A 144,179-nucleotide genomic window follows, 5' to 3' on the forward strand; every position below is an offset into this window, starting at 1 on the left:
AGGAAGTGCTGAAGATCCAAAGCATACCAACCTCCTGTATTAAACATGGTGCTGTGGGTGTTATGGCTTCGGCACGTATGGCTGCCACAGGTACTAGCACACTTTTCTTCATTGATGATATAACTGCTGACAGCTGTTGCACAATAAGTTCTAAGGTGTATTGAAATATCTTCTCTGCTACAGTTCCAGTAAATGCCTCAAAACTCATTGGACAGCACTTCATCCTACACAAGATAATGATGCTAGACACACTGCTAAGACAACACAGGAGTTTTTCAAAATTAAAAAATGGAAAATTCTTGAATTACCAAGCCATTCAACTGATTTTAATTCATTTGAGCATGCCTTCCTTATGCTGAGGAGAAAATCTAAGGGGACAGTCACCAAAAGCAAGCAGGAGCTGAAGATGGCTGCATTAGAGGCTTGGCAGAGCATCACCAGAGAAGATACTCAGAATCTGGTGATGTCTATGAATTGCAGACTTCAAACAGTCATTACATGCAAGGGATGTGGAAACCGAGTACAAAATATGACTGCTTTAATATACCTACCATTGTTACGTCCCAAACATTATGGTTCCCTGCATAGAAAGTGTTGTCATTTCTATGTGGTGAGACCAAAATATATCGAAAAACACTTAAATTGAAGTCTGCAATGCACACTTTAATCATATTTGAATTGTTTGGTTTGTATTTTTAAACTCTAGAACAGAGGGGTAAATCAAGGAAAAATGTGTCTTTGTCCCAAACATTATGATGTATAGTAAAAATTTTTTCCTGTACTTTTATTTTCCTTGCTTAATTCATTTTGAATATGTTGTACTTGATAAGCGGGTTTGTCTGTTGCTGTAAATTGTCTCTATCAAGAGCACATCAAAGCCTTTGTTATTGGTGATTTATGCTGCTGCAGGTGTAGGCTTCCTGGTCCACCTTCCCCTGTGATGGAAAATGTGGCTCAGAAAATGAATGTATTCCCAGCATTAATTTGCTTTACCATTATACTGTTGACACCTTACTAAATGTGACAGTATCTTCTGCTGGTAAAGAGGAAAAGTGTCAGTGCAATTGAGCTTATTTTGTTACTGAAGTCCATGTCAAAATGTAATTAAGATACATTTTTCATTGTAAAAATATATCCAGATTATGACCACATCACATTTAGGTGATTTGGGCATTCATTTTGAATATGATAAATTACAGCAATTCATCTTGTGTTTCTATGCCAAACAGAAGTACTGAACGAGTAAAGATGATGCATAAAATTGCTGCTGGCCTACTTTAACATCCAGAAGAAGAGCTCATGTTATATTACCACTCTCTTCTTTGCATTGACTATTTGTGAAAAACAGAGGAAATTTTACCATCTCCTTATTAGCCCCCTTAGACTTATAAATGGATTAAGCAGGCTGGAAAAGCGTTGCATGAATTTCTTTCTTAGTTTATAAAACACACAATAGTGTAGAACTTGGATATGTCATTCATGTACTATCTCATTACATATCCAGCAGTCATCTCTGTTCATCTCAAATAAAACTGCTCAGCATTCCAAAAATAATACCATAAGAAAGGCACAGAGGCAGCAAAATCCCCAATATACTCCACAAGCACATCAGAGAAACTCAGTCTGATAATAATTTAAACATGAACTAGTAATCCATTTTTAGTTTTATTTTCGTCTCTATATGTTTTCCTGTTTCTTTCTTTTTAACCTAAGACAAATTGAAATCTAAGTAATCAACAACAGCGTTAGCATTTGTACTGCGCCATTTTATTGGAATGTATTTTGTAATGCATGTAGTAATATGTAAAATGCATTGTATTTGTCATTCCAGAAGATGGCATTTCAGAAACATTTGTAGTAAAATGTGTTACTATAAATGTTTGTGATGTGCCATCTGTTGGAATGGCAGAGACACAGCAACCAGCTGGACACACAGACATTTGTTATTGAATGAATGTGGATTATTATCTTCTTGCATTTGGTTTTGATCCCCTGTAGTATTGTAAACCACTTAGTTTTATATATTAAGTGAATTAAGGTATAAAACTTGTGTTATAAATTTGTCTTTCCATGGAAGGCATTTACTCGATTAGAGTTAGTGAAGCCTAATCTTGCAGTAGTGTTTACTCAAGTATTTGAAGAACAGTTAATCCTTTATTGACATGGAAGACAGGCTTCCTGGTTTTGCTTGCAATTAGTAAGTCTGGTCTCTTTAACAGCTTATATAAAATTATTACCAATTCATTTAAATAATAATAATACATTTTATAGTATTTATGCAGTACATTTTCTATGCTGAGTGCGCTCCACAAATATTCAAAAGGAGAGAAAAGCAACAGAAAAAGATTAAAAGTGCATGTATATCTTTGCTTTTCTCATTTGTGTCTGAATTGTTAGTTCTGTTGTAATACAAATGTTCCCAAATTTTATAAAATTTAAAAGGAAGAAAGTAATAATGTTTAACAAGATGCATACCCAATGCCGCATACATAAATGTCAAGTTTACTTGGGATGGTATTTCAGTATAAATGAACCCTGTCACGGGTAAGTGCATAAAGAAGATTCTGCTACAGTGTGACAGTAAATGTTCAAATGTTCATTGATGAAGATGTTTCTTTACATGCAGATCATTACGAAAAACATTTATTACAAATAGTGCTGTGTTGAACCTTTTTTTACTTAAATGTTTTATTGTTTTCTTTTATTTTAGAGACTTACTTAAAAGGCAGAAAATTCTTTGTTAGATGTGGTAATTATACTTCAAAGACACATGATATTCTATATGGTGTTCCACAAGGCTCTATCCTGAGTCCACTGCTCTTTTCAATCTACATGCTTCCGTTAGGTCAGATTATCTCAAAGCATAACATGAGCTACCACAGCTATGCTGATGACACACAGCTGTATTTATCAATAGCGCCTGATTACCCCAACTCTCTTGATTCACTGACACAATGTCTTATTTGTGTTTCTGAATGGATGAGTAGTAATTTTCTCAAACTATATAAGGAGAAAACAAATTTTAGTGTTTGGCAAAAATGGATATAATGAGGGTATTAGAAATAAACTTGATCCAATAGACTTAAAAGTCAAGACAGAGGTAAAGAATTTAGGGGTACAGTAATCCCTTGCTACTTCGCGGTTCACTTTTCGCGGATTCACAACTTCGCGGGTTTTTAAATACAAGTGATTGCCCGCCTATCACGGAAGTTATGTTCCAGACCCATCAGCAACAGGAGAAAATCCGCGATATAGAAAGACCATATAAATAAACATTTTTATAGTTTAAGCCTTAAAATACCCATCCCACATGCTTTAAACACATGTAAACTTATAAAACACACTTTGTTAACACATATGATATGTGGATGTCGGGCTAAGGATATGAGTAACATCTCACTATTATAAAACATTTTAACTTCACGCAAGACAAGACAGAGAGACAGGAAAATTGGTGATGTACAGGCTTTTAAATTATTGACACGCAGAGCGACAAGCAGCACAAAGCCAGCACAAAGTCCACTTCTCCTTAGCGTTCATTCAGCTCCCCACCCCCTTGACAATGCGAAGTGGCAGGAGCGTACTGCGCTTCCGGGGAGGGGGGGTTTGAGCGAAGGTGCGTTCAGCTCTCACACACACACACTCCTTCTCATCCTTCTGAATGCACAGAGCGACAAGCAGGCATTTTGGCAGAAGCAGCACAAAGTCCATTTCTGCTCAGCGTGAGTTCAGCTGCCCCCCTTCACAAAGCGAGTGCAGACACATCGACGTCTGATCGCTGTGTGCAGTGTGCAGTGTTGGTCTGCAGTGTTTAAGAATGCAGAAAGTGTTTAAGAGCATAGGAAGTGTTTATAAGAGTGTGGGAAAGGTTAACAAGAGAGTGAGAAAGGTTTATAAGAGTGTGGGAAGGGTTTATAAAGCCTTAAAATATGTATAAATAATAAAATAAATATAGGTCGCTACTTCGCGGATTTTCACCTATCGTGGGGGGGCTCTGGAACGTAACCCCCGCGATAGGTGAGGGATTACTGTAATTATTAACTCTGACCTAAATTTTAAATCACATATTAATCAGATTACTAGGACGGCATTTTTTCACTTTAGAAATCTAGCAGAAGTTAGACCTCTCATAATTTTGCAAGATGCTGATAAATTAGTTCACGCTTTTGTTTTCAGTCAGCTAGATTACTGTAACGCACTCCTCTCAGGACCACCCAAAAAAGACATAAATCGATTGCAACTAGTGCAGAATGCAGCTGCCAGAATCTTCGGTTGGAAAAGAAAATCCGAGCACATCTCTCCCGTTTTCATGTCACTACACCTGTTACCTGTGCCATTTAAAATTGACTTTAAAATACTACATATGGTTTACAAAGCCCTAAATAATCTCCCTTCATCCTATATTTCGGAATGCCTTTCACCTTTCACTCCAAATCATAACCTTAGATCTTGAAATGAGTGTCTGCTTATAATTCCAAGAGCTAGACTTAAAAGAAGTGGTGAATCGGCCTTCTGCTGTTATGCACCCAAAATCTGGAATGGCTTACCGGTAGAAATTCGTCAGGTTAATACAGCGGAGCACTTTAAAAAACTGCTAAAAACTCCTTATTTTAACATGGCTTGCTTCATTTTAGTGTAACCCTGATATACTGTTTATGCATTGAATTATCATTTTTATCATGGCTCCACAATCCTTACTAACCCCTACTTTCTCTGTTTTTCTTTTTCTGTTTTTCGGTGGTGGCGATCTGTGCCACCACCACCTGATCAAGGCAACATGCAGTCCCTACATTGATGGATTGAAGGCCAGATGACCACATGACCATCATCATCTAATTCTTCCACGTGAAACCTAAAAACCATGAGGACTGATTTAGATCATTTATGTTAGGTAGAATGCCCAGTGGGGGCTGGACAGTCTCGTGGCCTCGGAACCCCTGCAGATTTTGTTTTTTTTCTCTCCAGCCCCCTGAAGTTTTTTTTTTTGTTTTTTCTGTCCTCCCGGCCATCGGACCTTACTTTATTCTTTGTTATTTAGTATTGCCTAATTTTATTTTTATTTTTTATAAACTTTTCTTCACCTTGTAAAGCACTTTGAGCTACATAATTTGTATGAAAATGTGCTATATAAATAAATGTTATTGTCATTTTAATGAGGTGCAGTGGTGGCTCTGAGGCTAAGGGTCTATACTGGTACCTAGAAGGTTCAAATCCCGTTACTGCTAAAAGAGATCCTACACCATTGAACCCTTGACTAATGCCCTTAACCTACAAATTGCTCCAAGGGTGCTCTATAATAGCTGACCCTGTACTCTGACCTCCAGAGGTCAAACAAAAAGAGAATTTCCTATCAGGGATTACTAAAGTATATCATATTAATGTATAATCGGCCTACCATGATTGTTTTTTCACCATACTTACCCTCTTCAGTCATGTTATTATTATTACTGTAATTTAGAAGGACAGACAAATGATAGATTTGCTGTATGGCATGACCAGACATTTCCTCAAATTGTTCCAATTTATTTATATTAATCATATGAATCACTGGATTTGTACAAATTAAATTGAGATAAATAATCCTTTCTAAGAAACTACGAGGGGTGTGCAAATAAAAACAGGAATATATGAGCTACACTTTATTTATTAAATACAATGAAAACACTTCATTGACTTCTACAGAAGAATAGAAGTCTTTTGACTGCATGTTGACCCATTCTTGCATAGATAGCATCAATAACCTCCTCATTCAACTTGAATTGCTTCCCTCCTAAAAATTCCTTAAGTAGACCAAAGAGATGATAGTACCTCTCTGAATGACTTGCACCAATCATACACTCTAGCCTGAGAGGGACACTCATTCCCAACTGATTTTTAAGTCTTGAATAAATCTGAGATGGAAAGACTCCTTCATTTGTCAAAAAATTAATAATAATTCAATGCACAACACTACTGTGTACCTCCTGGTCCAACATATTGATTAAAACTGAAAGGATTGGGAAACAAAGCGGCTAGCACTACTAACAACAAGTTCAAACATGCAAGTGTTTGTCCAATGAGTCACGTCTACCTTGCCCTCGTTATAAGAACAGAGCATGAAAATTTCTGTCTATAACTGAATGATTGTCCTGATTGATTGATTGTCTCTTTTAAAACAAAGTTTTCAATGCAACAACAAATTATCTAATTGTTATAATTAATAAGCTAATGGCAAGTGCAAAATTACTTATAAACAATTAATATAAGTTATAAAGTAGTATGGTAGACAGAAGAATTTCAAGAACCTTTAAAGCTCTTATTTTAGACAAATTACATTTACTTATTTAGCTGACACCTTTATCCAAGGCAACTTATAACATTTATGATACAATTAGTTATATTTCTTTCATTTTTCCAATTGGAGCAGAGGCAGGTCAAGTTATTTGCTTATGGTCACATGGGGTCAGTAGCCAGGATTTGAATCCACAATCTCAGGGTTTGAAGTCCAAAGCCTTAACCACTACAACACATTGCCAGTAAAGAGAACTGATTAGCTTGGTTGGGGTTTTAAGCCTGTTCTTGACAAAATATGTTAATGATCTGGCATTTAGAATTGCCTGTACTGTAAATATTAACAATACATGAAAGTGTTTTGATAGAATGAGACCAAAAAGAAATATTTCAAGAAAGGCCAGGTGTTGTTCTCTGGTTAGCAAATATACTGAAAAAAGTGATATGAGTGCTCCAGTCTACTGACCATTTCACTCCATTTTTGTTATAGTAAAGGATTATTCTACAAGGGTCATCATCTCCAGTTTTGGAGTGCTACTGTGCCTGCTTGTTTTCACTCTCACCCTTTTTCTTAATTAGTAGCCACTTTTCACTGCTAACTGACTTCTTTTCCCTTCATTTTAATGACTTTTTTTAAGATCTAGCCCAAAGAATTTTTAAATGGCACCCAAACAGAAATGAGATATGAAGAGTGACAGCAGATGACCAGCTAAGTCTGGGCCTCAATCTCTAACTGATTTCCTAATTAGAAGCCAGTTATTGTTGTTACTTAAACCTGTTATTTAATTCCATGACTCATTGATGCTCCCATTCTGCTACAGCAGACATTTTCAGAAGTGTTGATTTTCTTTTTTTTAAGAACACCATCAAATATTTTGTGGACCTGAGCAAATCAGCATTACAGTATACCTCACCTTTCTTTATTTTCAAACATTGTATGATGGACACAAGTTAGCTAGTCATGTGTTGGCTCATTTCATATATCATTATTGTTTGGCTGCGGTGGACTGGCGCCCTGCCCGGGGTTTGTTTCCTGCCTTGCGCCCTGTGTTGGCTGGGATTGGCTCCAGCAGATCCCCGTGACCCTGTAGTTAGGATATAGCGGGTTGGATATTGGATGGATGGATTATTGTTTGGCTACTAATTAAGGAAAGAGGAAATATTTAGGGCAGCACGGTGGCGCAGTGGGTAGCGCTGCTGCCTCGCAGTTGGGTGATCTGGGGACCTGGGTTCGCTTCCCGGGTCCTCCCTGCGTGGAGTTTGCATGTTCTCCCCGTGTCTGCGTGGGTTTCTTTCGGGTGCTCCGGTTTCCTCCCACAGTCCAAAGACATGCGGTTAGGTGGATTGGCGATTCTAAATTGGCCTTAGTGTGTGCTTAGTGTGTTTGTGTGTGTCCTGCGGTGGGTTGGCATCCTGCCCAGGATTGTTTCCTGCCTTGTGCCCTGTGTTGGCTGGGATTGGCTCCAGCAGACCCCCATGACCCTGTGTTCGGATTCAGCGGGTTGGAAAATGGATGGATGGATGGATGGAAATATTTAAGGGTCTGACTCTTAAATAGTAAGTCAATCAAAACTAAGGCAAAGAGTTAACTAGCTGACAAAACTTGTCACTAATTAAGAAAAGGGTTAGAATGAAAACCTGCAGCCACTGCGGGCCTATAGGACCAGAGCTAAAGACCCCTGATCTACAAGACTGCATTGATGTCTGCAGAACTTTTACCAGGCAATTTCATTTATGCCCAGAAGAGGGAGCAAGTGGTCTTAATAAATTTGTTTTGTTGGCTCAGATTGAATTTTTTTGTTTGTTTGTTTTATTTAGAAAATCTTGCTTGTACCGTCTAGTCATAGTATAAAATGTTTGTCACCATTTAAAGTAATAATTAGAAAATATAGTTTAATTCATCCTACCTTTTAATGATAATTTAATGTTTGTAGCAAAAATTGCTATCCATCTATCTATCTATCTATCTATCTATCTATCTATCTATCTATCTATCTATCTATCTATCTATCTATCTATCTATCTATCTATCTATCTATCTAATTAAATAAAAAAGAAAAGGTAAGGAATGTGTGCGATTCTTGATTTAATTTATGTTTGTAGTTTAATTTAAATTGTATCTGGGGGAAATAGGCATTGATACCAAATTTGCTAAATGAAGGAACATATGTAATGTATAATCATTATTTATAACTAAGTAACATACTGGCTGAGTACAATTCTTAAGATTTGTATAACTCTTTTGTTGTTTTATATTTTGTTTGCCGTTTACATACTCGAAACACAAGTGGGCTGTTTTAGACAGAAAACTGTTAAAGAATACAGATCAAAAATGACAAGGTCATTAGAAAATGAAACATGAAATCTACAAACCATTCTTCATTTTATAAATCTACTTTTGTAGTGTAATCCCTTGAGGTACTGGCTGTTACACCGTTACACAAGGTCAAAGGCAGGTTTCACTATTTTTTATAATTTTGATTTAGAAGAGAGATGTAACTAAAATAGAGAACCTTTCCAAATATAATATGATACAAAAAACATAAGATTACTTAGCATACTGTACCTTTCAACCCAGACTTGAGTGGGACTCTAAACTGTTAAATTTGTTTGTTTTTTTTCCCAAATGACTATATTTTGCCCCTAGAGAGACATCTACACCTGATTCTCACACATAGTTATTCTCTTTGTGGAGAATTCAAACAACCAAGCATTTATAGACAATTAAACATTTATACTTTTGGGGGAGGGTATAACCAGAGGACATGGTTGCTACCTATCCCTCATGACCTCCACGCGTGGTGTCAATGTACCTCTGTTTAAAGTTACCCTCCCTGAATTTGTGGCACTCACAATTGTGGTGCCTTTCTGCAGCAAGAAATGGCAGGGGTTCTCAATCCCTTTTTGATGATTTCTCACGTTACTCTAAGAGGGACAGGAACTATTGACAAAACTAAGAGGCAGGCTTATTTTCCAGCTGGTTGGTTACTTCCAAAGTGAGTTAATAGCTTTCCTCATGGAACTCAAGTTGCCCCATCATTCTGAAGACTTACAGCTAGGACAATCGATGACTGAATTTCTGTTATGTGAGTGAGAGTGACCAGAGTCCATCAGCATCACTCTTGTCTTATCCGGAAGTTTCTCATTATACCTTCATTATGTCTCACCTTCATTTCTGTCATTCTTTTTTCAGTGTTCTTTATCCATAAAGTACTAGCAGATGAATAGATGGCCCATATGCAACTAGTGCAGTCCTGGCTCATGCTTGCATGCTTTCTGTAACTTGCACAGATGGCTTAAAGTGAAACTTGATAAACACAAATGTTCAAAAAGGTTTATTGAAGGAACAGTTCATTGAAAAATGATGAAATATAGACATTTTCATTATCTTTTGCCGTAAGAATATGCCCAAAAATTGTGACTGCTCCTCAAGTATGTTTCTGAATTTGTAAATGAATTGCCTCAAGCAGAATTGCCTATTGTAATGCTTTGGGGTTGGGCTGTTTGAATTGTTCACTTATTATACTAAAGTTAATTCATAGCAGCAAGGATCACGACTTGAACTTAGACACACAACCCTATGCCTACACTTTCGAAACCACTTAACTAATTTACCAATTTAATGGAAAACAGCAATCTTAAGGCAATGTGTTTATTTGTGCGCACCAGATTCCCATCTCACTAGTCAGCTCAGTCATTGGGATTCAAGTAACACACTTTTCACTTACACTAACTCAGGGTTAATTTCTGTCTCTCTCTGAGTTCCCATTTAAAATGAGTTATAGAGTAACTGTTGGTAGTGTTTTATTTAGTTTCTCCTTTTCTTTTTAATTTTAAGTACTTCTCTATGTCTTCTCATAGAATCCACTGATTGATCCTTTCCACCATTTTCAGATAACTGTTTAGACTTCTGGTAGTGGAGCACTGCTAAGTTCCTCTTATATTTGTAAAGTAAAAATACGTACAGTATATATATACTGTATATATATATATATATATATATATATGTACTGTATATATTGTGGTGGATTGCCGGCTTTTGATTCCGGCTCTCACCCCCAGGCCGCCAGGAGGAGCTCTCCCAACAGCGTGAACGTCCCCCGAGTTCCAAAAGCGCCTCATGGACTATGTAGTTTTTATACGCAGCCCTGCTGGATACCTTGGGGGCCACCAGGCGTCGCTGGGAAGAAACAACGTGCTCCCGGGGTGAAGAAAAGGACTGTTTACCCTGACCCGGAAGGAATAAGGAACTGTGGACTGATGGACAGGAACACCTCCGGGTCAGGGTGTATAAAAGGATTGTGGGAAAGCCCAGACACTGAGCTGAGCTGGGAGGTAGGGTGGCGAAGTGTTTGGGAGAGGAGGATTGGTGTTTATCATTGTGATTATTGAATATATGAGTAGTGTGGAGTGGAGGGTGCTTTGTGCACGTGACAAGAAAATAAAGAAGTCTTGTGCTTTTACCTCGTGTTTGGAGTGGTACCTGAGGGTCCAAGAGGTGGACAAAGGGCATATCTGCGACAATATATATATATATATACTCCAAAAATACACCAGTATCAAGATATGAAAAAGATTAATTACAATCTGTCTTGACTTGTTCTCCACAATGTTATATATGCCCAACATTCCAAAACTGTAGCCCTTTTATTTGGTTGGGTGCAGTGTCTGGAGGATACAGACAAATTCATTGGAACTTCATTCACTCCTCTCCGTACAAACTGTGTAATTACATTATAACATTTCCTTTGTCATATGTCCCACATTAATGAATCTGGTATAGCCCATCTATTTGCCCCCTAGTGCTCTTAAAAACAAAGTATTTGCTGTAGTCTTATTACATATCAGTAAGTGAGTAATAGATACATCTAGTGGGTAGCACTTTAGAACAGGGGCTAAGATGGTGCATCCATATGATATGTGCTTTATATTTTGTCCAGAACCATTTTTACTGCACCGTGGATATCAGCAAATGCATTTAATTTACCATTATAGTGAAATTTAAAAAATAAATCTTGCATCTTGAGCCACTGCACTTTGTCATATTCCACTCACCTTGTACTCAAAAGGAAAAAGTAACACTCTTACAGATCCTTTATTCTATAATAATATGAAAGTCAGAGCCCTATAAAAGTCTAGACACAATAAAATACAAAGTGTGCTCATTCATCACAGATATTCAACAGATTTATGAAACTGTATTTTGACTGTTTAAAACGAAGTAAAATTATTATCCTACAAGAAGGCATTGATTAAAAAATTATTTTAGGAATAGAAACATTTTAAGAGAATAGTAAAAAGAGAAAAAACTTTGGCACATCCCAATGATTTTTTACACATTTTTTTGCTCTCCCCAGGTTTGTGTTATTTTTTTTCTCCACATACCGCCACTTACATGCAAGAAATGTGAGCATTAGGCTAAGTGGTGACTCTAAATTGGCTCAGTGTGAGGTTGGCTTTGTGTTTTTTGCACACTTGTTTTCCTAGAATGGGTCACAATAAGTAAAACCCTATCTTGCCAGCATCATGTAGGAACACTCCCTCCACCAACTCAAATTCAGTCAATCTAAAGGCAACATTACCTTAACCTGGAATTCTTTGGGAGGTTAAAGGAGACAGGAACATTTGGAGAAAACCCATTCTGACATGAGGAGGATGTGCAAAGTGCTCCGAATGAGTGATCTGTCTGCAAGTCAAGCTCAGGTCACAAGAAGACATGAGGCTGCTTCATTGGTTACAGCTCCATCAGTACAATTCAGTTACACAATAATAATTTATTGTTATGGAAACAATCATTTATATTAATTATAATTTATTTAATGAATAATAATAGTATAAAGTATTTCTATTTATTATGGTGCCTCAGGATCCACTCTGTCAGTTATAGAGTTTCTGTATTACAAATATACACTTAGATGAAACTTGCTCTTCTGATCATATATAACTTCCAAAAATATACAATGGCTAAGTTGAAAAATATTACTCATTTTTCTGTAACAAATATACAATGCATATAATTTGTCGCATATGTGTAACGCTGTGAAAATGCGCCATATAAAGATATTTATTTTGCATACTAGGGGGTTCGCCCCCCTCCCTCACTTTGCTCGCCAACCCCCCCAGCCTGTGCTACACGCCAGCCACTTCACGTCTCTGTTTTTACCTCCTCTTTGCTCGATCAGCTGCTGGCTTGCTGCTGCAGCTGTGCCACGTGATCTGCATCTCTCACGGCGCTTTGAACATTTAAAAGCCTGTACAGCAGTAGTCCTACTCTTTGTCTTTTATTTCCGGCCCTGGACGTGGGGCACAAAGTCCTGTCTTGTTCTTGATATTTTTTAGTTTATAATTTAAAAATGGAATAAGAATCTGAAAATCTAACATCATCATATTAAAGTTTGATAAATTCTGAAAAGAATGATACCAAACATATATACTGTATGTAGGTTTTAAAATAAGTCCGATTTAAAGCGTGACATAAAAACATCTCATAAAATTGTTGCACAAAATCGTTGCACTTTAGGCTTAGGATTTTATATATTGTATATAGAGTAGATAAAGTCAACACACCTGAGCAGTATTATAAATTGTCCCTTTAAATTCAAATAATAGAAAACAATAGGATATCTTACCTTATAGCATACTTTAGATTTATAGCTGCTAGGTTATGATTCATAGTGGATGGTTTTCGAGAGGAAGTATACCAAGACTGCACACACCTCTGGTGTGCTAGGTGGCAGCATTCCTAGTCTGGTGTACATTACACAGATCCACAACCGCTAGGCATACTGGGAGTTATAGTGCCGTGGGCCAGCCCTGTGGAGTTACATGGGTGCTTTCAGGGGGTGCTGCAAGGAACAGCTGTCCCTACATTGTGAGACTTCCATCTAACCTGAAGTGCTTCCAAGGTGTGATGTGGCAGCACCAGAAGTACTCCCGGGTCTGGAATAAAAGAGGCCCCTCTACCTTAGCCAGGCAAGTTGGAGTTTGGAGGTGTAGGACAAGGCATGCCTGGAGGAGAGTGGAGGTGATTCATTATTACATTGTGTCTACTTGTGTGCTAGAAGGAATAACTTGTGAAAGATACTTTTATATAATAAAATCTAACACCTTGAGTGTTTTTTGTTTTATTTAAATCAAGTTATTATAAAAGTACAGAGCAAATACCTGTCACTACAGGTGTGTACACACCTTTTAAATAAGAATGTGATGGGCTAGTTTTCTATACATTTTTTCACATTTCAGGATCACTGGGCACTTGAGCCTATCTCAGCAGTATTAGGTGCAAAGCAGCAACAACACTGGATGGGCCAGCAGTTCCTCTGTAGACCCCATTTATGCACACACCCATATGTGGCCAGTCAAGTTAATTTACACATCCTGAGGTTAGTGACTTGCATGAAGCAGGTTTGGCAACATTATATAAGTAAACATGAGACAGGAAATTGTAAAAAACAGAAATGCAGTAAAAAAGAGTCCACTATGTGACAAACTTTAATAAAAAGGTGTGCATAACATGAAACACATTGGACATTGTAAATCTAAACAGCAGTAGCTGTACAGTAGTACCGTAACTACAGCATAAAACAGAAGCCTATGAGTAAAGAAGAAGAGATTCTCACAAAATGAGAAAGGCAGAAAATTCAGTAACACTTTTTCTACTGTGCACAGTTTGCACTGCTGATACTCTTCTTCATGGGGGAACTCAGGGCTTGGTGACTCAATTGGCAGGAGAATTCCTGACCAGACTGCCACTCTTCAGCACTCAGCTGTAAGAAACTACTGAGATGATAACTGCCATCAGACTGCTGCTCACCCTCACTGGTCTGGATTTCGCGCCCTGTCTTGGTAATGCCACCTGCTGCCCACAAAACATTCAAAGACCCAGGATAGAAGCCTTGGGCCAAACAAAGCAGGGTGGCCTTGCCAGTGCTGGACAGCTCTTCTTTGGAGGGGGGGAACAAGGTCATCAAGGGTGGGGTGGTAGCTTTACCTGCAAAAAAAAAAATACTGTTTATTTTATATATAGTGTATAGTACCTTTCAATGGTGCCTTATAAATACTGTTGGAACCCAGAGAGGTTAAATCCATGCTAACAGTCACACAGAGAGTTAATTACAAGTATTAGACCCTGTAAAGGACAGCCGGGTCCCATGCCCGGCAGGGACGCCTCTGCTACATCTGTTCCGGGGGAGCAGCCATGGACTGTTCAATACCTCCCCCGGGACGCTTGGTGGCAGCCTCCCTGGCAGCCAATGATTCCCCAGCCCAGCGCATGGCTCCATGGGAGATGGAGTCCTTCACAGCCTGGTTGGGGGCTCGGATGGCCGCCAGGGGGAGCTGCGTGGAGTCAGCAGCCTGGCTGGTCATACCTTCAGCCCCACCCGGAAGGGCAATTAGGACCAGGTGTCCAAGCACCTGGACCGCTTCCAGGTGGGATATAAAAAGGGCCAGCCACCACCACTCAGAGAGCCAGAGTCGGGAGGAAGAGGACTAAGCCTGAGGAGGAGTGGTGGTGCTGAGGTGGAGAGAAGTGTGGTTTGTTGTATTTGAAGTGCTTTTGGGACTGTGTTGGGCCTGTGGGACACGGGGAAGGCGTGCCCCATGGCTGAAGAGAAATAAAAAAAGCCTTTTATTAAAGTACGTGCCTCTGCCTGAGTCTGTGCCGGGTCGGGCGCTATATAGCGCCTTTTACAACCCTTTGAGTTTTAATGTTCAGGGTTTAGCCACTAAGTGGCATTACCTTTATACAAATTACAAACTTTATCCACTTATAAGGTGTTTAATTTTCTTAAGATGAGGCCAAACCAGAGTAAGACTTATCAGCCAAAGGAAAATAGCAAACTTAAGACAATGTGTTTAATTCCACGCACTAATCAGCTCAGTCATTAGGATGCAAGTAACACTCTTTGCATTTATACCAATGCAGGGTCAAATTCTCTCTCTCTCTCTCTGTGTTCCTATTTAAAATAAGTTTTAAAGTCACAGTTTGTAAGTTTTGTTTAATTTCTTTTTAGCTTTACAATTTGAAATACTTCTTCTAGGTCTTCTCATAGAATCCCCTTATCAATCCTTTTCACCATCCTCACATAACTGAGCTAGTCTTGGTATAATTCTAGTAGTGTAGCACTGATAAGTCCTTCTAATATTTATAAAGTAAGAATATGTATATACAGTATATAAATATACACCAAAAATACACCACTATCTAGATGTGAAAACAATTAAGTACAATCTGTCTTGACTTGTTCTCCACACGAGATGCTATATATGCCCAACATTCCAAAACTGTAGCCCTTTTATTTGGTTGGGTGCCGTGTCTGGTTGTGGATACACACAAGTTCATTGGAACCCCTAAGTCTTTTCTCTTAAAATATACTTCCAGACAACCCCTTCCATACAAACTGTGTAATCACATTATAGCATTTCCTTTGTCATATGTCCAGTATTAATGGGCTTGCTATAGTCCATCTATTAGTCACTCATTTATCTTTGAGCCACTGTTCTTTGTTATATTCCTCTATTACACTCTCCTTGTACCAAAAAGGAAAATGTGACACTTTATGTTTTAACTTTGACCCTTTATTCTATAATAATATGAAAGTCACAGCCCTCTAAAAGTCTAGGCAGACAAAATGTACAGTGTGCTCATTTATCATAAATATTCAGCAGATTTATGAAACAGTATTTTGACTGTTTAAAACAAAATTACATTACTATCCTACAAGAAGGCATTGATGAAGAAGGCTCAAACTGAACCACTTCAAAGGAGACAGGAATATTTGGAGAAGAAACATTCTGACATGAGGAGGATGTGCAAAGTGCTCAGAATGAGTGATCTGTCTGCCAATTAAACTCAGGTCCATGAAGACAGGAGGCTGCTTCATTGGTTACAGCACCATAAGTACAATTCAGTTACACAATAATAATTTATTATATAAGAATAGTAAATTATTATTAATAATTTATTTAATGGATAATAACCGGTTATTATTAATAGAAATAGTAGTTTAATTGACCTTTTAAAAATATTTATATTTATTATGCTTCTTCATGATCCACTCAGTCAGTCATAGAGTTTCTGTATTACAAATACACACTTAGATGCTACTCCCACAAGTGTGCTCTTCTGATCATATATCACTTCCAAAGGTATGCAATGAATATATCTAAAAATATTATTTTTCTTTTTTAAAGATAGAATGCATACTATTTAACATGTATGTGTAAAGCTGTGGCAATGCACCATATTGAGAGATTTACCAGGTATATAAGGTTAACAAACTTCAGTAGTATTATAAATTGCCCCTTTAAATTCAAATAATAGAAAATAACAGGATATCTTACCTTACAGCTTAGTTTAGATTTATAACTGCTAGGTTATGATCTTTCTGTTTAAAATACATTTGTTAAATGAAAACTCACCCACTTCCAGCTTGGTGCCTCCACCAAAAGTAGCAGTACCCACACAGTATTACAGAGCATTTCAAAAAATACACTGTACGTTTCTGCTCTAATGAAGCCACACCTTAAGGATGACACCCATCTTATTCAACTGCAAACACTGAAGAATAACTATAATCTCTTTATCTTTCTCTTTCAGTTTAATTTCTGCAGTTTAAAGCTTCTTTTAGTTTCCACCACACACATAGCAGTTACTATATTCTGTCCTATTCAGAGAAGTAGATTAAATTAATTTTGTTTACAGATTCATCCTCATTGACTAAAGGCAGATATCAAATTAAGTAATGAATATGATGAAAGAGTAATAATAAATTAAATTAAGGTGGATATTATACAGAACAACAGACTGATGTAATATATATAAAGAAAGAAGATATTTGTGTTATAGTCTGGGTGGCACAGAGATGGAAGAAGATATTTGTGTTATAGTCTGGGTGGCACAGAGATGGAAGAAGATATTTGTGTTATAGTCTGGGTGGCACAGAGATGGAAGAAGATATTTGTGTTATAGTCCGGGTGGCACAGAGATACGGGGGTTAGTGCTATTGCTTGTGCTATCGCTTCACAGATCCAGCATTATGGGATCCAATCCTGTGCTGAGTTTATATTTCTGTGGAGTTTACACCTTCTCCATTTGTCCTCCAGATTTTATCCCACAATAAAAAAGTTGGTGTGTTTGGCTAATTTGCCATTGTAAGTACCATGGAAGACAGATGGGCATGTAACTGGACGAGGAAATGGCTTCCTGCCCAGCCTGCAGGCATAAAAAGGATGTACCAGTGGAAGCCTGAGGCCAGGAGCAGTTCCATCCCCCATATGGCAGGTGGCAGCGGTTTTCCCAAGGTGTCCCATTGGTACATGGGTACAGCCCTGTTGGGGTCCCTGGGTGCCATTAGAGGGCATAGTCAGGGGAGGACCTCCCTGGTTTCCACCTGACCTGAAAGTGCTTCCAAGAGGACACTATGGCGTTGGAAGCATTAATGGGTCCATCTTCAAAGCAACTCCTTTTAAGCTGGACCGATTAATGCTTCCAGTGTGACACTCAACAAGAGAAGCAGAAGGAGAGAAAGGTTCACTTGTTTATAATTGTGGTTTGGTTGCTTTTGCATGTCTGGTGTTGTATTGGGTTGAAATAAAAATCCTTTATTTGAACCCGGGAGTGTGTTGGGTGGTATTGTATCTGAGGTTTGGGGCTCAGTGGTTCCCCCTTGTGGCCACTCCATGCTAAACTGGTCTGGTGTGTGAGTAGGTGGGCCCTGCTCAAGTCTCACATTCCTGTTTAGTTTCTATCTTGAATTTAATGCCAGCTAGAATAAGCTCAGCCATTGATGCTCCTTGGGTTACATTGTAATGCATAAACAAATACTTTTTGATAAAGGTGTATTTCTCTTGATATTCTGATAAGCAACTTCAAAAACAAGTTTGATATTTTTCAAGTTGAAGTTATTTCTTCACAATCATGGAATTTATTAGTTTGCCACATGAAACTGTGATCTAAAATGAAGCATTTTTTATTAATTAAAAAAAACACCTAGCCTGCTCTTGTGCTTTAAAATTTAGGTGAAGGGTACCAGGGTCCAATCTAAAAACAAAACCTTAAAACTTACTGAACAAGTCCATTTTTCAAGCTAAGACTGTTATCAAGTATTGATTTGTGTCTTGAGATTGCACACCATATTGCAAAACAGTGTATCCGTTTTGTTTTAGGGTGGAAAACTGCAAAATGCAAAGCATTCATTCATTCATTCATTTTAAAAGGTGACTGACAGTGCTCTTAACGTCACAACTTGACTTCCTCCATGGAAGCCTTTCAGTCCTTTGGGTTATACCTTGAAAAATCATCTCCAAGTGCTGTTATTGACATTGATGAATGTTGACATCTAGATGTAAATTGCTGTTCCCTTTGTGTAGACAGACAGAAAATAATCACTGAAAAACTGTCACACCATCACTCAGTCTTTATGCTTCCATACATAAAAAGCTGTATAACTAAAAAAATAGGGGATGGATGTAATTTACTTCACAGCACATGAAGGATTAAACTTTTTTGGAAATTAAGAAGTATTAGTGATGCATTTACAGTATTCAGAGTTAAAACAGACAACCATCCACAATTAATCACACTGACTGATACCAATCAAACACACAGTGAGAGCTTGTTAACTCCATGCAGACCCTGGCCCTGTGAGGCAGGAATGACACAGCTCTGTGCTGCCACCCTGCTTGTGTTAAAACATCTGTGCTAAACTTACTAAACCTTAACCTGATTTAAACTAAATGTATGCCTGTGACAATGCAGGTCGGCTCCATGATCCCACTCTTGTGTGGGAGCCTCTTGAACCCAACACCGCTGATAGTCATGACTGAGATGAGCTTAACAGATGAGAACAGTCACTTATTGCAAGGGGCAGGTGCAAAAGTGCAGAAGTGCTTTTGTTAAACAGTGGTCAAATAAGTGCAGTGCAACATCTTCAATAAATAAATAATCCAATAAAAATCAAGGACATTAAGACCAGAGACAGTCCATAAAAGCAGTGAGCCCCAATGCTTCCCTTTGAACCTGGTGTTTCCTCCCTTTATCCTGTCAGGACCTTTGCAGAAGGAGGAGATAGTCATCGACAGGTGCAGTCAGCCTTCATATCTGGACTCTGTTCCCTGCCACCCTTCCTTCAGCGTATGCAGGCAACCCGTCAATCTCCACCAAGCTCTCCCACAGCTCACCTTTGGGCCCTTGATGGCGAGATGCCATCAATTGGGCTGCTCCTACTCCCAAGAAAGCATTCAGTAGGAGCGCCCCTTTCACAGCCTCCCACGGTCCTGAGGCTCACTCCTGACCACCTGTTTCACTTCACTGAGCCTTGGCGCTTTCACTCTCTGTCTCTGCATCCCTAGCTTCCTTTTTCTTTTAACCTCCTTCACATCTCTTATGCCTTGCTCTCTCGGTCACTGGCTAGTTTGTTTTCCTCTTAGTCCTCCGATCCGCCTTTATTTCCCCAGCTAACACTCGTGCTTTCCTTTTAAAATGGGGGGGTGTGGCATAGCTGCAGCAATCAGCAGCTCCCGGTGCCAATTAAGGTCACGGGCGATCCTGCACCTGTGCAGAGCTGTATGCTCCCGCATCGCACATGGGAACTGCTCTCACCACACTACCACTACCCCATCCAAAGATGAGAGTGTGGCAATTAGTTATTTATTTAACAAAATGGCCACCTTTCTCAGCTGCCTACCCCACTTTACCACAATGCCTATAACGTTTGTCTACTTCTTGTCATTTGATTACATAGTACGAGTATGCTCAACCCGCCTCACTAGCTGTTGATAGACTACTATAACATGCACATGCAGCAGGCAGAAGCATTGCAAAATAACATAATAATCATTAAGAAATAAAGCAATAACTTTTTTTAAGTGGTGGAAATAAGCTTCCGTATGATTCGGTATAGCTGTGGGTGTACCCACAGTAAATGTCAAAACTCACACACAACAGTCTTAGTGAGCAGTACAGGAAACATATCCTGAAGTTAAGAAAATAGAAACAAGAAGATGTGATAAAATGTATTATTTCCAGTTTACTTTTTGTCACCAACGCACCTCATAATCGTGGAGGGCACGCTTTCTTATATCGAAACATTTGCTGTGTCAATGGGGATGAAGTCCGTAAGTTTGAAAAATACCAAGTTTTCCTTTAAGTAAGTGTGGCAACAATAAAATGGCCCTACATGAGTGAGAGTAGGGAAGTATGGATTGTGGTTCACTGCAGTTTGCCTGTAGACCAAACAGGTCTGTGCAAGGTGTGGTCAGCATGGTCTAGCATTACGTACTTTACCATCTGGACCAGGGGTCCTCAATCACGGTCCTGGAGGGCTGCAGTGGCTGCAGGTTTTTGCTCCAACCCAATTGCTTAATAAGAAGCCCTTATTGCTCAAGTAACACTTCCGCTTTATTTTAGTGTTCTCGCTCGTTAAGATTTTGAACTCTTATTGCTTATTTTAGTCTTAAACAGCTGTATTCTTGGTTTTTAATTGCTCCTAATCAACAATAAAATGCAAATGACAAAAGAGACCAACATTTCTCCATTTATCTTCTTACCATTTGCACCCCTGTGTATTTATCACGCACTATTGGGTTTAATTAGATACTTGGAAGGAAAGTGAAGAGAAAAAAGTGAAGGACTGAGAATTAGTCTTCCATTTTAGCCTTCAAATCATTTGGATGATATCCTTAAAAAGAGGAACAAAATCTAGGATATGAGAATTACCTGACATAGCAGAGTTAAAGCACTAACAAGCCATGAAATTAAATTATTGTCAAGAATTGCTTTCTAATTAAGCAACCGGGTTAAAACAAAAACCTGCAGCCACTGTGGCCCTCCAGGACTGTGATTGAGGATCCCTGATCTGGACTATTCATGGACATATGTGACTGATTTCAGTGTTGTTTTTAAGAACATCATATCTGAATTTTTACAGGTCAAACTCTTTTGGGTTGCTGTGTCTGAAACTATCTGTATGTAGGTTCCTTACTAGCAGGAAGCAGTGTGTAACGTGAGGAAAGTACGTACTGTGCACATTAACTTACAGCACTGAAGAACCACAGAGCTGTGTGCTGTCAGTCTTTATACAAATGTCTGCATTTCCAATGCGCACTCTGAAAAACTCCTGATGATTGCTGCTCATACCACGCTGATTGTTTCTATTTTGCGATGGTGACAAGTCCGGTTGTACAACCCCAAGTCAGAAAGAGTTGGGACAGTATGGAAAATGCAAATAAAAACAGAAAGCAGTGATTTCCAAATTCCCTTTGATTATAAAGATATTTAATATTTAGCATGGTTAACTTCATTTTTCATAAATATACATCCACTATTGCAATTGAATGCTTGTAAGACATTCAAAAAAATTGGGATGGGGCAATAATGAATTAAAAAAGTAATGATGTAAGTAGAAACAGGTTTCATGTTTTGATATAAAAGCTGCATCCAGTAAAGCCCTTGTCCTTTAGGAGCAAAGATGGGCTGAGGATCACCAACTCTTCCATGAATGTGTGAAAAAATCATTCAGTCGTTTAAAGACAACGTTTCTCAAAGACCGTTCAGAAAGGGTTTGGGTATTTCACCTTGCACAGTGCTTAAAATAATTAAAAGGTTCAAGGAAACCGGAGAAATTTCGGTGCGTAAAGAGCAAGGATGTAAGCCTAAGCTGTCTGCCTTCCAATCTCCCAGACGGCATCAAGAACATTTATGAATATGTAGTACATGGGAGTACTTTGGCAAACCCTAATTAAGTAACACAATATTCAATTACATCCTCAAATGCCAGTTACAACTGTACTATGCAAAAAGGAAGCAATAATTCCCAGAAATGCAGATAACTTTTCTGAGCTGAGAGACAAGTGGGATGGACCATCACAAAGTGGAAATATGTATTGTGGACAAATAAATGAATATTTCTTGTACTTCTTGAAAGAAATACACATTCTGTCCTCCAGACCAAAGGAAAAATGGACCATCCAAGCTGTTACCAGCTACAAGTACAGAACACCAGTATTTGAGGTGACATGGGATTATGTTAGTGCTCTGGGCAAGGGTAACTTGAATGTCTGTGTAGGCACCATTAATGCCAGAAAGTACATGCAGATTTTGGAGAAACACGTTCTGTCTTCAAGATGACATCTCTTCCATGGAGGCCCATGCATTTTTCAGAAAGACCATGCAAAACTACATTTTGCATGCATATAAAGCCATGGCTGCATAGGAAGATGAAGTGGGTATTCGACTGATTGGCCTGACGTCCTGACCTATCCCCAGTTGGAAATGTCTTTCTTATTTTGAAGCTCAAAGTTTAACAATGACAACCTTATGTTGTTGCACTCCTTAAGACTTGTTTGCAAGACAAATGGGACAAACTTATACCTGAAACATTGAATAAATTGGTTGTCTTCAGTATCTATTTGTGTAGCAAGTGTTTTGAGAAGGAAAGGCAGTGGTCAAAGATCATTTACTAACATTTTCTAATCACAGCATTCTGTTTTTACTTGCATTTTTCATAATGTTCCAACATTTTCCAAATTGGGGTTTTAGAAGACATATTGAACAGATGGTTTCCTGATTCAGTCAAAACAATCCTGAACTTAATATTTAGACGACTGTTGAAATGATTACAGAAATGAGGGGTTTCTAAGTCCAGCAGCCTAAAAGACTAAACAGAGGACTAGTTGATAAACAGGCAAATCAGTAGCCATGAATTCCACTACTTAACCTCTTTGTCTACTAAACGGTGGACAATAAAGCAGAACTCAGAAGTTTATCTTTCTTTTTTTAATTTCTCAGCTTTCCAAACCATGGTTCAGGATAACACATCATATAGAGGGTGGCCAGTGATACTCAAAATTGCCATTAATTTTGTCATTCTTCTCTTTTCTGTCAATGTCTCAAGTGAGATCCATACCAGTCATGTAGTACAGCTGGCTTTTCTAAACAATTTATTTCAGTGTCTGTCTTTCCCAGATCTGGCTTGCCCTCTTCAGCAGAGATCACAGTGCAAACCAGTGAGTGTGCCACTATGAACTGATTGAACAAGCAACTTCTCAACACATTAAAGTTCTTATGTCCTCTCAAAAAGTAAAGCCTACTCTCAGCCTTTTTGTAAAGTAAGTCAGTACTACCTACCAAATTCAGTCCAATGTTTAAATGGTCTGGATGTTTTATAAGAATGTACTGTGGTATAGTGGGTCCACAGCTACCATTAAAAGGGCCACTTTAAAATAAGTAATCACTGTACTCGCGGCTTAGCGAGGGGGCGTGGTGGTGTGTGGCTGAAGCGGTTCCTGAGGAGTTCATGATGTGGGCATTTCTCTAAGTTCACAGGTGAGAACCAGTCCACATCCGTAATTGTTCCCAGGAGCTGCTGATTGCCACAATTGCCACGTCCTCTTTATATATAGAAGCGCAAGTCGGCTAAAAAAAGGAGATGAAAGAAATAAACAGAGGTTCCAGGAAGAAAGAAGGCAGGAAGCAGCAGCAGCAGCAGGAGCAGGAGCAGTAGCAAGCCGGTGCAGGAGAGCGAGCGAGTGCAGCTGAGCAGGGAGCTTGGGTGTTTGGCCGACACCCGAGGAGCAAAAGTAGTGGTCACTCCCACTAAGTTTATTCTAAAGAGTGGGAGTGACCAGAAGGTGGATGACACTCTGCGTAAGGCCGCGGAAGGCAGCGGGAGTTGGGACTTGGGATGTGCATTTCCCAACGTGGGCGCCCTGGTCGCTGTGGAACCCAAGTTGCTGTTTGAAGGACCCTACCAGAGCCAGGGGTTGGTGAGGCGATCCGATCAGCCAAAGCAGGCAGAGCAGGTCAGCTGCAGCTACGGTGACTCCCCTGTTGTGGGGCCCGTTTGGGAGAAGCAGGGGAGCCGCCAGCAGTAGTAGAAGGGTGCACCGGATTGTTAAAAGGACTGCTTCCAGCATTGTTTTAACCTCATTTTATTTTAAAGGATTGGTTGTTTTTCTATTAATTGGTTTTAACCTCCATTTCTCAACTGTTTTTATGGATTATTTATTTAATGATGATTTTGGAAGACACTGCACTGTATTTATTTGAACACTGTTTCTTTTTGTTGTTGCTTTTAAATAAAAGCACTTTGCACTTTTACACATCACCTTGCTCCATTGTTGTGCCTCACTGCCAAGCTCATCGGTAACATTACCGACGGTGACAGGTTCAAAGGCTCCCGGAAGCAAGATGAGAGCATGGAGTCGAACCCGCATTGTCACATGTACCCCTTACACCTCTTCCCCCCCCCCCTTATGGTTACTGATCCCAAGGGTTCCCTGGTATAGCAAAAGTTTTTCACCTTCTCATTTTTTAGCAATGTTCAGTTTCAGGTTATTCTCCATGCATCAGCTTTCTGTACTGACTGCACATGACAGGAAAGTTCATTTTAATATTGGAAACAGGAGATGAGGAGGAGAGTGAAGTTAGGGAAAGTATGCTAAAGTTGTAACAAAATGAGCAATTATTTAATAAACCTTGACAAAAATCCATGTGAAAATGGGAGAGAGAAGATTGAAAGCCAGGAAAATGCATATAACTGGGGGAAAATAAATTATAGTCAAGAACAGAAAAAAAACAAAACAAAAGGGCCTTGCAAATGATCAAGCAGAATGCTGAGTCTTTTTAGTGAATACAAACTTGGATAACCAAGGTGCTAACCTTTATACCACTCAACCTGGGATGTCATGAGATCTGCAATATCACCCCTAACAATCACATATCAATCATCATTGTTAAAGTCTCAAAATGGCAGTGCCTGTAGAAACTGGAAGCCTGAACCTTTGTTAGTCAGGGTGTCAGTTTGATGAGGGGCACACACACACTACTGCACACATTAGATTCAAATAACTTAACCTGCACTTACAAGAAAACCTGGGAAGGACATGTGGGCTTGGAGGATGTTTAAAGTCCATGCACACAATGACTGGTGGGGGATTTGAATCCAATCTCCTGGAGCTGTAATGACACTAAGAGAACATTAGTACATTCATTTACTGTATCCATTCATCTACCTGGGGCCAGAAGATATCCTGGGAACATTAGGATCTTGGTTGTGTTCCATTTCATCAAGGTGTCCACTTAATTATACACCCACACTCACTCATGCTACGCCAATTTAGAGCCACCAAATTACCTACATGTCTTTCTGATGTGGGACAAAACAGGATGTGCCCAGAGGGCAGCATTAGCTCCACAAATGGCCCAGAGTCAATGCTGGGAAATGCACTCTTGAAAGGCCACAAAAGTGCCAAAATGACCACAACATGAACAATAATCAACCATGTCACAAATAATAATAATAATAATCTTGTACTTCATTTGTATTAAAAAACTTCCATAGTCCATATCAAGCACTGCCTGGAGACACTCACTGAATATCATCTGGGTGAACATTACAGCAGTGGTTAGGATACTCTCTCACTCTTTCTCTTTGTTAGCTGAGGGGCTCTCAGCACTCCAGCTGTCATCTTGTTCAGATGTTGTCAGAGTGTGCAGAGAAGTCTTGGTGTTGGAGGGTCACAGAGGGCCACAATTCAGAGGTTTCTGGGTTCAGCAGGTTGGCTTCAGCATGTCTAAGGTGCAGCAGATGTGGGGTTCTCAAGTACCAGAGTGTGGTAAGCATTTTTGTATCTTCAAGATAATTCCCCACATGGATTAATACGGTTTACCAAATACAAAAAAAACAATTAATGTTTTGGTAGAATAAAACAAGTAGTGTTTAACTAGGAACTTCATCCAGCTACTTTTTTCTAGAAATCTTTCTCAGTGTTTCTTCTGGCAGAGCCCTAGAAATACAGACTGGTGTAGCACAATTGTGAAACATGGTAAAAATGTATGATGAAAAGGAAAAGAAAATCATTAACACAATATGTATAAATAAATCTGCATTGTATGTGAAATAATATTTCATAGACAGGCTATTTGTATGAATTCCAAAGTTAATAAATGCACAGATCACAGTGGCATATTGAATATTGACTGATTTTCATTGCTGCCTATACAGGAGTGCTTAGTGAAAAACACAGTGAAAACCAGGGAGTCAAAGAGAATGCCTGGGCTGCATTTCACTAACATAATAGCTAATACTATTTTGACTATTAATGCCATTGGAGATGATTAGATCTAAAGTTTGTTTATGAAAGTTGATGGACTCTTGTTAAAATGTTCCGATCCATTTAATCAGTTCTTGTGAACACAGCTTGGTCAATATATTGTCAATCTGGAGATGGGCTGGGAGCTGGACAGATGATTGATGGCAAGATGTTCACAGGTTTGTCAGGATAAGTGACTGTTATTTTTATGAGTCATTTCCTATGGTTTTAAGAATTAAAGGGGATTGTGCCAGGTGTATTACTGTGAATCATTTGCTGTAAAAAAAAAATACCCCCTTTATTGGGCTTTACTCCCATTTGGTGTGTCTCTTGGTCTTTTCATTACATTGGTCTGTCCATTACAATAACCTTTTAGTATTTGTGTGTGATGTGTCTTCACGTTTTAAGACAAATGGATACATTTAGCCTTCCATTTTCTGAATGTGCTTCTTTCAGTGCATTGTTGTGCATAGCATGAATCCAGCCAGGCAGAGCACATACACACTCACAAGCAAACACCCTCACTTTCTCACTTACTTACACTCAGTCAAATTAAAGATATCGCCTTCGCTTTCCAAAATTTACTGGTTTTCAATTTTTTAAAAAAGGTTTGTGGCTCCTATTCTCTGTAACTCAATTCCTTTATCTATTTGTGTGGATTCATATGCCATAACATTCAAGTCAAGAATAAAAACCTACTTGTTTTCTATATATTTTAATTTCTTACCCAATATTTAAGAGTTTTCGCAATACCCCTATAACTCTGTCTGGTATTGTTGCTGTACATAATATGTTAAGTTAGGGTGTGTTGGGAAGTGTGGTTTGTTTTTGTCCTTAAGCTGTGGCAGGATTGGGTGCTTTGGGTTGGGTACTGTTGGGTTACACTATTCACTTCTGAATTAGCTTGCCTTCAGATTTCTTGTGTGCATTTTGATCACAAACAAAGGTTAGGTTGGGAAGACTTATTATCCCAGAGTGAGATGTTTATGTCTCTTTTTCTATTTTTGTCTATCACAATATTTACCATGTTTTTTTTTTTTCATTTTACACTGGATTTGCAGTGTTCATTTTAATACTTGTTTTTTTTTAGTAAAATTGTTAGGTTTTCTTTTACTACTACACTGTAATCTTTTTAGTCTTGCAAAATATCTTGTGATAATGCAATGTAAAATTGATTGTTTGTTGTGCACTTTAGAAAGTAAACTTGAGTACCTTAAACAAACCCACTAAGACATTCATGCAACTTGCTACCTCTGCTCAGACACTGACAGGGTGCAGAATTCTCAGAGGTCCTGGAGCTGTGAGGCAGAAGTGCCGTATTCTAACTCAAAATGCAAATAAAGGCATTGATGTGTATATCATCAGTCTCTGGTTATCTTATCCTGCAGTTGCCAGTTTAAGTATTGCGGTCTTAGTATTACAGGAAAGGCTTTTTGTAGAAGTAAAAGCAATACTCTGCTCACTGTGTGAGAACCCTCACAGTTATGGCATGCACAGTATTAGACAGCATTATCTTCTAGCTGCACATCATCAATATTAAAACCCGTTATCTACCACTGTCCTATTTGTAGGACAGCGACATATATGTCTATATCTGTCGCAACGAAGCAACCACGTGATCCGGGGTACATTCACAGCAGACTTGAGGTTGTGCGTCACAACACTTCCACGAAAGCGGCCATGTGCCATATAGCGTGTGGGCGACAGGTTGTGCTTTGTGTCTTTGGAGGCAGCTTCTGACGTTCCCTACCTGTGATGGCGAGTCTGGACATTTTGTGCTAGTTTGCTGGGACGGAGAGATTGACGCAATGTAAGTAAACTATCTAACTCTCCGTATTGTTAACTTGTATTCTAATCGCACTTACATAGACGTTATTCTGCGACATTTCCCACTGTCCTGTGAATAGGACATTGGGATGATCGCATGCATATAGTGCCTTTATCTAAAGCGCACCTTATTTATCTTTTTTTGCGTAGCGAGACATGGCAAAAAGGTGCATCACCCTAGATGAAGTGTCACAGCTTCTGGAAGACTGCGAGGAAAAATACTTGGAAGCTACTGTCTGTGTGCTACCGCCAAATACCAGTCAATTGTCAGACGAAGATGAAGGGGATGAGGACGTTGCCAATGCAGGAAATGTAACTGTTGCTGATGTTCCTGGAGAGCTAGAAGTCGAAATGGTTGGAGAAGACATGGAAGACGACACATTGTTTGAAAATGAGGGGGATGACGCTGAAACGGAAGAGAATCAAACATCAACAAGTTCTGCACCTCCAGCGAAACGGCCAAGGAAGAAGAAATGTCCTGCGCCGTCCTGGACAAAGCAGAAGAAGCCAGCCTTCCCAAAGACATCTGCTCTGAATGGACAGGCCGCCGGTGTTGCAGAAAATAATCTGAGACAAACTTTAGCCCAACATAATCCTGTGCAACTCTTTGAGGAGTTCTTTTCGCCAGAGATATATGACCTAATCTGTAAAGAAACAGTTCGCTATTCAACGGATTTTAGGAATGATCATGAATTTCATACATCAACTGAAGAAGTGAAGGTCTTCCATGGGATTTTGATTATAACTGGATATCATAAAGTCCCGTCAGAAGCAGACTATTGGAGTGATGCAGAAGATCTTGTCGTACCTATTGCCAAGAATGCTATGTCCCGAAACCGATTTCAGAAATTGAAAAGTTATATTCATTTTGTGGACAATTCTACTGCAGACAGCAACATAGGTGACCGATCATTCAAGGTGAAGCCGTTGTTTGAACTCTTGAATGAGAATTTCTGTAAATTTGGCTGTTTTACACCCAATATCAGCATTGATGAGATGATCGTGAAATATTATGGGAGAAACAGCCTGTATCAATTTATAAAGGGAAAGCCCATCAGATTTGGGTATAAATATTGGGCCATATGCTCCAGCGAAGGATACTGTTATACCTTCACATTTTATTGTGGAAAGGAAACAACTGCAACAGATGTGCCACTTGGTTCTCGCGTTGTCTTGAATGCTGTACAACATATTGCTGATCCAAGCAGCTATGCTCTGTATTTTGATAACTTTTTTACAAACATGGATCTGCTCTCTCAACTGGCAGATAGAGGATTTCGAGCAACCGCTACCATTAGAGAAAACAGGATCAATAGAACATGTCCAATGAAGTCATCAAAAGAGATGAAAAAATCAGATCGTGGTGCCAGCGAGTACGTCTATGACAGAACATCAGAGGTACTTCTCGTGCGTTGGCACGACAATAACATTGTAACAGTTGCCACTAATCATGACTCTATTGAGCCGCTTCATGATGTCAAGCGACGTGTAAAAGGCCAGAAAGAAAAGAGCACGGTGAAAATGCCTAATTTGATATATAATTACAATGCGTACATGGGCGGTGTTGACCATCATGACTGGCTTGTTTCAAAATACTGTGTTTCTATACGTGGAAAGAAATGATACTGGCCCCTGTTTACTCGCTGCATTGACATGGCAATAGTGAATGCGTGGATTCTGCACAAAAGTATCCATGGGGGAAATGCCATATCATTGAAGGATTTCAGACGAGCAATTGCCATAGTTTATTTGAAGACCACTGTCCAACGCAAGCATGCAGGAAGACCCAGGGTGCCCAGACTACCAACAGGAGCTGACATGATGCGATACGATGGCGTGGGACATTTTTTGATGCAGAGGGATAAACAGCGTCGCTGTCAGCGTAAAGGATGCAAAGGCAAGCCTAAAACATATTGCAACAAGTGCAATACAACACTTTGCCGTACTTGCTTTCAGCCATTTCATGATAAGTAGTGTTGGCATTTGGACTATGATTCCTCTTATGTTTGGTAACTTTCTTGTAAGGTCATAATTGTGAGCAATAAATGTATATGTTCTCATATTGTACATAGAGCTTCTGTTATGTGAAGTCATCCCAGTGTCCTATTTAGAGGACAGGCTGTATCTACATAAGTAAACAAAAAGAAACATGATTACATGGTCTTTCTGTTCCAGGGACTCCAAATGACAATAACTTTACAACGGAAACAAAAAAAATTTTAAAAAATTAATTTGGGAGATAACGGGTTTAAGATATTCCATTCTTCCAGAATTCTCCTCTGATGCTCTAAACCGTGCTGGAAGTCCTGATGCTCGATTTGAATCATATAGTAAGTACCGGGGTGCACTACCAGTCTTCTGCTGGTACCATGTAATAGACCAGGTGCCTGTACTGGGTGCACAGGAAATTCTGACCGCCTGTCCAGGATTTACAAAAATCCTTTTCTCTTGGGTAAGAACCAATGCTTCTAAACCTGTAACATAAAAGAATGCAACATTACATGACATAAATATTAAAAAACTGGTGTAAAATAAAAAGGCTACAGCGGTATAACAGCTAAAAAAACACTATTTCTATGTTGCAATTGTTTTTTTTACAGACAGTGATTAAGTTGATCTCCAGGAAGACACTAACCGGTCAGAGACAGCAGGACGAGAGGGACCAGACCACTGCCGAACACCATGGTTGCTGCCAGTTGGTAATGCTGAACACATTGCTTCTTTGTCAGCACGTCAAATAGGTGCTTGTGCTCCTCCCATGAATAAAATTAAACAAATAATAGAGTAAGATGCAAAATTAGCCAAAAGTATTTGTTTAACCCATTTCAAACTTTTTTAATATATCTTTTATTCTGTTAATTCTATTAATTAATCATTACATTAGTAAAACTTTTTTTTTTTTTTTTTTCATTCACATTTAGGTTTGGTACAATCTAACATATAAAGCTGACTGTGTGTTTATGTAGGCTCTATTTCATTTTGAAATTTAGTTGGTGTACCAACCCTGGGCAGCACCATATTCCCCTGCTAGCAATATATGTAACATTCATATTCATTCATCATGAATAATTCTATTCATAATTGAATGTATGAAAAATTGAGAAAAGCTGCATTACATTTTCTGATATGATATTATAAGTTCAACAGCATTTCATGTCAACACGTAATTATTGCTATTATATTTTTTAAGGAAGGTATTTTACTATACTTATTGGAACATCACAGCAAGCACACTTGTTAAACTGCAGCCTTACAAATCTGGTGTGATGGAAGTTCCTTTGAGATCAAATTTAACTCCAGCTTGGTCGTGCCACTCTCCACCTTTCTTTCCTTCTTTCTAACTTGGATTTCTTTTTGTTGTTTAAAGCCATGCAGTTAAGTTCATTTGATTATCAACTGTAAAGTGAGTGAGGGAGGGAGGGTGTGGTGTGCATGTGTGCTCTGTGGTGGATTGGATTTCTATCCAGCATGGACTTCTGTAAGACTTCCATTGCTGCCAGAATTATGTGCAGATCAGTGGGATTTCAGCTAATTGTTATGAAAATGTAAACAACTAATTTAATTTAAAAAGAAGAATTTGAAATGTTTACAATGAAGCAGGACTGCACAATAACACAGTGGTTAGCATCACGTCTCCATCTGTTCAGGTTTGTTTCCCATTCTCCCTACTCTAAGCAAGGAGTTTGCCCATTATCTCTGTCACCTTTTTTCATCTCACATCATAAAGGATGCATATTAGGATAATTCCATCCATTTTCTAACTTGGTAATCCAGTGTTAGGGATACAAGGAGCCAGTGCTCATTCTATTAGCAAACATAGATGAACTTACAAATTCCAATCAAGCAGTTGCCAAGCTGCGATTCCGGCCTAGTGTTTTGAAATGTGAGGCAACGTTAATAACTGTTGTGCTAATTGTTTGTTCATGTTTATTAATAATGTGTTTAATCATATCTATTACACCTTTGTGAGTTAAAAACAGCATCTTTTAAAATATATTTTACACACTCGTTTGACATTTTTAGGTCAAGGTAGTTTTAAGAAGGTTCTCATTCTATTAGTATTGAGTGCAAGACAGAAACCCATCCATCCATCCATTATCCAACCCGCTATATCCTAACTACAGGGTCACGGGGGTCTGCTGGAGCCAATCCCAGCCAACACAGGGTGCAAGGCAGGAAACAAACCCCGGGCAGGGCGCCAGCCCACCACAGGGCACACACACACACACACACCAAGCACACACTAGGGACAATTTAGAATCGCCAATGCACCTAACCTGCATGTCTTTGGACTGTAGGAGGAAACCGGAGTAATACCTTAACTAATACTTCATTTATAATTTTCTGCCCTTTTTTGCTTGAATGACCATGCAGGATGTGTTTTGCTTTTCTTAAAAACTTTGAACAAACTAAACCAAGTTTGAGATATTTTTCTGGTACAAATTCGATTGCTCACATTCTTTTTAGTTTCTAAGAAGTGGGTACACTTCAACAAACTAGTCTAAGTATAATTCAAAGTTTTTTTGTTCTGTTGATTATCTCTATTAGTTATCATTGCTATAAATTACAACTTGTTTGAAAGGGTTTTTGGTTACCATTAAAGTTCATAATCGCAAATAGATGCAAGAGAAGTCATTCAATATACTCACATCATCAGCCCAGATGGTCTTAAAATTCACAAAGGAAAGACAACGGTGTTGAAGGTGAATGCAGACTGGTAAGGGCTAATCAGACTAGATGGAGGTGGTAGAAGCCTATATGTAACTTAGAGTGTGGTGGACAAGTAAGGAGGAACAGATATGAACATCAAAGCTAGGATCAACAAGTCAAAATCAGTATTTATTCAGCTCAAGAACATCAGCAGCTCTTCCAAGATACATTTCCTTAATTCCAACATTAACTTCTGTAGGGCACTGAAATGTGGAGAATTACCAAGACTGCCAGGAGAAAGATTCAAACATTTGTGGACCAGTGTTTGTGAAGGATTCTTTGCACTCACTGGACAAAAGCCATCAGCAATAATGACCTGTGGCAAAGACAACTGCAGCATCCCACATAAGAGGAAATACTGAGAAGAAGGTTGGGATGGGATAGAGGATTCATGTGAAAATAAAGTTCTCTCTCTCTCTCATATTCAACTTTCCAGTCTTTTTGTGTGTTCTATGTAGGGAATGTCTCCAGGTTACTACAATATAAACAAATGAAAGCATCATCAACACCAGGGTTGTACTATTCTGGTTTGTATCTTCCATTAAACTCATACCTTAACTATCCATCCATCCATTATCCAACCCACTATATCCTAACTACAGCATCACGGGGGTCTGCTGAAGCCAATCCCAGCCAACACAGGGCGCAAGTCAGGAAACAAACCCCGGGCAGGGCGCCAGCCCACCACAGGGCACACACACCTACACATCAAGCACACACTAGGGACAATTTAGGATCACCAATGCACCTAACCTGCATGTTTTTGGACTGTGGAAGGAAACCGGAGCACCCGGAGGAAACCCCCACGCAGACATGGGGAGAACATACAAACTCCATGCAGGCAGGACCCGGGAAGCGAACAAGACCATCTGGGCTAATTATATATATATTGTGGTTGCATGAATGAATGCATGGGTCCAAAAAGGAATGCTGGAGCACCGGGTCATCCAATTTAATCAGCAGTGGTCTCAAAAGTAAAACAAGCAGACTTTAGCACAGCTAAAGAAAACATAAAACAAACAAAAAAAAAAAAAGGAGACTTTCAAGGCTTGGTTAGTCTGTTCTCTTGTATGGGTCAGATAATGTAGGAGTTTCATCCTGTGGTCTGCTTGGCCTATAAAAAATATATACTAGCCATCCCCGACAGGTTCAGTGAGGAGGGCCCTGCCTGGTTCCCTACTCCTGACGTCATGCTTCCTCCTCCCCTCTCCCGCTGCCTCTATGTCGGATTAGCGCGAACATATCACTCCTGCAAGTGAACTATGGTTCTTAGCGTGATGAGAGAAGTCTCAAAATCAAACGGAATGTTCACGCAAATTATAGAAAAAAATCTGATCTAAATCTGTTAAGTAAAATTAAACCTGTTAAATATAACTCTAAATTAAAATTAAATCTGTTAAATCTTGTGAAAAGCGGACAGACATACAGACAGACAGACGTTGGATTTTATATATATATATATGTATATATACTGTGTATATATATATATATATATATATATATATATATATATATATATATATATATATATATATATATATATATATATATATATATATATATATATATATATATATACACACATACATTTTTTTTCTTTGATAACTAAAACATTACAATGGCATGCTACTCAATCAAACAGGTGTGGTGCAGTGGTTAAGGCTTTCGACTTCAGACCTTGATGTTGTAGGCTAAAATCCCACTACTGACACTAGGTGACCATGAGCAACCCAATTGGAAAAACAAGAAATTTGTATCGGAAATGTTGTAAGTTGCCTTGGATAAAGGAGTCAGCCTCTGTAAGTAAATCTACTGTATAATATTCCATTCCTTTTCTGAGATGCTAATTGAAAGGTCCCTTCCCCATCATTCCCATGGATCTTTGAAGGGTAGAATCTTTGAAACATTTTTATTTCTTGCTAAATTTGTTAAACTGCTTAAATTTGGAGCGTAACTGTTCATAACACTCAAATACATTGTCTATATAACAATCTCTAAGTTTCTTAATCCCTAGCATTTTCCTTAGGTTGAATACTGAGTAGGGCCGAGAAACAGGAAAAAGGTGACTATCATGTATTAGAGCAACTTATAGAAGTTTCTCAACCTTGAAATGTGTCCTACATTGGTTCCATATTTTAAGCAATTGGTTGGCTATTGAATTGCTGGATAAAAAAATGATTATTAATACTGACTGGAGCTCAATGCAGGGCATACAAGGATGATTTAGAACAGGATTTTCCATTGCAAGCCAGATCAGTGTGGATTCATGGATTTGTGCAAATTTCCAAGAGTTTATTGTAAGTTTATTTCATATCCAGTAATAAAAATGAAAGTTAATTAGTGCCATGTCACCTTTTTCTTTCAGCCTTTGTAGAGTTCCATCCATCCATCCATTTTCCAACCCGCTGAATCCGAACACAGGGTCACGGGAGTCTGCTGGAGCCAATCCCAGCCAACACAGGGCACAAGGCAGGATATACAGCTTTTGAGCATTAGGAGATATTTTGGAATCTTAAGTAAAAGCAGGGACATATTTCAGATTTCAGCTTTAACATTAATATTATATCTTAATTGCCACATTTTGCCATGTGTGAGCTAACAGAAAAATTGACCCAATTGAAGGGGTAAAAAGACCCTTCTTTTCCCCTCACTCCCACGACCCTCTCTATCTTGCCCCCAAAAGTAAGGCTAAGGTTAAACATCACAAAGTCCCAGTCCTCTGACATGCCATCTGAGCTAATTTAGAGTCACCAATTAAACTAATATGGGAAGCAGGAAGAAAACTGAAGTACAGTATATGGTGAAAAACCTACTCTAACACAGGGAGACCACACAAACTGCACAGAGGGAGACTGAACCTGGGAGGTGTGAGGCAGCAGTGGGAATCTTTTCACCAATATGCCATTAAATTGCCTAACTGTCCTCCAGGTAACAGCTGGTCCCTGTCCTGTGTCCAATGCTACCAGGATAAGCAGCAGCTCCCTGTGACCCTCTGACAGACTAAACTGATTCAGAATACAGATCAATGTATGGCCAAGCAGTCTCTATGATTTCTTTGAAATACCATAATATTGTCATTCTGGAATCCTCAGTTAAACGTATCTAATTCTTAATCATGAACTGCAACTCTCCAAACAGTTTTCTTTTAAGCAGTCTGAGCTCTCTTGATCAGGTAAGGTTTGTTTGCTAAGTCATTTTCATTTGTTTGATTCAGTTGTATTCTGTCATTTAATAATAACAAATACGATTTTCCAAATCAGAAAAAAAATATGTTAATCACTCAAAAATAGCCGCATCTCTTTGCTGTCATTTAAAATATACAATGCCTAAGTATTCACCCCATTGGAAGCTTTCACATTTTGTTGTTTTTCAATGTTGAATCTCAGTGAAATTATTTTGGCTTTTATGACATTGATCAACAGAAAAAGACTCCTTAATGTCAAAGTGAAAACACATCTCAGCAATGTTGCAGGAAATAGAGAATATTTTTATAGGTATATACACAGGTACATACGTGGAGACTCATGGGAACCAATTTAGAGCCATTGGTTCACCTAACCTGCACTGCATTTTTGTTATAAGAGACACGGAGAGAACATGCAATTTAAGAGACACTGAAGCTTATTTGTCTGCTTTGAACTTGACTGCCTACTGTTACTAAGTTCATTTATAAGGTTAGGTCCATGAATGAGGAAGATTTCTTATTATCTTATTTATCTATTAATTCCCATTTTTGGGACCTGCTTTTTCCTTACGGCATCATGCAAAGTCATAATATACAGTATAATTATTAAGCACAAGGCTGGAACTTGCCATGGTTGGGATGCCACAAATATAATTGAAAAGCATTTTATGATTATTCATAACACAATTTCAATTCAGTTTATTTTTGTACAGCTTTCTCTACAGAGTGCAGATGCAGAGAGCGTTGGTCCCAGGTAAAATGCAAACATAAATTTTACAAATCTCTTTTCGGTAAATATATACTTGTAAAATACTACATTTTAGTTAACATTAGACAAATAATCTTTTAGCTTGTTACAGAAACATGAAAGTGTCGGTCCTTCCACCTATTCATTTCCTAACCTGCTTATTCAGGGCAGGGTTACAGGGAAGCTGGAGCCTAACCAGCAAGCATCAGGCGCAAGGCAGGAACCAGACACGGGCAGAGTCCGTCACAGGGTGGACACACACTCCAACACACACTGGGATCTTACCTGCATGTCTTTGGACTGTGGGAGGAAACATTAAAAGATTTTGATATTATATTGAATGTAGCAAATCTGTCATTAAAAAATTAAAAGTTGATGTGAAAAGAGCAATTCATACAAAAAAGTGGCACTTCAGCAATAATGGATACAATTCAAAGTTGAGTCAAATTATCATTGCAATTAACATTTACTATAAAAGTGATTTATGACTTTGGCACTGGAATAAAAACTGCAGTGCATTTCTTGTGCTCTAAAAATCGGTCAAGATTATGGAATGGATAGGTGGGAAGGAAAATTTACTTTCCATTTTCTTCTTTATTTTTAGATACCTTTTTATTTGCAGTACAGGTATAGTCATACAAGTAGCTTTTATAGAACAAAGGATTGCCTAAAATGGTGATAGTTTCATGGTGTGATAAGCTGTGCACTTTAAGTTTCTAACTTTCGTAGTAAATTTCCACAGTCTGTAGGATGATTAGCTATTCTCTAGCTGTTGTAGCGTATCTATGGCTTTATAAACTTCACATGCTGTCTACCAAAAGACCTGCTGAAATAAAGAAAATTAGACAGAACACTTACAGAATGAGCTCAGGGTGTTTATTTAAAAAGAAATCTCCATCAATATGAAACATAAAAGCAGCATCAAAAATATTCCCTGATGCAGTGATTATACCTCTATGTATTCTTCCATAGTTGTAATGATGCATCTAGACTAAATCTCATCAGATTGGATTATCAGTCAAGCAGGCCAGTAGTAATGGGACACGGCCATGGATTACAATAAACATCTCACCACCAACACAACAGCTTCTCTGAAAGGCTTCAACCTTCCTTGTCACTCAGGATTTGTGCAGATAGGCTACATAAATGAGGACTAAAAGATGACCAACTTTTTGAACATGATGCACCATAGATGATAATGTACATTGTAGATGATTGTCATTTGACTAAGTACAGTGAAGAAATCAACCTGCTTCATCTGACAGATGAAATTGCAATCAAATGGCATAGAAGAACAAGCATATGCTGATGCTGATGAACTGAGCATAGGATACACCAATTACTAAACCTCCCAGGTCCCCACTGCATGGAGTTTGCATGCTCTCACCGTGTCTGTGTGGGTGTCCTCCCACAGTCCAAAGACAAGTAGATGATGGTTAGATGAACTGCAATGCTAAATTGTCAGTAGTGTGTGTTTATGTGTGTGTTCACCCTGTGATGGACTGGCACCATGTCCAGTGTTTGTTCCTGCCTTGTGACAGGCTATAACCCACAGTGACCCTGATCTAGATTAAGCTCAAAGGAGACTGTAACCCCATACAAAGGCAGAAAAACAGTTACTTACAATGGCATCCTCTACCACGAATGGGTCAAGCACTGAAGGTTACAAAGACAGAGCATTTGTTTCCCACCCAAACCATTATCAAACCCACTTCATCAGTGCTGGATCATACCAGTCTTAACAGTATCAGGCACAAGGCAGAAAGCAATCTAGACAGGATGGCAGCCCAATCATTGGGTCCAAACAAACACACAAGAACAATGGATCCCAAGTCTCATCCTATGGGGACCTCCATAGCTAAAGATGTTTATTCCAACCAATTTCCCAAATCAGGGCATTTACTTACTTTTAATTCTTTTCTTTGGCATACATATATTTTTAAGAACTTGATAAATGTGTGTGTTTTGTTTTATAGTATTAAAAGCTTTTGCTTTTTCTGAAGAATTTGCTATCTTTAATTGCTGATACTGAGTAATGAGCAGTGCAGACACCTTTAAATGATAAACAGGTTAATAATTTCAGTGCCATTAAAACTTCTCTGCTCATAAAGAAACATGAGCAGACAAGTGAATATGGCACTGAAGCAATTGTTCCCCTTCAACATCTAATGTCCGCATTTAGATACAATTAAGGGAGAAAAAATGGTGAAAGAAAACAGCAAACACAAAAGAAAGATTTCAACTTTTGGCAAAAATGTGAATATTGCAGAAATTCTTAAAATAACAGATTAAAAACTACAGCCCATTAAACAATATGATTAATTAAAAGTAAGAATGATGCAGAGATTGTAAAATTTTTTGGAACAAAAACCCACAGCAACAGGGGGTCCCCTGGACAGAACTTGGCTACAACTGCATTAAACCAATTTAGAGTCAATAATTCATCTAGCATAAATTTCTTTGGGAAGTGGGAATTAAATCAAAAGTACCTGGAGAAGAACCCATGCAAACATGGATGGACTCACAAACTCCACTCAGAGAGGGCCCAAGCTAAGGTTTCCAGTCCAGTGTTTTGAAAAGTGAGCCACTGTGACAATTGTTCTTTAATGTATATTAACAATGTGCTTAATCTTCTTCATTGCCTCTGAGGTTAAATAAATAAATGTATTTTTTCATATATTTTACACACTCTTTTTCTTATTTATTATTAGTATGTCATGGCAGCCTTAAGAAGGTGCCCTGTTACAACGGGTGGAAGTGGTGTGTGTTTTAGCTAACGGTGGATATCAGTGTTACGTTAGTGACACATCCTCTCTGAAATTTTAGGGCAATTAGTGCTAGTTTTTCTTTGGTAAGAGCCATATATGTTAGAATGTGTCATTTGCTTCAGGCCTCACATAAGAAAGAAAGATCTTTAACAGTTCTTTACCAAAGTGTAAGCAGTGTATTTGATCGATTCTGAAACCCCATATTTCTCCTGCAATGAGTTCTCTACATCTGTGACAGCTTTACTGGTCTCAGTTCCTCCATTGTGCTCTTACTAGTTTCCGTTCTGATCTGCAAATTAAGCTTTTTTTTGGAACAGGGACCTCCCTGCTGGTGGTATTGCTATTAAAAATAGCTTCTTTTCTGTACTTTGCAAATAACTTGATGTTAAAAAAATTAGAATGAAGTGGTGTAAAATTGAAAGTATATAAATTAATCTACCAATATAGATCTTTCATTTAATTCAGATGTTACACATGTAAAGAGTGGGGTGTTTCACATCACCAGAGACCTTGATTCAAATCTCAGCCCACCTACTGAGTGCAGTTTGTGTGGAAAGCTTCAAAGTTTTCATGTTGTGCACGAATGTGAGCGTGCATTGGAATTGTCCGGTGGGTCATCTAAAGTTTGTTCTCATCCTAAACTCTGATTTGAACTATGATTTGAACTCTGAATGACATGGTGGTGGCAAAAAACTGGATGATAGGACATATCAACCTAACTTTGAGTGAAAAGAGTTTGTTAATGACACACAAAAATTGAAAGCATTAAGAATCTGTTGATGGCTGGCAACATTTAAAGTTGACAGAGTGGCAGATTCCTTTTGTTGTGAGAGATGGTTTCTTTTGAAATACTAATGATGTTCTTTGACCTTTTTTGGTTTCTTTTACCTTAATGAAGTGAAAATCATGACATCTGACTTTCTACTTTATGAAGTTTACAGCATATGCCAAGTCAGAAGTTTTTTCTTTTTAAAATTTCTTTCTTTGTAGTCATTCTGGTGTGTGCTCAGACTATAGAGCATATATATATATATATATATAGTGACAGATAGGGGGTGCTCTGGCTCCCTTAAACCCTCAGACTGTACGCCAGACACCAGGTAAAAGTCCAATAATAATATTTATTATTATAAATAAGTGCACAAAGCACCCTCCTCTCCACAATACTCAATAAATCCACAATAATACACTAATCAATAATCAAACAATCCTCCACTCTCCCAGACGCGTTGCCACCCTTCCACACAGCTCAGCTCAACATCTGGGATCTCCCAGAGACCTTTTATAGTCCGTGACCCGGAAGTGCTACTGAACCCCTGTCCATGTGACTTCTTAGCACTTCCGGGTCAGATCCAAAAGTCTTCTTTTCATCCTGGAAGCACGTCATTCCTCCTGTCGCTGTGACTAAGACATACTTCCGGGTTATAGGGCACGTAAGAGTCTCTGGGCCTCCCTGCAGCGTCCATTAGTGGCCCACATGGTATCCAGCAGGGCTGTGGATAAAAAACTCCATTGTCCAGGACTCCCTGCTGGCCTTCGGGGCACCTCCATGCTGCAGGGAGGGCTCCATCTGGCAGTCTGGGAGTATTGGCCGGGATGAAAGGCCAGCCATATCCCACAGTACTCTTCCCCCAGCGAAAAACCGTGGTTTGGAGCGTCCAGCCCTGCGAGGGTTGTCTTCCCCCAGGAAGGAGTTCTGGTCGGACCTTGGCTGTGCCTTCTGATGTATTCCCTGGAGAACCTAGGGGGAATTTCATAATTGTAATCCATTTTATCCCCCTCTCTCCAGGGACAGTTGTGCCAAATGTGGCCAGGCCGTCGGCATCTATAAAAACGCCTCTGTCCTCCCGGAATTCTCCCTCTGCGATGCTGGAAACACTCAGGGAATTCAGTCTCTGCCCCTTTTCTCGCTGAGGAAGGTTCCATAGCCGCCTCTGTGCTTTTTACGCTATTTTCTACTTTAGCAGGAGACCCCCATTTCTCTTTTGGGATCTCCTTTTTAATTTGGGGCTTGTCCACAGTTTGGACGGAGTAGTGGCTCTGAGGCTAGGGATATGCCCTGGCAATCGGAAGGTTGCCGGTTCGAATCCCGTAAATGCCAAAAGGTACTCTGCTCTGTTGGGCTCTTCAGCAAGGCCCTTAACCTGCAATTGCTGAGCGCTTTGAGTAATGAGAAAAGCGCTATATAAATGCAAAGAATTATTATTATTATTATTAACGAAAGAGAGCCCTTTTACTGTCTGCACGCCCTTTGATTTTGAATTAACAGGAGGAGGCCTCTTCAGCACCGCATCGCTCTGGGAAACAGCACTTTCCAGCTGTTCCGGTTTGATTGGTGCTTCCCCCGCCCCTTCTGTCATCATTCCACACTCTTTTGTAGGGCACGCAGTGATTTGGCACCCGCTACTTATTAAACTCGGGCCCGGATCACACTGCGTCTCTGTATGCTGTACGGTACCGGCATTACTCACCTGTACCACCAAATCATATAAGACAGAACACTCTCGACCAAACCACCGCAGGTACTCGTCTACCTTCTTGATCGGCATTTCGGCCGTCGCTCCCAAATCTCCGACGATCTTCTTTATCGCCGTCAGCATCTGTAAAATACCTTGTACGGGCTCGATCAATTTCTCGAGTTCCCGCATGTCTACAAAGTTATTTAATTCAGCCGGAGGTAGTCTTACTTCCTCATTCTGCCTACCTACCGGCCGGGAGCCAATGAGCACGCCCATTCCAGGCACGTGCTCTGACGGGTCTCGCAGAGGCTTCTGGGAATTGGAGTTCTTTGTGTCATTCGAGGACCGGGCCACCATCTTTGGCTGACTGTGATCCGCCTGTATTAATTTGTCGGCAGATCGATCAGCCATTTCCTGGTCCTCCTTACCTTCTTGGGGGGTGAGCGATGCTTCGCTCGCCTCCCCCATCCCCTTCGGAAAACTGAAGTCTGTCTTCTTATGGGGAAAGCCGACTGCAGCATTGTGCTGACCGCTTCCTTCCAAAAACTCTTTTGGGCAGGTCACGTGTTCTGCGCCAGCACCCAACGTGCGGAAGTCTTTCATTTTCCCCATCAGCTCGATTTAAGAGCGCATCGCCGTCTTTGGAAGATTTGTTTGCCTCCCGCTTCGCCTTTGGATGACATTCTCCGAGGTATGTGCACGGTACTAAATGAGATGTTTTAAATATATGTTTGTTAAATATGCAGGCACATACCTCGGTGTATTTATCTTCCTCCGGAGGCTTCTCCCGCGCTGTGCAGCCGCTCTGTAATCCCTCCCGGGTGTTGGCTAAGGTGAGTGGATCTCCTCCGCTGATGCTCTGCTTCTGCTTCTTTTTTCCCATGACGGACTTGATATGGGCGAACGAGGGTTCAGGCGATTTGGCCTGCGTGTTCAGACGTTGTCCTCTCGGGGTTCTCTGTCCACAGAAATTTATTTTCAGGTCCCCTGCCAAACTGACGGCCAGAGAATCCTGCCGGCTACGCCACTGTGACAGATAGGGGGTGATCTCGCTCCCTTGAACCTTCACACTGTACGCCAGACACCAGGTAAAAGTCCAATAATAATATTTATTATTATAAATAAGTGCACAAAGCACCCTCTGCTCCTCAATACTCAATAAATCCACAATAATACACTAATCAATAATCAAACAATCCTCCACTCTCCCAGACGCGTTGCCACCCTTCCACCCAGCTCAGCTCAACGTCTGGGATCTCCCACAGTCCTTTTATAGTCCGTGACCCAGAAGTGCTCCTGAACCCCTGTCCATGTGACTTCTTAGCACTTCCAGGTCAGATCCAAAAGTCTTCTTTTTATCCCGGAAGCACGTCATTCCTCCTGTTGCTGTGACTAAGACGTACTTCCGGGTTATAGGGCACGTAAGAGTCTCTGGGCCTCCCTGCAGCATCCTCTAGTGGCCCCCATGGTATCCAGCAGGGCTGTGGATAGAAACTCCATTGTCCAGGATTCCCTGCTGGCCTTCGTGGCACCTCCATGTTGCAGGGAGGGCTCCATCTGGCGGCCTGGGGGTATTGGCTGGGATGAAAGGCTTACCATATCTCACTATATATATATATATATATATATATATATATATATATATATATATATATGTGTGTGTGTGTGTGTGTGTGTGTAGTTATTTATTTAAAGAGCTTCTGTAAAGAAACAAATTTCCCACTAGGGACAAATAAAGTTCTCTCTCTCTCACATACTCAACTTTCCAGTCTTTTTGTGTGTTCTATGTAGGGAATGTCTCCAGGTTACTACAATATAAACAAATGAAAGCATCATCAACACCAGGGTTGTACTATTCTGGTTTGTATCTTCCATTAAACTCATACCTTAACTATCCATCCATCCATTATCCAACCCACTATATCCTAACTACAGGGTCACGGGGGTCTGCTGGAGCCAATCCCAGCCAACACAGGGCGCAAGGCAGGAAACAAACCCCAGGCAGGGCGCCAGCCCACCACAGGGCGCACACACACACCAAGCACACACTAGGGACAATTTAGAATCGCCAATGCACCTAACCTGCATGTCTTTGGACTGTAGGAGGAAACCAGAGTAATACCTTAACTAATAGCTCATTTGTAATTTTCTGCCTTTTTTTGCTTGAATGACCATGCAGGATTTGTTTTGCTTTTCTTAAAAACTTTGAACAAACTAAACCAAGTTTGAGATATTTTTCTGGTACAAATTCGATTGCTCACATTCCTTTTAGTTTCTAAGAAGTGGGTACACTTCAACAAACTAGTCTAAGTATAATTCAAAGTTTTTTTGTTCTGTGGATTATCTCTATTAGTTATCATTGCTATAAATTACAACTTGTTTGAAAGGGTTTTTGGTTACCATTAAACCATTAAAGTTCATAATCGCAAATAGATGCAAGAGAAGTCATTCAATATACTCACATCATCAGCTCAGATGGTCTTAAAATTCACAAAGGAAAGACAACGGTGTTGAAGGTGAATGCAGACTGGGAAGGGCTAATCAGACTAGATGGAGGTGGTAGAAGCCTATATGTAACTTAGAGTGTGGTGGACAAGTAAGGAGGAACAGATATGAACATCAAAGCTAGGATCAACAAGTCAAAATCAGTATTTATTCAGCTCAAGAACATCAGCAACTCTTCCAAGATACATTTCCTTAATTCCAACATTAACTTCTGTAGGGCACTGAAATGTGGAGAATCCCCAATATTTGCCAGGAGAAAGATTCAGGCATTTGTGGGCCAGTGTTTGTGAAGGATTCTTTGCATTCACTGGACAAAAGCCATCAGCAATAATGCTCTGTGGCAAAGACAACTGCAGCATCCCACATAAGAGGAAATACTGAGAAGAAGATTGGGATGGGATAGGGGATTCATGTGAAAACCAGCTTCAAACATCACATGCCAGGCATTGACATGCAATCCCCAAAACAAGAGGAAATAAGGTGGATCAAGAAACACTTGGAGAAGGGACATTGATGCTGATGTCAAGCTGACAGGACTTGGATGGGGCAACTAGTGACAGCAGTGTCGGACAAAGGGGTGCTGGAGGACTTGTCATCAATGGCCTATATTCCAGGAGGAGTAATGGGTTTAAGTAAGTAATTTAAAAGTGGGCTAGTTTTTGTGTACCAGAAAACATTACAATAATTAGGTTCATATTGCTAAATTTAATTATTTCTCTATTCACAACTTCAGGATACATACAAGCACTCTGACTGGGCAAAGAGCTCAGTTCAAAGCAAAAAAAGTAGTCTCTAGTTTTTAAATTATTTGCAATAATATTTTGCATTTACTATGGAATCAAAGAACTGTGACTGAAAAACAGAAAGTAGTAAATGGAAAAAGTAAATCAAACCTGAATTTTAGTACAACACAAAAACAGCCTCTGATTAAGGGAATTGTGTGCAGTACAGAAACTACAGCCACTGTTGCCCTTCACAAAGGAGGATTATAAATTTAGAAATATCCTATTACATGTTTTGTTCTTCTAACAACATACAAACTTAGTTTTGAGTCTTTCTCTGACTGTGGCAGGTCCTTTTTTAACTGAAAATGTGAACAGAAAAGATTTAAATAACACTAGTATAACTTCAATAGTACCTTTTAACAAACAAGCACAATAAACAATTTTTAAAGAATATGGTATAAAAGTCATTCAAATCCTTCAGGAGAATTCGGCATTCTTCTTGATTGATTTTAGAATGTTAAGTTTTGTTATGGCAGCTCCTCTCTTTCTGGTTTCCTCACTCATCATTATATTATTGTATTGATTTTTTTATATTATCTTACACTTAAACAATAACATATCATAGTCCCAGATCCACTTAATCTAAGTTACATTTGCAGAAGGCCAGAGCCTATACTGGTAGCACTGGGTACAACCCACCATGGATGGAGAGTTAGCACTTCAGTCATGACAATGGATATTTGGTACTTTGCTGTTAATGTTGACTTATCTGAGCCAGACCTTCAAATTTTTTTGAATACCACTTGTATTTTAATTGGCTGTCCTAAGCATTTGTCAGTATTTTATTATTAATTTATCCCTTTTGTTAAGAAAAAAAAAACTTTAATTGAGAGAAGAAGTGAAACTTGAAGAACTGATATTTGGCCCAACCCACCAGAATGTAAGGGCCATCCAAATAGATACATACCACTAAAGGAAATTAGGAAATCTGGGTGTCTCTGGAGCACAAATATTAGTCTATTGCTTTGGTGAAGTGAAGACGTACAAGAGAGAGTAACCTGTCTGGGAAAATTACCCCGAGAGAGCAACCATATTAAATTTTGATTCTTGACCTCATCTCACTTCCCTTTGATATGTGTCAATTTGACTTGGTCTGTTTTTATCCACTATAAAAAGAGTGGACAGCAGATACTGTTTTAGGGCTGTGTGGCAATGTGTTTGCCAGGCATCACTAGTTTGAAGAAAAAAGTTTAAGACTAGTGTAAATCAATATATACTTGATAAAGTACAAGTAAGCACACATTTGAAAAGTGTGAGTGTGTGCTTCTATTAACATTTTAAGTTTGCCCCAGCAGGACTGCACTGTGAGTTGCCAGTGGCTGGGGATACATGGGTTTAGGAAAGGGCTACTGAACTTCACTTATGCCTAGTCAAAATGCAAGCGTCATAGCCACCTGCCGCTATAGAACAAGACATGCATTGTTTCAGTGAAAGGGATGCCAAGTAAAAACAAAAGGGTAACTTAAAACAGTGTTTGAAGGAAGCATCAGCATGTCAGAGTGAAGCACTTGCTGGGGGCACTCACTCACACACTCAGGAGGTGCGGCGTATGGTGCAATTGGAACATGTCTGTGTCAGGCATGATTGGAGGAAGGGAGCGGGGTGAGGCAGGATTAGAGGCAGTAATGTTCCCTAGTTTAAAATGCACTTCTTGTCTGCAGGGTTTATCTTTCTTACTGTCTTTTGATCGAGTAGAGAGCGAGGTAGTAGCATTGCAGAGCACTTTGGAATGCAATCGTTGCCAATGGCTTGTGCCTATTTTTGTATACATATTTTTCTTTTTGCTTTATTATAGATATTCTCCAGTAATAGAAAAGGTTTGGTGGAGATATTTATATTGATTGGGTGTCTGTATATACACTTATATATACACTGTATATATATCTTTCTGTATATACACTTAATTTTTCTTTTTGTAAATTATTTTTTGCTTTAAGGAGCAATTTTATGAACAGCATGTTAACAGAGGAAGACTCACTTTTGTAGTGTATATTTTTTTTTTCCTTTTTACTTGAGGACATGGAATTCAACTATTATTACTGTAAACAATCACCATTTCTGTCTTTATTGATTTTTGTATGTCATTGCCTTTGCCCTGTGTTGTAAAGCCTGTATGACACTGTTTTGTCCCTACACTTGCAAATAAACTTCTCCATTGTGCTGAAACCCAATATTTTTTCTTTGGCTCTGTCTCTCAACTCTCTCCTTATATTTATAACAGATCTTCGCACCTTTTTTGTTCGGTATAGTACATCATATCGTGCACACATTTATATTCCAATTTGACCGCCAAGAATTTTTGTAAATATACACATTGTGGGGAACAGCCCAGACACAGACAGGTAGACATGTTTAAGCACCCAACACGTTTATTTACAATTATATACAATTATGTAACACACACAAACCCAGTGCCGCAGCACCAATCACCCCAAAGTCTGGGCCTCTTCACTACAATGCCTTTCTTTGCCACCGCCTCCTCTCCTCCGAGCTCCGTCCTTCTTCCACCCGACTCCAGCCATCGAATGGAGGAAGATGGCCCCTTTTATACACACAATGTGCTCCAGGTGCCTCCCGATTAGCCTCCGCCGGCACTCCCCAGTGTGGTGGAAGTACCGGCTGCGCACCCGGAAGCACTCCGGGTGTCTCTGGTCTTCTTCCCCCCAGCACTTCCGGGTGTGACAGAAGGGCTGAGGGCCAGGGCACCATAGGCATTGGGGCGCCCCCTGGCGGTGACCACAGGCCCCTACAGGGTTGAGCTTCAAAGCTCTGTTCTCGTGGGCCCCAGGGCGGTTGCCCCCACGTGGTCTGGGGGAGACGTAAGCCCTCCTCCGGTCCTCCTGGGCATCCCGGCTAGGTACTACCCCCAGGCTCCTGTGACAACGTCGTCATTGAGGGTGGTGAGACAATTTTGCTTTAATACATTATCTTCAATCATGGGTCTATTCCAGACAATAGTTGACTCAAGTTAAACTAAGCCAGGAGTAAATGGAACTCAGGCTAATTCCATTCCATAAAACCTGGGTTTAGCCAAATCTCCATTTTTTGAACAAATTAAACCAGAATTACATGATCAGAGAAGACAAAGCTGTGGATAACTTGTTAATCCTACTTCCTGGAACAGGCTCAAGATTTGTATGCTGCAGAAAAAAAGATTTGACAAAACCTAGCACCATTTCCGGGACAATCAATGCCCTGAAAATATCCCACAAAAAAAAGTTTTACGTGAAGGGTTAACACTTTGAGGACACAACAATTAAGGAGCAGAGCATCTAATCATAAAATCAAAGGCTGTAAATGCGGGTGAAATGTTGAAAATGTTCTGCCCGTTTCTGAATGAACAAACATAGAAGCACAATTACTTCACCAAATATTGCCCAAAAATACATACTCTGCCCGCAATCAGACATTCTGGCATGTACAGATAAGGGTGAGTACAGTGAACGTGGTTCTGAATTCTTCACTATACCTATATGCATGAACATTATCATTTCAAAACTGAGGTTTTAAATTAGAACGTGTTCAACACAACACCAATACAAAGCATGGGCTCTTTTTGCGAAGAGCAGAATTTTTCACATTGGAAATACCACACATATCTGCAAAGTGATCACAAAAGTATGCCTAACTTTAAAGCAGTGTCTGCACACACGGACAGGCTGTTTGGCTGAAACAAATTACCACCACCAAAAAGGAATTTCATTGAGCAGCAGGTAAGAAAAACAAATTTAAAAAAAACTGCAGCATTTCTGAGCAGTAACAACTAGTGGATTCTCTGGTGGAACAACCTGCCTACCTTCAGCCCCTCTGTAGAAGCGCTCACCTTTTATTTTTTTATTTTTTTTTTTTTTAGACACACCTCTGAAGGCTCTTGTCTTCAGTGGCTGCCTATAACCAACAGGCTTAATAATGCTGTTTCAATTCAGGGTTCTGTATAGGAATATGGCAACAACAGGATTTCTGCATTGTACTGTAGTTCATTTGGATGATGGCTTTTATGAAGAAAACACAAGTACGTACAGTATATCAAATACAAAGTACAAATATCAATGTGTCCTTTTATCCATTCTTTAGATGAAATGAGATGGCAAGCACAAAATTACAAACTCGAGGCCAAATATGCAGGGTCTAACATGTAAACAGGGTACGATGCATTTAAAAGAATAGGTGTAGTTCCAGGTCCAAGTGTAATTCCTGGAAAATACAGGGTTAATTGCAGGTACGATCAACATCTCTCACAATAACACCTAGAACAACGCTATGCCATGGGTCTTACACTTTTGGGCCATCATTAATATTGCAAAAACAGAATACAATATTTACTTGAGGACATAGAACATTTCAAGTAACATCATCAGGATTACATTTTGTACAATTCAGTAATTTATCATACAAAAGTTCACACGGATTTCACTGATTAACTGTTTTACACATTTATTCTATCGGTGATATTTTTCCACATCTCCCTTTACTTCGCAGTTGCTGTATTGCTCTTCTTTTGTCAGATCCTCCAATATTTTTCGTGAACTGATACCAGCATGTCGTCTTCTGCTGGCATGTTGGTTGATCAGCTGTTCAGTGCTCGACTCACAAGGACTTGTAAATTTTGCTGTGAACGCGCATTAATCCCAATGAACCTAAGAGGGAGTGTGTGAGCCAATTGAATTCCAGTATTCCGATACAAGCTGGTGCAAAAAAAAAAAAAATCAATCACACGATAGCAATGCGGCACTCGTTCTGAAATCCAGAATTATCAAATCTCTCTTTCTAGAACAGACCTATTGTTACACTGCCAGCAAAACCTTGCTTCCCCATTTTCACCTGGTTCAAACTTACATTTTTATTATTTGTCTTAAATCTTATCTATAAAGCAGTTTATTTTTGCTCTGGGCATGCTATTCAACTTTTGATCCATCAATTTTGATTGAACAGCTACTGTACACAGAGAGTACATTCTCCAAAATCATCACATTTAGTATATACTATATGTGCAAAGTGTGATGATCTTGCATTTGTAATAAGTATAGTACAGAATGAAAACAGAACATAAAACACCAGCTTAGCATCATAACAATGCTTAAGTCAGGAGCCATATGAATTTCTATGGCATACAGTAGAAAGATGGAGGTTATCTTAGAATTGGTAGATAAAGCATCTGTTATATATGTGAGTAGTGTATGGTCAACCATTACCCTCTACGTTTCAGCGTTAATCCTTTAGATTTAGAAAAATATGAAGCGTCAAAGTGATTTGATGCTCAAGTGCATTAAGGCGCATTTTTTAGGGTTTATGGTTGACTAACCAATAAAATCACCACTTGCCAGTTTGACCACTCCGGACATTGAAATCCACTCTCTCTCTCTCTCCTCTTCTTTATCTTTAACTACAGATCCAGTTCTCAAAACAAACAACTTCACAAGCATCAGTGTTTAAATTTTTTTTATTCCTAATTAAAGTTTAATCCAGGAAAATATTTTTATTCATTCAACATTTAAACAGTTTTACCTGAATTGAAATGATCGAGCGGTCAACTTCCTGCTTCAAATTCAGTTGGTCGTGTCTTTATGAAGTTATGTTATCAGCAGTTGCACTTCAGCAACCACAAAATTGTGAAAATGCCTTTTATGCAACAATTCATTTAAGGGCATTTTTCTGGTGATATCATGGGAACTACTGTAAAGATTGCCAAGTTGAATAATGGCTCAGTCAGTACCATGCTTGCAAGAGTTCATAAGAATGGCATGTTTTTATACAGTGACTTCTATCTACTGTATTAAATTTTATTCTATAATTTGCTATGTATCCATCATAGTTAAGATTTAGCATACACCAAGTACTTGTGATGACATCCAGTAAAAAAAACATTAAAAATATTAACTAAATCAGGGTTGTGCAATATACTGAACAGCTTATTATCAAAATAACTTGGGCATAAGATATACTGCATTAGCCTTAAATTGTCACTTGTGATACTACAGTGGGCAGATTACTCAACACACACTAACACTGTCTGGCATGTAAATCATTTCATTATTCTTTTTTTAAAATGACAAATTACATATTTCAAATAATTAATGTTATACAAGAATTGTGACTCTGCAACTTGGGATAATAAAACAAAACTGGTGAATACAGCACTTGTCAGAATGTATCATGATCTTTCATTAAGCATACACAGTCTTTGGTTTCTAAAGGTTTTCTTGGGCTAATACAAGTAGATAACAAAAAATATATATTCAGCATAGGCACATGCTGTTTAACATGTTACTTCATTCATAACTTAAAAAAAATAGAAATTGACACACATACTTCACGGTAACATGGTGCAATAGAGGGTAGGAAAAAATACACTTGGCCACCTACTATGACAGAAAAAAGCAAGTCTGTACAAATTTGACACCTGAAGGTCAGCTCTTTCTAACCGAGAAAGAATGGTCATGACTTCATACATTGGCAGAAACAACTACAAAAACCTTTTGAGTCCATACTCTCAGGCATCTCTAAATGATTACAAGCTCAAACTTCATGTCTCAAAGTGCATATAGATGCTTTCAACGTAATCCAGTACACGCTGCCAGTCTGGTCCTTCTCCTTTCACCATCTCATCAACAGTCTAAAATGAAGACATCCAAGTTAGTACAATTCAGTGAAACCTTGCTGGGCTCAAATAGAGGAGCAAAATAAAAAATCCCTAAACTCTTAGCAGCTTAAATATCAAGAGAGCAGAGTCACATTTGTCTAGTTCAGGGGTCCTCAATCTTGGTTCTGGAGGGCCACAATAGCTGCAAGTTTTCCTTCCAACTAGATTCCTAATTAGAAGATCAACCTTGCTGATAATGAGACTTAGTGCTATTTGGCTTTTCAGTGTTTTTATTCATCCAAGAGAAATTTTAATTGCACTGTTAGAGTTTCCTTCTCCGAGAACATTATCCATATGTTTTGTGGACAAGAACAGATTTAAAAAAAAAAAAAAAAAAAACCTCAATGTTCCTTCTAACTCCCCTCTCATTTCTTTCTAACATTTGTTAACACTTCATGGTGCATATGCACAAGTTTAAAAGGAATCAGGTTAGCTAGAGAGCAGCTGGTTTATTGGTTATCTGCATTATTAACTTAATGTCTGGTTATGAAAACAGCCAATAATTAAAAAGTAAATGCAGATGCTAAAAACTAAAATAGGCAATTAAGGGTTCTAAATCGTAATAGGCAAGATAACTAAAATTAAGCCAAAAAAATGTACTGCTTTAGTAGTAAATTAATTCTAATTAAGAAATTGGCTGAAGTGAAAACTTTCAGCCACTGTGGACCTCCAGGGACTGTAAATGAGAACCTCTGATCTACAAAGTAACTAAAATTGGTCTTTGATGAATGAAAGCACTAACAAGGCATATAGTTAACACTAGAATTACCAGAGTCTACGAAAAAACTCGTAGATCCGGCCCACCTTAAATCGCTTCTTAAATCCGAACACACCTCTCCGCCAGCATCTTTTGTCCTCTAAATGTGCTGATAAAAGACAAGCTGCCAGCAGCCGGCTATTCCATCCCCCCTCCGACTTAGAATGTGAACGCACTTTTCCCAGCTCATGCCTTGATTGATTGTCTGGGAGTGAACTGGAGTTTTAGAGTTGAAATAATAGATCGTTATTTGGAACACACGCATTCCATGTGTGTACCGTTTCTACAGTAATCTGTGTAAACACATTGTTAAAACAAAAACTTTTTCATATTTTAGTAATAAATGTTACAAAATGTAGGCATAAACTATAGAATGTGTAAAGCCCGAGTTCCTAAGATCAAACAAACACTTCCACAAAAGCTTCACATGCCATTCAACAGTTTCCATGGCGTAGCGCACTAAGATTTGCCTCTCAGAGTGAGTAGCTTTTCTCTGCCTCACAAACAGGAGTTCAATTCCCCGCTGGGGATAAAGTGTTACTTCTTTTTTTTTCTTTTTAACCTCAAACGGACATAAAATTTATAAATTGATATGCACTGTCAGTTAATGAGATCGTTATATTTTCATGTGGGATGCTCCTTTTAAAATATTTTTTTTAACAATTGAGACTGCAATTAACATGAACAACTGTCCTTATAACTTTTTTTTTTCAAGATCCATAACACAGACAGACAGAGCACTGCGTAATACAGAGACAGACAGGCAGAGATATACAAATAAACAGGGAAGGCACATGTACTGAAAGAAAAAAAAAGATCAACATGTGCGTTGTTCCTGCAGCACTGAATAAGCTCAGGCGCTCTAACATCACCCCTCTCCCCCCGATCTGGCTCTCTAACAGCACAAGTACAGACGCAAACCAAGTGTAATCAAGAGTCCCGGTTCGATCCACACTCACTCCTATATTTGCCGTTTTCAGTAGTAAGCTGCTCTTTTTGTTAATATTATACAGTACACACATGCACTTGATTTGTGTCTGTACTTGCGCTGTTACTTAGAGAGTCAGATCGGGGGAGGGGTGATGTTAGAGCGCGTGAGCTTATTCAGTGCTGCAGGGACGACGCACATGATGATCTTTTTTTTCTTTCAGTACATGTGCCTTCCCTGTTTATTTGTATATCTCTGCCGGTCTGTCTCTGTATTACGCAGTGCTCTGTCTGTCTGTGTGTTATGGATCTTGAAAAAATAAGTTATAAGGACAGTTGTTCATGTTAATTGCAGTCTCAATTGTTAAAAAAAAATATTTTAAAAGGAGCATTCCACATGAAAATAACACGATCTCATTAACTGACAGTGCATACCAATTTACAAATTTTATGTCCGTTTGAGGTTAAAAAGAAAAAAAAGAAGTAACACTTTATCCCCAGCGGGGAATTGAACTCATGTTTGTGAGGCAGAGAAAAGCTACTTGCTCTGAGAGGCAACTCTTAAAGCGCTACACCAGAGAAACTTGTATCATCTTTGAAGCTTTTGTGAAAGTGTTTATTTGATCTTTGGAACTCAGGCTTTACACATTCTATAGTTTATGCCTACATTTTGTAACATTTATTACTAAAATATGAAAAAGTTTGTTTTAACAATGTATTTACACAGATTACAGTAGAAACGGTACACACATGGAATGCATGCGTTCCAAATAATGATCTATTATTTCAACTCTAAAACTCCAGTTCACTCCCAGACAATCAATCAAGGCATGAGCTGGGAAAAGTGCGTTCACGTTCTAAGTCGGAGGGGGGATGGAATAGCCGGCTGCTTGCAGCTTGTCTTTTATCAGCACATTTAGAGGATAAAAGATGCTGGCAGAGAGGTGTGAAAGGATTTAAGAAGCGATTTAAGGTGGGCCGGATCTACGAGTTTTTTCGTAGACTCTGGTAATTCTAGTGTTAAATACCAAGGCAAGGATGGAGTTCTTATTAGGAAAACTGGCTGGAATGAGGCCCTCTAGGAACGACACTGAGGACCCCTGGTCTAGTTGATGATTTTATGCAAGGTAACATACTCCGCACAATTTACAGATTTCTACAACTACAGTCCTGTAAAATAACTTGGTGAAAGCCACACATTAAAATCAGAAGTACAGACTGGAGCTGTGACCTCCGGGGTGTACAGTCAATCACCATAATTATTACTAACTTTGCATACTCTGGACATTGGTGGCCATTAACATGCATTTGATTACATTTCTCACTGGTGTTCTTGTAGTCCAAAGTTAATTTATTTTAAATGAGTCACATGAAGTGTATTATGAATTAAATTAAAAGCCAGACAAGGAAGTTCAGCATACAGTAAACACATGCCACAAGTATCAAGGGGCAATATTTTTTTCTTGAATTTGAATCCATTAATTTAATTCATTAACTGCAAGCTTAATTAGAACATTCTTTAATGAACATCTGTTCGGATTGGGATGCATGTTTATATGCTGCAGTTGCCCTGTATTATTATTAGCATATTGATATAATGGTTTACTTATCATATAATTTACTACAGTACAAACGTGGCATGGTCTTAGGTAACTACTATTAATTTCATTCTCCAGTAAAAATGATGTGTGGCCAGAATGCAACTGAATCAAGTTTACAAATGTTTAAGTGGTCACTCAATTCATGTTTCTCAGTTGTGTTCCAGGAGATAAATTCTTGGTGTATTGTGTTCCACCTAGTGGATTCTCTAGGTAATGACACAAGCACATATACTTTACCTCTTAAAGCACATTATTACAACTTTGCACTTGAATATAGAGGAGTGATGTAAAAATAAAAATTACACTCGTGCAACTGTACTAGACAAGGAAGTGAAAATAAACTTCTCCACAAATGCCCTGTGTTTGTTGTAACGTGGTTAAAGTGAAAATGTTCAAAACCTTCAGTCCAATGTGACAGATTTCACATGCCTTGATGCAAGTGTCAGGACAGACTAAATATCAAAATGGTTTGAGAGTTAAAGTGTCAAAGAGATCTTTCATTTACCACAGGTATGATTTTATCTGTGTATCTGAATTTCATGACAAATCAATCAATAGCCAACAACTACATGACAACATAAAGAGAAAAGGTGCGTGTCTGGGTATTTCATTACAACACTGAATATTATATGGTTGTAATTTTAACCTTTTATTACAAAAACACATACATTACATATCCTTGAATATAAAGGTGTTTAAGCTATGCAGTGTTTAAGTGTACCAATTAAATAGAGCACTGCCATCAAAATTAAAATGTCTCCTTATTTAATAAGGCCAAAAGCACTCTTGCAAGGAGTGTTACTTTTTTTTTTTTTTTTAATCACCAAAAACAAGCTTGCCCAGAGCTTACCAACTTAGCAGGGATTCCCACACGCTCACCAGTTTTAAAAGCAAGGCTTAGATTTTCTTTCTGTGATGACAGAATAAATACATTATGAAATGTATTATACATTATATACAAATATCTTTATGTACAGATAAAACAATTTTACTTCATTCTTATAGCTCATACCACACAGTCCTTGGAATCCTTTCTAATGCATAACTTCTTAATCTTTGCTTAAGATGACTCCATTTGTTAAAGTATAAAGTGGGTGAGGATACCACCAAATAATTCAATATCAATTTTCAATAAGAGCACAGTAATGTTGCACAGTATAATGGTACAATTTATATATTAAAAAAAAAAATTGTACCACATTTTTAAAATGGTAATATACTACAATTTTACAAAATTCAGCAATCTTTATACATGAAGAACAGCAGTCAAATTAAGATATGGCAATAGCTTGCTAATAAGGAAAATGAAAAAGTTAAACCTGAAGAACCTGCTTGCAAATAGTGTTACAAGGCTTGTCTTGCCAAAGAACACAACACAAACCTTTCCAAATATTTATTCCTTGCTCATCCCGATGTCTTTCAGAGGCTCAGTACTTGACAGGTGTGAAATGGTATTTACAATAAAGATTAAAGTATTTCAATGGGTTAAAAGGATCAGCATTTTCACAAAGTGCAAGTTCACAAAGAATGCTTTCCCGTAGCAACCAGGAGTAGTAATACAAGATGAACACATTCTACAGGTGAGCTCAGATTGCTGAGGAAGTTGCAGATTGAGCACTTTATTATGCATTTCTTTTCTTCTGAGGCATATTAGCCTGCAAATATGGCTGCTGGTGAGCTTCAGATAAACTCTGACCTTGGGTTTGTTTGCGGAACTAAGGGTTAGTATGGCATTAAGTTGCCTCGGACCCTGTGTGAGCAGAGTGCAGAAGAGAAGACTCAGGTAGTGCATGTGTGCGCAGGACAGAGGTATGAAGAAGCTGGTGTCAGAGGTAGAGAGTAGGAAGGGAGTTCTTTATTTGCTTTGATATTTTGGAACCGACACTGAGGTATGAAAGCTGCTATTGGTACCAATCCAACACTAGAGCACAGATTTAATAAATAAATAAATAAAAATTAAAACACACCACCACCGATTAATTTCATATAATATTCCAGGAAACAGTTATCCACAAAACTGCAGATATGCTAAACACATTGCAGAGCAGTACTGTAGTGGAAAAGGATCACTTTGAGATTATTCATCTCAACTAGACAATATTTTAAAAAGTTTGTTAAATACTAAATTACTTATGCAGGCCTGCTCTTACCAGTGCATTTTTAAATTCTTAAATTTGGATATGCACGGATAGGAAAAACCACCAGTTTCAAGTATAAATGTTCCACAAACCTATGGTTGTCTACTTTTTAGCCAATATCTGCTTTAATGAAAGCCAAGGTACCAAATAAAAAAGGCAAGCAAACTTTCATAACAGCTATAGATTAATTTTTCTCAAGTTTTTGTTTATTTAAATTTTTTGTACTATTTTATCACTCTTTGAAAGCAGGAGACTCTTGAATAAGCTTTTCTTAAGCATGCACCAATGTGTTTAGCATGGTAAGAGAACAGAAATCCTGCCATTAAGCAATGCTAATTTTCTAACAAACCTTAAACAACTGTCATTTATGATATGTGAAGTTTAGTTGGGGGAAAAAAAAAACAAAAAAAACCCCACACCTGTAAGTTAAATGAAACTTAAATGAAATTTTAATTAGATTCTGTGACCAAAGTGTGCATACAATATTGTTGGAGGAAAGGAATAATACTATAAAAGTTCTTCTCTACTGGTAACACTGCAAATTGCACAGGGAGGAACTGCAATAAAAAAATAAATTAAAATAATAATTACCTTATCTTGTGGTCTCAATTTACTGTAATTGATGTGGCTGGGAAGGTATGTATGGTAAACTGCACAAAATGCAAGACCATCTGTCCAGCTGCTGCTGAAGTTGGTAATTTCAATATTCTATATAAAATGAGTAAATTGACATTTTGGCATTAGCATGTTTACCTATTCAGAATTTTATAACAAACTGCTGCAAATACAAGATTATGCAGAGAGAAGTTATCACAAGATCATTACTGCTGGAGTGGGGAAGAATACTGTTTTGTCTTAACATCCTATCATGATGATAAAAAAGTAGAGTTGGGTTTCTATTTATGGAGTTACATATTAAAATAACTCATTTACTTAAACAGAATGCCATGAATTAAAAGCTCATATCAATAGTACATTTATTTTTCTGGGTCACATAAGACTCCTGATATAAAAATACTTGCTTTTTAAAAGATGGTCGGACAGTGAGACGCATTTTCGTGTTATTTATCAAGAAATGTAACACTGTATTTTGCCAGAACTTCAAATTAGGTTAACATTTAGACCTCGACAGTCCTTTGTAAAGTGAGGTCTGATTACATTTTTAACTAAGTCACACACTTAATTTTACCATTGTATACATATTTAGGGAAAATACATAAGAAAAATTAACAGATACTGTATCTTAAAATCTAAACTAGCTAGTATAAAACTAACCCTCATTGACAACACAGGTATTTTACCTGTAAAGTTTCTCTCATACTGTGCAAGTGTTTGGTAAAAACAGTTTTTGAATAAGTAGTAAGAATAAGCAGCGAGAGTACTTGTGAAAATCACTAAACAGAAATGTAAAAAAAAAAATGCAAATTCAAATTAGAAACTTATACCATAGAAAACACGCTACAAAACTGTACAACACATATAGAATATATAAAGATAAGATGGTGAATGGTCTTGGAAACTGCTGAAGATTTTAGAAGTTTTGAAAAGATCCAAGATTGGACAAAACCATCTTTGGCTGAGTAGTGACTCAAAGGTTTCACAAAAAACAGGATGAGCTACGTAAATACTCTGGTTCTTTTAGGGAGCACATTCAGGTCATTAAAAGCAAAGACCTTACAATCCTATTGTAGGACACTTTGCATCCCTTGATCATAGCAAAACTGATCTCTGTGTTCTTTCACTGGACTTCAAAGTGTTGAATGCACATCAGTAGGCTACATTTTGCACATGAGAATTTATTAAATGAATGTGGATTAGCAAATATATTAGTGGAACATTTGATAAGCAGCTAAGTGAGCTTTAAGACTAAACTAAAACGACTTGCATAACCAGCAAAAACGGAAAGTAAACAAAAAGGCAGAAACATGAAGCTATCAATTGACATTATGCACAATGTGGCTAAATCACTTGTTCATGTCTATTTAGTAAGGAAGTGGTATTTCCACATTAACCTTAGAAAATAGCTATAAATGAATTAATTAGAGGCTATATACACCACAATTTATAGAGTAGAAGACTATATGGACTGGTATGATGCAGGTTTAGTTTTTTTGTTTTGCAGAGACTTTAGATCATTTTAAAGAAAGCACTAAGCAAATATTTAAAAGACCAAGGCTCCTACCATGTATAGCTTGTAACCAATTTTGTTTTTATACCACACGCACAATTATTTTCTATATTTGAAAACTGTGTACACACCTGTGTATTAGATGGTAAAAGATATATTTATGACCTTTCATTGTCTCTTATGCCAATACAAGCTTTTATGATGCGATGGGCTCAGTAATCAACTCCATTATACTCATTCAACAGATTTACAGCAAAGAATTACTGGAAACATGTTTTTTTAAATAAGTAATGTTGCCTATATTTGCAGAATACACCTCACAAGTTTGGCAGATGGTGGATTTTAGTCACCTCCCTCCCCCCACCCCCCCTTCCACTAGCTATAAAGGGGATAGCTACTTCTAAAACAGAACAAAAAATTAAAGTTATAACTAGAGTGCTATACAGCTTAATGCATAAAATCAGCAGGTTAATGTGTTTGAGATATATAGGAATGCATAGGAATGTTTTTTGGTATATTTAAAAAAGAAAAAAAAATGTACTGCTGTCACATTTAAAGTTCTTTTGCAATTCTAACCGTTTATCTTTACTTGTTGGTCCGAACACACACACACACACACACACACACACACACACACACACAAAAACCTGGTGAGAAGTTACTCAGACGTATTGCTGTTGATGTAGAGTAGCCCTACTAGAGTTTGACAGACTTCTGCTGAATAATTTGTTAGCTGAAAGTACTCGGTATGTCAGTGAGATAATGTGCCACTTTGTTCATAATGGCACTCAGTTTTAGGGGGTCCAGAATGCTTCTTTCCACACGTTTTAAATTGTTTTACAGACCAAAAAGTTTAAGAGGCAAGTAATAAAAAAATTAAATAAAACCATTACTTTGATAAAACCAAATTAAGCATTTCAAATTTGTGTATTTAAATAAACTGATTGCATGCTGCCAATATAAATACATTTACATTCTTAAAGAGGATTATTAAGAGGAAGGAAATCATACAATACCTTATACCCCTCAGTTTTGCTTTGACACCAGTGCAAAAGGGAGTTTCGTTTTGAGCTTCCATGGCGCTTTACATGCATGCCGATACTGTCCTTCATTCTAAATCAGAGACATGTACAATAAGTACTTTGAACAAAGGTTTATCTTTTGTGATTACTCCCATACTGGGACACAGTATTTTTCATCCTGCATCAACCACAGCATACTTTGGAGGTTTAGGTGAAGTATAATTTTTGAGTAAACAAAAGGCATTTCCATGATTTCTTCCAGTATGTCATGTAATGTTTTTCATATAAAATGTTACAGGAAAGGTTTTTCCTTTATCTGGACAATGTGATGTTATTCTCTCTTAAAAATATGATAGATAGAGAGAATTAGAGAGAGAGAGAAAAAGAGAGATAGATAGATACTTAAATCAGATGTATTCAACTTTCTCCCCCAAATAAAAAACACATTTGTCTATTACTGTTAAGTACGTTTACTACTACCATATTGCTATGTGCAAACTCCTTGACATGTTGTTTTCTTCTTTTACTTAAATCTCATTGAGCTCTAGAAAACATCTCGAATAATAATCTAATCTAATGTATTTTATATAACCATGTCTCCTCAGTAATCAAATATTTTTGGTTCTAATCAAATTAAAAGGATATTAAAAAAAATTTAAAACAAACCAAAACTCCTTACTCATCATTTCTGAAGGATGATGCTTGGTCTACTGACACCACATCCAGATGGACAGGAATTGAATCTTTTTTTAAAGCTATACAAAAAAGCACATTACATTCAGATTTGTCAGTTTCTATGTCTTATCTATTCTGGTTTTACACACAGAAAGCTCTATCAAAATAAGGAATGGCAGAATGTAACCAACATACGCTTTTTCAAATATCAAGTGAGCGGGGTCGGTTATTGAACAAACAAACACATACAAAAAGATATATTTTATTTTGCACAACTTTACAGATATGGATGAACTAAAAGATTACAAAAGTATGAAAGAAAAAAAACAAACAATCTGAAGTTAAAAAACACAACTTTAGCCCCATTAGACACATCTGATTGGCTTAAGGAACTGGAAGATATTTTTGATTCAAATTTTACTGTATTTTCTCAAGATACTAAAATTTAGTCTCTTCCTCTGTTCCCAATATCTAAACTAAGCATTCCAGTCTCTCTACTAGTGCCTGTTCTGGCATACAAAAGCCGAGGGCATAATAAATCATTAAGTTGTAGCATGCATTGATTAGGAATTCTATGTGAATAGGTAACTTCTGTATTGGGATTAAGTGTTCCGAAGGCAAAATGAGGAAATAATCCCATAATTTGGAGGTCCAGCTATTAAGTAACATTGTTTTGCAAATTATATGTACAATGCATTATTACACAAATACACCTAAATAATTTCAGTTAATTGGGGGTAATGAAGCAATCCTTATAAAAAGTTTCAGAAAATGGAGACAAAATCTTTCCTTCATTGGCGATTACAATTATGGTTAAGTACAGTATAAAGGTATTATTAAAATGTATTTAATACAGTATAACATTACCATATATCAACAACAGTTTGCATAACTTATGTGCACACTTAATTCCTTTGGTTAACACTATTAGCTGAATTTGGCTAGAAGCATAACATTTTTACAGTTATTATACTTCAGTTATACTTGGCATACTGTTTTTAATTAGGACCATAATTGTATTCTATATGGCTCCCATTAAAGCCAATGTTTGAAAGAAAGGAGCAGCAGTCAGACCTATGGAGGTAACTGCAGCCAGTGACATGTGTCATTAATTGGTAATAGTCATGTTTTTCTATCTTTTAATAGCAAAAAGTACTCTTATGCGAGCAATTTGAAAAAGATAAAACACAACAAATTGTTGATGTAATCTATATGGCATTTAGGGGACAGGCTGGCCATGCATTGCATACCGTATGCCACCTTGAGCTGGTGGAAGAATCCCAAAAATCAAAGCTACATGAGTTGACTTCCACTATTTTCTGGGGGACTTCTACAAAAAGGGCTACATTATTTCATTCCACAATTTTCTAAAAAAAATAACCACAAGAGTAAATACAAGTGATTGTTGCCCTTTAACATTGACCCTTTCAATGTAAAGATATGGCTTTCCAAAGTTTACATTAACATTCCACTTCAAAAACTCTAGTTAGCATACCATATCCTCATACCATATCCTACCTCATTTTCAAAATGAAGACAAATTGCTTTATCAACAAAGGCATTTAAAACATACCGTATGCTTAAAATTGCTTAACTGAAAGTATTCTAGTCCTTGCTTAATATAGGTTAATTCTGAAATGCAGCAAGAGGGATGGAGCTTGGAAATGCATCTATGTTAGCTGATCTGAATTGATCTAAAGCTTTGTGTGTATACCATTTTTTAGATGAAACAATGACCAGTAATGAAGTGAAACCTCTTCTTAAATTCTCCTTCTGATTTCATCCCTGACTTCACAATTATACGATGCATTATTGCAGACATGCTGTATTTCATAGTAGCTTGTACTATGCAGTTGTTAAATTGTAATGTTCATACAGTGTAAACATTCTTATGGCTAAAGTATATACATGTGATGAGACATACAAAGATACAAGGCACAGGAGAATTCACATACTCCCCTTTGGATGGAGAGTTTACTTATACAGCAAACAAACAAACAAACAAACAAACGTCAATAACCCATTCATACTCTAACTGTTTTCAGACTCCAGAGTCATCTGAGGCTGCAAGTGAATGTGTTAAGGGCTTTTGTACTTTTCTTGCATTGTCTTGATATGGCCCAATTATTACATGTGAACAATAATATTCAACCTTGTATCAAAGCCTATTATGTTAACATTACTATTAATAGCAACAGAATACAAACCTGTGTTATGGTTGAAATATTCAATTTGCTTAGCCATCCTCCAGGACCTGTTGTCATTCTTCTATGGCAAAATAATTAACACAGTCAAACATTCATAATCATTAATGCATTAGAAATAAACCTATTTGTTTAGTATTCACATGCATTTTGCTAGTCTAAATCTTTAAGCATATACAGTAGGAAAAAAAAGTACAACAGGTTTCTCTGTTATAGCGATTTTATGAAGAATAATAAAAGATTGGACAGAACTGAACATTTCATTACATGAAAATTTCAGCCAATATTTATTTATTTTTTTAATTTGTTATTTCCAAGACACCAAGTTTAATGAATTCAATATTGAATTCACTATGAATTCAAAAAGTAAAAAAATATTAGTACATATGCAACAAAAATAAGACAACTTCCAGAATGTATTAATAGCATTTGAGTATTATGGTCAAAATTCTTTATATAAAAAGAAAAAAAAACGGAATGCCTTTTAAATATGTGATGCAGTTCCAAAATCTACTTTTTCAGGTTCATGTTGTACTTAAACCTCTCCAACAGTTCCACACACAACAAGACTGTCTACTTAAGATCCCAATATAAAATAAGGCAGCTCTCTTTATTAGGTCTTTGCTTTCAAACAAGTGAACTGTTCTCCGTACAAATAACTGGCCCTATTATTAAGAGCAGAACAGTCTGGTTCTACTTCAGAAACACTTTGGAAAAATAATAGTAAACTGAACTTTGTAAACAGTAGGCTGAAAAATCCTTAAAATAGAACTCTCAGAACAATTCACTAGAAACCGGATGGAACATTTTTTTTCTATTTCAGAGTACATCTGACCCAAAAAAAAAAAAAAAATTAAATTTGACCTTTATCCAAGGCAAATATCTCAGTCTATTTGCAACAATCAATAGGAAGATGGCTACAGGAGAAAAAAAAAAAAAAAAAAAAAAAAAAGTACAACAACTTCAGGACAGCTACACGAAAAATCATTTAAAATAACATGGAGTAACATAGTTGAGTAACAAATTTCAGGTCTGACTGATACAAGGCAGTAGAGCCAAACATACCTATCACAGAACATTCAGACTGTTTCACTATATAGTAGTGTATCATATCTGTAAATACTTTTAAAGACAGAAATGTATTTTGTACTAAGTAAATGTTTTTCTCCCTGTTCCACCTTCCAATTTGCCTCAACTTGCCATTTAGATTAAACCTCACAGTACTCGGGATGATATTTGTAAAGAGGTAGGCCGACTAGTGGTTAAGTGAGGTCTGCGGCTGATTAAAGTTTTAAATAAATAATTGCCAGATTCACATCTTCAGGTGGGGCGTGGGTAGCATAGCGAGAGTGGGTCCCGTGCGCAATGTGGGAGCGGACAGCCCTGCACTTAGTGCCCGACCCCTAAATGACACCAGGAGCTGCTGATTGCCGTGGCAAGTCCTCGCATTTAAAAAGTAAAATATACAAGTGCGAGAGGAAGGAACAAAACTAAAGAAATAATAGTGGAGGTAAAAAGGAGAAGAGAGGCAGGAGAGTGAGAGAAAGCCAACACGAGGAAAGGAAGCAGACAGACGGGTATGGAGCCTCAGAGTGGAGTGTGTGTGGCCAGCACTCAATAGCAGCAGCAACCATTGGGCTCAGCAATGTGCTCTCGCCAGGAGGAGCCAATGGACTGGTAGCGGTGGGAGCACAGGGTGCTTGTGCCAGGAGGAACCGACAGACTGGAAGCGGAACAAGTGGCGACAAGGACATGGTGTGCAAGATCTGGGAAAGGATTAGACAAGGAGTCTGTTTTAAAGGAGCACGGAGGCCAGTGTTTTTAGAGAAGTTTCCTGCTTATGCTTTAACCTCCGATTTTAATGGAGTTAATTTATTTGAATTTTACCTCCACCTCACCTTTGGTTTTTATTTATGGAATGTTTATAACGCTGCACTTTTTGAACACTGTTTTAATAAAAGCATTTGAGCACTTTTCACAATCCCCTTGCTTCTTTTGCATTTGTCCTCATCTGCAAAGCTCATCTTGGTTATGGTACTAATGGTGTTGGGTTCAAGATGCTCCCAAAAATAAAAAAAGGGAACAAGGAGCTGACCCACACCATCATAAGACTGAATATTCTCCTTTAAATTTTAATCAGGGATAGAAATGTTTCACCAATTTGATAATTTTTTTGATGCAAAGCCACCAGCAAAAATAATAAGGACTGCTAGTTTAGTATACAATGAATCCTCTTTGGGAAAATATTGAGACTACTGGTGTATGGCCTTATTTCCAATAATTGTAGGTTTTCCAATTACAAAATTATTTATACATCCACCATTTTAGTCATATATGATCAAAAGGATAACATACCCCTGAATCTAGAAATGCAACTCTAATACTCTGATCAATAAGCAGTGAAAATGGCATTCTAGCCAAAAAGCAGAACGTTATATTTCAAACAGTGTCATGTAACATTGTGCAACATATTGATAAAGGAGACTGTCAAAGAGCCCAGAAATGCATAAATAGAACAGAGTTGTAAAAAGTACTCAGAAGTGATACTTGAGTAAAAGTCTAAGTGCTTGACCAAATTTAAAACTGTCACTGAAGTATCACAATTAACCATTTGACTAAAAACTAAAAATCTGTTTTCAGAAGTATGAGTACCAAAGGGAATAGTACATATTAAAATAATCAGAGGGTGCAAGGCTTTGCTAGAGAACAGAAGAAGTTTAATTTTATTGGTAAACACTCAATATTTTTTTACTATAGAAATGCACTATAACCATGACTTTGATCAGAACATAAACTGCAATTTGTGTCCTAGTAAGATATGATGTGTGGTAGTAGTGAGTGTGAATATGCCTCCCCTATTAGGATCCCTGGCAGCATTAGATGAGGCACACTGAATCCAGAGAGAATACTAACATTCCAAAATAATAAAAAAAATAGCTAAATAGAAAAGCTCACAACCTTATAACTTAAAATAGATACAATGCATTTTCCACCATTAAAAAAAAAAAAAAAAAAAAAAAGCACACACACACACCTCGACACACTACAAAAAACACCATTTGGTTTATTACACTTCACTGAAGTAAAGATGGCTTTAGAAGGGCAATTATTAAATAGTAATACAATTTCAGAATTGCCATTGATCTTTAACTTAATTCTCTAATGGAAGCTGTGGTTTCATTTGCTGAATTTGGTAACCAATTTTATCTTTAAATTAGTTGCTCAAGCACTCATGTAAAACTACAGAATTAATCACAATTTAACTCGAGGCATTTTTTTTTTTTTTTTTTTTAATATTTTTATTTTATTAATTTTCATTGTAATCATTCCATACAAACAGATCAATTTATAACCCAACAAATTTGAAGACAAATCAAACCCCACCCCTGAGAAGGAGAGCTTAGCTAAAGGAAAATTGCTTTAAGCTTTTTAATAAGGCAACATTAGACAAAAGAAGGGGAGAAGTAAATATCTATATAAATAAGAGATGGAGAAGGGAGTTAAATGCAATAATAGTTAATTCTCTTATTCTAAAATAATATTGATTAAATCCTGCCAAGTTTTGAAAAAATTTTGTACAGATCCTCTAACTGAAAATTTGATTTTTTCCAATTTCAAATAATATAAAACATCAGTTTCCCACTGACTTATAAGAGGAGAATTAGGATTCTTCCAATTTAACAAAATAAGTCTGCGTGCCAAGAGTGTAGTGAATGCAATCACAGTTTGTTTGTCCTTCTCCAATTCAAGTCCATCTGGAAGGACACCAAACACAGCTGTTAGTGGGTTAGGAGGGATTGTGATACTAAGGCTGTCTGAGAGGCACTTAAAAATTTTTGTCCAAAATGATGTTAGTTTGGTGCAGGCCCAGAACATGTGACCCAGTGACGCAGGAGCTTGGTTGCAGCGCTCGCAGGTTGGATCCTGGCCTGGAAACATTTTGGACAGTTTTAAGCGAGACAGATGAGCTCGATATATAATTTTTAGTTGAATAATTCTATGCTTTGCGCATATAGAACTCGAGTGAATTCTCTGCTTTGCTACCTTCCACTCCTTTTCTGATATATTGATTAAGAGATCTTCTTCCCAATGTCCTCTTGGATCTTTGAAAGGTAGGGACTCTAATAAGATTTTATATATTGCGGAAATAGTGTTTGTTTCCTCGGAATTGAGCAGTATTTTTTCCAGCATTGTGGAGGGTGCAAGGTGGGGGAAATCGGGTAATTTCTGTTTAACAAAATTTCTAATTTGAAGATAGTAAAAGAAATGTGTAGCTGGGAGGTTAAATTTTGAACGTAATTGTTCAAAAGATGTAAATATGATGTCTATATAAAGATCTCTGAGCATTTTAATCCCAAAACTTTTCCAGGTATTAAAAACTGGATATACTTGCGAAGGTTGAAAGAGGTGGTTCCCTTGCAGAGGTGCCACTGATAAAAGATTTTCCATCTTAAAATGCTTCCTAATTTGGTTCCATATTCTGAGTGAGTAAAGCACAATTGGGTTATTAGTATATTTGCGATAACTTTCATTTATTGGAGAGCAGAGAAGGGAATATAAAGAAGTACTACAGGATTTTACTTCTATTGCAGACCAAGCCTGTGTATGTGCATTTATTTGTGTCCAGGTTTTTATGGCTTGTATGTTTGCTGCCCAGTAATAAAACTGAGGCATATTTTTTTGAAATTTTATTGAATTCATTAAAATCAAACAACACTCCCTACACAACAAGTTTTACAAAAAAGAATCAACCCCCACCCCGAGAAAGAGAGCCTGACCAGCAGTGTAAAACATTTTGCTAGTAAAGACAAATGAATAAATAAAATAATAAATGAATAAAGATAAATGGAGTAAAAGTGGGGAGAGAACCTGCTTCCTCAATTTAAATGCTTATTCTAAAATGTTATTGATTAGATCCTGCTAGGTTTTGAAAAAGTTCTGCACAGATCCTCTAAGTGTGAATTAGATTTTCTCCAGTTTTAAATAGTACACATCAGTTACCCACTGACTTGGAATAGGGGAGTTAGGATTCTTCCAATTGAGCAAAATAAGTCTACGTACTGATAGTGTAGTAAAGGACAATTACAGTTTGTTTGTCCCCCTCCACTAACTCAAGGCATATAATGAAATCTCCAGAAAAACCAGATATATACAGTACTAGTTGGTTGTCTCACATGAATTCATATTTTAATGCACTCTTAGAGGCATTTTAAAATTGTACAGAACATTATTCCCACAATGCTCTGGACATGGGTCAATTCTGTTAAACAGAACAAAATAAAAGTCACACACTTTGCAATTAAGTAGAAGTAGGAGCATCAATAGATTTTATCTTAGTAAATTATTAGATCATTTCCTTAATAAGCCTACATATTCCTACAGATCTCCCAGAACTCCAAGTTTGTCTCCTCCACTTAACCAGCAACTTTTACGGCCAGGCTCACTCTAGTATTTCAGTAATTCAGCTTGTAAGAATCTGCTGCAATATCTTGCCACGCCATAACACTTATTATTCGCAGTGTCTGAGCAACACAGAACTATAACCCAAGTTGACAACACTCCTGATTGGTCTCTTTTATGACTTTATAATAGTTTGGCCTGTGTAATGACAACCTGCTAGAAAATGTAGTAAAGTAAAAAGTATTCAATTTGACCTAAAAATGTAGTGGGGTAAAAGTTGCCCTAGATAAAACATGTACTTAAATAATGTAGTTCTACTTCATTATTTTGTACCTCTGATAAACATTATATGCAACAGCTTATTTAACTTTGATTTTAAAGAAGCCTGTGACGTAACAGCAACACTAATCAAGTTTGATATATTCTGAGAAAGTGATTGATTGTGGCTGACAATTGTATTGTCCCGTCAAACCACCTCCCACGTAAATATTAGCTGTAAATCGTGTTCTGCTCCTAAACTGTGATCGGAGTTCAGAATAAGATTTACTGTTCTCCTTGCTCATTATAAAAGGCGACTAAAGTTAATGAATGCATGGAAAGGCAGTTTGTTGTAAAGACTTCAGCTCTAATACCCCCTAAAATTTTAGGGGTAACCATTTGTTCTGTCCTTTTAAATGAATGTTTTTTTAGCGCTGCAGTAGATTCAGAAAGCAGTCGGAATTCCAAGCAATTGGTGGAAAAGGTACACCAATCTTTACTTAAATGGGAAGAGAAGGTTAAACAGAATTCAGATTCATCATCCAAATTCAATGCAACAAGCCATAAAACACATTGCCTGGAGCAAGGCTATCCAGTAGGACAAGGGCTATTGAAACCAACAGATTTACAATTAGTCAATATATTATATAGTTATTTTGTGAGACTACTAGAGACAGTAGCTTCGTGAAGCATACAAACATCCAATAAACTACAATAGTATGCTTGAATAAGGATCCATTTACTCTATAAAATGGCAGGACTATGGATCAAAATACTGGCCTTTAAAATTTTCATTTGCCATTATACTTGTTTTGTGCCACTTCCTTGAAGTTCAATTCCTCTTCTGCATATAGGCAACTTTTTCAGAAACCTCTCTTACAAATCGGACAAAATTTATCTTTTTTTACTCTGGCTCCATAGATTTTTCCCATATTTGTCCAAATGACATTAAAGATGGGTGGATAGAAAAAAAAATACTCCATGATAGGTAAAAACAGCAGTTCTGAATTACAGAACATTTTCAAACTTCAATAATAATCTTGTTTTAAAAGTCCCTGCCACTCTATAGATATGAGCTAAAATCCTTGCTGCAACAAAGTACTAAGTTTGAGGTTCACCATACACAAGCACAATGTTGCATGTCTGAGCTTAACCCAACAAATTACTGGTATTTAGACTGCCTGTTTTGGCCACCAACACCAAGTAACAGTCCTAATACAGTTTAGGAAGTCTTGTAATTGTTCAAATCCTCACCTGCTTTTCCTGATAAGTAGCTTTTCCACATACTGTGTTAGAATTTAAGTGCATAGAAGTGGTCATCCACAAATTACCTCTATCAGGCCCATTTTATTAATACTCACCACACTGCAAACAAGATCTGTCACTGTTTAGAATGTTGATACAATTTACCTCACCCAGCTGTCCTTTTTATATTCCACCACTCAACCCCCTTTAGATTTCTGTTACTGCAAATTTCACACTGACTTTAGTCTACAACTAAAATGTAAGGTTATATGGCACCCAAGTAAACTATTTTCTCCTTTAACCCTATGTCACTTATTACCTAAAGAAAATTATCCAACACCAATTGGCATGGTGTCAAATGTACTGTAATTGCTCAGTTACACTTAATACTTGCCATCACCACTTTTTGTTGTTAAGTCCTAGCAACTAAAGCTTCCTACAGTTGGTTATCAGTCTTTCATAATCACCATTTTAGTCCACTCTTATTTACAAAGTTGCTTTAATTGAGAAACATTTCTCGGTTTTTCCACTGGAAAAGGCTAAAGGCAAAACAATTTGCTTCTTTCTCTGGTTTGTGGTGGATTCCTTCAAAATGGAAATGACCATGCACTTAATCGACGCTTGCCTTTCAAATTCTGCCTCTGCTGACTGTTGGTTCAGGGCCAGCCATCTTCTCAATATGTCATAAACTTGTTGTTTGCCTAACTTAACTCTAGAGCTGAATACATCTGGGACCTTAATGTGCATCCATGAATTAAAAAAAAGACATAATATCCAAAGATCCATAACACTTACAAACAAGCACTATCATTTAGTCTGAATATTTCATTTCATAAGCTGTAGGTCTCACACCAACAGTATACAGTGCATCTGGAAAGTTCACAGCGCATCACTTTTTCCACATTTTGTTTTGTTACAGCCTTATTCCAAAATGGATTAAATTCATTTTTTCCCTCAGAATTCTACACACAACACCCCATAATGACAACGTGAAAAAAGTTTGAGGTTTTTGCAAATTTATTAAAAATAAAAAAGACTGAGAAATCACAAGTATTCACAGCCTTTGCTCAATACTTTGTCAATGCACCTTTGGCAGCAAATTACAGCCTCAAGTCTTTTTGAATATGATGCCACAAGCTTGGCACACCTATCCTTGGCCAGTTTCGCCCATTCCTCTTTGCTTCCCATCCAACCTGATGGAGCTTGAGAGGTGCTGCATCGGTGCACAGCCATTTTAAGATCTCTTCAGAGATGTTCAATCGGATTCAAGTCTGGGCTCTGGCTGAGCCACTCAAGGACATTCACAGAGTTGTCCTGAAACCACTCCTTTGATATCTTGGCTGTGTGCTTAGGGTCATTGTCCTGCTGAAAGATGAACTGTCGCCCCAGTCTGAGGTCATGAGCGCTCTGGAGCAGGTTTTCATCCAGGATGTCTCTGTACATTGCTACAGTCATCTTTCCCATTATCCTGACTAGTCCCCCAGTTCCTGCTGCTGAAAAACATCCCCACAGCATGATGCTGCCACCACCATGCTTCACTGTAGGGATGGTATTGGCCTGGTGATGAGCGGTACCTGGTTTCCTCCAAACGTGACACCTGGCATTCACACCAAACAGTTCCATCTTTGTCTCATCAGACCAGAGAATTCTCTCTCTCATGGTCTGAGAGTCCTTCAGGTGCCTTTTGGCAAACTCCAGGCGGGCTGCCATGTGCCTTTTACTAAGGAGTGGCTTCCGTCTGGCCACTCTACCATACAGGCCTGATTGGTGGATTGCTGCAGAGATGGTTGTCCTTCTGGAAGGTTTTCCTCTCTCCACATTGGACCTCTGACAGAGTGACCATCGGGTTCTTGGTCACCTCTCTGACTAAGGCCCTTCTCCCCCGATCGCTCAGTTTAGATGGCCAGCCAGCTCTAGGAAGTCCTGGTGGTTTCGAACTTCTTCCACTTATAGATGATGGAGGCCACTGTGCTCATTGGGACCTTCAAAGCAGCAGAAATTTTTCTGTAACTTTCCCCAGATTTGCGCCTCGAGACAATCCTGTTTTGGAGGTCTACAGACAATTCCTTTGACTTCATGCTTGGTTTGTGCTCTGACATGAACTGTCAACAGTGGGACCTTATATAGACAGGTGTGTGCCTTTCCAAATCATGTCCAATCAACTGAATTTACCACAGGTAGACTCCAATTAAGCTGCAGAAACATCTCAAGGATGATCAGGGGAAACAGGATGCACCCAAGCTCAATTTTGGCTGTGAATACTTATGTACATGTACTTTCTCAATTTTTTTATTTTTAATAAAAATTTGCAAAAACCTCAAGTAAATTTTCACATTGTCATTATGGGGTGTTGTGTGTAGAATTCTGAGGGAAAAAAAAATGAATTTAATCCATTTTGGAATAAGGCTGTAACGTAACAAAATGTGGAAAAAGTGATGCGCTGTGAATACTTTCCGGATGCACTGTATATACATACAGGTAAAATTCCATTACAACGAACTCACAGGGACCTAAAAAAATATTTTGTTGTAACGAAAATTTTGTTGTAATGAGATTCTGTATTTGTTACTATAGTGCTTTCTTTAATTTGCATCCAGGCGTTTGCAATCATTTCAATAGCTTCTTTCGCATTAATTTTAATCTCCTCCTGCCTACAAGTTATGCTGACGAGAATTTCTCAGCATTTCCTTGCGAGAATACACTTTCAGGGTGTGAATGATGCCCAAAACCAATGGCTGAAGCGCTGCCGTGCAATTGGGTGGGAGGAATTCAACGCAAACATTATCTAAACATGGAAGCATGTTGTGGGCTGCACAGTTATCAATCAGGAGCTGAATCATTATTTCTTCTTCATATCGTGAGGCTTCTGAACTCTTTGAGACCCCCCCACTCCCCACCCAACGGGAACGACACGCTGAAGTGTGTCCTGGAGCACGATTGCAGAGTCTGTGGAAGATTGATTGTCCGTTGCTGGGGCAGGGCAATAGGAGGCTCACATCACTGCAATGAACCGCCACAGAAGCAAATCATAAAAGATCGGGGTTACGCTATAAGTCCCTGTCTTGCACCCCAAAACACAAGGCTTAGTCACAGTACTTTAGCAAAACCAGCTTTATTCAGCTTGAAACAGGAGCGGCACAGTTATTTATCGTAGCATGATCTGCCACTCTGCTATACATACACAGCAGTCAGGCAGAGTCGTGGCCAGGTCAGTGATCAAGTAATCCTGTTACAGTATCTGCATTTACAATTTACGTGCACCTAACCTTGCATCACCCCTCGAGATCTTTTCTGCTGTGAGCTGGGGGGCTGATCGCACCCCTACAAGTTTATATAAAAAAACACCACACGACGCTGAAAGACTACCTTCACATTGCTCTCTTGCTGCTGGGCTTACTTGTGGCTGATCTATTGCATGATCCACGCGGTACTTCGCAGACTTAAAAGTCCAAAAGCACCTGTCAGTTGCAGATTGTTTGTTTGCCCCTCTCTCTCTGTCCTTCCCTGCTCCTGACACGCACTCCTTTGAAGAGGAAGATGGGTTTGCATTCTTTTAATTGTGAGACAGATTTGTCATCACAGTCTTGTCAAGGAGCACGTTTAAACTTTTGAAAAAGAGACATGTTTGCAGTGTTTGAATAAAATTCCTGTCTCTACAATCTTCTGTGTTTCCGTGCAAATCTGTGACCCACGCATGTGTAAAAGTAAAAGGCAAATCTGAGCCGCAGCTGCTACCTCACAAACTGTCCTTATTCCCCGGATATCCCTGACCCCATCAGATTCAAATTTGCCTTTTACTTTTACACGCAATTTCCTGTTAGATTAGCCTTTGCAATGACAATAAGGCACAGGGCCAAACTTTCAAAAAGAGATGCCTCTATCTGCCAAAACCAGTTTTCAGTCACAGACAATTGAATGTTGCTCTCTCCAGAGTTCCATCTTTTCATTCACTCAGTCGTATCCTCAAACCCACCCCATTTGGACAACTGTGTCTTTCAGGAAGTGTTCACCCATCAATGAATAATTATGTGGCTATGCCGCGGGCTGGCTAGTCTTTATTATTTGTCCAGTGACAATTCATAGCCAGATAAGCAATTGTTAACTGTAACTTCCGTTTCTGGCAGGAAGTAATGGCAAATGACTGAGATGACACTGGTTTAATTACTAGAACAACACTCAAAGTGACCTTAAGAACTGTATCTTAGCATATTACATCTTTAGTACTCACCTGACCTGTAGATACAAGCATTGTGGAATGAGCTGCAACAAAGTGAGGTGAATTTCCATTCATCAAAGAATGCTGTAAGGAAGGTGGGAACTCCGTAGCGTTAGTTTTAAGCCTCTTCAAACCTTCCATATACTCATTACTGAAATTCAGAAGATTATTTTTAATTTTCTGTATATAATAATTTCAACAAAAACAAAATTAATGCTAGTTTAGAAGAGACACAACTGAACATATTTTGTACATTTATTCCAACTTCAATTAAGCAGAATAAGAATACATCTGTTCTTATTTATGTATGCAAATGTTTTAATATTGTTACATAAAATAGGTTAAGATTTGTAAAAAATTAAAAATTACTGAAAATTTAAAAGGGCTCTCAGGTCAAAAAAAATTTAAAAAAAGCCCACAAAAAAACAACACACACCACAACCAAAATCTGAAGGCTTTATTCCTCTCTCATTATAAATTTAAAACTTGCACTTAAGCAATAACCAAATTGCAAAATTTCTTTAAAATTTATAATATAGTGTTACAATTGTTAAGAGTCTTGTTATTCTTTTTCTATTCTTTTGACATATCAAGCAAGTTAAAGGAAAACAAATAAAACTCTGATCATGGATCCGAGCACAATGAGTCATTGTCAGCTAATATTGCATTCCTTAATTCAAGATTTCTTAATGGCAAAGCATTGGTGCTGTCAGAATTCATTATAAACTCCAACCTTGACATGCTTTGCCTAACAGAAACCTGGCAAAAACCAAACGATTTTGTGTCTCTCATGGAGACAACACCACCTAGATACATTTACTTTGCAAAGCCTCAGTGCTCATGACAAGGTTTAGGAGTCACAGTAACTGTTAGAGCAGAGCTAAACAGCAAAATAATCCCAATTGACTTCCCATGGTCTTTCGAGTGTCTGGCTCTTAAACTAATAACGAAATCAGGTCCCGTCTTATTCATTTTTCTCTATTGACCCCCAAAATACAATGCATGTTTTTATCTGATCTGACTGAATTATTAACCCACTTAAATTCAATTTCACAGAGAGTAATTCTTCTTGCCGATTTTAACATCCATACTGACATTACTACATGTAAACTGAGAAATTAATTCCTATCTTTACTGGACTGTTTTGACTTGGTGCAACAGGCTGATTTTCCTACTCACTTTGGTGGTGATATGTTAAACTTGATATGTACATCTGGCTTATCTGTCGGCAACACTAATTAGCAGCAATTTGGGACTCTGATCAAAAAAAACATTACTGGTAAGAGGAGGGAGAGGTAATGAGACAGTGGAAAGTAAACATCAAATTTTTCTCAGAAATCAAAAAAAAATCTGTCCCTCTATCCTTGCTAGTTCCATTTCTGATCTCGGTCTTTCTCCACCTATTCCATCTGCACTAGATAGTCTTGTTGACTTCTATAACTCAGCCCTTCATAAAACAGCTCATTTAAAGCATAAGGGGGTTTCCTTTAAGCGCTCAGGTCCATGGTACAGTTCAAAGTAATGGTCTATGAAAGAAAACAGCGAACGCCTTGAGAGAATGCCACGTCACTTGCCTCACCATGCATATCCAGGCTTTCTCTGGCTATCAGAGAGCTTACAGGGATGCACTAACTGCAGCCAAGAACACCTATTATGGCAAAATAAGAGAAAGTGGCCATGATAACCCAAGGATTTTGTTCTCTGTAGTTAAACTACTTCAACCTGCATATGGCCCAATTACCTCCACTACTGAAACCTGTGAAAAATGCCTCCACTTTTTCCCCCAAAATAAAAATTAAAAACCTAAATATTTCGGCTAACAAATTCATCATCCATTTACATCGTTCCCTGTCTTCCCAACTCATTTTCTAAAAATTTTCACCAGTCACTTTTGTATTTAGTAATGACCTGCTGTGTAAGATGAGGCCGACTACATGTGGACTGGACCCCATTACCAAAACACTTCTTAAATCCTGCCTTCATGCCATAATCCCAACTGTTACGACAATAACAAATACATCCCTTGACAGTGTCTTTATGCCAGCCACTTTAACATTGGGGTTACAGAAATGATTTTTTTTTTAAGGTGGTCTGGTCTTGATGCTTACAATCTTCATTTTTGGCCTATTTCTCATTTTTTCTGTTATAACTTCTTGAGCGTGTTGTAGCCTCCCAACTCACCGATTACTTTTTTTGCTAATAATTTGATGAAACCCTTTCAGTCTGGTTTCAGGGTAAAGCACAGCTGGGAAACCGGTCTACTTCAAGTAAATAATGATTTGCTTATGGCAACACACTCTGGACAAACCAACATATTAATTCTGTTAGACCTCAGTGCAGCTTTTGACACAGTCAAACATGACATTGTACTGTCCAGAATGGAGAACATTCTGGGTATCTCTGGCTTCAGTGATTTAAGTCCCATCTGACTGACAGGCAAGACTTTTAGTCTTTGCAACAGCAAATCCAGCTCAGTGCTAGTCACACAAGAGTGATTCTCGGGGATCTAACCTTGACCCTCTGCTTTTCTGTATTGATATATGCTATATATATATATATGCTTCCCCTTTGCCATATCATTCATAGCTTTAGACTGGGTTATCATTTTTATGCAGATGATACAACTCTATGTTAAAAGTGAAACTTCATCAGGGCTTTATCAGCTCTCAACTTGCCTCAGTGAAATTAAAACCTGTATGGAGCAAAACTCTTTAAAATTAAATTGCAACAAAAAACTGAACTCCTGCAAATTGGCACTAAAGTACAATTTGAGAAAATGAACTCCTCCTCAGTTACTCTTGACAGTGATCTCAGACTGTCTTCTGATGCAAGGAATCTTGGAGTCATTTTTGATTCCTCCCTTTCTTATTCCTTCCTTATAGTGAAAAGCTGAGAGATCATAAGTATGACTCTTTCAAGGATTATTGTCTAGTTGTCTATGGAATAGAGACAGTAATTTACCATACATATGGGCACTAACATTCAAGAACGTGAATAACCAAACTTGTAGAAAACTCCATAAGCGAAACAAAGCCCCAGTGGCTGAAAAGTTGCCGCAGAGAAAGAATAGAAAGGTAGGCGAAATACACGGCCTCCTTTTAAAAAATTGTTAAATCTAATAAAAAATGTTCAGCTTTTTTCTTTCCTAAAATGACATTTGCTATTTTGCATTGTGCAAGCAATCTCAAGGTGCAGATCAATACTGAACAACATTCTTGGCTTGAAAAATGGATGCATTCAGCAAATTTAAGGCTTTTGTTTTCACATGTGGACCTTGGTACCCTTCACCACCATAGTAAAACGCAAGAGTAGGATAGGTTGTGACGACGCCGGCCCCCTACAGACTTCCTCTTCCCACATGGGAGTCTGCTGAACCAACACAGTCAATAGTTATGAACGAGATGAGCGGACATGAGGACAATTCACTGATGATGCCAGAGGATGGTGGAAAAAGTGCTCAAGTGCTTTTATTAAAAGCAAAGTCAAAACATAAGTAAAACCAACAAAAGTGCCAATGGTGCAGTGTTCAAAAACAAAGCACACACACACATATTATATATATATATCCATAAAATCCAGTGAAAAGTGAGAATAAAAAATAAATTAAAATCCAAGGTTAAAATGCAGTCTAAACTTGTTCCAATCTCTGTCCACATCCTTCTCATGCTTCCCGACTCACTCATTGCTCGAGTAGCTGTCGGAGACTCAGCTGCCACGAGCTCCTTTCGACCAGCGTAATCGCACCTCAGAAGCCTAGGGAGTGCTCCTGCCTTGCTCGCCACACTCCACCTGGATGTTCAGTGCGGCGAACTAGCCTCTAGAGTTCCACAGCTAACACTCCTTCAAGGGGCCCCAGCTCACGCGATCTCCTCCTTCCAGGTGACCAGATCCTCCTGCTAAAACTGCCTTTTCACGTCTTTTAACCTCTTTCCTTCTTTTCTTTGATTTTCCCTTGTGCTGACCCGTATTTATACCATCATGTCTCCAAGGGCACAGCGCCTTAATCACACGCCGCAGGAAGCCAATGAAGCAATCGAGAATGATCTCGCCAACACGTGCAGGTTCGACTCGCTCCAATTACCTCATTAGTTCCCCACTGTCCTGCAATCGCGCTTACAGAGAGCGACACTGCTCTACAGATTTAAAACTTGGCGCTTCTTTTTTGTTGTTGAAGCTGTGAACCCACTATACCACATACGTATTTTTAAAAACCTCAGAAAAAATGCTGCACTTTAGGACACAAATTTCACATTGCAAGTTAGTACATACCATGACTGTGAACAAAAAGTATATACTAAAAATACCAGACTTATCCTTTATATTTATGCTTAGCCTAGAAGTGTGTCCTGTCCTAGGTTATTTTCTGCTTTAATAGATGGTGCATTTATCAGTTCTTACCAAAACCATCTTACTAATGTTAAAGTAATGTCAAGGTAATAAAAACACTCTAGTTAGTAAATTAGATAGTATAAAATACAGATAAAAACACAAGGATTACAGAAGTACAATAACTGTGCACATGTTGACAAAAGATTAAGACATAGAAGCATACAATACAGGAACATCTGTTCTAGATTGTTCAGTGGTTTTCTGGAGTTTATTTTACAAGATTTACCATTGTTGTTTTGGCGTGATTTCACAGTCAGCTTGACTTTACTTTGCTGGGTAGTCATGCATGAAACAGGCTGTAACTTAAGATTTTGATTACTTCAATCTAGTCAAAAGCTTTTAAAATTTAAATTTGCCATGAAGTTGAACATGAACTTTTTAGAGTAAAAAAAAAAAAAAGAGTGCTTGCTATCCATTGTGCTTTGCTGAACTTTCACAATATGATCATGTCTCTTATTACCTGTCCAGAACATAACCCCATCCTCGGTTGTCTGTCCACCCTATAGGTTACTGGTGCTATTCACATCTACTGCATCCTTCATTTGCATAAAACAGAGCCCATGTCAGCACATGTAATCAACAAATTAAACCACTACATATATACACACACACACACATAGAGCTAATTCTTTTTTTCAAAACCTCATCAAACTTCAATCAAATCAGTCAAAGTGTTTAAGATTTTGGGGGAATTTAGGTTTTTCTGATGTACTTTTTAAAAAATAATAAAAAAAAAAACCTAAATATTGATAAATCTAAATGATCTCTCTTTGGCAGGGTGTTGCATCTATATAGTATCCACTAATTGTAGCTTTTTAACTAAATGAAAAAAAAAAAAAAAAAAAAAAAGTGTTTTTGTTGCGTTATATATTCATTTAAAAGTTTCTAAGAAACTCATTGATTCCGTGAAACTAGACAACAGCTCTGTTCTTTATCTTCCTATAATTCTATTTATTTTCTACTACCAGTTCTTCTCTCTTCATTATTTCCCTGGACTATTAATGATCTTAACTTGTTTCCAGAAAGAAACAACATACTCATTGTGAAGCTGAAAGTAAGAAGCAAATGACACTATTTGTAATGGCTACAAGGAAAGCTGATGCATATAAATAGTGTTACCCTGCAGTGCACCCCTTAAGACCCCACCCCCACCCCCAAGAAAATCATGAAATGCAGGGAAGCTTATATGCTAATGTCAAAATAGGATTCATTACATTTGTGTGTATTTATTTATTTAACAAATATACACAGACACTCTCAAACCTGTTCAGTTCAAATCAGGATTATACAGGAGTCCTGAGCCAGCCCGATAAACAGGGCATAAGGCAGGAAACCTCCTGACCAAAGCAGCAGTCCATCACATAACACACACACACACTTACTCTGACCAGTTTGGAGTTCCCAATTCACTTAAAATTAATTTTTCATAGAACAATTGATACAAATTTGGTAAGCACTGGCAAACTACAATACAACTTGGCATGGGTTTTAAAGCAGAATACTGGGTCTTTGAAGCAGCAGCACTAACCAGTGCATGACTGTGACATCATCAAACACACACTACAAATATTATGCATGCATACCTACTGTATATTCAGACATCTATGTAAAATCTAAAACCACTGTCATTCACGTGCATTTCTGAAACAAAATCAATCAAGGATCATGATTCTGAGGTGTCAAATTCCCTATTCCAATGAATAACACCCCAGAGAAGAATGATAGTGTGGTTATTTGAAGAAAAAAAAAATATTGCTTCAACTTTTACTTATGGAAATAATTTCTACAAACCTGGAACACACAGTTCTCGTCTCTTTTGCCACTTGACTGAAGGACCGTCTTTCTTGCCTATCTGCTCTGATCTCATTAAGTTCAGTCTCCATTTCATGACATTTTTCTGTGGCTCTCATCAGTTCTTCTACTGTTTTCTGGTGGGTTGCTCTGAGAGTAACAAGTTCTCTCTCAGTTTCTTGGTTGGACATTTTAAGTGCAAATAATGCTTTTGCAGATTCTTTAGCAGCAAGCAGCTCTTTAAGCTTGTCCTGATAGGATATATTAAGTTCACTCATTTCTTTTAGTATCCTGCTATGCTCCTCATGTAGGCTCACAAGCTCAGCATATGTTTCATTGTGTTTTTTTCTAAGAGCAGCAAGTTCATCTTCAGCTTCACATTTTATACGATCAGCAACAGAAACAGCTACCTGCAGGTCAGATTGAAACTGTCTCCATTCTTCCTGGTCTACCTAGCATGGGGGGGGGGGGGGGGGGGAACAAAAAAAAAAACACAACCTATAAGAAAAGTACATTTATTTCTTGTCTAAATAAGTGCATTTGAGAAACAAACCAACATAATAATTGAACACTAATGCACATTGGTACCTACCACTTATTAAATTTCTTACTCTCTAAATCCAGCCTAGGTTTTGTCAGTTTACTGCTATTTTGATTTAACTGTTCAGGATTTTCATTTCATTTCAATATTCCACTTCTCAAAAGAAAGTACAGACATACTTATTTCTGAAAGGGAAATGGTAATACAGAATTTGTTAGGAACAACTTAAGTTTTCAAATGCTCAGAACCAGTACGTAGGATGGTAGCATGCACCGATACAGTGCATTGCCATAACTAGACTGAATATAAAATGTACAACTAAGAATTTTTTTTTGCATTTTTTTTAATTATATTTGACAGCAGCTGCTCATATCAAAAGGGGCATGGAAGAAAAGGCAACAATTTTAAAAAAAAAAAAAAAAAAAAAAAAAAAAAAAAAAAAAAAAACAATTTAGTTACTTTATTTAAGAATGATGCATTTTAAGTTGTACTGCTATTCTGTCAGCAGGAGTACCACTATAACCAGTTTCATTAAAAATAGTTTAAAAACTTATTAAAAAGGAAGTCGCACTACACAAAAGGTAAGCAAGGGGGCATCGGTCTTAGATATGATTTTGTTACCATTTTATTTTTTGCTGCTAATGTGTGATCTGATCATTGCTATTTTGTGCATCCCGACACTATGTTGTGCCATGTCACTATGTATATAAAAATTGAAACTTTCATGAAGATCTTTATTTTGAAGCTTGGAAGAGGGGAAAACAAAAAGTCACCACCACATATTTTGTAAAAGCTTTACTTTTGTTTTACAAGTGAAACCTTAAAGTAAAATTTATGTATTCTGTGGGTGTTTAAAAAAAAAAAAAAAAAAAAATACTACTCACAGTTTACTCTAAATTGTAAATTACTCAAGGGGCTAAATAAATAAATAAACTTTAATCTCTTAGCAGAATGCTAATCAAATTACACATTTCTCCCCTGACATTGTTCATTTCAAACACCAAAATTGCAGGTACCCATAATATTTGGGAAACAAAAGCTGTTTAGTACTTTCCAGAATTTTCCTCTATTGATATCCTATTTCTGTTTGTTTATTCATTTGATTTTTAATGCATTTCTGCTGTGGCCATTTCAGACAGTATACCAGTAAAAGATTAGCCCAAAATGTAAAGTCTTTATAGGTCAACCTGTGTGTTAGGATCAATAACTGCTACTTTGTAATTTATCAAATTCTATTTTCTTTATGACATAGCAATAAGAACATTTTGGTATTAGCTCCATTATGAAGACCCAATGTAAACGTTGCTAGCAACAAGACATACTCAATGACAATAAAAGCAAGTTTATAAAAAATTGTCCCCTCCAAAAAAAAAAAAAACCTATACAACAATGATGTGTGTTTTAAAACAATGATGTTTTAATATTGGGGATTTTTTTTTGGCATAGCATGCAAAACAAACCTTATTTATCGAAACCTTTTGTAGTTTTTACACTTGGCTCAAAAGATGTCATCTTAATTCAGCTTAAAGGTTTAAATAGACTACATGTTAAACTGATAAAGCATTAACTAAGTGGGAAACAACAAAAACAGTATACAAGGAAACTGTCAAAGAAAACAATTAAATAGGAATTAGCTTCAGAATGACAGGAAATCTGCCAACTGTTGGTGAAAAGTATGCTGGAAAAAAAGTGGCTTATAAATCTATAAATTTGCTAAGCAAATCTGCTTATGAATGCAGCCCTTTGTGATATGCTGCGGTTAAATTTGCTCTCCTGTCACTGTGATCACATTTCCGTGTTTGTGTTCTTTTTATCCAGGAACTGCAGAGTTAATGTATCCTGGAGCAAAGCCAACAGCTGTTCGCTCTCTGGAAAACAAGCACATTTGCAAGAAACTGTTGCAACAATAGGTATTTAAAAATATTACTTTTGGCATACAGAATAAATACATGGTTCTAATTGTATGACATTTTGTAAAATTTAATATTTTTAATCTTCTATGCTAATGTTATTGTATATAATTGCACATGTACCCTCAAAACATATTTATCACAATACACCTGAATCTAAAATAGTTCCTGAATTCTAATTGTGGGACATACTTAATACAGTGGAAAAATAAGTAATGCAAAATTTCTGGTTGAAATTTAAAAAGTTAGAAACCCAATGGTTTCAGCTGTTAAATTCAGTTAGAAATGTAAGTTCATGTTCATCTGTTAGAGCTTATTCCAGGTTTACATTTTTGACTTTTGTACATTTTTTCCTTTACAATTTGTAAATTTTGCAGACCTTACCCTATATGACAAGGGTTTAATGAACAGACGAGCCTACAGAAGTAAACAGAGAGACCAGAGACTCACAAATTTGGGAGTCCATATTGCATTACTACAGAAAAGTTCTGTGTTCAGTCTCTTGAAAGCTTAAGAATGGAAGCCTTGAGCTTGAGAGAGCAAAACATGGAACTGAACAGTCCAAAGAGTTCACGGATAACAGTTTAAATACAGTACACTCCCATGACCTGCATCAGGTAAGAAAACTGCATTATACTCAAAAAAAAAAAAAAAAATCTCAAGCACAGAATCAGATATAAAACTCTTAGCCACAAAGCTCATGGAAGAGACGATGCAGAGGTTAAAGCCAGATATACTATGTTTGCAAAGACCTACAGTTTCAAGAAGCAACTAAGCTGTGAATAGAAGCTTTGAGTTAGCAACAGACTATGCAAAAATACACAACAAAATTTAAATATCAACAAGAGATTTAATAAAAAAAAAAAAATCTCATTTGATAAATGTTACAGTCATTAAACTAGTTGGGAACAATCCAAGGGAGCTTGGTGTCAGATAGATACAGCTGTTTTCCCATTTCAGCGAAATAGCAGGAAACAAAGTTCCTGGAATAAGTTGGACACAGATGTGCTAGTGTAACACTAGAATTATGGGATGTCATTCTCACAAAATTGTAGTTAGACTTTGCATGTTTACTATATGCATGATGCCACAGCTTTTGCCATATTTCTAGTGTCAATGAAAACTGCTCAATCCCAATTTTAAAATTTAGAAAATAACCACCTTTGTCTTGCACAGCAAGCTTCTGGCTTGTTCATCATACAAACTTGCAGATTAAATTTAAGTTACAGTATGCTAAAAATTCTTGAAAAGCCTACCATCAAATAAGACACATACATGTTAATAAATTAAACAAGTTCCACTAACACAACATTATCTGGTTTTAAAATGTGACCGATATTTGTAACCATTGATTGTCAAAGCCAAGTGATTAGGCCACCGATTATTTTGTATCTATACTAATAAAAGGCAAAGCCCTCACACACTCACTCACTCATCACTAATTCTCCAACTTCCCGTGTAGGTGGAAGGCTGAAATTTGGCAGGCTCATTCCTTACAGCTTACTTACAAAAGTTAGGCAGGTTTCATTTTGAAATTCAAAGCGTAACGGTCATAACTGGAACCTCTTTTTTGTCCATATACTGTAATGGACTGCAGCTCGCTGGAGGCGGGGTTACGTATCGCGTCATCACGCCTCCCACGTAATCACGTGAACTGACTGTGAATGCAGTACGTAGAAAACAAGGAAGAGCCCCAAAGAGCGCTGAAGAAAACATTCATTACACAATTGAGAAGGCAGCGAAACAATAAGAAGCGAGCGAGTGACGCATACAAGCATATTCATAAGAGCAGCTAAGGCGGAAACAAAGCACGGTGTAAACAGTAAGTTTAAATTAAGTTTGGCAAGATTGCTTTTCTCCTGTACAACTATACGTTGCCTTCTCAACAGTAAGCTTGCACGACTTGGTCATATTACAACCGGAGTGCTGAACTGACAACGTGGTATACAAAGAGAACTATAACAATCGTAATAAACGAACAATAAAACAGCGGAGAACCCGTGGATTAAATAAAAAGGCTGCTTCCTTGGCAAAGCAAGGAAAAAAGGATGGCCTTATATGGAGTTCGTTTATAAAACAGCGGAGAAGCTATGTAAAGACTGCTTCACAAAAAAACAGCGGAGCGCCTTATATGAGCAGGCAGTTAGCTAAAGAAGGGAATCAATAAATAACTATAATCGTAATAAAAGAACAAAAAATAGCGGAGAATCTTCGGATTACATAAAGGAAATGGGTACCTGAACAGAAAAGTGACTCTCAAATACCTACACAATAACTATAACAATCGTAATAAACGAACAACAAAACAATACAGAACTGCTAAGCAAGGAGAAAGCCGGCCTTATATGGCATTTGTTTATAAAACAGCGGACAGGCTGTGTAAAGGCAGCTTCACAAAAAAAACAGATCCTTAACAAATTGTTATTGGTATATTTTCCCTCAATTTAAAAAGGTTTGCTTTTCTTCTTAATTAAAATTTAAAAGCAATACTTCACCGCTGCGAAGCCCGAGAATTTGGCTATATGCAGTTGAGTGTGTACGCCTGATGAGCCCAGAATTAGGGCGAAACACGTGTCGCGTACTCTTTGCATTATTTGACAGTAAACTATTTTCAACCATTCAATGATCTGCTTCTCACAACTGAAGGCACCGTGGCTGATGTTAGCTGACTTGCTGGCCAACCATAAGCGTTACCTGGTAGGTACCAACCCATACAATCAGATTGTGATTCAGACTACGAATGCCGTGAATATTATTTATATATATAGATGTGTAAATTTGTATATGTATATATATGTGGATGTGTATATGTATGTATATATAGATATGTGTATATGTATATATGTATATGTTTACATAACCTCTTTAACACACTACTTCTCCGCTGCGAAGCGCGGGTATTTTGCTAGTCATGTATATATTGATGTTGTAAGTTAACTATTCCATCTTACCACTTCTGATTACAGCAGAGAGCCAAAGATGCTCTATTAATAATTTGCTCATGCATACAGTGGTGGTAGTTTAAACAATTCAGGGAACACAGATGCTTACGACTGGCCAAGCCTCGTTTTTCTCACTTTGCATACTCCTACTTCAGTTTTATTTTTTAGATAAACAAATAGGCAAGAACATTGAAGATTTTAATGCAATTTACCTGCATTTTTTGCTTCAGCATTTTGATTTCAATTAACAGACCATCTCTTTCAATAAGCAGTGATTTTACAACATCTGCAAAACACAAAACAAAACAATTAGACTTCTCTTCAAGCAATCTGTTCATCTTTAATATCAAAACACCATGTCTAATAAAAACAGAACTTTCACGTAATGTAAAACCAAGTTACTTTCCACAGCTCTACTTGTGTTCTTCTACTAAAACTGAAGAATCTGTATCTTACCTGGTTAAACTGAAGAAAGGTAGAGGGGGATAATTAAAAAGTAAAAACACACACACAAAAACTCTGCATACATTTACACGTGTTTTTTGCATTTACAATTAAAGATGCCAGTCCATTCCATAGCACAGTCACAGGCACCCTGACATCCATCCACACAATTTACAAACATCAAATTTCCTGGACATGCATGACAAACAGAAAAGAGAGGGAGAAATAATTAAAAATAGTATCTGATAACCTCATGTTATCTTACTGTTCAGTTTATTAGAAAACTATACTAGTTATGCCATCACAGTAGCACAGTGGTCAGCTAGTACTGCCACTTAACAGCTATAGACCAGGGTTCAGATTTAGAAAACATATGTATTCACAAAAGAGGCTCAAAATGTGTGTACAGTACTTCCCACACGAAACAAAACTTGCCGTATTATATATTATAGGCATATTTGCACCAAACATTTTTGTCAGTTTATATTGGCTACCTGTTGTCACTTCTAAGAATTAAAAACCAAAGTGCAGAAAAAACTAAGGTGCAATTCACTCGATGTGTACAGAAAATCTGAAATGCCCTATAGCCTAATGGTTTGACGCAACATAAGTTGTTTGGTGCTGCTTGAAGACTGTGCAAATGGCCACATACGAAGGGAATGCACTTATATGGACCCTATGAATTATTTTTGCCCATTAAATGAGATGGCTTACAAGCAGACTTAGAGACTTTCAGGAACAAATTATATTGGAACTACAGTATGTGCCAAGTTAGGCCTGGAATTATGGAGAGACTGCTGAAAATTAGGCTACACCTGTTCATATGCATGTTTTTAAAATGGCTGACTTTATGGGAAAAGGCAGCTATCAAAAGGTAACTGGCTGGCAGGTCAGGAATCTTAGCCAAGTTTCAGCTCAGTAATGCCTGCTGTTCTGGAAGTCATAAATGACTAACAAGACACTCCATTCAGTTTCCATTTTGTGTGGGTATATATACCAACATGAAAAAGAAATTTGAAGCAAGTGTCCGGTTCTCCTAATGGAATTGTAGCAATTGACAGCGTTCATATTGCAATAAGGGCACCTAGCAAGAATGACAACTTTTGTTACTCATAAGCAGTTACATTTTATTAAAAACGCACAAGTCATCCGCGATACCAAGCGGAGGATGACAAAATGCCACGGTTGGCTAGGTAAACCCAAGACTCATTTATTCTGAGGGAAAGTAACATTGATCAGACAACTTGCTCAAGGTGATATACTGTACATGATGGCAAGATTGTTGGTAAAGTAGCTTTCTTAACCCTCTATGTTTCACATGGCCTATACTATTCATTGTAAAAGCAACCATGTCATTACATGGACCTGGTAACACTGACAACGTAAAGACACACTGGCGCCTTACACCTTTCCCAATCTGGCTGAATGCCTAGCAGCCTTTCCCCTGCATTCTTACATGTTGTGAAGCATTGCATAAATGGATAATGTCGCGATGTGTGATTGCATATGTATAAGACTTACTACAATGGTCCATGCATGGTTGTTCCAGGGTGGCAGCCTAGTGGGGATTGAGGCATGTTCATCTACACACATTCACAAGATGATTGTGATTTATAAAAGTACAAATCTATAGAAATCTTTATACGCCAGGTTTTATAAATCTCATTTTTTTTTGCTGTGTGCATATTTTCACACATTAATTCACACTAAGTTTTATAAATGAACCATTTTAATGGGCAAAGACTGCTGTGAAGACAAATAGTGTCTGCCTATTGAATCGGGGGGGTGGGGGGGGGGGCGAAGAACTTTATGACTGTCACAAATTGCTCAGTGCACAGAATTTGCAATTGATTATCAGTACTTTTGTGATGATGGCTGAAACCCATGCTAATAGAATACTATAGCAGCTTCAAACATATGCAAGTTATAGTATACGAGATCCACTCTCAAGTATCAAAAATTGAGGTGCAAATAAAAATTTGTTGTATTAAAACCTGTTACACTATTGTAGTGGAGTGCAAGATGAGTGATCTTTTTATTTGTAAAGTTAGAGTTAAGAAGGACCAGTCAGTTTTAAAACCCTAGAATTTCACTGATAAGGAAATTACCACTGGGGCTAGTTTTAGGATCTATTTATTTCCTTCCTTTCTTGTGAATTACACCCACACTGTAAAGTATCTAAGCCTGGAAGGAGGTCTGGCACGAGCAGTTTCACTGGTGAATGAGTGCGGGCAACTTCCTTAGTTTATCCAATCCTTTGTCAGTATGACTGAACCAGTAGAATAAGTCTGCTTGTCCCTTCCTGGGTCATTGTAATAGTATGTTGGTCAGTCCACTTTTCTCTCTTGACATCTCACCATGAGGAGAAGACCACCATCCTCTCTTGCCATTTCTCCATGAAGAAGACAACTGTATCTCTGAAACCATATTCAGACAGACATGCAGCCCATTTCAGTACTCCGTTCAAAGGCCATGTGATATCTTCAGTATACTATGGACATGGCTAAGCCGAGAGCAGCCTATGGACGCAAGATGTACAGCTACTTAGGCTGTATTTTTGTCTCACTGATTTTAGTTTGCTTATAATTTGGGCACATTACCTAAAATACAAAATACACAGCTAAAAGTGTAGCTTTTTTCTGCTTGTTTTTATTCTAAATTGTCTGAAAGTTATAGAGAAATAAGAGAATGGGAAGAACTGCTAAAATACAGTACCTGACCACAGAGTGAGAAGCAAAGGAGATTTGAGGCATTTTGGTAAAAAGTCTACATGATAAAAGCTATAAAGCGGAAACAAAATTACCTAGTACTCTATACAACAAAAGAATTATGCTGGAAATATGCTAAAAATGTAGAAAATGAAAAGAATTGCATTCCTTTCTTTGTCCGATATTTACAAGTGATGCAAGGTTCTGTGACAGACTATAAACACACTGTAATATATACTGTACAAAATCAAATATTTTAGTCCCCAGTTTACCATATAAACAGATGGAAAAAACACACCTCTGTATACCAAATATGCTTTCACTGTAAACTGATGCAGATTCACAAGGAAATAGACTTTAGCCTTTAATTAAGGGATAATGTTTAGATAAAAAAAATATATATTACAAGCACTCAAGTTACCACTACTGTACTTTAACATTTTTACACAAGTGACATGCCTGTTACTTTACCTAGTGTAATTCATAAGTTTTTTTTTTTTTTTTTTTTTTTTTAATATAAAAACCTCCCTCAAATTTCAACATCAAACTTCACCTAATTTTACATTCACTACCAGGCCAATTTTATAAACATGGACACTCCATTTACAGAATGTTCTTCTTTGGCACTCACTTACTTTAAGCACATGCCAGTTATTGTGCTCTTATTTATTCTACAACTTATATGGCTATAAAAACTTTATCTACAAATATACCTAAATTTAACTGCAAACTTTCATTGTAGCTCTCATGGGGTCAGTATCCAAACTTAATCAGCTAATATTATAACATAACTAGGGAATCCGGGATTCCTGGACATTTTTCATTCCCGGGAATGAAACTGCTGTAATTCCCGGGAATATGAGAACGGCCAAGCTCGTATATATAGCGTGTTAAAAAAAAAAAAAAACCCACACAACACCAATCAAGAAATAACAGAGTTATAGTTGAAAATAATTAAGTGGCACAGTCTTTTGGCACACGGTGTAGTGTGTTGCCGATTAATTCAGTCAACAACAGACCAGCAGCAGTCAATCTCCCGGCTGACTGAGCACAGTGGACTGGGAGGAGTCTGCACTCTGAGCGCACGAATGCCGGGACGGGGCAGAGTTCATTGACGTCTATGCTGTTGACAGCTTTGAACAGCAACTTGAAATTGTAATGCGTCAGTCTATTGCATCCGCATTATCTGTGCTAAGAAACTTGCCATCACAGAATGATGACAAGTAACTGGATGCATCAGTAAAAGCTGAAACGGCGGTGTTTCAAAGCAACGGCAAGCGCGGGCATTGTTTAGAACAAGTGTATTAGTATCTGATGACTGTGCCGCCTACTTCAGTGGAGGCAGAGCGTGCTTTCTCAGAGGCTGGCGTACTCTACACGAAGGTACGCTCTCGCCTGGACGACCACACGCTCGACACGTTGTGCTTTCTACGCTTTTATTACCACAACTAACTAGATACAAGTACTTATATGACAGCATGAACTGCTTGTAGTTAAGGTTAGTCTTTTATTGGTGTCAACATATTGCAGTAGTTTTATTAAAAGTTAGTGTCGCTCGTTCTAAAACCGTTCACATGTGAGATGCCCATGCACAGTGTCATTCCCGGGAGCCCCAAATTTCCAGGAATGGATAAACCCATCTGGGAATGGATTCCCCAATACCAACCTTCCCTTACAAGCCCAGTGTGCCATATGCAGTACAATACTATTAGAAATCCAGCATAATTAAGCACACTTACTGTATATGCAAGTACAACAGATGCATAAACATGAGGTAATTGCATAGAAAACCTAAGCACACAAAAACCTACTATTCTGTGGCAGTCATTTATAAAGTTAAGTCAAGTCGGGCAGCATGCACTGGTACAGTGCGTTGCTGCACCCACTACACAACAAAACCACCCAGTTGGCAACCCCCCAGGCAGACACGCGGTGCAGTCCCACCATCTGAAAATGACCCAGTATCTGCCGCAGCCAGGTGTTACGTGGGCAACCCCTTGGCCTGGTCCAGCCACTCGGGTCCCCAGCAATGAGGAACTTACGAGCTGGATCACCCCTCGGGGAAATGCGCCACATGGCTGTATTGCCGTAACTGCCACTCCCTCACAATGCAGGTAATGTGCCTCATTCGGGACTCCATTAGCAACCCACTCATTCGACACAAAGTCAAAAACCAACGGTACCCAAGGATTTTGCGGAGAGAGATAGTACCAAAGGAGTCCAGTCTTTCATCTCAGGTCACTGGATAGCGTCCCATGTCTCGCAACCATATAGCAAGACAGGAAGCACTAGGACTCTAAAGACTTGGACCTTTGTTCTTTTACACAGATGTCGGGAGCACCACACACCCCTTTCCAGCATCCTCATGACCCCTCATGCTCTCCCAATCCATCTACTGACTTCATAGGAAGAGTCACCGGAGACATAAATGCCAAGGTCAGTAAACCTATCGACAAGGTCAACAATCTCTCCGCAAACAGACACACTGCTGATGGCTCAGCCCAAGAGGTCATTAAAGGCCTGGATCTTGGTTTTTATCCAGGACACTTGCAAGCCCAGACACTCAGACTCCTCACTCATTCTCTCAAGTGCCCTGATCAGAGCCTCCATTGACACTGCGAAGATAACAGCATCGTCAGCAAAGTCAAGATCCGTGAATCTTTCTTCACCAACAGATACCCCACAGCCGCTGGACCCCACGACCTTGCCCAACACCCAGTCCACACAAGAACTGAATAGAGTAGGAGCAAGAACACACCCCTCACGAACCCCAAAATCAACTGGGAAAAATGCAGAGGTTCTGTCTCCATTCTGCACAGCACTCACAGTACCAGTGTATAGGCCGGCCATGATATTCAGCAACCTCAAGGGGATCCCGCGAACCCTCAGGATGTCCCACAGGGCAGCTCGATCAACCGAGTTGAACGCTTTATGAAAATTGACAAAGGCTGTAAAGAAACTCTGCCGATATTCGCGTTTGCGCTCCATGAGAACCCTCAGTGCCAGGATGTGGTCGATGGTAGACTTCTTAGGAGTAAAACCAGACTGTTCCAGTCGCTGGTAGGTGAGCAAGTGATCACGGATCCTATTGAGGACAACCCTAGCAAGGACCTTACCCAGCACCGAGAGCAGTGTTATCCCCCTGTAATTGCTGCAATCCAGGCTATCACCCTTCCCTTTCCAGATAGGGATAACAAGTCTGGTTTTCCAGTCAGTTGGGATGATACCAGTCTACCAAATGGAAGCAAAGATTGCTTGCAATGCCAGGAGGACAGCCTTACCACCTACCTGGAGAAGTTCACCCTGGATACCACAGATCCCTGCAGCCTTTCCTCCCCTCAGCTGGTTCACCACCTGTGCAATCTCAGCTGGATTGGGTGGTTCACAGCTAATTAGAGGTTTGGCCCCAAGGACGTAGACCCAGAGATATCGAACATCCTAGCCGGAGGATCAGCTTTGAACAGCTGCTCAAAGTAGCCAGCCTAGCGGGTCACAACTGCAGTGTCATCCGTAAGGACCGTTCCATCAGCCGCCTTGACTGCGACTCTCTGAGGAGATTTATAAAATTTAATCATTATAATCATTTAATAATCATTTATAAAATGATCATTCAAATAGATTCTCTTAAAAGCCTTGGATTTTATCACATGTTAACAATCAACATATAATTTGAGATTTATAAATCCAAAAACTGATGTGAAAATATTCTTAAAAACACACACAAGTTAAAAATCAATTGAACTGGTATGCTGCTGTTCTCCCCTAGTTGGGGAAATTACTCATGATATGATATTTATTGAAAAGAAACACCACACACACACCCCATTAGGTTCAGCTAAGATTTGAAAATCCTAAGGGAAAAAAAAAACAACACCACCACACCACACACCCAAACACCACACACATGAAAATGTATTTTGGCCATTTTAAATTTTGCCCAAAATTAAATACCCAGTGTGCATCTCATTACTTCAAATATCACTTTCACAGTCTGCCTTAATGACTAATTAGGGGAGTGAGTGTGTTCACTCCATATACAAGACAGGTATCATTATAGACTAAGAAGTCATGACTGCACTTGCTCCACTAGTTGACTTAATAAATGGCACTTTGTGCAGCAAGGATATTTTCAGACACCAAATACTTTCTCTCATGATGAGGAGTGGCATACTCAGTTATTGGCTGCCAAGAGTGTCCAAAATGAACCTCTGACAACAGCTATTACCCAGGCTTTAGAGTTTACTACTTTCAATTCCACTATTCCAGTGAAGGTGCAAGCTTATGTGATTCTTGTATTCATCACAGCAGTTTATTAGCCTCCTCTCAAGCAAACTGTACCTTTTGCCGGTTTCTTCACTACTGCTGTCACAGCCAATCAAGCAGTATACTTTCACTTTCCAGTACCTTAAGCATTGGGGGTTAGTATGTAGCAAATTTGCTCTGGGTTCTTGCTGTCATGAAACCTTTCTTCTTGCTTTGAATTTCTCCTTTAGCTGCCATTTTTAACAGAGTTAAGAGTGATTTCTTGTCATATACATTCTATTATATCTGAACATCTAAAGATATTTCAGGGCATTCATTGAGCAAAGACAACATGCTCATTCACGTGTGCTCAAATTTAGGACAATTTATCATTTATAAGTAGACCATTCAGGGGGAAAAAAAAAAAAAATTTAGGAACATGTGTGCGTATGGAAGTTTAAGGGCTTGTTTATACTTCACATTCAGAACGCGTACGCATCATGGCTGCCACGCGTCCCCAGTGTTCATTTGGTGAATCCTCGGAGCATATCCTCAGAAATTAACACGATGCTTGCGCGAGTTGTAGTAACAGGAAAATCGGGGGGCACAGTGTGATAAAAGTCGGATTGTGACGTCAGAGTCTGTTTACGTGTGACAGAAACCCTCTTTGAGGATCTTACAGGATCGATGTGAGCACTTCAATATTTGACGATTGGTTCGATGCGGTGAAGCAAAAAACCGACATACAAATGCATTTGTAGTGCTTTTATATTCATGTGTCGCATATTCCCCAACGTAATGTCACGATACATTTTAAAGATCTCATATGCCATCTTCTGAGCATTTTTTTTTTTTTTGTTTTTGCACCTTTACAACAGCATCAGAATGTATGACAGCGTATTTGAGCCACAGAGAAAACAAATGAGAGCATGGTGAAAAGGTCTATTTTGTGTTGTTAATCGCTACGTGCTTCTGGGACTTCCTCCTGAACTGACAGCAGCAATCACCACGCAGAACACATAAAATTTATGATATTCCAGCTCTCGGCACATTTAGAATCCTTTGATTTATACTTGATATTACTTTCATGATGAAATACATTAAAGTATGTATGTTACATTTTACACAAGTTGTTAACTTCAATTAAATTCAATTAACTTCAATTAATTAACTTCAATTAATTTGGTGATGCTAAAATGACACTAATGTATGTGTATGCTTGTGTTCACCTTGCGATGAGCCGATGCCCCGTTCATGGATTTTGTTTCGGTCTTGCACCTGATGCTTGCTGGAATGGGCACATCCCTGGATTGATGTATGTAATCATTAAACATCCTTTTTAGAGATATTGTGGCAAGGTGTCCTTGGAATTTAAATTGATTTTTCAGGCAATTCACAACACAGCGAAGCCAAACGTTTTCTTACCATGATAATATCTTGCACTGCTACCTGGTGGAATCTTCCCGATTAATGAAAAGTATGTGCGCAAGTATAAACAGTAAAACGGTTGCATAGTGTCTGCTGTAGCATGCATCGCGTCAGGTGAAGTATAAACCTGGCCTAATGCTGGTTCAAAGGAACTCTTACAAAACAACAGCATGTTCAAAACATATTTTTAATAAATGAGGTACTGGTGTTTTAAACTTTAGTATATGGTCTACCTAGGTGCTAGATCCTAATGAACTGTTTGTTTGCTCTTAATACGTCTTTCAAAGCACTAATGGCAAAACTAAACTAGATAGTGTATTTAACAGTAGCTTAACAGTATTAGTATGCAACAAGATTTCAGGAAAAGGCTTTGTTTCTAGCATACCAATAAACAATTAAAAGATGCATTGTAGCTTACCCCTAAAGTCCCTGTGGTAAAGAGTTACCTTTTATTTATTTATTTTTTTTTTTTTAGCAGTGTTGAGTTTTTCGCCACACTTGTAAGCTGATGTTGCTTTGCTATTTTTATACGACATAGGCAACCCTCATGAAGGCATTCTACACCCATAATTAGTCCACGTATACAAAATAAATGTAGAGGTGGGGAATTACGGGACAGACGCAGTGCAACAGCAACACTTTTGCAGGACAAAATTTCCAAAAATAGAACTAGCTGGAGATCATCCTCTTATTGCGGTGAACAAATTTACTCCTAATGTTAACTATATTGCATTTAGTCCCGTTTGTGATGTTTACTGTCATATTTAAGGGGTGCACTTGTTCATTTTCATGAAAACGTTTGCCAACATTACAAAAAAAAAAAAAAATAAGTAAAAAAAATTGCAAGACTATTTTTGCAAGTAGCAATTTTACATTATTGCCTGTTCCACACAATCTAAAGTCTTGAGCAGCTTTGCAAAGCTTATTAAAGGCTTATAAAAGGTTTCGTTTCACCCTACTTTCTTCTGTACTAGGGGGCTCTGCCCCCTGCTCGCTTCGCTCGCCAACCACCGGCGTTGGGGCATGACAAAGAGTGAGATGTATGAATTAGATATAGAATAGTGTGCAGGTTTGGATGCATAGAGTAATGTTTTATTTGAATATTTCTTTGTATACAACATTAGTAGTAAAGATGGTGTCTTGTCCTTGAATGAGTCTTCCTTGGCATGGATCATTTATAAATTTAACTTTAACGTCAGATGAACGTCGAACACGTGAGAAGGCAACATAAAGTTGTCCATGTCCAAAAACTGGTTCAGAGAGGTAGATGCCAACCTTGTCCATGGTTTGTCCTTGTGATTTGTTGATGGTCATGGCAAATGCAGGTTTAATGGGGAACTGTCAGCGTTTCAATGTAAAAGGTAATTCTAGGTCAGAACTCGTAAGGTCAATTCTAGGAATGAGAACAGTATTGTTAGCATGTGATCCTGTAAGAACTGTTGCTTGAATAACATTGTGTGTCATGGTGTTGACGACTAACCGTGTGCCATTGCATAAACCCTGTTTAGTGTTAAGGTTTCTTAATAGCATGATTATTGTTCCGTTTTTAAGGGTAAGGTTGTGTTGTGGTCATCCGGCCGGGTTAATAGTGTTCAAATATTCTAAGGGGAAATTCAGATGTTCATTGTCGTCATCAGAGTTAACTTTGTCAGAGCTTAGAAAGAGCCGTGTCTCTCCAGGAAGTAATTAAATGACCTGGTTATTAATGTGATTAACATTAATATTTTTTGGACATAATATAGTGCGTTGTGTTAACCACATATGTGAAAGCAGTATGGGCCATTGCCTTTTGGTGGCCTGATATGTACTCCTGTAGATGCAAAAGCAAATGAACTATTGTAGGATCTAATGCAGTTCATAAAGTTTTTACTTTCAGGCACATCGTTAGTTAGAAGCTTCTGTAGATATTCAGGATATGAATGTAAAGGAGGCAGTCTAATCTGCCCCCTTTTGACAACAACGTGTAAATTCATTATTTGTATCGCCTATTGTTTCTTCTGGGAAGTTAAGTGAATGACAATGATTGCAAATGACATTCATTAATCCCAATGAATTTTCCTCAATAGTGGACTCATTATTGAAGGCGTTGTCAGCCAACTGGCGTAAGCGTTTAGCAGGTGTCTGTCGTTGATGTCCGCGACGGGCATGTTTTGCTTGTGGCGTTTGAGTGCCGCGTTGTTGCATGTCCATTATTTGTGACTCGCTATTTTGGAGTTTTAATTGATTCGCCTCCGCTTTGCGTAATGTCCGTTTCAGTCTACGTCGTGCATTGTTTGTATCGAGCCTTGTCCGTTTTTGTATGTCGGTCAGTTGAGCTTTCTGCTTTTGGAGTCTTGCTTGCTTGTTTTCTGGCAGTTCATATGCGCGTTGTACACGTCTGCATTCATTTATTCTGTCTCTTCGCTCCCTTTTTTGTATGTCTGAGACGCGAGCTCTTTCGGTTTGAAATCGTGCTTGTTTCGATGCAGCACTTTGAGACGCGCGCTGTATGCGTCTACGTTCATTGTCTGTCCATTTGGGCACGTCTCTATAACGGGGTTACTTGAGCTTTGCGTTTTTTGATCCGAGACATTTTTTCTCCCGGAGTTTCCGAAGCGCGTTGTATGCGCCGCCGTGTATTTTGTTGTTTCATTCATGTTCGTGTGTTTGGTCCCGTTATCCGATCCGAATCGTTTTGTACCCGTGACCGTGTATTCATGACTTGTTTGTTCCTCGGCATGCGAAATATGTATAAGTAATAAGGAGGATCGCACTCACTGTTAATATGTAGCCTTTTCTGCAGTTGAATGGTTAATAGTGCTTTATTGTAAGGAGATCCACCTATGCGGACACCTATGCTGCCTAGTGTGAAGGTGTTGAGATGACGTATGTTTAATATGGACGTTTCCTTTAGAAATGTGGCTTTGGGTGTCACTTCTTATTGATGTGTGGGGGGGTGGGTGAGGATTGTTGTTGCGCGAGCGTCTTCTTTCTTTTTGTGTTCCAGGGGCTTGTTGAATCCCCCTCTGTGTGTGTATCCCGTCCGGTGCCTGTGGGGGGGGGGGGGGGGGGTATTGCCTTGCTGTTGTGCGCGAGCGTCTTTTTTTTTTTTGTGTGCTAGTTTCGTGTGCAATGGGTTTCGTGCGGCACCTGCGTTTGACTACTTTTTTCTGTGCTCACGGCGCCTCATTTCTTTGACTCCTTTTTTCTGTGCTCACTCCTTTTTTCTGTGGTCTTGTCCGCCTCTCGCGGCCCCTCATTTCTTGGGCCGCCTGCGCAGTACCTCTTTTTGCGGCTACGGACCCATGGCCGGATGTCCCTGCGTCCATCCGGTTTAGCATTCTCGGTTAGTTAATATGGATTAAAAGCTTGGATATTCTCATTCACCAACACATCACTCCAAAAATTAGCTTGATATACTGAATCATAAATATACTGGTTAACACAACTAAAAAAATAAAGTACATCTGGTTACACGTTAGCTGGTTCTATTACTTCAAGCTTCCTGATCTACGCAACATGCCAATTTCTTGTCAGGAACAATGCCTCTAGATTTTAGTTAAAGGCTCATTTGAGAGTATTAAATTTGAAGTGCAGAGTTTACAAAAATATTGAGGGTACATACAATGAATAAACACAAAGCAGTCTATGACAGACACTATATATTTGGGCAAGGAGCTCAATAATATTAGATAGACCACTTAGTAGTCCAAAATGTTTCACGAGAGAATCATGTCAAGTCTCTGGAAGGAAGTGTGGTGAAGATGCCAAGGGCTATCAAGCTTGACCTCTTGCCACCATGACCTGCACACCGAAAACTGGAAAGTGATGCTATGTACATGACTATGTACGTGTGATCCACATTTTAGCACAAGCACATGTTTGTTTATTGTCATGACCCAGCAGTTTATTTCCACTTAAAAAAAAAAAAAAAAACCCAACACCAGATATGGCATGCCATAGAGTACCATCAAATATCTGCTATACTACTCTGAATAGGTTTAAGTTAGTAAAAACTTTTACAGACTCCCTGGAAGGTACATACCAGTTACAAGATTCAGTTCAATGGAACTTAATGTTAATACGCAAGTACATGCCATCATTTAACTACATCTAAAAGTCTAGAATACTGCAAATGTATTTAATTTTCCATTTATACTGTATACAAAATTTGATACAACCGATTACATTTCATTTGTTTTTCCAATCAGCACACAGGCAGATGAAGAGACTTGATCATGGTCAAACCGTGTCAGTAACCAGGATTTGATCCCACAACCTCAGTTTAAAGTCATAGGTACAAAGCCTTAACCCACTACACCACACTGCCTGCCAAGATTATCCTTTGGTTTGGGAAAAAAAAAAAAAAAAAAAACCAACAACACCACTTTTGAACATAGAAAGGTACTTCATCACATCAGATTAACTGATTGCCACTATAGCAGAGGTCCATTGTCTTATGAATTTTCCCAGACAATGCTGGGTAACACAGCTAGTTATAAATTATATAAAACGCAAAACAAGAAGGAAGTAAACTCAACAAGATGACCATGCAGCAGGCATGTCAAACACACAGCCCCCGGGCCGCATGCGTCCCGCAACAGAAGTCTGTACAAAATGATTACTATCGTTTGTGATTGAATCATTCTGCATCTTCGGTGTTACTTATTGACTTTTCTTACTTCTGCCTTCTGACAAAAGCGCATTTTCCCATGGCATTATGGTACCGGAAACATCATCTGCTAGTATAGCCACGAGCCTTGACCAAGTGAAGTGCTAGGCTGCAGCAGCGGGCAGCCTTAGGCATGTGCAAACTGTGCACCTGCACAGTGCCGCCAAATACCAGAGGCCGCCACGCCAATATATATTGAATATAAAACAGAAAGAGAAAATAACGACAGAGCTGACGGCAATGTGGCCGAAAAATATTGTGTTTCTTGTTAATTAGTACGCTGTATTTACAAATGTCGCTAGAGTCAGAGCAGTAAGCTATTACTGTATTATAGAACGTTCTGCCGTAATGAGTTATATCATGGGCCTCCACTTGGTTTTCAAGTTACAGACACGCGTGTATAGAAGCGTGTCATGAGCACGAGGCAGCTATGCAGTGTCCGCAACAGATGTGGCCATCCGCCGTGCATAAGATACCGTATTGACATTGCCAGGTGAAGGGGCCACCGATTCTTTCTCTGCCCAGGGCCGCCACGAGCCTAGAGCCGCCCCTGCTAAGGCTACACTACTGACTGGGCTGCTGAGGCTGGCCACTGGGCAGAACTGACCATCACGAGTAGTAATAGCCCGCATATTTTCACTTTTTTTTGCTCTAGTTTCATGTAAATTTGTGCTAGTATTGTAACGAACAGTTACTGCAGACTACAGCTGAAGATCTGAAGTTGGTGAGTTGTTTATTAACATTTTTGTGATTTTGAGTTTGTAAAATTATTGTAGGTCTGGTGGCTTTTTGCATATCGGCTTATTTTACAATATAAACTTTGAAGTAAACTTAGTAAAGTAAAATCCTCCAAAAATCAAATTTGTTTTCCAACTTGAATTTCTGAGCAATGAATTCAGTGAGCATTTTCGTGATGTCATTTTACACAAACAGGGCATTGCGCTATTCTCTTACAACGTTGAGAATGCGCCCGAGAATATCCAAATGGAATTGACTGAAGTGCAGTCAGATTCTATTCTGAAGGCAAAATACAACGAAGTTGGTGTGCCAGGCTTGTATGCTTACCTGCCACCCTCGTATGTGCAGATCCGTAAGTTGGCAACGAGAGTACTGTCAATGTTCAGAAGCACTTACCTTTGTGAACAATTGTTTTTGTTAATGAAAGCTACCAAAACCCCACATTGCTCAAGACTTATCATCGAGCACCTTTCATCCCTCATAAAAGTTGCAGCTGCACAAGATTTCAAGCCTGATATTGACGAGCTGGTTACTAACAAGAGATGCCAAGTGTCGGGACAAAAGAAAAATCTCACACTGTAAGGCTCCTATATAAGCAATGAATGTAATGAATATAATATAATAAGGACCTAGCTAAGAGGCCAAGACTCTAATTCTACACTGTTGTATGGAGACTGTATGAAGATAAATTGCTTTTCTTTAAACTTTAAGTGTTACATTTTTTAAAGTTTTCAGTATTGGAAAGAAAGCTACAGTAACTTTGTATAATAGTATTTGTTACAGTGCGGCCTGCTGACGCACATATGGCAGTCAAAGTGGCCCACCAATGGTAGTGAGTTTGACATGCCTGCCATACAGTATCTCTACGCCCATCTAGACAGACTTCAAAACCAGTATGTTGGCTACCAAGGATTGCCAAGCTTACTCTCTTTTAAGCCCAGCTCAACTGTTGTAAAATTTGCCGACACCTCTAATCCAGACTGTACTTTTAGTTGCACTTTAAAAAAAAAAAAAAAAAAAAAAAAAAAAAATCATTTACTGCTTTGGTATACATTTCCTTTGACAACTTTCTTGAAGGATCGTGCTGGTGGCCCATCCTATTGCCCCTTTAGAACACTGATCACACATGCACGGTATTACTACCCTCTGCATTTCCACTCATATTGTTCCATTATTTCCCCTGGAGGGCTACTGTGCAGCATTTATCCTTTCCTTTGCCATCCATGCAATACTTCACAATACAAAAACAAACATATATACACAACCACACATGTGCCCACATATAAAAAGGGTGACCATAGAATTAAGATTTGATTTTATGAGGTGGCTTACAGGCCCGGCCTTAGGCATAGGCGAAGTAGGCGACCGCCTAGGGCCCCGGCGTCCGGGGGGCTCCGGATCGACTCCTTGGTCTAATTTTCACGCATTTCGCAGAGCTTCCAGGGGGGCTCCGCACCCCTGAGGGGGCCCCTGGACCCCCCTTTCGCCTAGGGCCCCATAATACCTAAGACTGGGCCTGTGGCTTAAGATTAGCTCCTTTGTACTAAAATGAGAATTAAAAGATTAACATTTGTGGTTGTAGTGGCAGTGTAGTGTAGTGGTTAAGGCTTTGGGCTTCAAATGCCGAGGTTGTGGGTTCAAATCCTGCTACTGGCACTATGTGAACATGTCTCTTGACCTGCCCGTGCTCAAGATATGTAACCAATTGTACCATAAATGTTGTAAGTCACCTTTTGTAGCCCATTTGCCTCAACATTTAGTGTGTGGTGTATTCAGGGATGCTTTTCTAGTCACTACAGTTGTACAGAGTGGGTATCAGCTACCATGGCCTCAGCTTCAACAAGTCAGACCATCTGACGTTTGTTCACAGAGCTGCTGCTCACCAAGGTTTTGTTTTTTTTGCACCATTCGGAGTAAAGTGTACAGACTGTTGCGCTTGAAAATCCCAGATCAGAAGAAGTTTAAAAAAAAAAAATATATAATAATAGTTCAAACCTGCCTGTCTGGCACCAACACTGTGGCAGCATCAAAAATCATGGAGATCACACCTATTCTGATGTTTGATGGCCACATTAAACTGAAGCTCCCGATTCGTATCTGCAGGATTTTAGGCAATGTACTACTGGTACATAATTAGCCAGTTAAATAATTGCACGAATAAGAAAGTGTACATGTGTTCTTAGTAATTTCCTCAGCGAGTATATAAATGATGATTTGGACAAGCACTTTGAACAAGCCGTAAACTCGGCAGGTGAAACAAATGGGAGTGACCATACAGAGACAGGAAAAGGGTTGATCTCCCAGTCTCAAATAGCTTTAGTAAAAATCTGCACTCCGATTCATGGGAGCCTCACCAACATATACATAAGCAACAATGCTGTAAAACAATGAGGTCACAGCTGTAGGACACATTGCCATTTCTGCTAGGCTTTTAGTGACATACAAGGCCTGTTGAGACAGCAAATTTAACAGGGATGCAGAAATTCAGTTACACCCCGTCATCTGTACTCCTGAGTGAATGTCTGAATTGTAGCTCATACTCTCACTTTGGCCAGCTCCATATTACATCGCATAACAGAAGGTACAAATCATAATTGAATAGACAACTCTGCAGAGAGTTCAGACAAAAAGGCACCCAAATGGACACTCTTTTAAAGCTTGTAAACACAATCTGAACTATGGTTCAATATAATGAACAGAAGAAGAAGGGGGGAGGGGAAGAGATACCACCTGTGACAACAAGCCATTTTCTTTGGGGACAGAAGCCACCCACCTTTCTTTGGCTTGACAGACTAAACTAGCTCCAAGATCCACTCTGCCAAGCCAAAGTCTATGCCAGTAACTGAGCCCTGTCTGAGGAAACTGAAAAGCAGCATTACTTCAAGTAGAGAACTTCAGAACTTGGACTGTTTTGCCAGAAAGACATACTTTTCTCTATGAAGTTGCAAAGGCATCAGCAAAGAGCCTAACAGAGAGCTGAAGAAGGCAGCATTACATCACACCGCAGGCAAAGGACCACATAGCAAAAGAAGTATGCACTCCAACAGAAGAAGAGCATTCCACTTGAACCCAGTGCAACAACATGCATCTCCACACAGATGTAATCCTTAAAAAATGTGTTGTAAAACAGTTTGTGCCAAGATAAAATAGAACTCTAAATAGCTAATAAACAGCCTGCCTATTTCATGTTATGTTTGTCTCGTCTGTCTTGGATCCTGTCTGATGTGAATACGATAATTGCTTATTTCTTTAATCCTTGTGTTTATCAATAAACTAAATTATTCAGTTTCATAAAAAATGAGTGTGCTTCAGTTACATTGATTCGAGTCGAATGGCAGAACACTGCATCCTACAGAGAAAGGAAAGGGAAATAAAACAGAAGCCTTACTGAATTAAATTACTGGTATTACCAAAGGCAAAATGGTTAATTCATATAAATTCATCTTGTTTTCTCACATCCATGCACCATTTCCTACATTTCTTTTGTACCAATGAATAAAGCACAAAATAGAGATATTCTCACTCATTTCCTACACTGCAGAAGATGAAACATTAAAACAATACTAAATCCAAACAAAGGATCCTCATTCCGGACTTGTATTTTATTTAGTGTAAATATGAAATAGCAAACACTCAGTTACAGGTGTACACGTTTATACTACAAAGCAGGCTCCTTAAAAATGGTTATTTGACGTTCTTTAACTTCACTTTCTGGGGGGAAAAAAAAAAACAAAAAGTTGATTTCCCACAGAAATCGCGCTCAATTAGTAGGTTATATTCCTTGCAAAACAAAAGGAGATTTTTATTATTTTTTTTTTTTTTTAAACTTCTGTCCCTGTACTGGATTTATTATTGATGTGTGCTGTTCATAATGCCCAAGAATGTTCCCGTTCCTAGTAAGGGTAAAGAGGATGATCTGGAGCCTTTGGACCTTTGACACCTTGGGGCCTATGAGGTCTTACTTGCTTGAACCCAAGGTCGAATCACTGGCAAGACTGTGTGCAACTTTACGTAAAGAGTGAATGTCCATATAGATTAGTTATACAATACTTTCGTTGCATGCAATCAATATTAAGTTAATTTGCTTGCTGTTTACAACAATCAACCAGGGATAACAGTAAGGAAAGCTACTGACCACCTCCCTTCTATCACATTGAATGAGCTATAAAGACTGCTCTGTGAAACTGTACTCCAAGCAATACCACATCCACCACCAGTTTCAACATAACCCCTGTGAATAAATTGGTTTGGTTTTAGTGGCGAGTGGTTTAGTCAGGGGTCGCTAAGTACGGTCCTGGAGCACCACCGTGGCTACAGGATTTCATTCTAGCCCCACCCCCAACCCCCTTTTTCATTTGAGCTGCTAATTAAATTGAATTTAAATTCACAAGAAGTTAATTGTTCCCCTAAATTGCTTAATTTGTTTCCTTAAATGGACACCCAAACAGAAATGAAATGTGAAGTGAGGAAGCCAACAGAAGATCAACTAAGTCAGGGCCTCAAGCTTCAACCGATTTCACTCCAACCAGCTGCTTAATGGAGGTGCCAATTCTTGTCATTAATTAAATCAGTTCTTTAATTTGGTGGCTTTGTTGCTGCTCTTGTGGTCTTAGCAGACATTTCCGAAATTGTTGATTTTCTCTTTCAAAGGGCACGGTTAACAGTTTTGGGTACCTGAGCAGACAGACATTCCTGAGACCTTCATCTTTCTTTATTTTCAGATATTGTATGATGGACACCAGTTGTTTTGGCTCATTTTGTATCTCCTTATTGTTTGGCTGCTAATTAAGGAAAACAATTTAGGGGTCCGAGTCTTAGATAAGTCTATTAAAATTAGTTCAAAAGTTAATTAGCAGCAAAAAGGTCACTCATTAAGAAAAGGGGTAGAATGAAAACCTGCAGCCATGGTGGTCCTCCAGGACCGGAGTTGGTGACCCCTGGTTTAGATCTCAAACTATTTTGATTGCTGTTCATGTATTTCTTAAATACAAATTAGGTTCTCAATGAAAGACAGACAGACAGAACACATTTCTGGTATCAAAACTTCAGTTATAGCAGTGTTTCACAACCTCGGTCCTGGGGGCCCACTGTGGCTGCAGGTTTTTGTTCCAGCCAGATTCCTAATCAGTGACAACACCTGATAGCACTGATCATTTAATTAGCTGGTATTTTTTTTTTATTCTAGTCAGAAAAGCACAGCAGCAGGATTTTTACATTTATAAGACATTTAGAAATATTTCTGCTTTTGCTAGAGATTTAAATGCTTAATTCTCTTTTGTTGATTTCATCATATTTTGCCCTTTCTCTGTGCAGTTTTTACCCTTTGTTGTATCTTAATGAGAATTAAAAATGAGCAGAGCAGACACCCTGGCAAATAAGCAAAGGCTGCAACTACTTTAGCATCAGATTCAATGTATTTTTTTTCTTTTTAACCAAACTTAGTTTTCTAATTTCTATACTGTTTCCAAAACACAGAACTTGGGAAATAATTCATTTAATTAGCTCAGGAGTCCAATTAAAAACAAAATCTGGTTGGAGCAAAAACCTGCAAGCCACAGTGGGTCCTGAGGACCAAGGTTGAGAAACACTGAGTTATAGTATGGTAGTCAAAGTACAAGATATCGTGATAAATAAAATTACATTTATTCTCACCTGTATTGACAACCGATGCATTCCAATCATTTTTCCAATAGTCTTGCACACCAGATTCATGTTTTACCTTTTGTTTGAGGATACTCTGGTCACCGTTATTCATTTCTGACCAATGGATGATACTGCCATCATTCAAAACAGACTGATCTATCCCACTGTCCTTTTCACCTGTGTAATCAAGTGTACTATCTTCCGTGACATTCTGTGCCATACTGCTTTCCAACTCGGCAGAGGACTGAAAGCTAATACATGCAGAATCCTTACTACCTGTAGGAACAAACATTTTCGTGGTACCAGCTGCATTGTGATGTCCATTCCAACTCCCAGTCTGAACTGGTTCACATTCATCACTGTAAGATCCTGTACTGTCTGTAACAGAAGCAATAGAAGTTTCAGGGCTGCCTGGATAGTCTTCACAGTAGTGAACGGGTAAAGAATCCTTCCTGGATTTAACATTTATTGTAGAAGAAAGTAATGCTCCAGGGCTAGGCCCCATTATTTTCCCTGAACTCCTTCCATCTATCCCTTGTGGTTTTACTGGTGAGCAAGATGAGGCTTGGTCAGAATGAAAGGAATGAGGCACATAGGCTGCATGATCAACAGAACCTTGATCCCCTGTCCGATGGGTATCTGCCAGGATATGAAGCAAAAAAAACAGTTTAATTCATACTCAATAGGACTGGCAAACAACAACATTTTAGGATAGGAAGAAATATAAAGAGAGAGGCTGTGAAATAGTGTGAAACCCATTTTCAGTTTACCAAAAAAATTGCATATTTAACTGTCATTTAACTAAATCGCCATTAGTCATTTTACCATATGGATAGAAATTGTACTTTTGTTCATTACATTTCTTTGAAGGTTTAATGAAAATTAAAAAAAAAAAAAAAAAAGAGGATAGTTTCTATTTTTGTCTTGCCAACAACATTAAAACACCACAAGATCAAAATGGTGACAGTGACAAAAACAGTGTCAAGATTTTTTTTTTTTTGCATGTGTATAAAAGGTACAGTTTATAATAATAATAATAATAATAATAATAATAAAGCCCTCAGCTAAAACAAGGCTAATTCGAAAGAAATTTGTGATAAACGTGTGGAGAGAAAGCTCATGGCCATAACTAGGTTATATTTTTGTGTCAGAATTCACATGTATTAAAGTGCAATAGACTGGTGCTTGTTCTTTTGCAATAGACTCAATTGTTTTACTCTGGATAACAATTAACTTATAGTAATTAAAATGTTTCTATTATGTGCATTAAACATCAACCAGTTATTTGTACAAGCCCTAATTTGTTACAAATAAACTCAACTATCCCATTACAAAAAAAAGAGAACTGAGCTCTGTGAAGTTTCACATTATTGCTGCCAACATAATTAATTCTTTCTAACTCCCTTCACGCCTACTTGACAATCCATTGCTTAAAAAAAAAAAAAAAAAAAAAGTTCTACATTATACCACTTTTTTCAAGTTGTAACCACCTGTAAAAATGTTTATGAAATGGAACTCATGGAATGTGCAGTTTCTTGCTCAAAAACCACAGACTGCTGTGCAGATCAATATCTAAACAACAGACACTGCAAGTAGCAGAAGAATTTAAAAAAAAAAAAAAAAAAAAAAAAAAAAAAAAACCACAACACACACCAGTCAAGTACAGTAACATCACAATGATTGATATCGTTAGGTGTCAATCCAATACCCTGACATGGGTAAAATCTGATATAATGAGTTATGCATACAACTGTACCACAATATCCACTGTTAATCACAAAGTTTTTACTGCTTATCATATGCCATTGACCATTTAGATTAAGAGCAACATCAGAGTTATGCACAAAATTAAGTTGTTCCAAGCACATTCCCATCATACAATCAGTAAAATCTCTTTCTAGTCTAATTCAGGGTTGCAAGGGGTTAGAGCCAGTCTCAGGATCTAACAAAAGGATGAGGAATAGTTCTTTGTCATGGACTCATTCACAACCTCCAAAACCAGACAGGTGTAAAATGTGAAACCTCCATATAGACAGTGACTAGTTACAGGATTTTAACCCAGGAAGTTACACTTGTGACATAGCATTGTTAACCACAACACCACTCTGTGTTTACTTAAATTCTGTTAAGAGTACATGGAGTAAAAGTACATTTCATTAGGTGGCTAATGCTAAGAATTTCAAACAAAACACTGATATACACAACATAGTTACTGTCTTTAGAGTCTCTATTCCTCTTATCTCTTGTAAATTGATCAGACATATTACCAGGAGCTGCAGATGTTGTCTCTCTGGTGCTTGAGTTCCCCATTCTCTGGAATTAGCACTGCTGCTCTGTTTGCATTGCTCTGTTGCTTCTATTTGCCACCTAAAGGGAACAAACAATTTAAATCAATTTTGGAAGCCCATCCCTTACATATTATCAGGAGTTCATGTCTGGAGCACCATTTGAAACATTCAAAACACAAAATAACAGGAAATGAAATCCTAGCTTGGCAAGGAACAGTCTAAACAGACAGTGGGTGTTTGCACTACAGTGTTCTCTTAAACAGCAACTTTTACCTTAAGTTAGGACAGTTCTTTATTAAAATGACACACTTTTGATCATGTGATTAAAAACAATCTTTACAAAACACAGAATAAAGAATTTTCAATTTAAAAATACCATAGATAGAAAGAGAGACAGAGTATTCGGTTCTCATTCATGTATCATATTGGATAGAACAGAGAGAAGTGCACCTTTGTTTTTTTTATGTCAGATTCTTTTTTTGGTCCACAAGGTTTCCTGTATAAAACTGGCCATGAAGTCCATGCTGTTGTACAGATGCAGCCCCATTGACAGCACCAAATTAAGCGTGCATTAGAAATATTTCTAATTATTTAAAAACTTACTGCTAGAAATCACCACCGCACATTTAAATTTCCCATCAAGGAAAAAAAGTAAATACAAGTATGGGGCAACAGCATGATTCACCAAATGTTAAATAAGCATTTCTGATTTAAAAAAGCTACACCAGATGTGACATTATCAGACTATCAGGGGTAACAGAAGGCTATATAGTACTGACTGCCAGCATTAACTTTCAAAACCTGCTGGAATTTGTTTTTTTTTTTATTTCAAATGATATAGGGTCTCAATCATTTACACAATAATGATTTATATAAAGCTTTTCGGGCGGCACGGTGGCGCAGTGGGTAGCGCTGCTGCCTCGCAGTTGAGAGATCTGGGGACCTGGGTTCGATTCCCGGGTCCTCCCTGCGTGGAGTTTGCATGTTCTCCCCGTGTCTGCGTGTGGGTTTCCTCCGGGCGCTCCGGTTTCCTCCCACAGTCCAAAGACATGCAGGTTAGGTGGATTGGCGATTCTAAATTGGCCCTAGTGTGTGCTTGGTGTGTGGGTGTGTTTGTGTGTGTCCTGCGGTGGGTTGGCACCCTGCCCAGGATTGGTTCCCTGCCTTGTGCCCTGTGTTGGCTGGGATTGGCTCCAGCAGACCCCCGTGACCCTGTGTTCGGATTCAGCGGGTTAGAAAATGGATGGATGGATGGATAAAGCTTTTCTTATATCATGAGTGATTTTGATCAAACTTTTATTAACAGCAAATGACACTGAAGGAGGAAGTAGTTTTGGTTCAGTGCTTTACACAATTTAAATAATTAGTTAATGTTGGAAAAAAATAGAAAATCTTTAATAAACCCATTCCACAAACGGGTTTTTATGGTGGTTGCTACTTTTTGTTCTTGGGGGTGAGGGGCATAGTCGTCTGGTGTTCTCTTGCTTTCACCGATAACAAATTTTAGCTACTCCTTCTAGAAACTGGCCAAAGATTGTAACTCCCACCCCTTCACTCCAAAAAGTTATATCAGATTCAGCATTCATCTGACCCTCCATAAGGAGGATTCATTTTTATTTCTCCACAGTGTCCAAAGTCTAATCTGACCTGGTATTTGGTCACCAAACCCCAAGAGATAAGGCAGCAGTTGGCCAATACCTTCTGCACTAGCAGTAGTTTAAAACGGAAAAAGCTCAGCTTTACCAGTAACAGCATAGCAAATTTAAAAAAAAAAAAAAAAAAAAAAAAAAAGGTATCCTTAAAGTTTTGTGATAATTGAAATAAAAGAATCTCCAGACTTTCAAGTAAGAAAATCCAAATTGAAACAATAAAGAAATAATTAACAGGCCACAATTAACATCTATATACATACATACATACACACACACACACACACACACACACTTCATTGTTAATTACCTGCTTATATAAAACAAGTATGATAAATCTGATCATGCTTACAAAAATAGAAATGCACTTATTGCTACATTAATACTGCATGCATTTTCAAAGTAACCAATACATGAGAAAAAGAGGTCTTATAATGAAAATGCTTAATTTCAAAGCTGGAGTTGCACTGTAATACAAAATTTGAATTGCAATGAAAATCTATAGGTCACTATGCCAGGGCAGAGATATAAAATTCGAACCTTGCAAATGCTAGCAAATAGACAAGAAATTCAATAAAAGACACAAAGTTAATCACGGACTGAAAAACTGTTTGCATGGAAATCTTGCTGCCCTAAGGGAATGGCATCAAGCATCCTACATTGTTGCTCAACCATCCTCAGGTTACATACACGTACATATTTTCTTATGCCACTTAAGTGCAAACGTATGGGACGGGCGTTCAGCATATTCCATCAGGAATTGGAACCAGCAACAAGTCTGGTCCATATGGGCACGCTCTTGTGCATAGACACCCTTCACATCGGCCAATTTATTGCCGAACTATTCTTGAACCTAGTGGTCCTTCAGTATCAATTAAACTTTTGTTATCTCACACGCTCTACCTTTGACTTTTTCAAAATAGAAAAATTCCCAAAACAGTAAAACTGCGAAAAGTTAATACAAAAGTTATTTACCGTATGTGCAGTATATACTCAGAGACTGATGGACTGATTTGAATTTTGCTAATAAAAATTTTATATATTTAAGACATTGTTTGAAAATGGCCCGACAGTTGCATTGGACACATAAGTAGTTGAACATCATCATTTATTTACGCTTGAATATGTGCCAGCTTCCAATTAAACGACATCCATTTTTCACACGCACTAATTCTAGACGGGACACAACGCTAATTTTGAAAGCCCATTCACTAATTGTATGCGACGTGAGGGGAAGAAAGTTCACACACAATCGAAAAAACAAAACGGGAAACCTCCACATATACCACGGCAAGGAAATGATTCGAACCCAGGTTCCTGGAGATGTGAGATAGTAGGGCATTTAATTCAAGTTACTGTTTAAAGGGCAGACGAAAGTGAGTACATTACGCGAAATGCTAGCAAAAATGAAATGACGTACAATTGCTAACAATCTCCTCCACCAACACATTGCAGGACAAGAGAAGCTTGAGGGCCTGCTGGTCAAACCGGGCGTTCTCTTCGATTCATTTGCACTTTTTATTCAGAATAAACAAGATAGGACGAGAATCAACTACGGCCAGCATCTCACTCAACCAGTCGGCGTCGAAAAGAAGTGCTACTGCAGTTATGCATACGGGTTATTTTTACAATAACAGAGAGACTCCACCAGTATTTACTAATATAATACAATTATCTTAAAGTGAACCTATGAAAAGAACAGCGCAGCTCAACTATAACAGGATAAATGCAGTCCAACATAAAGCATATATGCATCCGCATTCCTTTCCGGAAAAGGACCACGGTTAAACTAATAACACGTTAAACTTTAGTGGCTATTATAAGTAACAATGATAAATGATGCACCTCAGTTTAAGAGCAGGTGAAGAAAGAAACCCCGCTGAATGAGTTCCTCTGCGTTGCCATTCATCTCCCGATCCCCCTTTTTTAATAAGGAAAGGTGGTTGTCACTTAAGTATCCGAGTCAGAGCTAAGGAATGACGGAAATGTTGCTTGATTAGCTGCGGAGCATCCTGTGAATACAGCGAACAATCCCGACCTTCTCGCTCCAACGCCTGCACAGCTGTCTCCTAATCCTGTGGTCACATGTCATCAACTGCGCCGAGCCAAGAGCGGAGAACGTGCCAGACACGCCTGAGACTGCGGCAGGTAAATGTCTGGCATGCCGCTTTACAGGCTGTGACGGGTGGAGAAAACACACCCTTCAAGCAACGAAACGTCACATCGATGTGTGAACACACCAACAGGACCAGATACGTCAGTAAATATGAAAAAGATTCTCACGGCGCATTTTCTTAAGTATATCTTTGTGATTCAGCGCGGAAACAAAGCAGGTCAGCTGCAGGTTCTGTGCGTTTTCTAAATGCTTTTATGTAAATTTTGTTCAAATCAGTGACTTGGTGCTTATTTGTATAGTATAACTCATTAAATCAAAATAGTTGCATCCGTCTTGGGAAGAGCTCGAATTCTAATTATCATTCAGGTTTCCATTCCAGCTATATTCTTGTAGCAACTTTGAAAACTATTGTATACATTCAGTATACGCTTTTTTTTTTTCAGAAACCGGAGTGGTGATTTATCGTGTGACGTCTTTTTATGAAACGGACAAGTTGCGAATCATTGTGTTATACTGAAAAATGATGCTTTGAATAATCGTATTTCAAAATTTGAACGGATTAAGCAATTCCCAAAAGATCTCACAATGTAATTCAAACATTAGCCATAGAGGTAATCGCACCGTAACAAAAGGAATGTTCTAACAATTATTATAAATCAAATTGCTGCTTGTTAACTGGACACATTTAAACTAAAGCAATATTATGCGTTCAAATTATGTGACAATTTTCCATTCATTTAGATTGTGTTATCCTTACACAAAAACTTTATCTTTTATGGATTAAATTAAGACCCTCACCAGAGAAAAATGGAAATAAAACGGTAATCATGAAAAACGTTACTTACAGAAATTTCACTGGATAAAGAACATTTCACTTTCAGGTAATTCATGAAGATAGTAAATTATTATGTAACGCCTACCTAATACCACAGGCAACCAATTAAAATAATGATATAATCGTTAAAAGAATTTGCCTTCACGTCATTACGTGGAGAGGAAAAATGGTGGTGTGATGTTGTGGTGTGACAAGATTGTTAAAGATAAACTACCCAAAATGGCTCACATAACCACATAAATCCTGCATTAAAGAGTAACTTGCACATGTAGTGATGAACTTTTTTTCAGATGGTATAGAGGGTTGTGGGTCCCCACAACTATTTTATTTAAAAAGTGGTACTCCCTATTAGCTTAACTGTGTGCTGATTCATCACTTGGTAAAGGAAAACAAATAGCTCACAAACTGCAGGAACAGTTCTAGAAAATATCCTAAAAATAACACTATACCCAACCACAGTTTCCCAGTGGAAAAATTTTTTTTATAAATAACCTAGTTTTATGGGAAAGATGCCCACCTGGGAATACTGCAGTTCCTATGTGCACAAATAACTGAAGGTCCTATGCCAATGAAATGCTTTTTGCTTTGCTTCAACATAAATTAACCTGCTTAATGTGATATCTAATAAAGTTGTACTTTTATTGAAAACTGAGAAGTAATGTCTAGAAAAGTGTTCATGATAAGTTCACTTAAGGTGGTTTTAAATGGCAAAATATGTCAAGAACTATTGTTTCGTAATAAATAAAATGTTCATTGTAATTAAAGTCAATGTAAACTACGTATGCCATTTGGCTATTTAGAATACTTTTCATCCATCCATCCATCCATCAATCAATTTTCCTACCTGAGTGTCCAGTTCAGGGTCATGAGGATCCATGCTCCTCTCAAGCGATAACACTATTTAAAGTAATTTGAGGTGTTTCAAACAATTTGCATTGTTTCAACATAAATTAAAGTTTGTAATGTGACACCCAAAAAAAAGTGTGTCAGTTATGTGTGACAGAATCCATAAATGCTTAAAATATTTTCATGCTGAGTAAAGTCTACTGTACAGCAAAATAAATCACATATCATTTTTTGAGTGTATACTATATTATCCTTCCAATTATTATCAAATCCACTTTTTTCACTTTAGGATTATTGCTGCTGGGAATAGACAGAATGCAGGAGCCAGTCCTGCACAGGGCACCAGTATATCACAAGTCACACACACACACACACATCGCCACACCAACTCATTCAGGAACAATTTACAGTCATTACTTAACCTAGCATGCATATCTTTAGGTGGTGGTGTATTAATTACTCTAAAATAATAAAATATTATTTCAGAGCACAGCAGCAAGAATGATAACTAGAACTAAGAAATATGACCATATAGCTCCAGTTCTTAAATCACAGCACTGGCTTCTGAATAAGTTTACAGCTGATTTTAACATCGTCCTTTTCTCTTATAAAGCTATCAATGATTTACTCCTGCATTTATCCTACAGAACATCAACCTATCTATTTTCCAAGCACTGCTTATCCTGAGCAGAGTTGCAGGGGAGCTGAAGTCTATCCAAGCAAGCATCACCCAGCAAGGCAGGAACAGTCCCTGTAGAGTATACCAGTCCATCACAAAGTAAACACACTCATATACAAACACACATACTAGGGCAAAATTAGCATCAGCAATTCACCACATCTGCATTTCTTTGGTCTGTAGAAGGATTCCAGAGCACCCGGGGAAACCCATGCAGGCACAGGGAGAACATACACACTCCACACAGGGAGCACAAGGATTCATAGCACAGTCTCCTTGTTGTGTGGCAGTAGTCTACCACTGCTGTACCATATTAGTGATTATATTTTAGATTGTACAGTACTATATGTTCTCAAGATGCAGGACTCCTTAAATTCCACGAATTAACACAACTAGTGTAGGAGGCAAAAGCTTTAGCTATAAAACACTCAAACTCAGGAATGATCTGCCTACCAATATTTAAGAAGCTATGTTATTCTCAGGAATTATATCAAGGGTGAAGTCTCCTTATGTTAGAATAGCATACTCTCACTACACCTGTTGCTGACGTTGTTCCATATCGGTATTTTATGTTACTATTTAATCAAAGCAATAGTTTTTGATTTGTAGTTATCAAGTCACTTTCTTTCTCTTCTCTGTTGTGACTGTTGGTCTGAATTGGAGTGAATGTGTTGTCATATCTAAAGGGTAAGTGCTTTGAGCATGGGAAAGGTGCTATATAAATAAAATGTAATATCAGTATTAATACCAATTTTTGAACATTTTCTGCCCAAATGATGTTGTCTTTACTTGTTTATAGAATATCCTTTTTTTAACCTACAACATTTGAATATCTGTTTTTGGGAAGTCTACAATTCACTATAGCCTAATTTCCTTCTGATTCATTAACCATATGTTGGAGGAAGATGGTGACAAAGACAGCTCAGGTGAGAGAGAGAGAGAGAGAGAGAGAGAGAGAGAGAGAGAGAGAGAGAGAGAGAGAGAGAGACAGCCCTCCACTTACAAACCTTTTCTTGTGTGTGTGACTTTTTAGATATGAGGCATTCACTACACTTTACATGTACATTAATTAAGGTGTGAAGTGACTAATTCCATCCATACTCTATACTTTATGCTGCCTGTATTTTCAATTTACTGTAGTTCTACAATAGATTGGAAAACAGGTAAAACACCAGAGCAGCTCTATAAGCTATATTAGATAGTATTCAAAAATGGCACTTTAACTGTTGAACCCTGATGTTCTCTTTGAGAAGAGGTGTGTTATACTTGTCCTCTGATAAACAACACATCATTTCAATGAATATATTTATCCTAATTTTAAAAGGACACTATTGAAATTTTTTAAAAAGTAAAATGCTCTCAGAATAGAGAACTACACCTCGGTCATTAAGGTATTAGCACATTACTTTACTCCTGTTATCATTAAGCAGGAATGTGGACTGTCACTTTTGACATAGACTCCATCCATTTCCAAAATTGTTTTATCCAATTGAAGGTCACAAGAGGGAAGAACTAATTTTTTTACATTCCTGTTATGAACTAATAAATAAATCATAATGTACTGAAGGAGACAGATACCTTATATATGCAGAATATCTTATTGCAAATGCCAATATTTAAACTTCCTACTTAGTTTCTGCTCTAAGTATCTGTGATGGGATAACTTACAACTAAATACAAAATTGATGTATACAACTGTGCTAAATTTGTATCTTAATCACTTGAAGAGCATTAGAGTTAAAAAGAAGCCCTATTTATTAAGATAACAAATACCTTTTTATTCTGTATGTGCTGCCCTAGACACCTTTGGAGTTTGTTTTGTGGACTCTACATAAAACTGATGTTGGATTAATGTAACAGTGTGCCCTTGTATTTTCATATTGATAAGAGATCAGGGTTCATGCCAGAGAGACAAGACGTTTCCACGCACCCACCCAGATGGGCCATCTCAAATTGGGACCGGAGTGCTGCCATGCAATGAGTGACACCTCACCACCACACCAGTTCTGAAAACATCAAGATGTATATTTTTGAAAAACTCTGAAATTTATATTTGGCCTTAATCTGTAATCCATAAAATTAGAATAATTTATTTTGATCCAGTGAGCACTAAAGATTAATGGGTGATGTACTGAGCTACTCTCAATTATGCTTTTGTTTGCAATGAATCATCTTGCTCTATCACAGAACATCATGTTTCACTTATTAATCTTTTATGTGGCCTTTAATGTTTTTATGCTTTTCTTCACCCAATGTTAGGTATTGAACTTTTACTGTGCTTTCATTACTATTGTACCATTTTGGAACTTTTGTGAAGTACTTTGACCATACAAAATATGACTAAAACATGTTATGATCACTGCGGTGGGTTGGCACCCTGCCCAGGATTGGTTCCCTGCCTTGTGCCCTGTGTTGGCTGGGATTGGCTCCAGCAGACCCCCGTGACCCTGTGTTCGGATTCAGCGGGTTGGAAAATGGATGGATGGATGGATGTTATGATCATTATTATTCTGTGTCTTTTGGCCTCAGTCAACTTTTATTTATACTTGTTTTTCTGATTTTTGTTTGCGATTTTTATTTCATATTGCATGACATTTGTGATACCTGAATGGAAACATATTTAATATACTAAACCTACAGCCAAAATTTATTTTAACATATTCAATACTTAAAGTTTCATTTATGTTATTTAAAAAATATAGTATCATTTTCATTATTCCATCCATTCTCTTCTGCTTATCCGAGGTCGGGTCGCGGGGGCATCAGCTTGAGCAGAGATGCCCAGACTTCCCTCTCCCTGGCCACTTCTTCTAGCTCTTCCGGAAGAATGGAAGAATCCCGAGGCGTTCCCAGGCCAGCCGGGAGACATAGTCCCTCCAGCGTGTCCTGGGTCTTCCCCAGGGCCTCCTCCCGGTTGGACGTGCCCGGAACACCTCACCAGGGAGGCGTCCAGGAGGCATCCTGATCAGATGCCCGAGCCACCTCATCTGACTCCTCTCGATACGGAGGAGCAGCGGCTCTACTCTGAGCCCCTCCCGGATGACTGAGTTTCTCACCCTATCTTTAAGGGAGAGCCCAGACACCCTGCGGAGGAAACTCATTTCAGCCGCTTGTATTCGCGATCTCGTTCTTTCGGTTACTACCCATAGCTCATGACCATAGGTGAGGGTAGGAACATAGATCGACCGGTAAATTGAGAGCTTTGCCTTATGGCTCAGCTCCTTTTTCACCACGACAGACCGATGCAGAGCCCGCACCGATCCGCCTGTCGATCGCACGCTCCATTCTTCCCTCACTCGTGAACAAGACCCCGAGATACTTGAACTCCACTTGAGGCAGGATCTCGCTACCAACCCTGAGAGGGCACTCCACCCTTCTCAGGCTGAGGACCATGGTCTCAAATTTGGAGGTGCTGATTCCCATCCCAGCCACTTCACACTCAGCTGCGAACCGATCCAGAGAGAGCTGAAGATCACGGCCTGATGAAGCAAACAGGACAACATCATCTGCAAAAAGCAGTGACCCAATCCTGAGTCCACCAAACCGGACCCCCTCAACACCCTGGCTGCGCCTAGAAATTCTGTCCATAAAAGTTATGAACAGAACCGGTGACAAAGGGCAGCCCTGGCGGAGTCCAACTCTCACTGGAAACGGGTTCGACTTACTGCCGGCAATGCGGACCAAGCTCTGACACCGGTTGTACAGGGACCGAACAGCCCTTATCAGGGCTGTACTCCATACTCCCGGAGCACCCCCCACAGGATTCCCTGAGGAACACGGTCGAACGCCTTTTCCAAGTCCACAAAACACATGTAGACTGGTTAGGCGAACTCCCACGCACCCTCCAGAACTCTGCTAAGGGTGTAGAGCTGGTCCACTGTTCCGCGACCAGGATGAAAACTACACTGTTCCTCCTGAATCCAAGGTTCAACTATCCGACGGACCCTCCTCTCCAGAACCCCCAAATAGACTTTTCCAGGGAGGCTGAGGAGTGTGATCCCTCTGTAGTTGGAACACACCCTCCGGTCCCCCTTCTTAAAGAGGGGGACCACCACCCCGGTCTGCCAATCCAGAGGCACTGTCCCTGATGTCCATGCGATGTTGTAGAGACGTGTCAATCAAGACAGCCCTACAACATCCAGAGCCTTGAGGAACTCCAGGCGTATCTCATCCACCCCTGGGGCCCTGCCACCAAGGAGTTTTTTGATCACCTCGGTGACCTCAGTCCCAGAGATGGGGGAGCCCAGCTCCGCGCCCCCAGGCTCTGCTTCCTCATTGGAAGGCATGTTATTGAGATTGAGGAGGTCTTCGAAGTACTCCCCCCACCGACCCACAACGTCCCGAGTCGAGGTCAGCAGCGCACCATCCCCACCATATACAGTGTTGACACTGCACTGCTTCCCCCTCCTGAGACGCCGGATGGTGGACCAGAATCTCCTCGAAGCCGTCCAAAAGTCGTTCTCCATGGCCTCCCCAAACTCCTCCCATGCCCGAGTTTTTGCCTCAGCAACCACCGAAGCTGCATTCCGCTTGGCCTGCCGGTACCTATTAGCTGCGTCCAGAGTCCCACAGGACAAAAGGAACCGGTAGGACTCCTTCTTCAGCTTGACAGCATCCCTCACCGCCGGTGTCCACCAACGGGTTCGGGGATTGCCGCCACGACAGACACCGACCACCTTACGGCCACAGCTCCGGTCAGCCGCCTCAACAATAGAGGCACGGAACATGGCCCATTCGGACTCAATGTCCCCCACCTCCCTCGGGACGTGGTCGAAGATCTGCCGGAGGTGGGAGTTGAAGCTACTTCTGACAGGGGGCTCTGCCAGACGTTCCTAGCAGACCCTCACAACACGTTTGGGCCTACCAGGCCTGACCGGCATCCTCCCCCACCATCAAAGCCAACTCACCACCAGGTGGTGATTAGTTGACAGCTCCGCCCCTCTCTTCACTCGAGTGTCCAAGACATGTGGCTGCAAGTCCGACGACAAGACCACAAAGTCGATCATCGAACTGAGGCCTAGGGTGTCCTGGTGCCAAGTGCACATATGAACACCCCTATGCTTGAACATCGTGTTTGTTATGGACAATCTGTGATGAGCACAGAAGTCCAATAATAAAACACCACTCGGGTTCAGATCGGGGGGGCCATTCCTCCCAATCACGCCCTTCCAGGTCTCACTGTCATTGCCCACGTGAGCATTGAAGTCTCCCAGCAGTACGAGGGAGTCCCCAGAAGGTATGCTCTCTAGCACCGCCTCCAGGGACTCCAAAAAGGGTGGGTACTCCAAACTGCTGTTCAGTGCATACGCACAAACAACAGTTAGGACCCGTCCCCCCACCCGAAGGCGGAGGGAGGCTACCCTCTCATCTACCGGGGTAAACCCCAATGTACAGGCTCCAAGTCAGGGGGCAATAAGTATGCCCACACCCGCTCGGCGCCTCTCACCGGGGGCAACTCCAGAGTGGTAGAGAGTCCAGCCCCTCTCAAGGAGATTGGTTCCAGAGTCCAAGCTCTGCGTCGAGGTGAGCCTGACTCTATCTAGCCTGAACCTCTCAACCTCACGCACAAGCTCAGGCTCCTTCCCCTTCAGAGAGGTGACATTCCACGTCCCAAGAGCCAGCTTCTGTAGCCGAGGATCGGACCGCCAAGGTCCCCGCCTTCGGCCACCACCCAACTCACACTGCACCCGACCTCCTTGGCTCCTCCCATAGGTGGTGAGCCCATGGGAAGGGGGACCCACGTTGCCTCTTCGGGTTGTGCCCGGCCGAGCCCCATGGGTGCAAGCCCGGCCACCAGGCACTTGCCATCGAGCCCCACCTCCAGGCCTGGCTCCAGAGGGGCACCCCGGTGACCCGCGTCCGGGCAAGGGAAAACGCCGTCCAAATTTTTTATTCATCATAGGAGGTCTGTTAAACCGCACTTTGTCTCATCTCTCACCTAGGACCAGTTTGCCTTGGGTGGCCCTACCAGAGGCATAAAGCCCCGGACAACAGAGCTCCTAGGATCATTGGGACATGCAAACCCCTCCACCACAGTAAGGTGGCGGTTCGAGGAGGGGTAGTATCATTTTGTATTGTATAATTTTACTGCATAAGTTTTCAGCTTTGTGTAACACAAAAATAAATAGCAAAGCAAATCCACACAAAGTCTGCATTTAATGTGTTTAAAATTAGTAAAATGTGCTTCTTTGCTCATTTTACCTGATAATCAAACAACAAAAATAGATTAAAATATTATATAAAGGAGGACTTATTGTAATAATATTGCATTTGCCAGCTAATCATATATCTCATTTTTGGTCTGCATGTTCTTTAGAGTGTCACAGTGGTAACAGGTTCAGCAAGTCAGACCAGGCTTCTCTGTCTCTTGTAACAGTTTCATGCTCCTACAGAACCAGCTAAGATGGCAGGAGGTCAGACTCAGATCCTTGAGGAGTGCAGTTGCTACAGGGTTTTCTTAATTAGTAACCAATTACAGCTGCTAATATGCAATATTTCTTTTGCCTTAATTATAACTAACTTGCTTTTTAAGATTCAGAACTCTTCATTGTTTCTTTTTTCTTTAACTAGCACCCAAATAATAATGAGATGGAACAATCCAAATATTGATGAAAAAGTGCCAGTCCTGAACTAGAGAATATTCAATATTAAACATAATTCAAGACTCTAGAGGATAGCTTCTGGAAAGATAAATAACTTGTACAACACTTCAGTGAAACCAGGCAGTTTGAGCAGTCTTTTAATCAGTTCTCAGGTGGCTGCAAAAAAAAAAAAAAAAAATTAAGGGGTGAATGAACAAAATATGGAAAGAAGGTTGAGTCAGGGGTGGAGTTCCAGCTTTAATATGACATTTTCAGACCTGGAGCTTTTTGAATGCATGACATATTTATGGTAGAAAAAAATGTCTCCAGCCTTGACCATTATCATTTCTGACTGTCAGCATACTAATCGGGTTATGGTTTTGAACATGCTACATTAAATCACAGGTAAATAGGATACACTTGACAAGGGCTAAGGCAAGTGGCAGTCATTAAGCAGGCACTATAGTAACACTTCAAACAGAGAATGCATAAGAAATGGTGAAATCCTGAACAAAAATTGCATCAACTTTGAGAACGGTAGGTTGTCTAACAATTTCTTAACTGCTATGTGCTGCTTTAATAAGTAATGGAAATCTGGTGTGTCAGTAACCATGACAAACATTGCCAGCAAACTTAAAGTAATAAACAATTCTAAGTGAAAATGGCTAAATAAATAGAGCCAAGCCATACTGCAGTGGCTTAAAAAAACAAAAGGAAATTTAAGTAGCTCAGTTAAAGCCCAGCAGCAGCATAATTACCAGCACTGGGTAGGAGGTTAAAACTTTTATTCACAATGGTCTCTGTCCAAACTGATGGATACTTAATAATTTTTCACAGCAGAAAAGGCAAACATTGTTTTATTCAGGAGTACATGGCATATAGTAATTTATAACTGTAATTTTTGACAAAATTGTCTCAATGTGTCAAAGCAACAAAGAGCCTATGAACAGTGGTGTAGCTAGCTTGCTGAAGGCCCCTGTGCAGTTCCCGGAGGTGGGCCCTTCCTGTCTAGCATAACTGTTAGTAATTTATTCACAACTAGATCCAAGGGGCCGGCTGGACAGTGGTGTCAGCAACTGCCTCACTATCAGATCACACGCTGGTGACAAACAAACTGGCTCTCTGAATGGAATTTGTAATAACTTTTTTAATCGCTTTATTACTGCAGCTGTAAGTTAGCAAAAATAAAGTAAATTGTGAGAATGGAATGTGGGAGGTGTGAGTAGTAGTAGTAGTAGTAGTAGTAGTGCATAAATATACATAAGATGTGGACCTGCTTACTTTTCCAAGACAACTTTGTGATGGAAGATGATTAAAATGTAATGTAAGCTGGAAAGTAGAAACTGCTCTGTGCTATATAATGAGGCAATTTCAATTTGTAACGACAACATCGGCTGACTGGATTCTACTACACAATCGATCTGTTTTACACAAGTTCTGAGAAAATGGACATCATAAAGTGAGGTGTCAATGGTTCCAAGATATATGCATTGTCAGTAGGAAATTGCTTTGTCATATATATTGCTTGTTTGTCTTTAGTAGTTTCTCTTTTTTTAATGGTTTCAGCAGATAGCAAATGATCTGAAGCCGTTGTATTGCTTCTTCCACACTTGATTTAGTTCTATTTCACTCACTACACCGTCTGCATAACCTGCTTGCGACCATTGTGACGATTCACCAGCATCAGCATTCTTAGTTACTACCGCTGGCACTTGCTCAGTTTTGAGAAAGGTTGAAACCACTCATAATGTTTGCTGGATCTGCTGCTACTGGCCGACATGGCGTCATATGGCGAGAATATAAAAAGCGTCAAATTGTTAAAATTTTCAGCGTTTGCCAACTAACGGGGATCTTGACTTAACACCAGAATTGCCATGATTTACTGTTTATGAGTTCGAATTTCAAAAATTGTTGAGATCAAATCAAAGTACAAAAGTAACAATTATTTACGATAATAATGCATATTTACACTATTCATGTGACGTCCTTCAAAACTTCTTCCGTTCACGTCCACTATGCCACGCCAAAGGTTGCCAAATTTGGGAATGTACACTACTCTGTAATGCGGACTAGGACGTGTTGTGCCTCTGATTAGGCTTTGAGCTTCTGAACTCCTGAAGTCTAAATCCATGTAAACAGTAGGCCTGCCGAATACGTAATGTCAAAATGGATTGGATTTGCCTGGTGATGGTGCAAATATTGCACTGAAACTGTGAATTAATAACACAGTGAACGGTGCAAATGATTTAAGCTCGTAGGCCCTTGTGCTTTGCTCAGTCTGCACAATCCATTGCTACGCCACAGGCTCTGAAGGATGCACAGTTAGTAAGTTATGAAAAGCTGATTGAAGGAAAGAAAGCATACAAAGCTAAAATAGAAACATGAAAGATAATAATAATAATAATAATAGGATGCCTGGAATGAGCCAGGGATAATTACTGGACCCAATGCACAGATGCAGAAGGCGATGTGGACAAAGCTAATGCCCTGAACCAATTTTTAATAGATTTTCCCTCCCACTGCCACCTTCTTCCAATGAACAGTCTCCCAACACCATCCCTACTACTTTAACAACTCCTACCGCACCACCTGGAATGGCCAGTGATGAGTCTACCTCTGATCATCTGTATGGGCTGTCCATAGCTACAAACCAAGTAAGGAGACAACTGGAAAAATTGCAGGACCAGATGGAGTCAGTCCTTGAGTTCTTAATGCCTGTGCTGACCAGCTTTGTGGTGTCCTATGTCACCTGTTCCATTGATCTCTAAGGTTCCAGAAAGGGCCACTGCTCTGTTTCAAAGAAGGCAGACACTTCTTCTCCTAATGACTACAGACCACTGGCATTTATTTCTCACATCATTCAGACCTTTGAGAGACTGGTCCTGAACTATATGAGTTCTCTTATGGTAGACCACCTGGATCCACTGCATATTGCTATTAGACAAAAACTGGAATGGAGAATGCAATTATCTATCTGCTCCTCAAGGTTTATTCTCACCTGGACAAAGCTGACAGTACTGTGAGGATTATATTTTTGATTTCTTCAGTGCTTTAAATACCATCCAGCCATCCATGTTAAGGGTTAAGCTCAGAGACATGCAAGCGCATGAGCCTACGGTGTTCTGGATAATGGACTGCAGTTCATGAGACTCAATTACTGTGTTTCCCAGGTCATATCACTCTCAGAAATTACCAGATGATTCTGCACTTATGGAGTGTATTGATAAGGGGGATGAGGCAGAAGATAGGAGTCAGTTGGAGAACTTTGTTTCTTGGTGTAAAGGGAACTGTGTGCACATTAACTTCAGAAAAACTTAGGAATTGGTTATAAACTTTCACCGCACCAAAATGCCTCTATGTTTGGTCACTATTCAGAGAGTGGATATAGAGGTGGTTCACTCCTACAAGTACTTCAAAGTCCAAGTCAATGACAAGTTGGACTGGTCTTAGAAAACAGAGGAACTATATGAGAAAAGCCAGAGCAGGCATCACTTTGTGATGTCCAGTGCAATTTTCTGCACTGTAGTGTGCTGGGCTGGTAACATCATTTCAAGGGAGGCCTACCGAATCAACAAGCTAATTAAAAGGGCAAGCTCAGTTATGGGACACAATCTGGACTCCCTGGAGGTAATAGAATAGTGAGAATTGAAAAAAATTAAGTGGCATATGAACAATGCTGCATATCCTCTCTCTGACACACTAACACTGAATACTTTCTGCCAACGAATTATTCAGCTAAAGTGTATCAAGAAATGCTACTGGGGCTCCTTTATATCATCAGTAATATGCCTGCATAATGCATTACTATGACCGTGACTGCCAAGTCAGATGTTTTCCTTTTCATACTTTTTAAATTTCTCTTCCTTTTTCATGATTTTGGTGTGTGTTCAGACTGTATTGTGTATGTATATATATTTATTTATCTATTTATGTACAGTATGTATGTATTTATTTAAAGAGCTTCTATAAAAAGCCACATTTTTCCCTGGGGACAAATAAAGTTGTCTATCTATCTTAATATGATCTAACTCTTGTTTTGAATTTTTACAGCTTTTCCTTGATCTTTATTTTTTTTAATATTATTTTGGGGGGTTTAGAGGGTAAGGACTCTAGTGGTTATAATTCATGTTTATTTTCTTGTATTTTTAACAATGTTAAAAATTAATTACATTTTCTGAAATGCCATTTTGTTTTTGTATAAGTACTCCCATAATAAAATACTTTGTGTCTGTTGTTGCTAAGTAGTTGCAAGATAGGACAGCCAAGATTGTGTGATACTTGACGTCATTACCGTGAACAGTATAAATGTCAGGGTCATACACTAACTGATTTTCCAAGTTTGTGAATTCTATCAAAAAATGTTGTGCTATTATTGGTTGTTAAAAGGTTCTCTGGTTACAAGTTCTATTTGGTTTCACTATGATTTACACTATGATTTATCCTTACACTGGCTCCCGGTTAAGTTTAGGGCAGATTTCAAAATCCTTCTTTTAACATATAAAGCATTAAATGGTCGAGGTCCGGCTTACTTGTCTGAACTTATCATGACTTACAAACCAGAGCGCACATTAAGATCTCAAGATGCCGGTCTGCTTATGATTCCAAGAATTAATAAAATAACAGTAGGGGGTCGAGCTTTTAGTTACAGGGCCCCTAAACTGTGGAATGGTCTGCCTGCTACTATAAGAGATGCCCCTACAGTCTCAGCTTTTAAATCCCGGCTGAAGACTCACTACTTCAGTTTAGCATATCCTGACTAGAGCTGCTGATTAACTGTACAGACTGCATCTCTGTTGTTAGTCATTAGCACTTAAACATAAGTAACATGACAGTTATAATTGTATACTAACCCTCACTTATTCTGTTTTTCTTCTCGGTACTCAAATGTGGCACTTGGTGCCATGGCCCACCTGCCAAGTTGTTTTGCCTGCCTAAGGAAAAGTCATCCCAGATGGAGGATCGCAGGAATCGTGGGAAAGAGGGGTCCTTTCATCGGATTGGCTGGCGCAGCACTGTTTCAGCTGTGGAATGGCCAAATGGGGGAGGCAGCTTGAAGGATGAGGTCTCCAGGACTCTATACAAATACAAATCTTATTATGGGATATATCATCTACTGTTAAATTCTGCTCTGTACTTCTAAAATTTATATTTTTTATTTCTTACTATATTGAGAAATTGTTCTGTGTACTGTACTGTATTGTATTGTATTGATCCCCTTCTTTTGACACCCACTGCACGCCCAATCTACCTGGAAAGGGGTCTCTCTTTGAACTGCCTTTCCCAAGGTTTCTTCCATTTTTCCCTACTAGGTTTTTTTTGGGAGTTTTTCCTTGTCTTCTTAGAGAGTCAAGGCTGGGGGGCTGTCAAGAGGCAGGGCCTGTTAAAGCCCATTGCGGCACTTCCTGTGTGATTTTGGGCTATACAAAAATAAACTGTATTGTATTGTATTGTATTTACGTGTTACCATTTTGCTCTGGTTACAAAAACTTCTGGTCATTGACCCTCTCACTTCATTTCCTTACTACAATCTCTGTTTCTCCTCCTGGGCTTTGTTTGTTTGATTCTTTGTCTCTTGGTTGCAAACTTGGCTAGTTTTATCCCAACCTCAATCTGTCTTCTGATTCCAATTGAATTTATTAATTGCTGACATCCAGTGCAGTGCAATACTCTAAGGAACAATGACTAAAATAAGGTGAATACATGCAGAAAAAAATAATTTACTTATTTAATTTACAATTAATGTAGAATCTATAGAGATTATTTTGCACTTTGGCCTTATCAATTTTTTGGTGCTAACTGATGTGAACAGTAATGGAAAAAACCTAAAAGCATGAATACTCTTACAGCTATGGTAAACATTCATCTATTGAAACATATTAAAATAATAGATATAAAATACATTATTTTGTTAATGAACACTCTCCTGTAAACTGTGACTGGATGAGCAAAGGTTTTGCCTTGGGAGGCTTGGTGAGTGGCACACAACTTGTTGTTGCCCTTTGCAGATCACCTTTCAAGAAAGAAGCACACTTTGTATTAAATTGTAACAAATTGTATCATAAATGTTGTAAGTTGCCTTGGATAAAGGCGTCGGCAAAATAATTAAATGTAAATGCAAACCTTTTACTGGCTAGTTGTGGCATCAACTTCTGCCTAAATTTTTGACTCTTATGCCTAATCTATAAAAAGATCTGCTTTTAAAGTGAAAAAGCACTTTCCCCATCTAACATTTCTGTCTTATAGGAGGCTGGTCAGAGCTGTTCTGCCTCATTAAATTAAAGGAATTCTAACAATGTCTACATTGAATTTTACTGAAAGAACCTAAACAGCTGCATTATTTCCCGGTTGCTGAAGAAATATTGATTCATTGATTCATAGCAGTGAGCACTGTGATTTATACTTTTTGTTCTGCCAAAAGAAAAAAGCAGAAGAGAAAAAATTCTCAAAAATGTCAGGAGAAAAACCTAACAGTTCATCTGACTTGCAGATTAGGGAAGCCCATCTGCTTTTTTAATCCCAAACCTCCCTGCTATAAAAAAAACTGGTGGAAAATGATTGGGGTATGCACATGGTCAAAAAATACACACAAAGGACAAAAAAAAACAAGAGAAAAACAAAACTGTCAAAATCAGAAATAAAACCATAAATCAAAGTGAAAAGTCATGGCCATTAATATATTACTAAGGAATTCAGTAACAAAGAAAATCACAAGAAGTTTGAAGGAGCGATCCAATCTCCAGGAAATGCCCAGTGCTAACCTTTTTATCTTGCTGCAGTGATGACATCAGAGGTTGCACTTTCCTGTGTCATTTTCTTAGTGAAAGTATGGCAACCATAAACAAAGCAGCAATGCCCATGAAAAACAAAATAGCCTCAAAGTGAAACATGAAAATACTGTAACTAAATTGTAGTTGTAATCACCTTTATTTTCAGCAAGCTTCAAAACCTATAAAAAGAATGAGAAAGACCAGAAATACAGAATGTTAAGCTACCAAGAAGGATGTAAAAAAATAAACTGGAGACAGAACCATTAGGTTGGGTAACTCAACCTGAAAGGTTGTGAAAATGAGACATGGTGTCAGGATTGGCATACTGGGTGCCCTAATGATGTAGGACTACAAATTCATAAGGCTGAAGGTCCTAGAACCAAAGGGTAACTCGGGGGTTCATCTCATTTGAGGCAATGCACTGTAAAGGGACATAGTCCATTACCAGAGTGAATTCTCGACCCAGAAGGTAGATCTTCAGTTGTCAAATGGCCCATTTGATCACTATAGCCTCCCACTCCTCATGTTCTGCCACCCTGTACAACAGGTCATTTTAAAATATAAAATATGCCCCCTGTGGCATGGGATTATTGGTGTGTTGTCCATTTACTGATACAAAGGCATTTCTTACAAATTTCTGAGATTTGTCATTGCATTGTTTTCTGTTAAATGATGCAAGCAGTTGCTTGAAATTAAAATACATCTGAGATGGGGGATTCGAGGTGACTTTTGTAGATGTTTCATCCCCACATGGCATTTTCATTAGACATGTCTGACATAGCTGCCAGAGATCATCAGCGTCACACTGTGTGGCCACACCTTTAGACCTCATCATTTTTGATAGACATAGTGTGGAGGCATTTTAAATTGAGGAATCCATGTCTATGATTAGGCTCGTGTTTTCATGGAATAACAACTGGGTTCTTCTGCCATTTATGTGAGACCAGTCTTGCCCTGAGGTTACAGGATATGGTGGACTGCGAATCACAGCCACTAATATCTTACAGGTTTCCCCAGAGTACTTAAGTATGCAAGATGCGGCTCTATACCAATGGGCTTCCACATGGATACAGGTATGAATGGTCTTTTCTGGAATCTACTGTTGTGGAAGAATGCATCGGCGACTGACAACAGATATGTTGCTGCCAGAGTTAATTAAAGCAGTAACCATGTAGCCATGAACCACAACTGTGCCCATACAAGGCAAAGTGAGAGGGTTAACAATGTTTACCTAATTCCTCTGTTGCATGTACATTCCTTGGGTTCATCCAGTCAAGGGCAGAGCAGTGCTATGGAGGTGGTGACTTTTGTTAAAGCTGTGCCCTAACCTCTGGTTCTCTTTTCCCCATTTCAGAGTGGGATGAATGAGGAGTCCACTGATGTCTTGTTTCTTCAGGTTTTTCTTCCAGATGCTCAGTGAGCACAGCCGCCCTGTGTCACTCTAGTGTGTCCTAGATATCCATTTTTGTCTAGCTCTGATGGTGGACCTAGCAGGAGTGATTCTCTTGAAGCACATTGATTATGTAGTCACAGGCCACAAATTTACCACCTTCTCTGTGTTACAGCTAACCCCAAACGTGGAATGGCAGGGGCTCTAGCAGAATGTTTGATGTTAAATATCCATTTGTGGTATAATCGTGCTTGTTGGTCTGCCGTGATTGCATAGCTTGTGAGTACTTCTGCCTTCAAGTTCTCATAATTGGCAGAATTCTCTTTATTGAAGCTGTAGTAGGCTTTTTAAGAAACAAGCAATTATATGAGCCCTGTCCGTCCTTGGCCAATGATGTCAGACTTTTATCCTTTCAAAAATCAATAAAATTACTTTAATATTGTCCTTTAGACTAAAGGGCATTTAATACCCGTGAGGACTCAAAAACCCTTTTTTCACAAAGTGCTTTCTGAGCTGTACGTTTGACTTCCTCTTCACAAGGTTGGTCCATTGGTTGGCCACTTGCACCTCATAGTGCATCACGGTCATTTTGATCAGTTCCATCATTTTGATCCAAATTCTGGCAATTACACCACAGTAAAACAATAAGCTGGAGACAGGAAAAAGTTTGGGGCACCATCCGGTGGTCTCTGGGTATTATTGGTGATAATAAAAAAAACTTTTTGATAAACAAATGAAGAAGACATCTTTTCAGATACAAGTCCTGTAAGCTGACGGACTGCTGATAGGAATGAAGGGCTGTATATGGCTTCTTGACCAGCAGAGCAGGACTAAGAGGTAGAAACGGAAGTGACATCATGGGTCCTCAAAATTTGGAGCTTCTGGTCTGCAGATGAAGGAGAACAAGATATGAATAACAGTGTCCCCACTTGACATGGGTTGGAATTACAGACAATATGCAAGCCCTTAGAATGCTCCCTATTCACAAATGTGTTATAAAGGTCGTTGACAAACTCATTTATAACACTTTTAAGTTACTGTAAAGATATCTGTCCCCTAATTCTGAGTCTGAAATAAAGCCTTATTGCCCAAAAATGACATCCTGGTGTTATTTGTGCAACACCGAACACCAAGATGCTACAAAATCAATGAAAACATTTCTGGACAGATGGCTTTAAATGTATTGTCATGAGCATGCTGTAAGTTACACAGAGGAGTTTCACCCAATGCTGGATTAAGTAGGTTCTCAAAATTCAGGACAGAAGAGGATGATGATTATTATGTGCTGTAGATATTTTCAATAACTAACAGCAGCCATATATGTTTGCTTTGTTGGCTATAAATCAGATTAGAGAGAATGAAATGCCTGATGGTAGCCTTAAATAAATTGCGTAAAGCTGCTGTTATTTCTGAGGTAATAAACAGTGTTATTTCAGAATAGGTAGAACATAAAATGATTGATAGTTGTGAGTTTGAAGGTGGTAGATATTGAGAGCATTTAGGGGTAATCCCCAAGGACAGAACTAAGGATCTGAGTAACACTAGAGAATAAACCTGGCTGAATTGTGAGATAAGACTTAAAAGAAGTTATGGCACATTAAGTATGTTAAGAAACCTGTATATCCAGACATTGGCATCTTCATTATTGTCTTATTGTCAGGCACACTTTTATTAAGGCCTGAGATGTGAGCAAGGCAAGTCTAAAATTGGAGAAAAATAGGAGTAAGGTTCTTGGTCGTGGAAAACCAAGAGAAAACCAAAAGAATAGTGAAAAAACTAGTGTAGATTAGAGTTAAATAGGTCAAAACTATCTTCCAAACAAGACTAAAATATTTATAACCATTCAGAGGTCAAAAAGAAGATGTAAAATAATCATGTCTAACTTTATCCAAAAGCTTGGATTCTAGGTCAATACTGCTATCTTAAATACAGTAGGTGAGACATGCTGAAGCAATAATTCACATGAATGGCAAAGGGTGTATTAACTGCAAACAGCATGGTAGCACCTATGAAACAAGAACTTCAAAGCAGTGACAATCAAGAGAGAAAATGGAAACAAAGTGGCACCAAGGATACCAGAAAGGAAATAACTTTAAATAATTAAAAAAAATTATATCAGTGTAGAAAGTTGAAAAAAAATAAACTCAGAAATAAGAAAAGGATGACAGAGTAAAAGAGACTTTAAAGGTTAAAATGAGACGGAGAGAAAAGAAGCCCCCCTATTCAACCTGTTTATTTATTTTAAGGATTTTGTTTGATTTCACTGTGGTTTAAATGAGTTAAGTGCTATTCCACCTCCAAGTCGTTAGATGGGCGCTCTTTGCGTGAGCAGTATAGAGCAGAGTACAGCAAACAGGAAGAATAAATCCTCCTGTGTGAAGCTGACGCCAGCTCAATGCGTGTGCTCTCTCTATTCTTTATCACAGGTTAGTAAATTCGCCATAATTGGAGTGCACATTACAGGCTTTAAAACGTTTCTAAACAATGGCTGGACAGAAGAACAGCAGCTCTCTGACTCTGAATGTTGCAGGGGTAACAAATTTGGGGGCTCGTCCGGGATTAGTGCTTCCTGTTGGACTGGTAATAATCATCTGAGAACTGTGAGATCCTGATTACATGTTTCCAGAACCGATGGTCTAGGCCAGGGGTGGGCAAAGTCATTCCTGGAGGGCCGCAGTGGCCGCAGGTTTTTGTTCCAACCCAGTTGCTTAATTAGAAAACAATCCTTGCCAATAATTACATTTCATGGCTTATTAGTGCTTTAACTCTGCTATGTCAAGTCATTCTCATATCCTTGATTTTTTTTTTTCCATTCTAAGGATATCATCCAAATACTTTGAAGTGTAAAACGGATGGGTAATTCTCAATCCTTCACTTTTTTCTCTTCTCTTTCCTTCCAAGTATTTAATTAAACCAAATAGTGCACAATAAATACACACATGTATAAAGGGTAACAAGCAAAATGGAGAACTGCTGGTTTCTTTTGTCATTTGCATCTTATCGTTAATAAGGAGCAATTAAAAACTGAGAATGCAGCTGTTTAAGACTTAAATAAGCAATAAGGGTTCAAAATCTTAACGAGGGAGAGAACTAAAATGAAGAAGTGTTACTTGAGCAATAAGTGCTTCTTATTAAGTAACTGGGTTGGAACAAAAACCTGCAGCCACTGCGGCCCTCCAGGAATGACTTTGCCCAGCCCTGGTCTAGGCAGCAGACTTAGATATCCAGTGATGGCTGCTGTACGTGATTTGTGATGGGAAATCCAGCAACAGCTTCATCAGCTGACCAGTGCCGCCAACAGGGCCCTACTCCATAAGCTGGCAGCATCATTTAAAGATGAGGCTGAAGAAGATTTACCAGGTGCTAAATCGACTGAAGTGGAAATTTTTGACTCCATTGTTGACTTCTTGAGGAGTGATCAACTGAGGAGCAGTGAGGATCAGGGGATATCTCGCCTGCTTGTATTTCATGACCTCATCAATGAACTGCAGTTGGCCCAGGCAGCTGATGAAGAGGATGCTGATTTGGTGTCAGAGACTGAACCAGTAGTAGTAGCACCTGTAATGAGTAAAATAGCCTCGACACCAGTGGTCGCTGATCATGTAACTGGTTTAGTAAAACTGACAGATGTTGCAGCATTGCTGCCTCATAGAGAGTACAAGATTCATGGAGGTCAAATCTCAGATTCAGATTCTGATTTGAGTTATAATAATTTGTGTAAGCAAATTGATGAGGGGCTAGTCGAAGGGTTTACTGAGGCTGAGATTATTAGAACGGTGCTCAGAATTATCAAACCTAGTACCTTTAAAGACATGCTCATTGCCAAAGATAACCTGACTGTAGCTGAGCTAAAGCGTTTTCTCAGGGCACACTTAAGGGACAAAAGCAGTACTGAATTGCCAAACAACATGATAAAGAAAGCCCACAACAGTTTATGTATAGGTTAATGGGGTTGAAACAACATGTGTTGTTTGCTTCTAAACAAAGTACAGGATTTCAGTATGACAGCAAGCTAGTGCAGGAAGTGTTCTTTCATTCACTTTACTGGGGTATGAATGAGAAATGCTCATATGTCAGATGAGATCTTAAACCGCACATCTCAGACCTCCATATTACCAATGACTTTATTTTGGAGTTGATAACAAGGTCAGTGAGCGAAGAAACAGAGAGACAAAATAGGTTGGGTCAAACCTACAGACAGAAAGTAGTCAGTATCAGTGCAGTGCAGCAGGATTGGGACAGTCCACATGCTGTTCAGGTGCAAGCAGAAGTCCAAGCTAACCGGGCTGCAACACAGGAACTGACTGCACAAGTGTCATCGCTGACTAAGAGTCTGGAGAAAGCTCTCACCCCAGTAGTGAATGCCTCAATGGAACACAACCGCCCTCTCCATCCTTCACAAAACAGTCAACAAAGCAAGAGGTAAAAGGGAAGTGCCAGCAGTGTGTATCACAAGGAAAGGACCCGTCAACATACTGTTTCCGATATGGAAAAGAGGGACACAGGGCTATCGGTTGTCTACAGAAGAAGAACAAGTCATCGGGAAACACGACGGGGTCACCGGGGCAGAGCCACCAGTGACCAGACAGGATGTAGGGTCCTCAACCACTGAAAGGCTGCACCCCAAAGAGGAACTCCTGTCTATTGCTATGTCACTAGAACAATAAGGTATAGTCAAAAGGAAGCATGTGGCCCAGTTGATTGGTGTTAGGTGCATGGTAACTTGTCATCTGGATGGGGTAAAATATAGGATGCTGCTGGACAGTGGGGCCCAAGTAAGTATTGTTGAGAAGTCTTGGGTGGAATCAGCTTTGCCAAATGTAACAATTCAACCACTTGAAAGCCTGTTACCAGACCATCCACTTCAAGTCACTGCAGTGAATGGGACGAATGTTACATTTGAGGGGTGGATAGAAGTTCTTCTTGAGATCACGAGTTCCAAACATGGCTCAACAGCCTTGTATGTCCCAATGCTTGTAAGTCAAGAAAGGTTAAGTAGCCTGTTGCTGGGTTTTAATGTAATTCAAGAGATTATCATGGGGAACAGTGACCAGACTGATAGCATCTGCTTGGTGGACTTACTGTCGGAAGCCTTGAAGATTCAGTGCAATGCTGAAACACTGATGGCTGTTGTTAATACAATGCCACTCTGGGGTGAACCAAAAAACTCTAGTGAAAGTGGGAAAAAAAGGGTTCATTATCCACAGCCATCAGGTCTGTGAGGTGAAATGTCATATCAGGGCTTTCCCTGGGGGAGGAGAGATGCTGTTTGAGCCAGATGTAGAATGTGACTTACCAGAGGGATTGGAGTTGTTCCCAGCACTTGTTGACATGCCTGCTGGTGCTTCCAAAACAGTGAAAATTCCGATTCAGAACTCAACAAATCATGACATTTTCTTACATCTGAAGACAGTTCTAGGATCGATTGGAGTGATTACTGGAAGTAAACCTGTAGACATTACCCCAACTCCTGAGAAGCCAGTAGATCAGAATGGCGATACTCCTTTTTGTCCCACTTATGTAAGCTCTGCTGTTGATGGATGGAGTGAGGGAAAAGAAACCAACCGAGCTGCTCCCTCACATGAGAGGTGGCACCCGAATGTCAATTTAGACCACCTGTCGAAGCATAATCAGGAGGTGGTCTGGCGGATGCTTTATGAACAATGACGTGTTTGCCCATGAAGAGGGAGATGTTGAATGTATTCCGGGGTTGCGGATGAAGATCAATATGACAGACAACACACCTGTTCAGAAGAGCTACAACTCCATTCCCAGACCCCTGTATAAAGAGGTCAAGGAGTATGTTCAGAATCTCTTAGACCAGTGGTTCCCAAACTCGGTCCTGGGGACCCACTGTGGCTACAGGTTTTTGTTCTAACCAGATTCACAATCGGTGATAATAATCAATAACTGATCTCTTTTAATTAGCTGGTCTTTTTAATTCTACTTTTATTCTGCATTCAGAAAAACAGTATGCTTTTTACATTTATAAAACATTTAGAAATATTTCTATTTTTTCTAAAGCTATAAATGCTTAACTCTTTTGTTGTTTTCCTGTTAATTTTCCCCTTTTCCAGTGTAGTTTGCTCCCTTCATTTAACTCTAATAGTGACAATTAACAATCAACATAGCAGACACCCTGGATGATGAAAGCAGCAACGACTTCAGTGTCAGACCCGCTAATTAGTAAATAATCAATTAAATAACCAAAACACCTGGAAAAGCAGAATGAAAATTAGGTTGAAAATACTATTACTGCTTATTACATTTTAATAAAAATCTACCAAACTTAGTTTGTCATTTCTACATTGACTCCAAAACACAGAAAACAGAAATAATGATTCACTTAATTAGGCTAAGAGTCCAATGAAAAACAGAAGTTGGTTGGAACAAAAACTTGCAGCCACAGTGGGTCCCCAGGACCGAGTTTGGGAACCACTGTCTTAGACAGAGGATGGATCTGTAAGTCTATGTCAGCTTATTCCTCACAAGTAGTGTGTGTGTGAAAAAAAGACAACAACCTACACCTGTGTGTTGATTTTCGTGAGCTCAACCGCAAAACGATACCGGATCGCCACCACATTGCCACGGATTCACGATCTGTTGGACAGCTTGAAGGGCAATTCATGGTTCTCCATCTTGGATCAAAGCAGTGCATATCATCAGGGTTTTGTGAATGAGGAGTCAAGGCAGCTAACAGCCTTCAGTACACCTTGGGGACTCTATGAATGGGTGTGGATACCCTTTGGATTGACAAATGCACCAGCTGCATTTCAGAGATGTATGGAGGGAATGTTAGAAGGCATTAGAGATGAGTTCTGTGTGCCATACTTGGATGATGTCCTGTGCTATTCTAAAACATTTGAGGACCATGTGGAACATCATAGACAAGTATTCTGCTGGATGCGACACATGGTATCAAGCTCCATCCAGCCAAATGTGAACTTTTTAAGAAAAAAATTTGTTATATGGAGCAATTAGTGTCGGGGGAAGGGATCCAGATCAACCCAAAGGATTTGGAAGCAGTGATTGCTTTAAAAGAAAGGAAACCCCACACAGTTGGAGAAGTTCGGACGCTATTGGGATTCCTTAGTTACTACTATTCCTCCAGGACTTTTCCCGGCTGGCAAAGCCCTTGTTCAAAATTCTCCAGAGCCCAGCTGAGCTGAGTGATTCAACCAAGGTTCAGAAAAACAAGGGTAAAGGTAGAGCAAATAAAGGGGAGAAAGGACAGCTTCTGTCACGAACCCCAATAACCTGGACTACTGAACATCAGAATGTGGTATCAAGATTGGTGGAGTTGCTGACCAATCCTCCTATCCTAGCCTACCCAAAGTTTGATCTTCCATTTGTGTTACATACAGATGCATCAAATGAAGGCCTGGGAGCTGTATTATACCAATGGCAAGACAACAAGCTAAGAATCATTGGTTATGGATCCAGGACACTAACACCTGCGGAGAGAAATTACCACCTGCACTCTGGCAAACTTGAGTTCCTGGCACTTAAATGGGTCATCTGTGACAAATTTCGAGATTACCTATATTACGCTCCAACCTTCACTGTCTATACAGATAATAACCCCTTGACCTATGTCCTAAGCTCTGCCAGGTTAAATGCTGTGGATCACAGATCGGTTGGGGAGTTAGCAGATTTCCATTTTGATATTAAGTATAGACCAGGGAAGAGGAACGCAGATGCCGACATGTTGTCCAGGTACCTGATAAACCTTCTACAGCAAATGGATGAGCATACAGAGATAGTGTCACCAGAGGTAGCGTTTGCAGTGTGGCAAGGGAGCAAAGCAGCCCAAAGTGATGATGTACCCTGGGTGGCTGCATTGCAGTTTAATTGTGAAGAAATAAATACTGTGGTAACAGGCAACATTTCAGGTATGATGCCTGAAGACATCAGAACTGCGCAACAGGAAGATCCAACTATCAAAGAAGTGGTGTCATTGAAACTCAAGGCATGGAATCCTAATGTAAATGAGAAGAAAGCAATGAGTAAAAGGATGAGAAAACTGGTCCATGAGTGGAACAAGTTAGAGATAGACAATGGAGTACTCTACTGAAAAACAAAGCAATACAGACAATTGGTTCTCCCTGAACAGCTAAAATTAATGGTGCTAAGGAGCTTGCATGATGATATGGGACATGTAGGTACTGAAAAGGTGGTCCGTCTTTCCCGTGAACGGTTTTACTGGCCATATATGCAGCAAGATATTGAGGACTATGTAACAAAAAATGTCTTTGCATTAAACAAAAACACCCCAATATCCCTCAGAGAGCTCCAATGGGATCCATTACAACTAGTGCACCATTTGAGTTGGTCTCGATCGACTATCTACATCTAGAGCCCAGCAAAGGAAGATACGAATATATTCTAGTCCTTATGGACCACTTTACATGCTTCGCTCTGGCATATCCAACACGAAACAAATTGGGAAAGACAGCTGCTGAGAAGATATTCCAGGACTTCATCCCTCCGTCGAGAAACTGCATCATGATCAAGGACGTAAGTTTGAGAATAGCCTGTTCCATAGACTACAACAACTGTCAGGAATTACTCACTCACGGACCACTCCTTATCATCCACAGTGCAATCCGGTGGAACGTCTAAATCGTACACTCCTCCAAATACTGCGCACCCTACAAGAGGAGAAGAAAAGTGAATGGAAAGACCATCTGCCTCAAATTGTGCATGCATACAACTGCACAAGGCATGAGCCAACAGGATACTCCCCATTGTTTCTCTTGTACGGTAGAGCTCTAGGAGGGAGACTGAGGCACACAATCATCAGACCTTTGCACAGAAATGGGCGGATAGGATGTGAGTGGCAGTGACCGGGTAATGGTTAAAAATCTCTCAGAGAGAGGAGGCCCAGAGAAGCTACATGCCTACTGGGAGAAAGTAGTCCATTGCGTGGTGGAGAGGTTGGGAGAAGGACCCGTATACAAACTACAGCCAGAGAGAGGTAGTAAGACTATGTGAATGTTGCACCAAAACCTGCTATTGCTAGTAAATGACCTGCCTCTTGAGGAAGAACTACCTGTGGAGGTTGAGACAAACCAGAACAGACATCAACAACTAAAAAAAAATATATATTAGCAGACTCGATACAGAGAGCTCTGATGAGGAGGAGGGATATACTTTCAGTGATGACCTCAGTAGCAGAATTCCATGTTATGGGTTGGTAAACCCTCAGCAACAGGAAACAGCTATGCCACAGCAGAGTTCTCACAACCCGTCGAATCTGCGTGTAACAGCCAGAGAGTTCTGTCCCACCGACATACAAGAAGTTGAGAGAAAGATGGGTGCTGAGGAGCCTGAGGATGGGCTAGAGTTAGTAGAGGAAGAGCCTGATTCAGTGGAAGAGATGGATGGAGAAAATGAAGGAGAACTGGTTGAAGTGAGGAGATCACAATGGAGAGGGAGGCCAGCACTGAGACTCACATATGAAGCTCTAGGTCAACCATCATATAGCCACTGGAGTGCAGATGTAAACCCCCTCTATCAACAACTCAAAACTTTGTGCCCTTTTCCTACCCCATCTATCTCCAACCATACTGCCATAACTGGTACACTATCGTACAATAAGAAGTTACACAGCAAAATAGCAATGTCAGGAGACATTCATTTTAGTGGGGGAGAGTGTAGAAAGTTGAAAAAAAATAAACTCAGAAATAAGAAAAGAATGACAGAGTAAAAGAGACTTTAAAGGTTAAAACGAGACAGAGAGAAAAGAAGCACCCTATTTAACCTGTTTATTTATTTTAAGGATTTCATTTGATTTCACCGTGGTTTAAATGAGTTAAGTGCTATTCCACCTCCTAGTCGTTAGATGGGCGTTCCTTGTGCGAGCAGTATAGAGCAGAGTACAGCAAACAGGAAGAATAAATCCTCCTGTGTGGAGGCAGCTCAATGCGTGTGCTCTCTCTATTCTTTATTGCAGGTTAGTAAATTCGCCATAATTGGAGTGCACATTACAGGCTTTAAAATGTTTCTAAACACTGGCTGGACGGAAGAACAGCAGCTCTCTGACTCTCTGATGTTGCAGGGGTAACATCAGCAACAGAAATATAACAAATGTACAAAAAATAGTCAATACAAAGCTGAACGGTCATAACAACTAGTCAGTATTCAAACCCGAGGCCATCACACAAGTTTTTTTATTCTACAAAAATTATTATCTTGCTTGAGCATGTGCTGGAAATGTTCAGCCAGGCACTTTCCTAAAGCATAATTTATGTCAGTCAAGTTTTTTTTTTTGTAGGAAAGGACACCATCTGTCAGAAGCTAATCTCACAGTCATCAGAACAATAAATATTATTGCCACTTTCTTTCCTTTCATAGATATCCAATTTTAAAATCTAGTTTTATGCAAGATATCTAGACAGAAAAGGACATAGAGTTTAATAATTTGTTGTTTTTTTACAGTGGGGAAGAGTTTAATATTGCAGCAATAAAAGCAGTCTAAGAAAGCAAGAAACTGGGGAGCAATGCAACATAACAGGGACATAGAATGGCATAGCATCACCCAAAGATAGATGCAGTGCACAGGAGAGACAGAAAAGCTTCATTGTGCTTGACACCCAGAGGCTGATCTCAGCATGTCATTGTGAAGACTACCCTCAGTACCACAAGGGTGAAGAAGGCAAGATATTAGTTGCACCCTAAATAGAATTCACACTTTCTCTCAAGGGACATCTGAATGAGCATTTGTAATTTTCTAATGTAATGTGGGCCAACTACCTCTCCTAAATGTTCATTGATTCAGGTCACAAGTTTATAGGTTTAAAGGTTTCAACTGTTAGGGGACCTTTCACATGTTCAATGTTTCTTATTATTACACATTAAAAGCCATCAAAAACTAAATCACATATGCAAAATAAATATTAATGACTATAATATTAATAAATAATATTACCTACATTTTCAGTGTTCACATTGTCTTCTTCTAATATTTCTGTTCTTAGCTATATGCATTCAAATGAATTCTTCTCTTTGCCTCAATCTAAAATGAAGGACCATATACCCAAATCCTGTGTTTACATAAGGGCATCTATGCATCCTGCATCCTAATTTATGTTTATATGGCAAACATTTTTATATTCTCATGTATTGGCCTGGCCTTCTGCAAGGTTTTCAGCTTCTTCTCCATTGTGAAATTGTGTGTATTATTATATCTCAGAGTAAACAAAAAGTGCTTACTTTTCACTTATGGCAGCTCACATGAGACAGATACAGATACAGGGCATTATCAATCCCCATAGAATCAAATAAGCATTGTCCCTTTTGTATTGGATTTCAATAGCACAGAATATTTTTGTGATAAAACATGACAGACACATGCGTATCCTACATAAGGAAAAGCTGTACTTTCCTTTCAAAGTTCTTGCATTATTAGCTTTTGGAATTTCACCCAAAAATAACATAATAATGAGCTGTGATGTCACATTTATTTTATTTCTAAAACTAAGAAAGAAAATCTGTATTGCTAATTATGACCACAGAGTGACCTATAAGTGTCAAAAAGAAGAATTGTGGTTAACTCCACAGAGAGAATTGTTATCCAGTACAGCAGATGGTACAGCAGTTCATAGTTTTTATGCATCATCTAACATTTGTTCTCCGGCATATTTTTATTTTCCATTTTATGCTTATTTTTCTGTTTTTGAGTTAATAATTGTCATGTGTTTTTGTTATCTCTATATATATAAAATCCAACATCTGTCTGTCTGTACGCTTTTCATGAAAGAACTACTTAACGGATTTAGATCAGGTTTTTTCTATAATTTGCTTGAACATTCTGGTTGATTTTGCAATCTCGATCATTGCTCCAAGTTGCATAGTTCGCTTGTGGTACTGATTTACTTGCGCGAATCCAGGAGAAATGCAGCAAGTCGAGGGGAGGGGGGCGGGGCCCTCCACACACACGCACCAGCCTCAGGGCGTATCTTACAACTGCATAGCTAGCGAATGAGAGAACTACTTAACGGATTTAGATTGGGCTTTTTTCTAGATTTTGCTTGAACATTCCGGTTGATTTTGTGGCTTCTCTCATTGCACTAAGAATCATAGTTTGCTTGCAGAAGCGACATATTCGCGCTAATCCGAGACAGAGGCTGCAGGCCAAGGGAAGGGGGTTGGGGCCCTACTCACACACACACCAGCCTAGGGGTGTCAGGAGTAGGGAGCCGTGGCAGGGCCCTCCTTGCTGTCCTGTTTCACTTCTATGCGGACGAAGCCGCAGGGGACAGCTAGTTATGAATATTTTCAATAGTTGTGTTCATGTATCATTTAGTATTTATGTATTGTGTATTTTATTATGTTGTTTCTGTTTTGTGGGTGGTACCTTAGGAGGCATCACTTCTGAAGGACCACCCTCAACCTATATATTTGAGGCTGAGGAGTAGATCCCCCAGAGTTTCATTGACTGTCGAAGAGTTCATTAGCTGTGAATATTTAATTTTTCTAGTTCCTAGATGTTTTACACCTGTTATTGGATTTTAATCATTGGATTATGATTTAGGACTTTGCTGTGGGTTGCCTTTTTGGGCAAACCTTTTTGCCTCATTTTTTGCATTGCTGACATTTTTGTGCTTCTCTTTTCTTTATTCAAATAAATTTCTTCTTTTATAATTTCTTCCTTTATAAAGATTCTTTCTTTGGATTTGTCTCTCAAGCCAGTGGTTTGATGGTTCCTCTACCTTGTGTTATGGTATTACATGTGTTTATGTATTTTGTTTTTGTTTTATTTTTATGTATTACCTGTTATGGTTTCCTTATCAGTATGCTGCTGCTGGAGTATGTGAATTTCCCCTTGGGATTAACAAAGTATCTATCTATCTATCTATCTATCTATCTATCTATCTATCTATCTATCTATCTATCTATCTATCTATCTATCTATCTATCTATCTATCTATCTATCTATCTATCTATCTATCTATCTATCTATCTATCTATCTATCTATCTATCTATCTTATGTTTATAATTATAATTATTGCTGTCACTTTAAATGTACTTATGTTACATGTTCTTTGTGGGTGAAACCCCAAAAAGTAGGGCCACCTTGACATCACCATGTCCTATTTAGACATGGTGCATTGAAGTCTGTTAGAGTTATAGTGAGCATTGTATTTCTTATTTGAATTTATGTTTGTTTTTTTTTCTTTTGATTTAATTGGGTTTAGCCTTTTACAGCTGAGCATAGGAGACCTGGCCTGATTAGTGAAGCCTTTTGGGGGTCTCAAACCCCTTAATCATTATGGTTTTGATTCCAGTTCACAAAACCATCAGAGGCATTTTACATATTTTGGAAAATATGAGATATTTTAAACTTTTAAAGTTTGCTTAGCATCGTGGGCCTGTTCAGAGCAAAGCCGGGTTATTAAGTTTGGGGTCAGATTGCCGGGGGTGAGGCCTGTTTCTAGGTAGGCCATAGAAGGCCCTGTTTTGGTTTTGTGGGTCTTTTTGGAGTACTATCACCCTTTGATATTTTATGTGCACCTATTCATAACAACAGTCAAACTGTATGTAGGTGTGTACAGTAATCCCTCGCTATATCGCGCTTCGCGGCTTCACTCCATCGCGGATTTTATATGTAAGCATATTTAAATATATATCGTGGATTTTTTGCTGGTTCGCAGATTTCTGCGGACAGTGGGTCTTTTAACTTCTGGTACATGCTTCCTCAGTTGGTTTGCCCAGTTGATTTCATACAAGGGACGCTATTGGCAGATGGCTGAGAAGCTACCCAGCTTACTTTTCTCTGTCTCTTGCGCTGACTTTCTCTGATCCTGACGTAGGGGGATTGAGCAGGGGGGTTGTTCGCACACCTAGACGATACGGACGCTCGTCTAAAAATGCTGAAAGATTATCTTCACGTTGCTATCTTTTGTGCAGCTGCTTCCTGAAAAGACATGCTGCACGGTGCTTCGCATACTTAAAAGCACGAAGGGCACGTATTGATTTTTTTATCTGTCTCTCTCTAACTCTCTCTCTCTCTGCTCCTGACGGAGGGGGTGTGAGCTGCCGCCTTCAACAGCTTTGTGCCGCGGTGCTTCGCATACTTAAAAGCCAAACAGCTCTATTGATTTGTTTGCTCCTTTGAAGAGGAAGATATGTTTGCATTCTTTTAATTGTGAGACTGAACTATCATCTTTGTCTTGTCATGGAGCACAGTTTAAACTTTTGAAAAAGAGACAAATGTTTGTTTGCAGTGTTTGAATAACATTCCTGTCTCTCTACAACCTCCTGTGTTTCTGCACAAATCTGTGACCCAAGCATGATAATATAAAAATAACCATATAAACATATGGTTTCTACTTCGCGGATTTTCTTATTTTGCGGGTGGCTCTGGAATGCAACCCCCGCGATGGAGGAGGGATTACTGTACATGTGTGTGTAACTGCCGTCACTTTACCATAATAAACCCACAAGCAGAGGTAATTTTCCAAGGCTGCTTCCACCTGATTTTTTTTTTTGCATTTCTAGTATGTGTCAGATCAACAGCTTTTGATTAAAACCAAGATCAAGGTTCTAGCCCCTGCTATTCACTAGTAGTTACATGTCGGATGGACAGACCTTAGAATTTTATATATATAGACTAGCAAAATACCCGCGCTTCGCAGCGGAGAAGTAGTGTGTTAAAGAGATTATGTAAACATATATACATATACATATATACATATATATACATATCTACATATACACATATCTACATATACATATATATATACAAATACAGCACACATCCATATATATATACAGTGGAACCTCGGTTCACGAACGTCTCGGCACACGTACAACTCGGTTTACGACCAAAAAGTTCGCCAAACTTTTGCCTCGGTTCACGACCAAACACTCGGTATACGAACAAGCCAGGTTCCCTTTCGGTTTGTTGATGTTCATTCTCTCCCTGTGCATTTCCTGTGCAGCGAGCGAGAGAGAGCGCGCACACACACACACACACACACACACACACACAGAGAGGCAGCGCAAGAGACAGAGGGCTGTACACACACACACACA

The 144,179-nt window shown here is 38.9% G+C and overlaps 2 protein-coding genes across 3 annotated transcripts; both read right to left on the bottom strand.

The window, feature by feature from the left end:
* Positions 1-13,734: 13,734 nt before the first annotated feature.
* On the bottom strand, positions 13,735-30,889 carry LOC114643363 (immunoglobulin lambda-1 light chain-like). Its single transcript, XM_051924714.1, has 4 exons — positions 30,827-30,889; positions 30,436-30,665; positions 16,693-16,735; positions 13,735-14,260 (listed from the first exon to the last, which is right to left on the bottom strand). The coding sequence occupies exons 1-4, from the start codon at positions 30,873-30,875 to the stop codon at positions 13,926-13,928; spliced, it is 657 nt and encodes a 218-aa protein (XP_051780674.1). The 5' UTR covers positions 30,876-30,889; the 3' UTR covers positions 13,735-13,925.
* An 18,373-nt stretch (positions 30,890-49,262) lies between these two features.
* si:ch211-195o20.7 (cytospin-A) lies at positions 49,263-112,110 on the bottom strand. Of its 2 annotated transcripts, none has more exons than XM_028791949.2 (12): positions 111,771-112,110; positions 108,256-108,355; positions 105,998-106,627; positions 86,347-86,420; positions 80,742-81,193; positions 74,574-74,712; positions 63,446-63,503; positions 61,243-61,318; positions 60,558-60,654; positions 58,005-58,121; positions 56,126-56,185; positions 49,263-51,963 (listed from the first exon to the last, which is right to left on the bottom strand). In XM_028791949.2, exons 2-12 carry the CDS (start codon positions 108,296-108,298, stop codon positions 51,874-51,876), a joined length of 1,836 nt encoding a protein of 611 aa, XP_028647782.1. In that variant the 5' UTR covers positions 108,299-108,355; positions 111,771-112,110; the 3' UTR covers positions 49,263-51,873. The 2 variants fall into 2 exon arrangements, with proteins under 2 accessions (XP_028647782.1, XP_028647781.1); XM_028791948.2 differs by having other exon boundaries at positions 49,264-51,963; positions 63,446-63,506; positions 111,771-112,106.
* Positions 112,111-144,179: the final 32,069 nt, after the last annotated feature.

The sequence above is a fragment of the Erpetoichthys calabaricus genome, chromosome 3, assembly GCF_900747795.2.
Source record: "Erpetoichthys calabaricus chromosome 3, fErpCal1.3, whole genome shotgun sequence".
Taxonomy (NCBI): domain Eukaryota; kingdom Metazoa; phylum Chordata; class Cladistia; order Polypteriformes; family Polypteridae; genus Erpetoichthys; species Erpetoichthys calabaricus.

Bases quoted from the DNA above. Each gene is read 5' to 3' on its own strand.
- LOC114643363 (XM_051924714.1), bottom strand. From the start codon at position 30,875: ATGGTGTTCGGCAGTGGTCTGGTCCCTCTCGTCCTGCTGTCTCTGACC. The intron at 30,666-30,826 runs GTTAGTGTCTTC...TTTATGTTACAG, and splicing joins CGTCCTGCTGTCTCTGACCG to GTTTAGAAGCATTGGTTCTT. The intron at 14,261-16,692 runs GTGAGTTTTCAT...TTTTTTTTGCAG, and splicing joins AGGCACCAAGCTGGAAGTGG to GTAAAGCTACCACCCCACCC.
- si:ch211-195o20.7 (XM_028791948.2), bottom strand. From the start codon at position 108,298: ATGGGGAACTCAAGCACCAGAGAGACAACATCTGCAGCTCCTG. The intron at 74,713-80,741 runs GTTTGTAGAAAT...TCTGAATTTCAG, and splicing joins ACGAGAACTGTGTGTTCCAG to TAATGAGTATATGGAAGGTT. The intron at 51,964-56,125 runs GTAAGCTCTGGG...TCTTCATTTTAG, and splicing joins TGGGAATCCCTGCTAAGTTG to ACTGTTGATGAGATGGTGAA.